The following is a 125,530-nucleotide window of genomic DNA, read 5'->3' on the forward strand; positions in this document are numbered from 1 at the left end:
CCATCTATGATGTTCGCAAAGGATACCACTAATAACGCTGACCATCTTCAGTACATTAGCGTGCTGACGAAAGAAAATACCGCAGTTGACCCACAGGCTGAAGCAGCTAATCCAGACCGCAGAGCAAAACCAGGCGTTGATTTCACTGTCATAAAAAGTATTAACGATAATTTTAATTTAGGATTCGCAACACGAGTAGGGATGTTGCAAGGACCACGCCGACAGTTTTCATGCGCGATTCCACTCCATCACATATTCGGATTTTGCAGAAATGTCAGAAAAGTTATCTATGGGGCTAAGCATACAATTGCGCTAACGCGAAGGGGCGATGATAACAATGCAATATGGCGTGCTGCTGGCGTCACTAACGGTAAAGTCGTTTTAACTAAAATAGCATTGTGGATGCCGGTGTTAACTCCATCAGTTACCATGGAAGCACGATTGTTATCATTTATGGAACGGGGGGGGGGGAAATCATTATTGAGTTGGCTAGCGGTAACAACTGATGCTAAAGAGGATAATGTCGCTGATACATTTACATGGCACTTGGCATCAAAACAAGGCGTTTCAGCCCCGCGTCATATATTTATAGCGCTACAGAATAGGGATCGATTGGGTAATCAAGAACGCAGCCATATGATATTTGATCAATTAGGAGTCAGGGATGTTTCGCTGAGAATAAACGGACAACAGGAACCATCCGAGGATAAACAGCTTAATTACGGCGACAACCATATCGCACGTGTGTATCATCGATTGCTGTCATATATGGGTCGTGATCAAAACGTCGACACTGGTTTGCAAATATCACAACTTGATTTTAAAAACCTGTATCCGATTTATTACTTTTCGTTGGAACATCTTGATTTAACGAGACAATCCGTCGTTGATATACACTTCCGAGCTCGTATAGCCCCGGGTGGTGCTGATTATAGAGCGGTTGCTGTCATTCTCAGCGATAAATCAATGCTGCTAGAAGGCGTTGGTGGACGAATGAGAATCGTTGATGCGCCAGTGGAAGACATGTAATTGAAAACACAAACGCGTTTACAATAAAATGTCGTATAGTGTTGTCAGTGTAGAGTTGACCGATGGTCAAGTCAAGAAATTACGATCAAAGTCCGCTAAACAATGTGGAACCACAATAACGTTAAAGCCGTCACAGATGACTGGTGGCAAGCATAAGATGTCGTTGACGGCGCGTCAAATAAAACATTTCAATGATGCAATGAAGAATAAAAAGGGTATTCAAATAGATTTTTCATCCGCAGCGATTAAAAACATGGAAAAGACCGGTGGGATATTTCCGTTGTTAGCTGCGATTCCGGCGTTGATTGCCGCGGCCGCACCAGCAGTGACTAAGGCGGCGGTGTTGGGGGCCGTTGGTACCGCGGCGGGAATGGCATTGAAGAAGGCGACCGGGAGAGGCTATAAAAAAAAGAAACGAGGACGATCCGTAGCCGGAAAGGGTCTAAGACTACCGGGAACCCCGTATTCATGGTATTCGGGAAAGGGTCTAAGACTACCGGGAACCGTTTATTAACGCAAGAGTCTATGGTTCCGTTATCCAATTTTGATTTAATAGATGCCGCCGACGCGTTAGCGATAAAAAACTTCAGAGGTGTTTTTATGAGGGATCAATTACCGACAAAACCAAGGAATATTGAAACCGGCATAATTAACCTCGATAAATCCTCCGGAGCGGGAACTCATTGGGTTGCATACGCGATTGATCCGCGTGCGATCGTCTATTTTGATTCATACGGGTTAGCCCCGCCGAACGAGTTCATGCGGTATATCCGGGCGTGTTCAGCCCCGGTTTTTTATTCCACGCTGCCAACACAGCAATTAAGTGACCCACCGATATGCGGCCGTGAGGTATTGAACGTACTCGCGGCGATTTCATCATCGCGAAAACCACCTCATGTGGTTGTAAACGAATACACTAGTGGGAAATTTAGAGACAATTACATTAGATAATAATGATTGATATTTGGGGACGACCTATTTCGGCGCTGAAAGAATCCACGGAAACGCCCGCCACCGATGACATAAAGAAACTAATCGAGGATGAAATCGCTGAGACGTTGAACCTAACAAGTGTTGACCCGGGCGAAATAGTTGTATTTCAAGACCGCCAGGGTAAATTGAAATCCAGTAATGTGTCGCTGGATGACGTTTTAACACGACAGCGTGATGCCGCCGAGAACGCTATCGCGCTGTATACCAGCGACGGACGACTCAAACCGGGTGAACATCTACTGACGATAACGAATAGGGTAACATTAATCCAAGACGGTTTTATAAGGTTGGATAGATTGGTGACCGAACTTGACACGCAGGTGAAAAAATCTGTCACCGAGGTGAAAAAATCTGTCACCGATATACAACTCACTACCGCTAGTTTTTTTGGGACCCCGACGGTAACCGAACCGAATATTACAACAATAAAAAATACTATTTCGGAGTTTACAACGCTGTCGGGCCAATTTTACACGTTACGAAAAAATGTTAACAGGATCGATGACAACTTTGATAAATTTTTTGGTAAAAAAAATACCAAGCTGGATGAAATTACAACAACTATAAATGATATCACTGCGTATAGACAGGAAATAAGTATACTCGGTACTAAGGTTGCGGCGAACAAGAATAATGTAGACGCGAATGGACAGGAAATAAAAACAATCAAAACTGATGTTGCAGCGAACAAAAAAGTATAGACGCGAATGGACGGGAAATAGGAACGATCAAAACTGATGTTGCAGCGAACAAAAAAAGTATAGACGCGTATGGAGGTGAAATAGGAACAATCAAAACTGATGTTGCAGCGAACAAAAAAAGTATAGACGCGTATGGAGGGGAAATAGGAACAATCAAAACTGATGTTGCAGCGAACAAAAAAAGTATAGACGCGTATGGAGGGGAAATAGGAACAATCAAAACTGATGTTGCAGCGAACAAAAAAAGTATAAACGCGTATGGAGGGGAAATAAAAACAATCAAAACTGATGTTGCAGCGAACAAAAAAAGTATAGACGCGTATGGAGGGGAAATAGGAACGATCAAAACTGATATTACAGCGATCAGAACTAGTATAGACGTGCATGAACGGAGAATAGGAACGATCAAAACTGATATTGTAGCGAACAAGAATAATATAGACGCGCATGGATGGAGAATAGAAACAATCAAAACTGATGTTGTAGCGAACAAAAGGAATATAGACACGCATGGAGGGGAAATAGAAACAATCAAAACTGATGTTGTAGCAAACAAAAGGAATATAGACGCGCATGGAGGGGAAATAGGAACAATCAAAACTGATGTTGCAGCGAACAAAAAAAGTATAGACGCGTATGGAGGGGAAATAGGAACAATCAAAACTGATGTTGCAGCGAACAAAAAAGGTATAGACGCGTATGGAGGGGAAATAAAAACAATCAAAACTGATGTTGCAGCGAACAAAAAAAGTATAAACGCGTATGGAGGGGAAATAAAAACAATCAAAACTGATGTTGCAGCGAACAAAAAAAGTATAGACGCGTATGGAGGGGAAATAAAAACAATCAAAACTGATGTTGCAGCGAACAAAAAAGTATAGACGCGTATGGAGGGGAATTAAAAGCAGTCGACAATAATATTACAGCGATCAGGACTAATATAGACGTGCATGAACGGGGAATAAAAGCGGTCAAAACTGATATTACAGAGATTAAAGACAGACTACCTAGAATGACAGAGCAACTCGAAAAAATGAAAACACCTCATGGGAGCATCGGCAATAGCGTATACACGGTTCAACACGGATCATTCGATTGGACTCCTACGCATAATATAGTAAATATCACCGCAACTGTTAAGGGCATTTATCGATTGACATTGATTTCAGCGATGCAGTTTAATATATCATCGTCGAGTTCATCCGGGTTTAACAATACAATATCAACAATCGTTGACAAGGATGCAACCGAACGGTTTATAATTAGAGCCGTTGATAGCGGTCTATTTAGGACAAACATTACATGGTATGTGGAATTCGTGGTGATAATTTAAGTAAGTAATTGAAAACACTAACTCTCTTAAAATAAAAATGACCACCAAGGTAATTGAATCAGAGGTATCACCGACGTCACATCAATATCGATTCGATACCGCAAAAGAATTCTCCGCGAACTTAAAAACGCTTTCCGAACAATACCGCGTAAAAATAAAAAATACCGCCGAAAAAAACCCACCATCGACGTGGCCGTGTACTCGGTGTCCGGTATAGTAGCTGGTACCGGTGTCATTTTATCCACGGTGACCATGATAGCCCCGATCGCTGTTCCAATCGCTATCTCCGCGGCGACAACAATTGCTGAGGTCGCCAACGCAATCACTAGAAAGATATCATCGTGTTCTCAGAAAAAACTCAACGAGTATACAGTAAAACATCAAATAGTATCCGACGCGTACTCGAAATTATCCGGGTTGATCTCGTTGTCGATTGATAATTCGTTCATATCCGATGTTGAATTCTCCACGATGGTCCAGTTGTATGGCTCCGCGATGTCAAAAATCGAAAATTTTCAACTGGAAGCCGGAAACCACGTCGCTGAAACCACTTCAATGGGCTTAAAACATTCTCCTGAAAACAAGCAGGTTGTTAATATTCGGTGTTGAATTAAACACTAAAGACAGCGAATAATAATAATGTCGCTGAACCCCGAAGGGTTTCAATTACTTCAACGGATCGCGGAGAACACCACTCCGGTACAAACAAGTATGATATCGATAACGTCAACGAAACCCGAATTCAGTGTGAACTTCCCATCATCGGTTCCAGTAAAGGAAATAGCACTGGCAAAATTGCGAGTATATCACAGTTGGCCTAATATCCGAGCGGACGCATTTAACGGACAACAACCTAATAACTCGCTGGTTTTTGCATGGACAAATAAACCCGATGGAACCCCAGACTGGAAGGAGGTTACAATACCAACTGGGTCATACCAAATAGAACAAATCAATAAAGAATTTCAACGCAGGATAAAATCGATCACAGGAAAAGAATCAAAAATCGCTATTACGGTTCATGAACCGACGTTATCGTCGACGATTGAAATAAGCACACCGGGGTATATGGTTGATATTTATAACAGTTCAATAAGAACCATACTAGGATGGCCTAAGAATCCACCTTATGAAATCCCCGCGGACTTGCACACGAATGCGCAATCGTATCATGAAATTAATCCCAGTTATCGAGATGATTTGTCTATTATAAAAAACACGTTATTACCCAGCAGGTTTATATTTCAAGACAGGAATACCATGCAATGGTATTTTCCGTATAAGGAAACTCCTGAATCGTCCGCCGTGGTCACAGTTAGTTTAAATGATATCACTGGTGCGTTTGCCGAGATTAATCGTAATTACCAATCACAACTAGAACAGCTACGGAAAACAAAAGCACGAAAACACGTTGAGGTGTTAAATCAACTTATATCAGACATGGAATATATTAATGAACAAATCGTTAAGACAACATCTGCTAACAGCGATGATAATAAACAAAAATTCCTAACCGAGTATAATATCACAGAAGGCGATTTACCCGATTTCAAGTTTCCAGGATACAACGCACCAGAACTAAGAAAATCTCTTAATGATTTTCTCGCCCCATCAACTATCCTCAGACACGATAACGGAGAGAATGGTAGGCATATTGCTCCATACAACGTAAATATTACGTCTGTGATAGCAATCAATCTAGTGTGTGATGTTATCGAAGGGAGTTACCAGGTGAATACCAAGCAATCAAATCAGGCTCAACAGGGGTATATCCTTTATTCATTTTCACCAACAGCCCCTCCGGGATTTTTAATCGTTGAGAGTCCAATTAATCCGGTCTATATGCGATGCCATAATCGGTTTTTAACAAGAATTAATTTCAGACTTACCGATCAGTCAAATAACCTAATTGATCTACAAGAGGAGGAGTTAGTGATCACTCTGTTTGTAAGATCATTGTAAATAGCCACTTAGCAGCAGAAGGGGCGATGACATCAACGCGGTCATCGCGCTTTTTTACCGGACGCTGACGACACTGGGATCGGCGCGCAGAAAGTATTAATTAAACTAAATGACGTTCGATTTACCCCCCCGACGACGACGTCGTTTTTTTTTACCAGGCGCTGACGATGCTGGATCCGCTGAGTGCAGAAGGTATTAATTAAACCAAATGACGTTTGGACAAAATGTCCGATTCGCCCCTTCTGCTATCACTGCGGCATGTGCTATCACTATAAACTGCAATACTGCAGACATCGTAGTGATATGACTACAATTGTTAAAGCTACGTTAAAATTCTAAATCTCACACTTTCGGTAACCTACATATCTGGAATCAGATCACATTTAATAGTTTCGGTTCACCACGAATGTAGTCCCAGTCTATTTTAGAGCATTTTGGTGGTAAGAATTCGATTTAGGCATTCTTGGTATGGATTTAAAGGTAATTGCCTAATCTTCAGATTATGAGCTTATGGTGTGGCTGTCTGTGTATGTTTTGGGGACAGTTTACAGTGAGTAATAAGGTTTTAGTGATGATCCGGAAGTGAAATCTGTGTTCCATTGCACATTGCTTTGTGTACAGTCCAGCCTCTCAAAGAAATGCCGGTGAACCTATGACAAGAACTTCACTGTGAAGTCATCTTTAATGGTATTTTAGATTAACATATGATTGGTATTGATTGTCACAGTGGAAAGTTCAATATTGAGACACACATGTAGAGAATATATTGTAAAATTAGTTGTGTTCTGGGTCTCTTGTATTAAGCATTTACTACATCCGGTAGGTAATTATGCCGCTAAACAATAAGATAATTGCTGTCGTCAAGTGCTTTGTATTTAGTAATGTTAATCATGACACATGCGTGATTTCTAGCCACTCTCACAGTATACAATTACTATGGGGGAAAGGTCTGGGAAAATACATTTGTATACAGTGACGCAATGAAGAAAATCTCTCTCTCTCTCTCTCTCTCTCTCTCTCTCTCTCTCACACACACACACACACACACACACTCTCTCTCTCTCTCTCATACTGTGTACAAAAACTCTAGTCTCGTCACTGTTTAGAAAATAATTACTAGACCGAAATCGGAGAACCATCCCAACACATAATTTTACACAACTATATTATCTTTTTTCTTTTTTGTACGTAAATAAACAAAGTGGATAAAAAAAATTAATGCAAATTAAAGTATATAAAATGGTCATTCCTAACACAAACACGATATAGCATGAATAAAACAATATAGCATAGGCACATAACACACATTGAACATTATTTTGGTCCTTGGTCAAAGTCACTAAAATTTAGAGACCATGATGTAGATACCAGCTTCCAAGACCTTGTCTCTGAGGAAAGAAGTAAATGTCATAAAGAAATTTACCGGAAGGAAAACAAAGGGACAAACGCCAGGGATCTTGTGAGTTCTACCCACTATAAAATAATAAAATGCAAAGAGCAAAGAGTAACCCCATAACAAGAATAATATTTACTTTGTTTCTTCCAAATTCTTTTTGATTTGTTACAGAAAAACAAATACTTACACCATGGGGGATACAGAAAATCATTAGAGTCTTTAAAATTTTCAGATGGCGGTGGGGGGGGGGGCACTTCAAAGGCCGATAGCTTAACATAGCTAACGGACGGAGAATTGCCCACAGATAAAACAGTATACAGCTCACCATTCGTAAAATGACTTTGATAATCGGTCCAGCTATTGTGCAACGTGAGCAGTGGATTATAGTTCGGTAAGACTAAAATACGCAATGAAAATTTTTTAAACACAGTGGAAATAAAATACGCAACGGAAAAATGGAACGCATTGGAAATAAAATAAGCAATGGAAATTATTTTGTTTGTTTTTAATTTTTAATTGAAAAAATCAAAAGAAGTTTTTATTCATCAGATGCATGGATATCCGTTTTTAATGAACAATAAAAATATAATTAATTTTCAAAACTGCCGATAATAATTGTATGAAATGTTCGCATTTGAGAAAGTACGCAATAGTCGTATGGAAATAGAAACGATCATATGAAATAATAATGTTCATTGCCACATGTTTTGACAGTATAAAGCTTTATCGAATTAGAATCAACATATGCAACGGAAATTATTTGTTTTATATTTAAGTTATTTGTGTAATTAAAGAAGTTTAACAGAAGGATTTCATCATCAGATGCATATTCTAAGCATTATGCATACTATAGAATATAGTCATGAATGAAGGTTCATATTTGACTTAAATAAATTACCGTGTTTACAGTGAGAGTGATTTCGAAATGAACACGTGTGTCTTATTTTGCTTTCTATGTTCTATCAAAGTTTTTTCCTATAAGGGATACTTAACTGAAAAATAATTATTTCTGGCGTAACTATCAATTCACTGAAGTGATAGAGTGGATTTTTTAAATTTTATTTATTTCAATTATTCATTGAAATTGTAAAGTGCTCTGTCTTTTCGGATTTAGTAGCTGCATTGAATTACTATGAATTCATTTAAAGACATTTTTAATTATCACTGGAACTCATTTCGATTACTCGACTTATGACAGGACTTTTAAGACTATTTTTGATTTCATTCACGATACTGTAATGTTGTTCTTAATTTTTCCCTTTTATTTTAGGGAAAATATAGTTTACTTTTAAGTTTTACAAAACTCGTTCGTTTTCACACTTTTTTGTTACTTTGTTTAGGACCATAGAGTCGTAGCAACATCTTTTCAGTATTAATAATCACCTTCTTAAGTATTTGAATTTTGCAGTGATAAATACAACGCTCCAATGAGTAAAAACAGATTTTAAAAAATAGTTCCTCGCATAAACCACGAAGAGTCTCAACAACATAATGCATTCCTGAAGCACACAATATTTTGGTGATCAACAACCAATGATTTCAGCACGAGTCCAAAACATCTAATTCGAGTCCGGAATATATAAATGTTTAGCGTAGATCTGAGAAACCATCAAATCATATAACACTTTTACTGTGTTACAAACATACAACTATGCCTATCGGTAACTAATTATTCTACAGCCTGAGAGCAAGTCTACTAGTGGTGGTGGTGGTGTTAATAAATATATAATGCAAAATGCTTTTAAGATGCAACTATTGGCTTGTAAATAGATTTTTTTTCCATTATGCATTTCATAAACTACAGTCTGTGTACTATAGTTAACGACACAATATTTAATTTTATTTTGATATCCTGTATTTAATTTTCCACTAACAAATTAACATACGGACTCTGACAGCGATGCGTGGTTATTAGGTGTATACCAGGGAGTCGCTTGTTTAAGAATGCTGACCGATCAGTATGGCTGATTCGGATCAATTTACGAGATGATTCGGCCCAAGTTAGGGTCTGATTCGGACCATGTAAAATATTATAAGAAAAGCCATTATAGGCTATTAAATTTCCATACGACAGATATTATAAACTGTATAGCCAAAATTAGAACAAAACATATACGGGCTATTGCATTTAGATTTAGCAGCGGAGAGGGCGAACAGACCTTTTGCTGGAACGTCATTTTTGAAAAAATAAGGCTTCCTACGAAAACGAACAAAATAAGGTTAATAACACCAAACCGAAGACTCTAACTTACTGAGAGTTTCTCTAACTGGGTTAGTTTTTTTGTTACTTTATCTTTGTCGTTCGTGGTATTTTTTTATTAAAATTTGTGCGTTCGTTTACCCGTCGGAAGTTCGCATCCTCTCTGCTAATATAAATATATGAGTAATTAAATCATTATTATATTAATAATGGAATCTCACACAGCTAGATTAGCTCGAGAGCGATTAGATGCAATTAAAAATAAATTCCAGTCTGTCATTCTGTCAAACAACAACTACAAGCGCGTCAGGAGTCTCAGGTGGAATTTGCAGAATGTGTAGAACAATTATTTAAACCGGTTACTAAGGTTACTGAAAGAGTTGCAGAAGCTACTGATGGTCTTCTTCCAACGTTAAAACAAACTCATGAGCAAACTGAAAAGATACAAAGAAGAACTAAACAAACAAAAACTATTTTAAAAGATATTTCAGATGAAGTAGCTGATACCTAGCTTATTGACATAGATAAAGAAGTACTTGAAGATATTGAACAAGCTCGTATTAAAGAGGGTGATGTATCAAAACAAGAAATAGTTTATACAATTGGTAAATTTAGCGATGATAGTATTCTCTACATAAGGAATATTAAAGAGGCAAAATTAACTATATTTGCCGTGGATAGTTATAATGATAGAAAAGAATCTTTAAAACCTACACACTCTAATAAATATGCAAAAATGTGAAACCTGGTGAGATTGGGGTTATAAAGTTCATAGTAAAACTGATAGGATCGATAGAAAAAAAAGATGCAAGATATAACGATTTTATTGATGGAAAGTTACAACAACAAGAATCACAACAACTATTAGCATTACAAGAGCAACCATCTCAAACAATAAGTGATGAAAAAGCTGAACAAAAAGAGAAAAGAAAAAAGAAGCTAAACGAGAGAGAGAGAGAGAATAAGAAAAGGAAAAAGAAAAAGACCCGGAATTTAAGAGAATTAGACAAGTGTGGGAATTACATTCTTCGCCAGGTACGAAAGATGTAGAAGAAACAACTGGAAGTGGTTTTGTTACTCAAGGAACTTGTCCAGAAAGTGTTCATGCCGATGTTGACCGACTAGAAATTCTGATCGGAGGAAAACGTGCAGGAAATAATTCTCCAGAAAGTATTAATGAAATATTTGATATTTGTCGAATATTATTTACAGGAGGTGTTATGGATCGTAACATTTATCATTCTCTCATTAATGAAACTGTCGATGATTATTACAGCGACTAAAAACAATTAATTAATCAACATCTAATTTTTAAAAAATGATTATACACAATGCACAACGTGGACCTGTAATAGTTAGGTTTGTAAACTCACGATTGCCAACTTACAAAACGATTTACCGAGTTGGAAGTGATGTCGTTATGGGTTTATTCAGAAGGATTGCTCCAAAAGCAATACCGATTGCAAAACAGTTAGGAATGAAAGTTATTGAAACTATTCGCGACAAAGGTATTGATGCTGTTGGTAATGTTGCTGGTAACGCATTTTCAGCAATCAAAGATTAGCTGGATTAGTACGAAGAAAACCACAGCCAGTAAAATTACCCAACACTGAAGGTATGCCTGCAAATGTTATTAAAATAATAAATCAACAAGCTGCAATATTTTTTTAGCAGAGTTGGCTAATATACCCCTGTCAGAAAAAAAATATAACTGCAGGTTTAATAGCAGGAAGTGGTCTTCATGTTAGAAGATAATAATTATAATAAAATATTCAAACATGTATCCGATACAGCGTTTGATATTGACCCACAGGTTCTTAAAGATGAATCTATACGCGATTATCAGTATTATTCTTATGACGCACGTGTACCAAATCAGCGTGGTCGAATCGAATTACAAGTTCAAAATACAAGAAGATATTTCTTACCTGCTGAAGTATTTATGGAAGTAGAAGGTAGACGTTTGAAAGCAGATGATATAGCGTACGGACTTTTATATCGATCTGGTTTTCTTAATAATGGTGTCATGGCATTATTTAACAGTGCTATATACATGATTGAAGGGAAAAATGTTGAATCGTGTCTCGAAAATATTGATATTGCTACGACGATATTAGCTCTGCAAGATACAGCGATGATTACTAAGGTCAGCTTGTCCGTCCATGATATTTGCAAAGGATACCACTGATCAACCCGAGAGTAGCAAGTGAGACGAAATGCAGCTTGCGACACAGTTGTATCGATGAATGAAAATTTCAACTTGGGATTCGCAGCACGCAGATCAATATTAAATGGAGATTTTTGTTTGTTTTCATGTGTTTATATTATCACATATCCTTGGATTTTGTAGAAATGTTAGGAAAGTTATATTTGGAGCTAAACACACTGTGGTACTTGTAGGAAAAGCCACGGACAATGATGCAATCTGACGAACCAACGCAGTTGATGCTGGTAAAGTAATACTAACAAAACTGTCACTGTGGATGCCGGTAATGGCTCCACCACTTGCTGAAGAAGAAAAAATACTTGATTTTATGAATTTAGGTGGTAAATCATTGTTATCATGGTTGACAATGACTACAGATACCGTTCAAAGTAATGCGGCTGGGTTGTTCACATGGCAGATAGCATCACAGCAAGGAGTTTCTGCACTAAGACATATTTATTGGTTTTCAGGAAAATGCTAGAATAGATTCACAGGAACAAACTCCTATGGTATTTGACACATTTGGAGATTCTGATGTTTCTTTGAGGATAAATGAACATCAAGAACCTTCTGAAGAAGCTTTGTTAAATTTTGAACAAAATCATGTTGCACGTGCTTATCATCCGTTGATGACATTTATGGGGCGTGATCAAAATATTGACACTGGTTTGCAGATATCTCAGCGGGATTTCACAATATTATATCCAATTTATTACTTTTCGTTGGAACATTTAGATTTATTCAGGCAATCTGTCGTTGATATACATTTTCCAGCCCGTGTAGCTCGACTGCCTGCTGGTGGGTACGGAGCAATCGCTGTCATACTCTCAGACAAAGCAATGTTACTTGAAGGTGTTGGTGGACGAATAAGAGTTATTGATGTTCCAGTAGAAAAAATGTAATTAAATCGCTCACGATATTTATAATGTCATATCATCATGTTAGTGTCAGTCTGACTCCTGGTAAGATTAAAACGCTTCAATCAAATTCAGCAAAACACCGGAATAAAAATACCACTAAAAACAAGATCAGATCACAAGTGGTGAAAATAAACATCATTGTCAAAAAGTAAACTCAGACATTTCAATAACGCCAAACAATCAAGAACAGGAGTTAAACTCAATCTTTCTGCTAGTGCGATTAAAGACTAAATTAAAACAGCTGGTATATTTACACTTGTTTCAGCAGCTATACCAGATTTATTAGCTGCTGCTCCAGATATTGCAAAAAAACAGCTGCACTCAGTGCTGTTGGAGCTGCCGGTAAAATGGCTTACGATAAAATAGTAGGACAATGATTTAAAAAAAGAGGGCAGGTCTAAAATTACAAGGAAGCCCTTATCGATAGGAAAAGGCCTGATACTTCCAGGAACACTTCGTTAATCCATCCAATGTCAAATTTTGATTTAAATGATGCTGCTAAAAATTAAATATAAATTTTCTTAGAGATGTTTTATGCGCGATCAACTACCGAAAGAACCAAACAAATTTGAAACAGGCATCATCGGTCTCGATAATAGTTCTGGTCCTGGCACTTATTGGGTGGCGTATGCAATTGATCCACGTGGAATTATATACTTTGATTCGTATGGCCTGGCTCCACCAAAAGAATTTATAAGTTACGTAAACACAATAAAAACTCCAGTCTGCTATTCAACATTATCAACACAAACAATAACCGATCCGCCAATATGCGGCGTGAAGCAATTGCTGTACTCGACGCTATATCTTCATCAACATTACCGCCTCATAAAGGCATGCACGAGTATACAAGTAGCCGTTAATCGTTTTAACCAGATCTTAAAGTATAATGGTAAATATTTACGGAAGTTCTTCTCGCCTGAGTAAACCTCAGCAAGGCGACTTATCTAAATATGCAACCCTTGAAGAGGTCAAGGATGAACTACCTAATATTTTGAATCTTGCAAATGTGAACCAAAATGAAGTCGTTGTTTTTCAGGATAAACAAGGACGGTGTTTACTTAAAACGGTAAAATTAAAAAATCAGATGAATCAGTTCTATCAATCATGGGAGAAATTGCTGGACGTATCAGAAGAACTGGATATTTTATGTAAGGCGATCTCACTATGAGTAAAAATACAATTATTAATGTGGGAGAACCAAAATCATAGGATGATGTGGTAATAAAAAGATATGTAGTCAGCAACAACAACATGATCTGAACTGAGATCAGTGATCGTTTATTAACCGCAGGTGATACAATGACTGGTTCTCTCACTATGGCTAATAATAAAATTACTGGTCTTGGATAACGAAATCAAACCATGACGCTGCAACGAAGAAATATGTCGATGATAGCAACATTCCGATGATGAACTCGTTAATGACAATCAATGATGCGATTGCGACATTTAGATCTGAATACTTATATCATGTACAAGCGTTTACAAATTTTCGTACAAACACAAATAGAGCCATTAACGAATTTTCAGAAGTACAGAGGTTATTGATATGAAACTCTCTGACATAAATTTTTTTAATACCGATAGTGTAGTATATACAGTAGCGTCTGGGCAAACATTATGGTCACCAGTCAATAAATCCATTAAACATCGCGCTGAGGTTATCGGTATATACAGGCTCTCAGTACCTGGTGTTACAACATATACAATATCTACTACAATTTCACGGCGCTATCCACTAACTGCATCCTCTGGATATATTTTAGTTATACTGAAGCAGAACGACGAGGAAACATTTGTGGTGGAACCCGAAGAAAAAACAAACTCGGCTTGATTTATTATTGGTGTCTTGAATTAGTTGCTAAACTACCACCTACTTAAAATATAATGAGCTCCCCAATCAATGTTCAATGTGATGTTGCAGCGCAACATTACAGATACAATCGAGCACATGAATGGCAAACAAAACTAAAAAATATCGTTCATGAATATACAGTAAAAGTAAACAAAATATCGCAGACGCTTAGTTGTCGTTGACATGATTGTTTATTCAGTGTCTGCAGTTATTGCTGGAACTGGCTTATTAATATCAACAATAACAATGACATCATCAGCAATTGTAACAATTTGTGTTTCAGCTGCAACAACAATTTTCGGTGCTCTTAATATCATTGCAAACAAACATGATTACATGATTATATAATAAAGTTACACACAGCGACGGTAGCATATTCCAAATTATTCTCGTTATTATCAACAAGCCTTAGTGATGGAAAAATATCAGATTTTGAGTTCATGGAGATGATTAAATTTTACATCGAAGTAATGACAACGATGGAAACCAAGCCTGATTTAAATAATCAGAATTTAAATCAAAACTCCGAACAAATTACTACAACAGATTGTCGTTAATACAACACCGTCATAACAACGATGATATCAGTGAGATCGAACAATCCTGAACTTAGTATTAACTTTCCAACCACAATTCCAGCGAAAAGAATATTACAGCTGGTCAAATAACAGATCAAAATCATTCGGTGGATTACTAGCGAATAATTCGCTTGTATTTGCAAATGAAAAAAAAGATGATGGAACTCCCGATTGACATGTTGTCTGAATTCTCACGTGCCGTTATCAAATCGAAGAAATCAATGATCAAATTCAGCGCAGAACAAAATCTATAACCGGAAAAAAAATCAAAAATAGCCAAAACAGTTCACGAACCAACTTTATCAGCTGCGATATAAATATATAGATTATGCTGTAGATAGTTATGATTCGTCAATCAGATCTGTTTCAGGATAGCCAGAGATAGCACCAGAGTACAAAGGACCGCCAGAACATCAACGACATGATTCTATCACAGATGAGAAAAAATTTATAAGTGAACCACAATATCGAAATATTGTATGGCCATGGAATCCTGATGTTCGTTATACCCCTCCCCTTATGCATAAATTTAATCAAGAAACCAGTATAACTACTTTCTATGAAGAAAGTTTTAAATCACTGGCTAATAAAATTAAAGATGAATTATATCTGCGGAATTAGAGCAGTTATGTAAAAATTATATCCTGGAAAATCATAATGATGATCTAAAAAAGAAAATAATTGAATGCTAATCAGGCTCTTATTAAGCATATATGTGTTGTAGTGTTCGGATAGGAAATATTGGAAAAAGAATATCTTATAAGCAACTATTTACTGATCATTATAAAATAGCTGAAGCAGAATTTCTAAATTTTATATTACCAGGATTTGAAACCGATGAAATAAAAGAAAATTTAACGATATTATCAATAAATATTTTCCACAAATTGTTGAGTCATGGGAAAACCATAAAATATTCACAAGCATAACAATGATCTGTGCGGTGGCGGTATACATAGTTCACCAGGATTTGTAAATATAACTTCAACACTCGCAGTCAGTCTTGTACCTGATATAATTGATGGCAGCTATCAAAAAGGTCTTCAAAAATCAATATATATATATATATATATATATATATATATATATATATATATATATATATATATATATATATATATATACGGTAGCCTTCTCTACGTTCAACAGATTTTTCCACACACACACACACCCAATAATCAACCCGGGATAGAGCAAAAGAGCTGCCACCACGTGGTGACATGGTGGGAGGGTGTATTTTTTCCTGTTGACGTTCGCGTTTGGGGTGGACCCCCACTTTTTTACTGAATAATTGCGAAACATTGCCACCGTCGAGAGTATGTCGGTCACGAGATTCGAACGCAGACCCCAAAGTATGAAAATCAGCCACGCTAGCAATGCGCTTTGTTCCAACCTTACAGAAATATGTTTCTGAAATTATTCTAAAGTTATCAATGCCTCATTTCCTACAAATGATTATTATCAGAAATAACTCTGAATGAGAAAAAGGTATTATATATAAAACTACAAACTGAATTTATTTTTCATTTTCCAGAACACACTGTATTAAAATAATCGGCACGCATATATCTGCCCTTGACTCTGTCAAGGTTAAGATACATATAGGTCTGTACACTGCTTACCTAGAGATTTAAAAATAACTCAACTGTATTGCGCAAGTCTTTGTGAAGGGAGATGCAATGAAGATATATACATCCTTTCACTAATTTTGGACTATTACAAAAATATATTACTTCACTGATATTAATTATCAAACAGATGGTTGAGTTACTGTATATTTGTATCATGAAACAAAAAGATAATAAATACTCGCGCTAAGTTAGTCACGCAGTAACAAGCAAGATAACTTGTGAATTACTCTGCCGGAGAGACCATTAGCTTGACAGATTTATCTACCTTCAACAATAATAAAATATATTATTTTCGAAAACGCCAATGTAGTAATATTATTTGCGACGCGCTGAATCGAAGGCACTCAAATATCGAAATAATTTCCAGTTGCGTTTATTGATTGGAATATCATTTCTTAGCCAGTCTCTGTATTTACGGATTTGATCGTTTTTTTCCCAAATGTTTTACATCTCCCAGTATTTCCGAATCCGCTATTTTCACTCTGTCGATGGCTCGTAAATTCTCTAAGGAATTATTGAGTATTTCCACATCAATATGATTGATCACAAGACCGTCTTCGAGTACATCCCGAAAAACACCGATAAACGAACCTGTGACCGAAATAATGTTTCTAACCCAACAGAAAATTGAAGATAACCAGTACTAGCGACAGAACCGATTGGTGTTTTTAGTCAACAGTGCCTGATTACACCATCACGGGACGCTTCATAATCCTTGATGATAGGATGTCTCATAATTTCTTTTTGCTCCATTTATATATAATATTATTTGTCAAAATAATTATTTTTAAAGCTAGATAATCTTTCACATTTCTTATAACTTTATCATTATTTTCAGTGTTACTTATTATCATAATATCTTTTCATTTCTCTGTATTTTATACCACCACATTGCACACACAACTGCGTGTTTCCTCTAAGCCCAACATCACATTTCAAAAACGTTTTAGATCCTAAACTCCCTCTCCGTACACTTTGTAAATGATATTCGCAGAATTCGTTTACACAAGATTTGTCACAATGAGTTTCAATTATAATATGGGGCAATTTTTTTTTATCAGTTATTAAAATGAAGCCATCTAAAGAAAATTTGTTATCTTGATATCACCTGACATACCGATGCGAGCTCTTATAGGTTCAACGAATAAAACTTTGATTAATGCTATTCATAACGCCAAGAAAGAATTTAGCAAATTTGGTGTATCTCATGTGTGTTCAGCGTTTAAAATCATACGCAACACCGATGGTGTCGACGATGTTATCAATGCTACAATGAACGACAAACGAGCGATAACTATTATTAATTATATCGACAATCGAAGATATTTTTTCAGAGTGACGTGTATTATATTAGCAATATTTGGATTATCAGTGACAAACCCGACCCGGAAAAATTGCCGTATTAAGTTAAGATTCTAAACCAGGAATATTGACTGGTATTGAAAAACCGAATTATGAAAGAGCGTATCCTGTAACCACGGTTATTTATGGAATTTATCCGATGCATGATATCCCAGCGTCAATAATCTAAAAGCGACGAATTGTTCAAAAATAAATCATGTAGCCGAGCGAGTAACGGAACATTTTACAAACGCGATACGCGGAAAAGTTACTCTTTAATTGTTTTACTATCCCATCTGTCGCGGCTCATTTTGGTAGAGAGAAAAATTCGTGGAAGCCTACGAGGTTTGCTTTTCTAAATGATTTTATATCGAATTCTGTTGAATAAGTACACGGTGGATTATATAATACTAAATAGGATTTTAGGGATGTTATTTCGGTTGATATGGTTGCATGTTATCTCGGAAGTTTTCTTGGTATGGGAGAGTGTTCTAAGTATTCTGAGAGATCTGGACATCCAACACACGAGATGCCAGATTATCGCTAAACAGACTATTACCAGATTCTGATTTGACTGGATTCGCTTCTATCGAGTCATTTAAATTGGCTGAAAATCTCCATCCAATTTGTTATATCTGTTTTGCAAACATATTTCAGAAAGAAATGTGGGCGCCAACAGTATTATTACGATATATGCTTGATGTGAAAATATTATTATTGTTAACAGTAAGTGAAGCAATTATATAATATCGTCCGCAGAAAGAAATTTTGTTACCACAACTAAAGAAATATTCTGATGACGAAAATCCTGATATGACTGATTCTGAGAATAAAATCGCAAATAATCTTGGCAGAAAAATAACCGGTAAATTCACCGAAGGAGGATCATATGATCATAGACAACATTGCACAAGACTGATTAAAGATGATGCTGAACTAGATTTTATAATTGCTAATAGAACGAATAGAAATACGTTTATAAGTCGAAGTAATGTTAATTTATCCGACGAAACTAAATTAGGTCCGATTGCGAGTTATACTGATGTTGAGTCATCGCAGATTACTTATTTACGATTTTCAATGCTTGTATGTTTCGATAAATCTATTATCGATGATAAATAGAGTTTCTGAGTTTGCTGTCAGAGTCGCTACGGATTCATTTTATATCAATCAAAAATACGGGATTGCTAGAACATCTACATAGCGGCACTTATGCTTCATGGGATGAATGGAGAATAAAACAAGAAAATATACTCAATTATTCTGAATCCGCCGACGTTGAAATTAAGGGTATTTATTGCCAAAATAATAAAATATCAAAATTGTCATCTGCACCATCGGTATTTGACCCTGTAGCTAGACATAAATCATTTTATCTCAATGGACCTCGGTGTTCTGGTAAAACAACTCGTGTGATTGAATTAATTAGGAATTTTTATATAGTTGTATTAACACCTACACACAGACTCGCAAGAGAAATATGAGAAAGAAATATTAAATCATGCACTTACCATAAATTCTTTCGATGGAAGGAAGATAAATGGACTCCTAAATGAATGGGATAAATTTATTTCAAGGATAATTGTTTGGGATGAAATATGCATCGTTTCATTAGACGTTAAAAATGTTTATTGATTGGTTATTGACAAAAAATACTGCTGTAATAATGTGTGGCGATCGTGATCAATCACCAACTTTTGTTGGATTGTCTCCACATTCATAACTGAGGAATTTTGTAGATTATTATGAAGAAATAGCTGATGATCATAGAGCGCTTGGTCCAGAATTAAAAGAGTTCAAGAAATTAATCAGACTACAACCGAAAAAAATTCAATGTGAAATAATGTTTGAAATAATTTCAAAAACTCCTATGAACAATTTTTGGAATTTATGGAGACCAAATGATTTGATAATTGCAAGTAAAAAGATAGTTCGTTATACACGTCAACAACAATTATTTATGTTACATACATAAAAAATTTCAAATCTACCCGTACCGTTGTGTTATCTACTAGCAGACACGCGACGACAGAATATCGACGTTGATATACCAGGATCAGAAAAACAAAACCTTGTATTAAATGATATTGTTTAAGTTCCTGTCAGTGTTGTTGAGGGCGCGTTAACTATGGAAGAAAAAAACTCCATGGACGCTAGGATACGCAATGACGATTCACTAATCACAAGGATTAACCATCTCTGATACAAATGTTTGGATCATCGATGATCGTATCGAATGGTCAAACTTAGTTTATCTCGCAGTGTCTCGAGTCAGAAGAATATCTCAGCTGCGGAGAATTGACATATTTCACAGAAAATAATAATCAAATTCAGGAAACCCATGCTGGGAATGGCGATGATACAGTAAGAAGAAAAAAAAACAGTGGGACAAAAAACAAAAACATTTTTTCTTTTTTGGGGGGGGGGACAAAATATAAAATACTCATCGATAGATACTCGTTTGGACTTTGCAGTGCATCTTTCCAATTAGATACTGCCAAAATTAAATCTCTCCAAAAACTATTTTTCATGAGCTTACTAAATTCTTCCAATTTCCTTTTCCTTAAATTCCAAATATCCTTTTTATTTCTGAGTATAGCTGTATTGATTGAGTTCTGTCACGTTCCATTTTCCTTTTCCAGCAATCTTTTTACCCATCTTAATATACCTAATGAATGAAAATATGCGCATCCTATTTAGCCTTCTCTCGTTTTCTGGGGATACTAGTATATCACGTTTTATTCTCTCTACTTTTCCACTCCATGTAAAATTTAAATAATGCGCGATTTTTGCTCTGGTTCAACTTTTGCTGATGGATTTGGAAGTGCTGAATAAGATGTATGACTATGGGCAGTTTTTACAAAAATTACCATACCAACTACTGACAGATGTGTTTGACTCCAGCTTACCAGTATTCGTTTTGCCTTTGTTAGTTTCATCATATGATTAATTTCCACCATTTGTTGTAAATCTGGAGAGAAAAAAATATATGCCCAGGAGTATAAAGTTAGAAGAGGACCAAATTAGGCCCAGTTCGGGACATATTCTTTCATTAGAAAATTTCGTTTCCAATCCAGATATTTTTTTTTTGTTTTGTTACATTTAAGTCCAGATAATTGGAGAAAAAAAATACATGCAAGACATTCATAGTTGCTTTAAGAGAAATCTGAGAGCCATCAAGAAGAATAAAAGCGTCATCGGCATACTGACCATATTTATATTCACTGACGTCAAATATCAGTCCTCGTACATTCACATTTAGCTTTAAAGTTATAGATAAAATCTCAACCCCAATGATAAATAAATAAGGTGCAAGGGTATCTCCTTGACGACATCCTCTTTCAAGTCTGAAAAGAGATGACATATGCCCATTATTTATAGCACAACTTTTAGAGTCATTACAAAACAGTTTAAACCACTTACAAACGGCATTACCAAAGTTAAAAGATTGCAAATCTTCTTCCACAAAGGTGCAGTTAATTGAGTCAAATGCTTATTCAAAGTCTATTAACAATAATAAACCAAATATATTTTCATTCTCAAGCTGGTCCATGATATCGTATAATAGCCTGGTATTTTCTCCAATGACTCTACCCTTCATATATCCTTTTTGAGAATCACTGATTTTTGATGGAAGAACCTTTTCAATCCTAACTGAAATGGCTCCCGAAGCAATCTTATAGTCAATATTTAAAAGTGATATAGCTCTCCATTTTTTAAAGTTTCTTCTGTCTTTTTCTTTCTCTGGTATACATGTGATGACTCCTCGAGTCTGAAAATCTGAAAATATTCGTAATTTATTGATGTTTTTATTTTATTTTATAGAACTCTACAGTGAATCCATCTGAGCCAGGACTTTTTCCATCCGTCTTAGATACATGCCGAATTCATTAATTGTAAACAGACTCTCGCATGATTCTCTTTCCTCTTGACTACGTTTAATAGTGTTTTTAAAAAAATCTATTTCGAGTTTCTTGAGTAGCCTCATCATCAAGCTGAGCAATTCTACTTTTGTATAATTCCCTCTAAAACTGGTTTTGAGCTTCTAAAATATCTATTTGGTCAGATATATTTGTCCCGTCATGTACAATAATTTCCTTTATTGTCTTATTCATTGATACAGATTCATCTTTCGAGATCTAAAAAGTACTTTGTGCTTTTTTCCCCAAATTTGTACCATCTAGCTTTAGATCTTAATATAACACCTTCAATGTATTTTTTCCTAGAATGCACTAAATCTGCTTTTTTCTCTGAATTTTCCAGAGTTTCCCCATCAATGTTATTCGACAGTCCCCCCTCCCGAATTTCTATTAATTCCTGCTCAATTTTCTTGAATTTCCCCCGTTTTTCTTGTGTTTTCCTAACAGAATAACACATAGTTTCAGATCTTATTTTCATTTTCAAAATTTCAATGAACATTTGATCATTACAGGAAAGAGAAACACGGAGAGGGTCATCTTCATTTTCCCCCTACATAATATTCATTTACAGTCTCAGTTATATACTTTTTGACCAAATCAGTATACTCAATGTTCCTCAAAAGTTGGGCATTAAATTTCCAATATCCTTTTCTCCTTGGACACGTTGAAAAAGCCATACTCAAAACAATAGCTGAATGATCAGTCTTATACCCTGATAAGATGCACGCATCAGCTGTATTCATATGAATGTCATCAGATACAGGAAAGTAATCTAATCTATTTTGTTTCAAGGAAGATTTCTGCATCCAGGTATACATCATTAAGTCTTGATTGGAATTTTGCCAGGGATCAATTAATTCCAGTTCATTTTTCAAGTCTTGAATCGCTGCCCTAGACTGTTGGTGTTTGTCATGTAAAATAGTATAAGTATTAAATGTAAGTCTTAACAGTATTCCAGTCTCCGCACATTATAATTGATGAGTTCTCAAAAAAAAAGATCTCCTCCTTTAACTTCCTAAAAAAGCTAGGATTATCATCATTATAACCATATGGATTCACGAGGGTTATTCTGTTGCCATTAATTGTAATATCTTAAATAATAAATCTTCCTTGACTGTCACATCTCTCTTTATGAATTACAAATTCAAAAGTATTTTTAAAAAATATTGCAACCTCATCACTATTAATAGAGCAGTGACTAAATATACATTTGAAATATACATTTGTATCCCCAAACAGCTGCCCAGTATATTCATCGTTCTTTGTACTATGAGTTTCTTGCAAGCATACTATAGATACGTTCTTTTGTTTTGCCCAGTGGAAAATGTCCCTTCGTTTAAAGACAACCTTGCGGGCATCTAACATTAATAGATATAATTTTGTATGTTATTATCCATGAAAACATCGGAAATTTTACATATACATGTTCTTGTAGAGGAATGTATGAATTAATTATCACCTTGAATTTATCATATGCATGACTTTCACACTCACTCACGCAGAATACAAACATCCATAATAAAATCATCCATGGTGTTACAATACATGATGTAGATTTGATACAGTATACGATAAACAGCAAGTGAAGCAACTCTCCATTTTCTATAACTCTTATGCACTTCTAACAGACCATTCCGGAGCTAAGACAGTTTTGTAAACCAATAGGCACAGATTAATGAGAGTATCAGTTACAAATTAATAAGGAAAGAAAGGGGTAAAATGAAAAGAAAAAAGTATGAATGAGAGCATACATGGAAGTGGTGGGTGATTGAATGAATGAACAAGAATGGGAGGCTGAAAAACTGAACGCAGAAGAGTAGTGTTGGAAAAGGTGAGTAAACAACTGAGTAATGAGTGTATATATGAGTGAAAGATGATTTATGAACTAGTGAATGAATTGATTAGGGAGAGATATGACACAATGGATAAGAAACTAAACAAATAAATTATGACAAAACTGGTGAGGAAAAGAAGTAACTTATAGAAAAATATTAAAACAAATTAGAGTGGAAAAAGGAGTATCCAAACGAAAGTTTCCATACCTATTAAGTCAATTTCATGAGTTCATAGAGTTACATATTACATTTATATTCGAATTTTCTCATCAATTTCATCATGTATGTCAAACTGTATGTTTTTCCTGATTTGGTTTTACCATACACAGATCCATTTAAGTACCAGGCACTGTGAATTTATTGATGCCTGGATGATGCATTGATCAGTTCAGTATTCATCCTGGTCACATCCTCTACCAGTCTAATTACTTTGTTCTGTTTAAAATCCTTCCGCTTCTTGATAATTGGAAGTTTACAATCCAGACTCCAGAATTTGACAATCACTGGCTTTGGTTTTCCCTGTCTGCCTGGGATCCTATGCACAGCCACGATGTCCCTGTTATCCAAATTAATCTTTGTGACTTCCTTCACTAATTTCGGAATTCTCCCTCAGACTTCCATTTTCCTCCTCCTCCAGCCCTAAAAATTTAACGTTCAGCTTCATTGAATACAGATCGATTTGGTTTGAAGCAACACTTGCTTGCTTCAATCTCATCTCAGGATCTTTCATGTCACTCCTCATTTTATCATTTTCCTTCTTTGCCTCTTGTAATTTTTCTCGCAATTGGTGGTTTTCTAATTCCAGTGTATCCACTCTATCCATCAACTCTGCGGTCCTCTCCTTTACTACCCTTTCTCTTTCTATAACTATCTCCTTTCTCGGATCTTCCTTCACTTTCTCTAACGATTTCCTCACAACAGTCGAGACAATTTCTCTTAGGTCATCTTTTTTCACCAAATCAGCAGATGTGAAATCTGCTTTTCAAATGCTGCCTCTGAGATTTTGCTTTATTTCATCTAAGTTGAATTGTACTCAAGTTTCATTTACTCAGATTTGTGTCAGATGTTTCCATTAGGGCGCCACTCTGCGATCTGGTTTTTATTTGTTGCTTGCCTTACTCTTTCTTTCCACTCATGCTTGTAGATTATCTTGTTTGGACTAATTGTTTCTCACTGCTCATTTGTGACACTTACTCACCATGTGCCAAACAATTCTTACAGTTGATGGCAACTGATGGACAGGTAATTACACTGAAATAAATAAATGAGTCAAACAAATCAGGTAGGGAACGTCTCAAAACTGAACTTCCACCTCTACTCTATCATAATCGAATTTTAAGTGGAAGAACATTTTTTTTCTTCTTCAAAATTGCGTATGATTCACCAGTAATGTTATATACCCTGCATTACTTGAATATTCACATATCATTCCAACAATTATGAACCATTTCACTGTAAAAAAAAATAACCTCTTATAACTGCCAAAATCTACATCTATAAAATCTTAAGTAGCTTCCGTCTATAGCCGCCATTACTGTAATCCCTCCTCTAATAACAACTTTTCCATTTATCCAAAGATGACACAATTATTTTAAATCAGAGTTTTATTTTGTGTTTTAGATAGGTATTAAATTCAATAAATGGATAATTGACAAAAAAAGTGATTTAGTTATAGCGGTGTTGATCAAACTCATTTTGCCAGTTCATAGTCAGATGATCCCATTATGCAATTAAACTAACTGGAGACGCACTGTTCAAACAAATTATTAAACAAACTGCGAAAATATGATATTTACTTATCGCAGCATTATTCACAAAGGTTTAGAATGAACTCATCTGAAAATATTTCACTATCAAATTGGACGGGCAAAAGGTATAACAATATTTCATTCTCTCGCATCAAATCTGGGTTTTGTTTCCTTAAATGCAGACTGAACTACTTAACGTACCTGGGGGAATATCATATTTTAAGAAAATGTAAATGTCACATTTAAAGCCATGATGAAATTTAATATTTGAAATGGTCCGAATCAGCATAGCATTTGGGCCGAATCTGCCCGTAATTTGTGTCAAAAAAGATCGGTCTGATTTCAGCCTATTACCCTTGTGAAGTATGTGGCATTAGAAAATACTTCGAAAAAACAAACTCGTTTTACATGGATGAAAAATTCTCAAACTCTAATGAATTTAAACATGTGTGGTTAGAATGACAATCAAATAAAGGTAAGAGGAGATATATTTATATATATATATATATATATATATATATATATATATATATATGACATAATTATTTTAAGTCAGTTTTATTTTGTGTTTTAGAAAGTTATTATATATAAACCTCATTCTAAACCTTTGTGAATATATATATATATATATATATATATATATATATATATATATATATATATATATATACAATTTTGCAAATTTCTTCCATGACAAAGTCCAAACCATTAGAGATAAGCTTGACACCTCAATTTTAATTGACTCGTCGTCACCATACAATTGGGATACATAATTTGAGCGGCAACCATTAGCAGCATTTGAACCTGTCTCTATGGTTTTCGTACGTACAATCCTGATGAAGAGTGCACTAAAGTCATGTGAACTTGATCCAATTCCAACATCACTGCTGCTTGAGTGCTTAGATCCAGTATTGCCTTCACTAACTGATGTTATTAATACCTCTCTCATCCGGGGAATTCCCATCATTTTTCAAAACTGCCATTGTAAAGCCTTTGCTGAAGAAACCAACACTAGACCATAACGATTTAAAGAACTACCGCCCAGTTTCTGATCTCCCATTCATATAAAATATCTTAGAAAAGGTTGTTCTATCCCAGCTTGTATCTCATCTAAATTCAAACAGTCTTTTTAGCAATGTACAATCTGCATATCGCCCTTGCCACAGTACTGAAACTACTCTTCTAAAAGTAGTTAATGACATTCTCTCTGCGTTGGATAGCGGAAAGATTACAGTCCTCACCCTCCTTCATTTGTCTGCAGCATTTGATACAATAGACCATGATATATTACTTTACCGTCTCCAGCATGTATTTGGCATTCATGATACAGCCTTACTATGGTTCAAGTCCTACTCGGTCAACAGGACACAGATTGTATCTGCAAATGGAATATGCTCTAGCCCAGTTGATCTATGTTGTGGTGTTCCACAGGGGTCTGTTCTTGGATCTGTCCTCTTCATTCTGTACACTCAGTCGCTCTCAAGTGTCATAGATCATCATCCAGTGCCTCACCAATTGTACGCTGATGACACCCAAATATACAAATCTAGCCACCCAACTGAAGTTGATGCTACCATCCAAGGTGTAGTGAAGTGCATTTCTGATGTGAAATCATGGATGACATGTAACAAGCTGCAGATGAATGATGATAAAACTGAGGCCATTCTGATCACAACAAAAAGACTTTCTCATTCACATCCTTTACCACAAACAATAAATATCAGCAACGCCAACATTAAATTCACACAATCAGTACGAAACCTAGGTGTTACTCTGGACAGTACTCTCACATTGCACCAACATGTCATGAACATATGCAAGGCTGCATATCTTGAGCTCAATTCGCAAATATCTTTCAGTTGATGCCACTAAAACACTTGTGTGTTCATTAGTACTTTGAAGACTGGACTATTGTAACTCAATTCTGTCTGGTTCATCTCAATGTATACTCCAGAAACTTCAATAAGTTCAAAACACAGCTGCTCGGATCATACTTAGAGTACCACGATCAGAGCACACCTCCCCACTGCTCTGTACCCTACACTGGCTATCCAGAATCAAACACAAAATTTGTTCTCTGTGCTACGTTTCACTGTCGGACTCTAGTCCAACATACCTATCCGACCTCACGCATGTGTACACACCAGCAAGATACTTACGCTCCTCTTCTGACAATCGTATACTCATTATTCCCACTATGAAAACAAAGTCATATGGACAGCGTTCTTTTGCATATCAGGGCCCAGCAACGTGGAATGAATTGCTCACTGAACTTAGACACAAAGACACAGTGATCTTATTCAAGAGGGCTCTCAAAACTCACTTATTTCGACTGCAAGAACAAACTTAAAGACCTAATAATGTTTCCTACCTGAAATATTCTCAGCATGTTTTTTTAATTTTTTAATGTTTTTCTAATTTCATGGTGTTTGTTTTTGTAATAATATTTTTATATGTTTTTTATCTTATAGGTGTTGTCTAATGTTGTAAAGTACTTGGAGCTTCTAAAGATTAAGCGCTATACAAAGTCCTCATTATTACGTATTTAGGTTCGAATCAACAGTAACAAAAGAAAGAGTGAAAGCAACAAGTTTTGAAAGAGTTAACAAATAATTTATTTCCTTCGAAAAGCTCTGTAAAAATTAAAAATCAGGAACTTACGGTTTTTAGAATCAAATCCAAAAATAATCCCAGAATAATCCACTAATCAAATTTTATAAGTCCCAGTAATGAAATGTTCTAAGGAACTAAAGTTCTAGTCCGGATGAAAAATCCAAGATGGAGGGAGATGACGTATACTATAGTCAGTATGGTGTTGTATCGTCTACATTTCTTTTTTATTCTAAAGTCAATAATATTCCGGTGTTTGAATTTCAGAATAAAATTTAAATACATGCCTTTGTCCAAGAATTCTGTCTGAGCACTTAAATAGTTCCAGGAAAAAGAATTAATATTTTAGAATCCAAATCATTTTAATAAAAATTAAAATTTTATTTCCAAACTGGTCACAAACACACACTTTCCAGTGTAAATAAAATGCCCCAACCGAGATATACCTCTATTTGTATCGTCTACAGTTCTTTTCTATTCCACAGTCAATAATATTCCAGCGTTTGAATTTCAGAATAAAATTTAAATAAATGTCTTTGTCCAAGTATTTTGCATGAGCATTCAAATATTTCCAGGAAAAAGAATTAATCTTTTCGAATCCAAATAATTCGAATGAAAATTAAAATATAATTCCCAAGCTGGTCACAAACACACACTTTCCAGTGCAAATAAAAAGCCCCAACTGAGAAATATCTCTATAAACAAAGATTATACAATAACTTGAAGCGCAAAACAGATTCCCGGACGAGGGTCAACTCTCCAGAATCTTCGAGAACTATTTACGTCTAATAGCACGAAGTCCCAGTATGACCTTGACAAAAACCAATTATTTCACTTTAAGAATAAGATTAAAATATAAAGCTGTTTACTTCTCTCAGTGATTTCTAAATCAAGGTTGGGAACTAGGTCAGCTTTAGGTGTTTAGAACTGAAGAGTCAAGGTCAAACCAATTTCTGAAAAAAATATTGAGTTCCTAGTAATCAAAACTACATTATTTTGACGTGGAATTAAATTAAAATTAAATATTTTAAAACTTACAAACAATTAAATTTTATATATATATATATATATATATATATATATATATATATATATATATATATATATATATATATATATATATATATATATATATATATATTTCCATTGGGATGGGTGTGTATTACTGCATTTCTTCCAGTGTTATTTGTTGATCTGAAAAATTAGAATACAATGAATGATTTCTACAGTACTTAAATCATCTAAATTACAATTCATTCCGCTAAAGTATTAGTTCTTTGAGGGTATAAGTTATCTCCCCCCCCCCCCCATCATAAGTCTGATGTTTAACAGACATGTAGTTTGCAACACCGTAATTACAAGTAGAAAGTGTGAAGAGCCCTGTAGCTCTAACAAACGGTATGTTGTGCAATGCCTTGTCAGCTGAAGTTCTTGATGAATATTTTTTGTAATATTTATAGATTGTTTTGGTTTTTGTTGTTTTTATTTTTGTTGTTTCTTGTTGTTTCAGTTGGGTTTATATTACAAGTACCGTTCCTCGTCAATCAGTACAGGCAGCTGAATGCTAATACTTTTTTGAAGGCTGGTGAGACTGAATAATGACGGATTTATATTTACCTCATTCGTTTGGAGTCATATGCATGCCAATGAACTTTAAAATCTTTGATTAGTCAGCAATAGGAACAGGAACTATTGCAGATAAACACCTTCTGTGCAGCAAGGTCTTAGCCCGTTTTTCTTTTGTTTTTTGTTTTCTCTCAATAAAATCTTATATTTTCTCTGAAAGTCTTTTTCATTTGTTTTTGTACATCCCTCTCTATATTTTTCTCACTTGCTGCACCCTTGTTATAAAAAAATTCCCTTCTTTGAAATGAATGCGTCTCCAGCCTTTAGTTTACCTTTTCACTTTTGTCCTCATGTGACACTGTAATATGACAGTAGATTATGACGGGAGTTTCAAAGCGTGACTGTAGTATCTTTTTTTTGTACTGATATAGTTTCCTCTGTTTATAATTTATTTGCATGATGTGCAGTTAGTATAACCATCATATCCATTTTTGATCTTTGGTTGGAGACCCTTACATTCATCAGTTTTATTCATTTCTCATGTGAAAAGTGATGCAAAGCACATTGATCATCCTAGCTGCCATTTCTTAATATATTATGATTCAAGAAAACAAAAACTATAAGAACATTTGAGGCATCCAAAAGATAATCTTTGTACCAGAAATTCATGAAATCAGTGGGTTGTGTAATTCGATATCTCTTATTACATAATGCTCTTTGGTGCAGATTTCATGCACGCACGTGAGTAAAGCAGACTCAACAGGAATTAAGAAATGAATGAGACAAACTATCAAACTATTATAATCTTATATATATATATATATATATATATATATATATATATATATATATATATATATATATATATATATATAGTGTTGTGGGGGTCCCGAGTGGCCGAGTGGTCTAAAGCGCTCACCGTTCCGGATCACTGCCATCTCACCTCTGTCTGCGTGGGTTCGAGTCCAAGGCTCGGGAAAGCCTGCCAGTAGCTTCTCGTGGGTCGGTGGTTCTTCCCTGGGTTTTCCAGGGTTCTTCCTCCACCAGTTATACTGGCCGCCATGTATAGCCTATCTTGTGCTGAAAAATGGCGTTAAACCCTAGAACAACAACAACAATATAGGGTTGTACATGTGAACATTTTCTTTAAAATCAACATTCATTCTTATTCTTTTAACCACTCCGGTGGCCTAGTGGTTAGAGCGTCCGCCTCGGATGCGGGAGGTAGTGGGTTCGATCCCCGGCCGAGTCATACCAGAGACTTACAAAAATGGTACTAACAGCTGCCTCGCTTGGCGTTCAGCATTAAGAGGCTAGTGTTAGGACTGGTCGGCCTGGTGTCAGGATAACGTGACTGGATGGGACATAATGCTACATGTCTGCGGCATGATGCCCCAGTGCTAAACATCACTATAAACTGCCACATTGCAGACATCGTAGCGATATGACTTAAAACTTGGTAAAGCTACGTTAAAAATCAAAATCACATCACATCTTATTCTTTTAAGGCATTACCAAAATGTTGATTATTATCAGTTAGAATACTGCCGTAATTACTGTAGTGCATAATTGATGTCTAACGTTGTCAGTTTTCAAAAATGTACAAAATTGAAATTCGGTATAGGTATCTGGCCACTAATTATTTTACAGTCGGGAAACCATTCTGATTGTAGGTGAATAAAACAGGGACCATCTCTGAAGCAAGACGAGAAGAGTGTAACCCGAAATTCCAATGCATATTGTTATGAATCTATGGTCTTAAATAAACTAAGTAACAGAAAAGAGCGAAAACCAACAAGATTTGTAAAATTCAACATGCAATAATTTCCCTATAATACACAGCGAAATTTTGAAAGACCTTACAGTGTTGTGAATTAAATCCCGAATAGTCCAAAAGTTATCATGGTCTTGATGCATAATAATAATATAATCCAAACTGGCTTTGAATGAACTCACAATAATCCCAAAATAGTGCTTGAGTCCGAAAAATGTCAATGAGCCATTTGTAATTCCTATGAATAATTTAGATAAATAAATCGCATCAGAATAAAACTGAACATAACTAAAATTGATTTCTTTAAAGACTGATGTTAATACAGGAATGAATAATGTCCGATTACTTCTCTTTTATATAAAAAGCTAAGACACAATAACATAACCAGGATGAAGGTAGTTTTCCCATCAAATTCATTTCAAGAGCATTCGAAGTTGTAAACAAGATTAGGTCCGTTATTAAAAATTTAGTACAGAACATGTAAAACAGCAAGTATACAAGATATTGCCAAAGCGAATACCAGTGTCCCGAATTCAAATACTTATTTACCTTCAAATAATAATAATAAACTTAATAAATAATCTACACTCATAAAAAAACATTAGCTATGATATACGTTGTTGATAAAATAATTACATTAGTCAGGTAGGCCCAACACCTAATTATGGACGATGTAAATTACACAATACAAATTAAATACACACAGAATATACTCATGGACAAAAGCCAACACACAATACAAATTAACTATACAAAACTATATATAATGTTATAGCACTGGTCGTCAAGACGATATAAACTAAATTTCAGATCTCGACCTACAAGTGTTGAATTTTTTTTAACCTATTCCCAGAAACTGGCCTAATCTCAAGAGTCATAATTAAAATTATAAACCACACACACACACACACACACACACACATATATATATATATATATATATATATATATATATATATATATATATATATATATATATATATAAAATCTCTACCTTTTTAAAAGATGCAAAGGAATAAAAGTCATATTAATTTCTTTATTTAAACATCATAACTCTCAATGATAATTATGAACAGATTTCAAATAATATCAGTACTTTATCCTTTTGACACTTATTTGAGTGCATGCTATCCACATGACCACAAACTGTTTCTAATGTCATTAATATTATTTAATTCAATAAACATTTACAGCTAAGCTCCAATTCAGTCTCCACGTTAACCTCCAGTATGGATATTATTATTCATTATATCGAATACATATCCATTCCCCGTCACTAACTTATGTAAAATTATCATTCTAATTTAAATTTGCTGCAAACATCGATTAGAAATCATGCTATCAACTCGATCATTAACAATCGAACGTTAATAGCTAAAACTGTCTTGAGACGCCCCTCTTTCTGAAGTATTAACTTACTTTAAGTAATTTTCCATAGGTTGGATATATCTATTTCCACTGTATATTTTGTACTTTCTGCTATATCTTCTTTCTCTGTTTCGTTGATGAAACTAATCCCATCCGTACAGACGGTTTTTCTATAAAACACATTTCTTCTGAAATGTGGATCTTTGTTACTATCAAGTTTACATAAAATCATCAGCTTTTACTTCAATAACCGCAGTTATTCGAATCTGTCCTCCTTATTCCTGTGCGCTATTTATAAAACTCATAACGACAACGAAGCTTGTCAAATCTGAAAGGTTTTTTGGTTATCTACCTAAGCCCAAATGCTGGAAGTACTTTATCGGTAAAAAAGATTTGATACAAGGACTACAAATCCCTAGAAATTTTCTTACATGAAGTAGTGCTCTTTTAAAAATGTTTTTCAACATAAGCTCTAATGGTCTTTTTACCTACATGACATAAGAAACAATAAAACATTAAATCAAACATAATTTACAACCACAGCATAGCAAAGAGATACAACTGGACAAAACACGTAACACATAACTTAAAATGTATGCATGCAAAGTATTTAAAATAGGCATTATTAAAAGTTAATTTAGTACTTACGTAACTAAAAAATACAGGTTCTAATGATTTAAGCATGAGTAAAACAGACTTGGTAACTTAGAATTACAGGTTACAATCAATATTTAAAACAAAACTTAATCAAATTAAGAATAAAATCATGTTGATATGAAGAATTACGCCTTAGTTAAAAAGACAGAAGCTAACAGTTGGACACTTGATGGTACTTAAGAACAGTAAAACTAAACGGTGACGCGTATATTAATTGTCATCAACATGGCAGTAGAGTTGGGACAGACAGGAGTATTATTTACAATCATTATATTTACAGCCTTATCATTCCATTGTAAAATTAACGTTTTAAATGAATTAAAATCTGATCGGTCTCAAATATAATTATGTAACTCATTTGGCAGCTGCACATCAAAAAGATTTGTTTGTCATCTACTGAAGTGTAAATTCTTCGGACATCTAAAATATTTGAATATCTTGAATTGTATTTATTGTATTTAAAAGATATCAAATCCTCCAAATATTGGGAACACACGTATTCAGAATTTTGCAGTCTCTAGAGCCATAGTCAGGTTGCCTAGTTCCGGGGTTGGCATGTTTGCCTTAAGAGTTTTTTTTTTATAACTGCTTGTGTCATCATCATACATGTCTCAGTCGAACCTCTTGTACTTTAATGGTAATCCAACCACGACTGACCCCAGACCTTACACAATGAGACATCACTAATACAAAGCGGTAATATGTCTATTCATGAAGCTCTATCATCTAAATCATGGTGTGTGTGTGTGTGTATGTGTGTGTGTGTGTGTGGTTTGGATTGTTAACGAAGCTATATATAAAAATTAAGCCATATCACAACGATGGCTGCAGTATGACAGTATATAATCATGTCTAGTACTAATGAGGTAGTTGTTAGTGCCATTTTTATAAGTCTTTTATAAGTCTTTCAAACAGGCGAACTCCAGCATCCGAGATGGACGCTCTAACCACCCGGCCACCAGAGCGGTCAAATCATTAAGTAATAAAGTAATAAGAAATTTATACAGTTTCACTTAAAAGTTTCGTTTTACAATGATACAGTTCAAATCCTTCGCTGGTACCTACCCTTAATTGGCAAGCCAAAATTGTATATCAACATGTCTCACGACCTACGAATGTGTGACAAAGTTGTTGCGAATTCCGTTTATTTATATCCCACCCCACCCCTATTTTAAAAACAAAATTTATCGAGGGTATAAACAATGAACAAAACTTAGTCATTTAATTAACTGATTTATTGATTCTAACCTGATGTCGACATGGGATCCCAAACAATGTCAACTTATTTGCGTTTCGCATCAAGCGAGAGTTTCATTACCAATTCGATCGGGGGCCCCGAGTGGCCAAGTGGTCTAAAGCGCTCTCTTTTACGGATCACTGACATCTCATCTCTGTCTGCGTGTGTTCGAGTCTCGGATTCGGTAATGTGAGTATGTGAGAAAGCTTGCCAGTAGCTTCTCGTGGGTCGGTGGTTCTTTCCTGGGTTTTCCCGGGTTCTTCCACCACCATTAATACTGGCCGCCATGTATAGCCTATCGTGTGCTGAAAAATGGCATTAACCCTACAACAACAACAACAACCAATTCCATCGAAATAGTTGTTTGGGCCAGTCTATTTTTTTACGCAACAGATGCGATTTATTTCACCGTTTTTTTTTCTTCCAAAAAATAATACTCATTTTGGAAGTCGAAAGCATTGTAACAATCCAGGGGTTTTACTTGACCGAGCGATGTCAAACCCTGGCGCGATTCCGTTAGAAGTCATAAGTTTCCAAATACTTCCACACAACTGTTGTAAATTAGAAAGCCCAACGTGTCCATTCGATAAACAATTTACTCTAATCAACAGAAGACCACATATCTCTACTTTTCAATTGTCTATCAATAGCACATCTGCATGGTTTCTCTTCATCAACTTTCTGTACGGTCAGCATTTCACGCCGTAAAACTATACAACTCCCCCTAACACAATGAAGTATTTTTACTACACCACCTTGGGCCAATTAAATCGTGGTGTTAAGCCACATTTCGCCAGTAAAATTGCATCACATTTGCCATCATGGCAACATAAACGGTACCAACGACGGAACAGTCCCTTCTCGTTTATTCCATTGAGCAACTGACCAGTCTCAATCTTAAATATTGCACTCGGAGTCACATGATCAATGTACACAACTAGATTTGAAAAGGAACTATGGAACTCAGTGACACTCATGTGGCTCTGAGCTGAATCCACCAAAAGTAAACTCACTAACACATTACTCCGTGACGTTTGCTTCTAGTAACTGGCTAATTATTTCTGCTAAGTAATATTTCCACAGGACCGAGTTCCCATACACAAAATTATATTAAATATTAAAACAACAATTTAATTTTAAGATGAGTAAATGAGCAAACATGACCTATATTAATGTTAGCTTCGACTCTTATTTTAACAACAGTTAGGCCTATTCAACGTTTCCCGTGTGAAGAAAACTATCTTATTTGCCGTCTTTTACCTCGTTTCATGTGTCAGTTACATCTTTATTTGCTTTAAAACACATATACAAGTACTACCGAGTGACGTCATGACATGAATTTCGCTTGAAATTGGTAAATTAAATAATCCGTATCAAAATCGCTTATCAATCAGAAATGATAATATACGATAAATAGATCAAAAACGTAAATATGTTTCTATTTTGAGTTTTATGCGTATTTCGATGTTTCTAGAACCCTTTATTAATATGTCGGATTGCAAAAGAGATTCGTATTCCAGTCATCAGTTATTGAAGAGCTTGTTCGTGGAGTATCCGCTGCTTATCAAGCGTTTCTAGGACTTTTAGTAATTTGAAATACTTCCAATTTCTTCCGCAAGATGACTCCATTGTGATTTACCAGATGTAGAGAAAATTTGCTCGTGAGCGAAAGCAAAGTTTAGGATAACCATCGATTTATCAAGGACTTAACTCTGTCTTTGTGGTAGTAGGAACTACTAAATCACCGTTTCATTGAAAGTGTTGAGCAGGTAGGTGAAAATATTTTTTGTGACGAAATTTCTGGAATCTATATCCACTTTCAGTTCAATCCGGAATTTTGGCTTACGCAGTTCATATTTAGAATTATGTAAGTTAACACAAATTTTTAAATTAGCATCTAAGTACTAGATAACGGAACTGATACGTGCAATGACATAGGCTTAATAGGTTATGTTTTGAAACAAGCAAAGCCTGAGAATAAATTCATTTATATCCTTGACGTTTTGGTTTTGTTGTTTTACGACATAGCAACACAAGATGGTTATCTAGTGCCGAGAGGTTACTAGAAATACACAAAAACCGAAATACACATATTTTGTACCAAAATACTCATGAAGATAAATGTATTATGATTTTTATGTGTTTGAATAATGATAAAAAAGCAAAATAATAATTGATTTTATCGATTTTTACAGGACATATTTACATTTTTCAGTTTATAGCTCCGTTTGTGTAATGAAGTCACACAGTTTGACTGGACAGCTTTTGTATAAGTATATGATATTTCTACCGAAAGGCATTCTGAATTCTCAGTCATAATCTCACTCTTATAATTCAAGTTCCTACCAATTTGTGATTTATCATACCTGTCCAGTCAAATAAACTAAATAAAATGAGCTAGTGATGTCATTACATGGATTCTGCCCGAAATTGGTACCGATTCATACCAACAACTTATAAAAATGGTACAAGCAGCTGTCTCACTTGGCGCTTAGCATTGACAGGTTAGTGCTAGGGCTGGTCAGTCTGGTGTCAGGATATTGTGCCTGGGTGGGAAAGGATGTGACATTTCCCTGGCACAATGCCCCAGTGCTATAAACTGCCACACTGCATTGTAGCAATATGACTGAATTTAAAAAAACATTTACATTAGAAATCCAAGTCACACACATTTTATATTGTCTAATTGGACTGAAATTGGCAGTGATCTGATGGCAGCCATCTTGAAAATCTTGTTATTGCCCCTAAGATAATAATAATAATATGGACTCGGTACAGCACCTAATCTGTAGAAGCTCTAAGTGCTTTACAGTATTAAATAACATATAAAAACGTATGACAACATATTCTTGGTTCCACTGGATCACACAAGTCCAGTTCTGGAGGTTCTAGAGACACACAAGTGAAAACATTGTTGTCAGCTCTCCTTTTTCCAAATCTTGAGCACTGCTGTGGATCTGATTTGCTTAGGACATCTTCATATGCACCCTCAACAGTTTCTACTTCTTGCAAGGTGGAAAACACAGAGATTCTCTATCCTGTCTTGGAGCAGACATTCATCATCATTTGCACCGGGAAGGGTCCACACCTGACTCCTACTCCTATCGATTGTTGAAATTGTTAGTAGTTGTTTTGGTTATTGCCTTGTACATGCATTTTCTTGCCTCAGCTAACTTTATAAATATAAATATAACCTCACATTGTGTTGATCTTGATAGTTTTGAAGTCATCGTGTGGCTATACCATGATGTATTTAAATCAGATTGAATCCTTTTTATTTTGTAGTGACATCGGCTTCAGATGACTCCAATATACACTTGCCATTGTAATCTAAAACTTAGATCCTTTTATGTTTTAGGGTTGGAAAGATATGCTGTTATAATCGAACATGGTGTCACATATTTCACTCTGCATTAGTGCAAAATCATAGTTTTAAGCATAACTTTCAATGAATATATGGCTTATTTTATTTATTTTTTCCTCCATGTTTAAGAGACTGGCTCAGCTGTTGTTTTGGAGATTACTCTTTACCCATGGAATTGAAATACTTAACTCCCAAACTTGGATGATGACACCTGTTAAATTGTTTATTTGAAGAGACCTCTTGTATTTCATTTAAAGTATTCTAAATACAAATATGTATATATGAGACTTGCATTTATGCATTTCATTATTGGTCAAAAATTTGTTTTGGATATGTCCAGCATATATTTTATTTACATACAGTGTTTCATAGTTTCATAAGCCAGGATATTTTATTGTTATCACAGGAAAATGTATTTTATTTGGTTAATATAATGGTGAGACACAGACAAAACATTTTGATGATGGCACTTCAACAGCCTGTAGGTTTAGTGTCGAGTCTGATTGTAGGATGGGGGTATTTCAGTGACCAGATGCAGGTGTAACACCAGTTCCACAAAACACTTGTAGGTCACCAATGTGAAGTTGAGAAGACCTTTTGTACTGTAATGATATTTGGTCATATAAATATCATTTTAGTTCAAGTTTTACAACCTGTCTTGTCCATTTTTAACTAATTATCTGAAAAGGATTGAAACTTTTTTATAGCCACTTAAAATACAGAGATTCTTCAGTCATTTTAAACCTGTGTTCCTGCATCACCCAATCAGAAATGTAGATTATTCAGTCATTAGACTATGAGCAGCTGGGTATACAAGATGGTGATTTGGTTGATGTTTTTATTCTAGTATTGGCAGTAGAGGAAGAAACTTAGAAAATAGGCTAGGTGTGTTTAGCGCAAAATACAAGAGTTGCCTGAAGACTGCTAACTCAGTTGACAGTGAATGTTTCATCTTTGCCTTCGGTCATTGCATCCATATGGCATGGATTTTGGTAGCTCTCGGATTTTCTGTGGCTGTTTTCACAGGTTCTTGTAGAGAGTCTTACATGGACTAGGTCAGAATTAATGTTAGCTCAGATATAAGCACTCCTTATGCTTAGTTGTATGAATGTTCTTGAAGAGAAACAGCAATCAGACTGAATCATCCTGCATATCGAAGCTGACCCATGAAAGGATCACAAGAAATGTTAGCATCGTGATTGCATGGCACATGTAGCTCCAGTGATTAAAGACAATTTGCCAGTTTGTTGCTTGGAAAAGAAGAACTGCTTGATTATGGTGCTTTATGTGTGTGTGTGTGTGATGCTTCAGATAGAAGAGCTTCTGTCAGCTTTTAAATTTATTGCGTTTGGGCATACTTGTTTTTCTAGTTTGGTAGACCGTTATATCATGTAGAAACCTGGTACAAACATGAAGACAGAGGTCTCATCTCAGTATCCACATGTATATAAGCATATACATGTGAATAACCACAGTGCATCTCAACCGTTTTTTCTTTATAGCTCCTGTTAGATTTGGTGCTAGGTAATAATTGCATCCCTATGTGAAAAATACATTTTACCCCTCCCCCCATGTTATTTGCTGATAAGAAAGTAAGGAAGGATGTGAAGGGGGCTAACTTTGTATATAATATATTATTTGTACATTCTTTGTTAAGTTTTTGCATTTAACTTGTTTTGTTTGCTTTGGTACTCAGTATACATACTGTTATACTTGGAATCATCAATCTTGGTGAAGGGGTGCCAGTTGCCAAAGAAATTTTTCCATGACCTAATTATAACATCATTGTGAAGGATGTTAATAGTGCATGATGTAGTAGTGATCATACCTAATGACTAGCTTTATTTCTTAATGTATACAAGTCGAGAACCTCATTCTGTTTATATGTGAGAGAATGAAGGACATATTTAAAACATTGTTTCTCTAAATAGCAAACATAATTCTCTCTCACATAAACAGAACAAGTTACTTGACCCTCATGGCATAAACAAATAAGGCAATGTAGTGGGTATGTTAAGGAGATCATGCAATATTAATGTATTTGACAGTGCCATTATAAAATGGTTATGTGAAATTTTCATTAGCTACTGGCTCACCCTGTATGATTGCTATTGACTTGCTAGGAGGGAAGAACTCTGTCATAACAATAACTGGGTCAACTGGACAAAATCCATTGTAGATGATTATCTGCATCTCAATTAATATCACAAAAGAAGGTCATGAGGACCTAGATGTTCTTAGTATTATCAGTATAAAGGTTTATGGTGGTATTTATTTCCTTTGGTACGTGTATTTACCATGGTACTTTTTCTCTGTACCAGTACTTCAGTAGTTCCATCAGTATGGAATGTGTTGATATTCCCACATAATCTTATTATGAATTGAATGATATTATCAGCATGTTTTTGTTTTATCTATTTGTTTTATGATTATTTAGTTTTACAAAACAAATTAATTTTGAATGTTTCAGATATATTTATGATTCTTTAATCATACGTTTAATATGTGTCTTTTATGCCAGCGTGGTGGCCAAATGAGACATTATGAAAGATACATGGGCCAAATCCAACTTTAAGAAAAATTATGGATTTAAAAAAATGAATTTTTTTACTTATTTACTACCATATGTTAATGTATATTTGTAAGACTGAGAATCATCTATGATTTTCAGGACAGCAGTGTTTAGTCTGAACATTACAAAATGTTTCTACGGTAATCCACTAAATATGTTCTCATTTATTGAGTGTGCTTTATGTTTACTGGTCATCTCTGATAAATATCTTGCCCAGGTTTTGGTATTCAGGCCAAATTTTCCCTGCATATTATATCAATTAAGTAGTGACAATTGTGAAATGTATACTTCAGTGTCTACTTCTCCAGTTGATACCAGCAAGCTCTCTGATATCAGCACAATGTTTCTCAAAGCATGTCATCTATAGAGGGTTTCATGGTTGAAACGGAGTTACTGATTGTAGTGCTTAAAATTACCTCCCTTAGCTCCAATGCGCATGCCCACAAAAAAATTTCCAGTTCCAGATAATTCAGAATTTTGCACTGTTTTACACTTGGTTAACAAAACAAAGTCAGCAAAGGAAGGAATCTTAGCTGTACTTAAAGATCGTTATGGTTAAACCATTGAATACATTTTTTATGTCTAACATCTTTTGTTCATACTAGAAGAATAATAATAGACATTATTAGATTCAGTGTCCATACTTACATTATATCGGATAATTAAATAATATTTACTGTCCATACTTGAATGATATCAAATAATTAAATTAAATACACTGTCCATATTTATATTATACCAGATAATATAGATTCATTATCCATAATTTAAGATATATCTGTAGGAACATTTCACTTTGCTCTCTGATTTTAAACATTTATTGCACATTTATGGCTGCATAACTTTAATGAAAACTATCTACAATTTACATTTTTCGTAAGTTGATATATCCTTCCTTATCAAATATTTTCTCAAGGCTAATAGTTTGTTTATAACACAAGTTAAAAAAATTATAACATGAGTTTGATACGTTAGCTGATCTGTAATGCTGAATATTTTAAGCCAGAAGTTTTTTTTAAAGGGAACACAGTATATTAATGTATTCAGAGGAACATAACAAAGCAATAATTACATTAGCTATCATAAAGGAGTGTAATTAATGCAGATGGAATATTTATTCATATTTGGGTGTAAATATCGTACAATATTCAAATTAATTAACATGCCCAATGACATTTTTTTTATATACTTTTGAAACATCAAGTATAGGATGGTACATGCAGTAACATGCAGCATGATTTTTGTTTCCTTATGTTGACATGTAATAACTCTCAAATTTGCTTTGGTCTTTAGACAATATTTCTGATTGCCACCAGCAAATTCATCTGGAAAAACCTTCTTAAAATAAGTTTAATTCTCTTTAACTTTCCTTACATCAAATATGTAAGTTTAAAAGATCCAATTATTTCATAGATTCTGTCCTATTACTTTGGTTCGCCTTTTAAATCAATATTAATCCACATGACCAGATGTAAAATTGCAGACAGTATGATTTAAAAAAGAGACTGTAAGAAAATGCTCTTCAAGTCAGTAATAAATGGATACTCACAAACATTATTTGTTGTCTTTATTACTCATTCTATCTTAGCACCATTGTATACTTGTTTTTAACCAGAAGTATGTTTATGTAATATACGTATGCAAACACACATTCATTCAAGCATATACATATCCATGCACCAGATGAAATAAGACAGACAGATAGGTGAGAGCCAGAAATGTCCTATACATTCATAGTGTGTCTAACATCGATATAACTCCAAATTGTATACTCTAAAAATTCCAACTATTCAAGGAAATAAAATTAAAATAATGATCAAGAAGACGTGTGCCTGTCTGTTCAAGTATGGATGACATTTATGCATTTTGAACAAAATATATCCTTCATAGATATAACTCTAGTTATTTCATGAAAATTTATAATAAACATTAATAGAAATGCAACAGTCTAAATCAATTATAAAAGAACCTTAAGAAGTTAGAATTTTTTTCTCATTGTCGTTCAACCTTCATTAACTGCAATGATTAAAGCTGTAAAAAAATAAACATATTTTCATTATTCTTCAGGCGAGATAAATTGTAATAACAATCTTTTTATGCAGTGATATACTTTTGCATAATTAAATAATACAAACTTAACTAGTGCATGAGGTAGTAATGGAAAGATAATGAGGTTCTGAAATAGACATAGAACATTTATTTGAAAGCTGGGAGCAGTGCAAGTTAGAAAAAAAGATGTAAAAACAATTGATCAAATGTTGATTGAATTTCTTTTGAAGATAGTGAGATATCGATCTTGCTTGCGAAATGTGGGCGGTCTCTCATCTTAATTGATTGAACTGTCCAGAAGTGAGTTACACCGAGATGCTGTCTGGTGTTTTCAAGGGGATATAATAACCGTGAAATGGACTATAGTGTAACCTTAATCCTTAATCATCCCACTTTATTTAGTTGTAGATTGCAACCTACACAAAATATAAAATTAACATTACATATTCATCTACTATAAGATACTATTTAATTTTCATGGGTGGGGGATGCAGTTTTCTTTTAAACTATTTGAGATATTTAATTTTGTTTTACGTTAAGGTAATTGAATTAGTTTTTCTTCAAATAATATAATGTATAGAATATGGTGTTATTTGCTATAAATTAGAGCTAAATAGTTAAGATAGTGACAGATGGACATTTTATTTTTTTAAAAAAAACATGTCAAGCCCTTGGCCTAGAACATCAAATTGTTAGTCCCCAAGATAATTGCAGTATTCCATGGTACATATTTGTGATATGTTTAGAAATACTGTGGTACAGTATTTTTGTGGTACCCAGTTGTACTATGAACTATATTTCATATTTGACTGGCTTCTATTGTTTTTGCATTTAGTTCATGACTTTATTGGGTTTTTGCACACTGTGTACATTGTTAGGACTCTATGGTCAGTCTTGAATCAAGTAACAGAAAAGAGCAAAAATGATCAAGTTTTGTAAAATTTAACATAATTTATTTCACTAGAATTCAAAGTGAAAATTTTAAAAAGCACTTACACTATTGTGAATTTCATCCTATATAGTCTTAAAAGTTGTGTCACAGTCCAAATGTAGTAAGTCCCGGTTGAATTCCAGAAGTATTCCAAATAAATTTTAATATTTGAATGTGTTAATTTGCCAATGGCATGGAGTGTGGTGATATGCTAACAGTCTTTTGATGTATCACAATAATATAATCCAAAATGTCCTTGTCAGAATTCACTTTAATTCCAAATTAAAGTTTTAATCAAAGAATATTATTCGGCACTTTGTAATTCCAGTGAATAATAATTTGAATAAATTAATGCACCTAAATTAAAAAAACTCGACACTAAGTCTGATTCTGCTTCAGATGTTAAGGCAAGAATGAATAATTCTAAGGTAAACAAGATTATATACTAACTCCTCTAATTGCCATTTTCTGAAAATACTTTGTCAACAATGGAAATTTCCATTCTAGAAGGGGTCATGAACAAGAATATATCTTTAATTCAAATTGAAGTAAATATGTTTACTATTAATAATGATCTGAATATTGAATCCAGAATGATAGAGAAATATTAGCTATGTATTGTGTTGTCACAAAATAATAAATTGTCACTGGTTGGGTTCACCATTAACTTGATTTTGGACATGGTCAAATACAAAATACAGATAAACAATGTACAGTGTATATATTCATTAGGAAAGGCCAACAAATAATACAAATTAAATATACATAACAACATACTGTTACACCTGGGATAATGAAACATCATGAATGTGCACATCCTGATGTACTTCTCCCTCATTGCAAAAGTGGGTTACTGTGCTCTGTATCTTGTGCTTCACTGACCTCATTTAAATTGTGTGTTGGAACCGTTCATGCTACAATAACTGACTTGTATCTTATGCTTTTATAGCACAGGTCAAGTATTTGTATTTAGCTTATTACCACATGGATCTTTTCAAGCATCTTATTAACACAAAAGGTCATCTCTTGACCAGTAGAATAAATATGTTTAATAGGAAACTTTCCATGTTAATGACCTGTAATGCATATTGTAATATGTTATCCATCTAATTCCTATACTGGTCTGCATATTCAGTTCATTAAATTAACCTGTTGAAGACAACTGTGTATTGATGTATGTGAATGAGTAATAGAAACTAGACAGCATATACTTCATGTGAGGCTTCATCTCTAATGACTAAACAAAGAGTGATACATGAACCAGATAGTGGTCATGATGGATATTAGTCATACTGGAAGTAAGGTTACTCAAAGCCAGTAAAATCTGGCTACTACTGCAGGCAAAGGTAATAGCTTCTGAATCAAAGATTTGTTTAACATAATATCAAATGCAAAATTAATCTCATGGTTTTATTGCCTCATTATAGTATGACTGGGTGGCACCATCTTGTTGAGATTGAGACTCGATAGAGACTTCTCAAAAAAGATAGAAAAATAGATGTAAATATTGATCTGAGCAAGGCTAGGATATGCATGTACATCCAAGATGGGTAAAAGTGATGATTGTGCATCCAAGAAAGGTAAAAACATAGATTCATGTGTTAAGGATAGGAATATCAGGTATTTGTGTTACTTTAAAGCTTTGCAAGCAATGGGTTTTGTTGTTAGTGGTGAGCAGTTTCGTTGAACAAACTCCTAGCCCGGAGTGCAGTAGATGGATAATGAAAAGACAAACACGGTTTTGAAACAGCCTGGGTCAAGAACCCTACAACTGCACATCAGTCAGATTTGTCAATCGATATTGATATTTCTTTCTATGATCTAATGCAGGAGAATAAGTAACTTGGAGGAAATTTTTAACGTTGAGAAATAGGTAAACCAAATGGAAAAACAGATGGACAAAGCCGAGGCACATCTAAAAGAAATAATCTTATTTTTCATGGTCTTTCTGGCACCACAAATGAATGTTGGTATGTATGTGAGAGAAAATCAAAACTTTCCTGCAGTACACCCTTCATATAGACAACATGCAACTATCCCAATGGAGAGGGCACATAGGCTGACACAGATACCAAAGCATGCAGAGCATGGGCTGTCCACCGATCATAGCCCAATTTACCTTGTACAAGGGGGGGCCCGAGTGGCCAAGTGGTCTAAAGTGCTCTCCATTACGGATCACTGTCATCTCACCTCTGTCTGCATGGGTTCGAGTCCAGGATTCGGCCAATGTGGGTATGTGAGAAAGCTTGCCAGTAGCTTCTCGTGGGTTGGTAGTTCTTCTCTGGGTTTTCCCGGGTTCTTCCTCCACCATTAAAACTGACTGCCATGCATAGCCTATCGTGTGCTGAAAAATGGCGTTAAACCCCACAACAACAACAACCTTACAAGGACAGAGACTGTTTCAATCAACAGTGCAGATAGCATGTGTCCGAAGATTACTGTCGATGTATAAGAGATGACAAGAAATTTCTCTGAGTATGATGACATAAAAGTAGAAGGTTGAATTTTTGACAATTAGATATAATAAACTGATTCTTGTTGGGCAAGTTTGCATGTGTGACTGGGAGAAAGAGATTTGTACTCTTGGCACAGCACAAGCATCATATCAGAGAAACTTGCCATGGAACACTAATATGTGTTTATGGTGAATCAACATGCCATATGATATATGGCTGGAACTAATGTAACCAGTGAAGAAGAGGATTATGGAGCAGGTCAAGGCCACTATAAATATAATGTAAATAATGATACTGTTTTTTGTAGTATATGAATTTTATTCCCGTTCTGGAATATAAAAAGACTTAAAAATATAAATATAGCCTTTAATTCGCCTCTTATTGTATGTGTTTGGCATAGTAGGTTTTTGCGAAACATGGAGTAAGTTAGATGAAGAGTTTAATCTTTTTGGGATATAAAGCTTTTAACTTAAAGAACTGTCATAGTCGGAACGGGGTGGGGTAACCATATTTTTTGGGACACTGGGACACCTCTAGTAGAAGAAGGTGTTGTGTAAAGAATGATAGGCAAGATTGTTTTGTTGCATATTTCTTCTAATTTACCAAATAATATCGAATAGATCTTATATTTGTATATATTTCACATCGATTTATGACAGTCTTAAAGAAAATGGAACTGGTTTATTTATTTATTTATTGAGAAATTAGAAAGAATAAAACCTGAATATCAAGAAGCTGTTTTGGTCGTTTCTGTAGATTTTAATGCTTGTATAAAAGATTTTCTTCACTTTATACCTGATGGTACTTTGGAAAATATTTGGTCGTTTCTGTAGATTTTAATGCTTGTATAAAAGATTTTCTTCACTTTATACCTGATAATACTTTGGAAAATATTTTAAATGTAGATGACATGTACTGAATGATGGCAATAATTTCTCTGTGACATGTAATACAAAAGGCTTTTCAACACTAAGAATGGGAATATTACATGCATTGCAAATAATGACTTCAGCATAGTGGATTATTCTGTAGTCTCTACAAAGCTGGACTGCACTGGTGGCCATGTAGTTAGAGATTCCTCCTTGGATATGGGAGGTTGCAGGTTCAAACCCCGGCCGAGTCATACCGAAGACTTATAAAAATGGTACTGACAGTTGCCGCGCTAGTTGCTCAGCATTAATAGGTAACCGTTAGTATTAGGACTGGTCGGCCTGGTGTCAGGATAATGTGACTGGGTCTGATGTCATGATACATGTGTGTGGCATGATACCCCCTGAGTGCTAGACATCACCATAAACTGCCACACTGCAGACATCATAGTGATATGACTGAAAAATTGTTAAAGCTATGTTAAAAATCCAAATCACACACACACACACACACACTATATTTTCTTCCCTTTATATCAAACTTTGGTATTTATGATAGATGAATCCTCCCATTTTGCAATCTATGGCAGATTGAAAATTGTAGTAAACTAGATCAAATTACAAAAGATTATTTAATAAATATGTCAGTGAAGACATGACTGATTTTCTGCATTTAAATATCAACCATTGTGAAAAAATTGGAGGCTATATATACATGGATATTTGTGTTGAAATGTAGCCACTGAAGTTCACAATTTCACTGCAGAGTTTACAACCCCCATGGTTTGATTAAGACTGCAATAATGCTAAACAGGAGAAAATTCGTCTTGTAAGAAAATAGAGATTTACAAACCAAATTATTCATCTAGACACATCTTCACAGTAGAATCTCATTTTAAAGATTTTGTCGGTTGAAAAGTTCATTATATGAAAAGTCGGTGAAGGATAAAGGCAATAAATGGCCCCAAAAATTCTGGCAAGTGTTAAAGGGAAAATACTCTAAAGGGTAAATGTAAGTGAATTCAAAGTAAAATAACAGAATGACTGTTTTGATAATTTTCTTTTCCTTATTAATGTCTGACAGAGATAAAATCTGGATGACAATGTAGTGTTCACTCTGCAAAAAATAAAATGCCAGGTCCCGACAAGATTCTTGTCACTTGTTTCAAGTTGACTTTACCTTGTATTGTTTTATTTCTTAATGTGATCTTTAATATGATCTTTGGAACAGGGAAATTTACAAAAGAATGGAATGGTCAAAAAGTATATGTCCGATATTTTAGAATCAATGAATGACCAGATCTGTTACAGAAAATTTTTTCAAATTAATGTACTTGGTAAATTGTTCACTTCTGTTTTGAACATACAGTTGTATAGATGGGCAGATGGCAATAATCTAATTGAGGAAGCTGGATTCAGAAAATACTACAGTACATGTGATAATATATTGTTTTGCATTGATTTGTTCAGAAGTATATTAGTAAATCTGGTGGTAGGTTTTCTTGCTTATTTATTGATTTTTCAAAAGTCATTGATTGTGCATGTACAACACAATAATCTATGGTTTTCTCTTGTACAGAAAGGTATTGATGGAAAGATTTTAAAAGTTTAAAAAAATAAATATTCTTGTTTAAATGCAGTACAGTAACAATACAAAGATATGTGTTTTAAGCCCAGTTCTTTTTTTATCTTTTATTGATGATTTTGTTCAAATGTTACAAACTAAAGGTGATAGTGGTATTTTCTTCAGTCTAGCACCAAAAAAAATAATTGTTTGTAGAATTGGTGTCTGAGAAATTATGAGCATTGGTTTTACTAGTGCAAACCTATTGAAACTATGTCATTTTAAAAATATATGGGGTTGCCTTTCACGTCAAGGTTGGTTTTACTAGTGCAAACCTATTGAAACTATGTCATTTTATAATTATATGGGATTGCCTTTCACGTAGAGGTTGAACTGGTATAAGGTTTAAAATGTGTTTGCATCACAAGTGTTGAAAGCAGGATCTATAATTTTTAGGTAGCAGCAGATATTTTTGAAGAATATATGGGCAAGATATATTTAAAATATTCGATGTGATGGTTCATAAGTATTGGGGTATGAATATTGACCTGTGAATAATTATGTAATTATGTTAGTCTTTGCAAATGTTGATGATACCCTTTGAGTTCATCTTACTGGTACATGGTCAGGCTAAAATTACACATATGATGACCAGGAGATATCGTTTCCAGTGTTTTATTATTTTAAAGAAACTGAATATGTTGGCAAAAGCACAAGGGCCAGTGAAGTTATACATGTTTTTGCTCTCATGTTTTGGTTATGCCGTGCTAGCACAGAAATGGGTGACAGAAACTTTCTTTTTAGCTATGTTCAAACATCTGTTTGATTACTTTTCACAGATCTGGCCAATAGGTGGGTCAACAAAATATGCTTATTATATATAGCACAAGTCATTATTGGAAATGTAGAATTATTATGCATTAGAGCTATTTATGGGACCCATTCTGTTAATATAAATGATAAAAAAGAAATTAGTCTTTATTTTCGTTAAAAACATTTGCATCTTTTCAATGTTCTAAACATGATTAATGATTGAACAAGGAAGACGGACTAAAATTGAAAGAGATCAAAAGTTTGCAAACTGTGTCATAAATTTATCAGTGTGTAAAAGATGAGTACCATTTTTTGTTAACATGCATCTTGTGTCAATTTAAGACAGAAATATGTTGATGAGATGTACAGTATTTTGTCAACCCTCAGCTGTCCAACATTTTGTTTTCAAGATAACATTAGTATGAGTTTATTTTCAGCATGATACTTAATGCTGACAGTGGCTGTTGTAGACTACTAAAAATATGGCTGTAGAGACTACAGAAAATACGCATGTAGACTACTAAAAATATGGATGTAGAGACTACAGAAAATATGTAGACTACTAAAAATATGTATGTAGACTACTAAAAATATGGATGTAGAGACTACAGAAAATATGCATGTAGACTACTAAAAATATGGATGTAGAGACTACATGTACAGAAAATATGCATGTAGACTACTAAAAATATGGATGTAGAGACTACAGAAAATATGCATGTAGACTACTAAAAATATGGATGTAGAGACTACAGAAAATATGCATGTAGACTACTAAAAATATGGATGTAGAGACTACAGAAAATATGCATGTAGACTACTAAAAAGATGGATGTAGAGACTACAGAAAATATGCATGTAGACTACTAAAAATATGTGTGTAGACTACTAAAAAGATGGATGTAGAGACTACAGAAAATATGCATGTAGACTACTAAAAAGATGCATGTAGACTACTAAAAATATGCATGTAGACTACTAAAAAGATGGATGTAGAGACTACAGAAAATATGGATGGAGACTACAAAAAATATGGATGTATAGACTACAGAAAATATGCATGTAGACTACTAAAATATGCATGTAGAGACTACAAAAATATGCATGTGTTGACTACTAAAAATATGTATGTAGACTACTTAAAATATGCATGTAGAGACGACAAAAATATGTACATACATATTTTTTGTAGTCTCTACATGCATAGTAGTCTACATAGACTACTAAAATATGCATGTAGAGACTACAAAAAATATATATGTAGACTACTAATAATTTGCATGTAGAGACTTTATGTGCAACAATTGAGTACATTCTGTTTGTTTCTTTATTTTATTATTTCACCAACAGTCACTGTTTCTGCTTCCTGGAGTGAGCGGAGGTCTTTTTGATCGTAACAGTTATAAAGACTCTAAATAGACTTGAAGTAGAAAACAGTGCAGATTGTATGAGATGATAGTATTGTGAAAATATACTTGACATGTAAGTTAATGTCTCTGATCAGTTAATTTAAATATGTTCCTTATTCTGGGAACTGTTATCTGACCTCCTTTAATTTACTTCCTTAATTTTAATCACACACCAATGGGGAGTGATACTTACTGTTGAGAAAAGTGAGTCATTATGTAAGTATTTTATGTAAATATTATAATTATTTAAAGATTTTAAGTCTAAATATTTGAAAACTTTTAGGAAAGTTTCAAGTATTTTTGTTTCAGACAACTATAAAAATGTGCCTGTTTACAAAGACCCTTTGTATTGCCAACCTGCCACAAATAATTAGACTGCAAATTATATACAAAATAACCAGTTGTAATTTTTAGCTTGCCACTACGAAGAAGAAAGGAACTGTGTCCATGTCAGTGTCCACACATAAATGCTTATACATGTATATAGCCTCACTTTATCTCAACCATTCTTTTTCCCAGGTCCAAGGCATTAACACCTTGGAGTGGGTTGAGGGTAAATTTGGAGTACCTTCAGCCTCTTTTTGGTGAGATATGTTAGGTGGACAGGAATGACTTTTCTGGACACTTTATACATGAATTTGGCCTTCATTAAGAATATTCTTTCATATATTGGTAAAATTTGTATATAATTCATTGCATCCTGAAAATCATGTTCTGTTTTGGAATCTTAAAAGTTTGGTTATGTTTGAGGAAGAAAAAATTATGTTGCCAAATGTTTTTTAATTCAAAATTACATTACAGTATTCCAAATATGGCTGAATTAACTTTTATAAAAGAAGACCCTTTACTGAATATGCTTCATCTTTATTCGGAAACACAGGGTTATGTAGTGGCATGTCATTGACCTGATGTAAGTTCTGTTTGTGAAAGTTTTCCCATTGATAATTTGGCAAGTTGCAGTTAAAGTGGCACACTGTGTTTGTGCTCCAGGTACATGCCATAATCAAGTCCTGTAATACATAATGATATCTGTTACACACTTATCTAGTTCTTTGGTTTTAAAATGTAAAGAATGAACAGTGAAAGGTTTTTATATTTAATGCTTTGTCCTGTAGCCATATATAAACAGCTGTAAAGATCCCTCTGGGTACAGTGGCATGGGTGAACATACACAACAGGTATACTCCAGTCTAATCTAACATGCTGCATACAGACTGGGTGAGTCAGTCTTAGCAGCTAAATTTGGCAGCTGCCCTGCAACTCTGGGCTCAATCCATCCTTATTTTATAGGAGCCCAAGAATGTTGCCACTTTGATCTATCCCAGTCATTCACCATCAGTTAGGGAGATAAGGGCCAAAAATGGATTAAGGAGACAAATTAGGGAGCTCAGCTTGCTTTTCAGGTAATATACATGTTTGTTGTAGATACTGTACTTTGGATAATGTGGTGTATTTAGGTGGTTTTTATCTTGGTATATATCTGTAATATGCACATTAGATGAGGAAAATTCCACTGCTTAAATGGACACCATTATCTAGATATGTCACTCTTTGACATGAAAATAAGGTGTAAGGGTATTGTATATGTAGCATTCTTGTACTTTGTTCATAGTAGCTGAAGTGGACTGGATCGTGCAGTTCATTTAAAGGAGAATACATTTAGTCTTTATATTCTTTCACTCCTTATGAATTTTGAAACTTGATACAGACCCCACAGTAGTGATTTAATGTACATGCCAATATTTGGAAGAGCCGGTAATATTACTGATATAATACTTCTAAAGCTTTGTAACATTGAGCTAGTACGTATACATTTACATGTACATGTATCATGCAAGTTGATTAAGGTTTCAAGTTTAATATTATTATTGACAGATGAAAATAAAATCACAATACCGTTGCTTATGTACAGATTTGCTGGTATAATGATTTTAATGGACTTTATAGGTGTTGGAAAATATTTGTTAGCAATTTCATGCAGTGTTTTTGCTAAGGTTGATACACTGTTTATTGATTGGTTCATTATAAAAACACTTTTTATCACAATTTATGCTACTGGTATATCATACTGAGGGAATGGGGGCTAAGAGCCTTTCCCAATGATGCTACAAATGGTAAATACATTTTATGTTTTATTATATGCTCATTTTTTCTCCGTTAACTTTGCATTGTCAGAATTGTTCAATATTTTACGATACTGAACTCACGTGCAACTTCATATTGCACTCATAAAGGAACTACTTTTTTTTGCAACAAAACAATGGACACATATGCTAGCACTTTTGATTGTCAACAAATTATGTACACTCGCGTAGTAGGCACTTTACAGTTTGGTTTATTAAATTTGTTTCTGAATAAAGTAAAGCAGATGTTTCATGGACTGCCACATACCAGCTGCTTTGGCACATTCCGCGTTAACTTTTTTGATACAATGTTTTGGATTTAGGCTAGATATACAGTAGACTCCAGAAAGGGTCCTTTCAAATAGCATGCAAGTGACAAGGCATAAACTGTCTTCTTTAGCAGGTAATTAGACTGGCCAAAAAATATACTTAGTTTTACATCCTGAATTTCCTCAAAATCTACTTTCTTGGTTCTGCAAATACGAATTACATGAGCCATGTCATAGGTTCTCAATCTTGATTACACATTTTGAAATTGTACTGTAATTTTGAATATAAGCGCAATTACATCCAACCCAAGACATTCAGATAACAACTACCAACCATAGACATTCAGATAACAACTACCAACCCATGACATTCAGATAACCACTACCAACCTGTTATGTATATTTGATTTAATTACATCTGATTTAATATATATTTATTTCAATTGTCAGTTTTAATTTTTTTTATTGTTTTCATTACATGATACTGTAGAAAATAGTTTGACCTTGACTGTTAGTTTATAAACACCGATGTTGATCTAAATCCTGACCTTGTTTCCGAATTTGTAGCAACCTTCATAAACAAGTTCTATTTTATTTTAAAATGATTGGTTGTTTCCAAGGTCATGATGGGACCTTGGCTTTAAGTTATAAACATTTTTTATTATTTTTTATTTCTTAGAGTAAAAATGATTGGTTTTTGTCAGGGTCACACTGGGTAAACGTGATCTGTAAGAAGTATTTGCTTCTATAAACTTCCAAAAGATGATCACTTGACCCTTGTTTACTTTTTGGAAAGCCCATATAACCCATGTTTTGGAGAATTAATCACAGTAGAAGTTGGGCTGTTAAACTGTTGTATGTTGTGCTGTTTGGAGTTATTTCAAACTACTTGGTTTGGAGTTATTTCAAATTAGAAGGATTAGTTCTGGTATTTTTCCGGAAAATACGTGTGCTCATTTAATATTGTGGAACAAGAACAGTTTTTTATAAAAATTTATTCCGCTATCAGAAACCGGAGAGATAATTCTTGTTTCTACAAGGAACTGTAGACTTCAACACTACAGATTGTAGCATACGTCATCGTCTTCCATCTTGGATTCTTCGTCAAGATTCGAACATGAAATCAGTAGAACACTTTGTTATTAGGACTACTAAAATTTTATTCTCTGATTAATTTTGGATAACTTTTGGATTTGATAATATAAACTACCGTAATTTTGTATTTTTTTCATTTCTACAGAATGTTTCCAGGGAAATACATTATTGTATTTTTAAAAGCTTGTTGTTTTCACTCTTTCTTGTGTTACTGTTTATTTGAGCCTAGACAACTGACATAAGAAACCCAAAACATGCAGACAACCACTATTAACCCAAGACAGTCAGATGACCATTACCAACCCAAGATGGGGCCTCGAGTGGTCTAAAGCGCTCACCATTCCGGATCACTGCCATCTCACCTCTGTCTGCGTGGGTTTGATTCCAAGGCTCGACTAGTGTGGGTACGTGGGAAAGCCTGCCAGTAGCTTCTCGTGGGTCGGTGGTTCTTCCCTGGGGCTTTCAGGGTTCTTCCTCCACCAGTTATACTGGCCACCCTGTATAGCTTATCTTGTGCTGAAAAATGGCGTTAAACCCTAGAACAACAACAACAACAACCAACCCAAGACATTCAGACAACCACTGCCATTTCAAGATACAGTGTATTCATATAACCACTATCAACCTGAGACATTAATTCAGATAACCACTGTAACCATCTGAAGACTTCAGACTACTATAACCAACCCAGAACATTCAGACATCCACTATAACCAACCCAGAATGTTCAGACATCCATTATAACCAACCCAGAACATTCAGACCAGGGCTTGAATTTAACACAAATTTCTTTGTAGCCAGAAGGATTTGTATATTGAGAAATTTACTAGTCCTGCCAAATCTTTACTAGTCCTGTTCACAAAACAATGTCACACAGATTTCATGTACGTTTACCAATTCAATTTTAAAGTTCAAACAACCCGCAACAAAACTGAATGTTTTCTGTGTTTGTTTTTGCGAATTGCGTACACCAGTTACACCACATAACGTTCAGCCATTCCCTGTCTTTTGTCCATTTCTTCTGAAATTTTCCATTATGCTTTTCCCTATCATAAGAGTTATTCCTCATCATTCTCATTCAACTTTTGCTTTTTTCCCGGTGGCTGAACACCATCTATCAAATGCCACATTTTGCCTGTCTTATAAGGAGGGAATTGTGCCTTGTTTTGAAATACGAGATGTTATAGTATAGCTGACGCGAATTATTTAAAGCAAGAAAGGGAATGGCACAGTGTCCTTTATATAAGAAAGTCAGAGCAAGAAACACGTTTCAAAACACGTGTCTTTGCCCCCTCCCACAATTAAATGGCCTCTCCCTAACAAAGACTTAACTTCATCGGATGTTCTGCATGATCAAAGCAGTGGCTGTTGTAATAAATATTAGCATCAGAAGATAATGTCAGTTTCAACTTGGAAAATGTGTGTTCCCATCAAACGAAGCCCTCTGACACTCGGCGCGTTGTATTTAACAGCTCCAATTACAGTATCATATGTCGTAAGTTTGGTAATTCTTCTTAATTAATCGAACCTCAGTGTATTGTTGAACTTAATAATAAGGCAGAAAATTTTCCAATCTTAGATGCCCGTTCGCAGAGATTTTAATTCCCAACAAATGTATGGCATTCTGCTTGGATATCTCCACGTGTATTCAATTATTTGTTCATTCTTGTAAGGGAAAAATATAAAAACTATTCTTATCATCATAGAAAAAGTACCGTATTTTCGCGCATTTAAGACGCACCTAATTATAAGACGCACCCATATATAAGACGCAGGTTTTGACGATTTGTGTAAAAAATATTTTACATAAGACGCCCACAAATATAAGACGCACGCGGCCTAGCCATCTGCCACACTGAGCAATTTATCTCCAGTGGTTTCCTTTCCTTTCCTTTATCATAAATGAAAATTTGTCCAATGTTTCATCACCCGTCGGATGTAAACAAGGCTTCATTACCATTTTTAGTTGAGATCAAAGAATTGTCTGAGGCAGGACCGCAACGGTTATCGTTTATTCTTATCTCCTGCTGGGCCAATAGCGGATGGGTTGAGTACCTGGTATCTAGATTCTAGAACAATAAACGCCAGATGTAAAGGCGGCTTCATTGATCTGCTAGGCCAAGTCTTCAGCGGGTGGGATTAGTACCGTACATAGACCAATAAATGCCCGATGTATGCGGTTAGTATATATACCGGTAAACATGGGGACAGTCTCTTATTACCGGTATATATATAAATGAGTGATCAATTTGCTTAGCATTTTTAAAATTTATAAAATTGTCACGATGCCGAAGCGAAAATCATATACGGCCGACTTTAAATTAGACGTCATCAAGTTTGCCAAGGAGCGTGGCAACAGAGCTGCTGGAAGAGAATTTAGCAGCAGCAAGAAGAATGTACGTGATTGGAGGTTGGAGGAAGAGTAGAGTAAGATGAATCCAAGGAAACAAGCTCATAGAGGTAGAAAGGCAAGATGGCCGAACTTGGAAGAAAATCTAGCCAACTGGGTGCATTCGCAACGTGACAGTGACCATGCTGTTTCAACGATAGCGATCAAACTGAAGGCTCAGATTATTGCTACAGAAATGAAGATCACAGACTTTCGTGGTGGCAGTGTCAACTGGGTGTGCAAGTTCATGAAACGGAACAATCTTGCAGTCCGGTCACGTACAACTGTTGGACAGAAGCTTCCGGACGATTGGGAGAATAAATTGGATGTTTTCCATACCTTTGTTCAGAAGGAAATAAGTGAACTGAAGTTGGCAGATGATGATGACATCAATATGGATGAGATTCCAATGTCATTCGATGTTCCAGCTACTAGATCAGTGGCAGAGAAAGGAGTGAAGACAGTCGTGATTGATACCACCGGACATGAACGAACCAACTTCACTGTTGTATTGGCCTGCACTGCTGCAGGAGGAAAACTGAAACCCATGGTTATCTTTAAAAGGATAACTGTGCCAAGAGAAACGTTGCCAGCTGGAGTTGTTGTTGTCTGCAACAAAAAGGGCTGGATGAACACAGAGGTGATGCAGACCTGGACGGACGAATGCTTCAGAACAAGAAGAGGTGGATTTTTCAAGAAGAAATCTCTTCTGATTTTTGATGCAATGGCTGCCCATAAGGAGACAACTGTGCAGAAGCACATCAACAATGCTGGAGCCCACATTGCCGTTATCCCAGGTGGCCTGACTTGCAAGCTACAGCCCTTGGATGTTTCCATCAGTCACCCGTTTAAGACTTTTGTTCGTGAGGAATGGGATCGTTGGATGACTAGCGGTAAACACACCTTCACGCCAGCTGGTCGACTATGTCGTGCAGCGTACGTAGAGGCATGTAATTGGGTTCTTCTGGCATGGGAGAAAGTGAAAACTATGACAATAATCAATGGCTTCAGAAAGTGTGGGATAATTCCCGAATCGGCTAGCTATATCAGTTCTTCGGACGACGACTCAGCTGCATCCGATACCACTGACGCCAATGAGGATCAATTAGCATCAGTTATGGAGTTATTCCGCGACGACGACAGTGAATTTGATTCAAGTTTCGATGGATTTGAAGCCGAAACTGATGAAAATGAAGATGAATAGAACAATACGGTACATTGATTTTTGATCAAGTCAAACACTATTTAGTAACAGTTTATTATATTGTGTTTAATAAAATTTTTAAATATATGGTAGAACTGATTTTCATATTTAAGTGCTATATTGAACAAATTCTTGTCTTGTTTTCGAACTATTTAGTCTTGTCTTGTTTTCGAACGCACCCACCAAAGATACTGAAAATTTTAAGTATCTTTGAACCCAACCGGATGTATAGGTAATATAGCCGCTGTAGTTTTTGCTGTGATAATTAATAACAATAAACAAAACTATTTAAACATACTATATTATATAAATTTAAAACATTTACTCCTACTAAACTTAGATCTGCAATAATTATACAAAACATTGAAACGAAAGGATTTGAAATTTGAAGTGGCCTGCATTGGATTGGTACACGTGGTAATTACTGAACACTTACCCAACTGTTTTTACAACTAGGAATGAAAATCATGAAACGTGAATATCGACCGCAATAATCGTCCTTCAATATCACACACTGTACCGTTCGTTCGTGTTAAAAAATACTTAGATAAGACGCCCATTAATATAAGATGCACCCTGGGTGCGGGGTAAGTAAAATTTTGTATAAGACGCGTCTTATATACGCGAAAATACGGTAGTTGTATGGAAAGGATGTGTCAATAACGTAATTGGAATAAATTGATCTAATTCTTGAAATTATTACGATGGAAATGTAAAATATATAGTTACCTGTTGCAGCGTTAGGGTAGCGAGCTAATAAAACAACCTTAAACAAAAAAACCTGTGAACTAATTTCTTTGAATAGTTTTTGTCATGTTCTTTTGTGTGGTATACTGCTTTTTAGTTTGTTACTGTGGTTGAGAGAATAAAGTGTGAAATCATGTCATTTTTTCATTTAATTCATTATCAGATTAATTAGGATCAATTACCAAACTTCTGTTGTTAATTACAGGACCATAATCTGCGCTGTTAAGTGAAATGCACAAACTCGGATGGATTCTTGTTATAGAAACGCACCTTTCCGAGGCAGAAATTGACTTCATCTTCTCATGCTAATATTTTATGACTGTTTACAATGGCCACTGCTTTGATTCTACAGAACATCTGCTAAGTCAAGTCTTTATTAGGGAATGGCATAAACAAACGCTGACTATTGATAACTGACACTTGCTAGCCCATCGGACTATTAACATTATGAAAGTTACTTGTCCGACAGGAAATCAGCTAGTCTCAGGCTAGTGGACTACCGCTAATTTTGAGCCCTGCAGGCATCCATTAAAACCAGCCCAGAACATTAAGGCATCCATTATAACCCAGAAATTTCAGACTACTATAACCAGCCCACGAACATTCAAACCAATGACCGCTCTGGTGGCCTGGTGGTTAGAGCGTCTGCCTCGGATGCGGGAGGTCATGGGTTCGATCCCCAGCTGAGTCATACCAAAGACTTACAAAAATGGTATTAACAGCTGCCTCGCTGGGCACTCAGCATTAAGAGGTTAGTGTTAGGACTCGTCCGCCTGGTGTCAGGATAATGTGACATCATGCTGCATGTCTGTGGCATGATGCCCCAGTGATAGACATCACTATAAACTGCTACACTGCAGACATTGTAGCAATATGACTGAATTTTTTTTAAAGCTACGTTAAAAATCCAAATCACACACACACACACTGTAACCAATCCAGAAAATTTAGACTACTATAACCAACCCAGAACATTCAGATATCCACTATAACCAACCCAGAAAATTCAGATTTCCACTATAACCAACCCAGACCATTCAGATATCCACTATCACCAAACCAGAACAATCAGACATCCACTATAACCATCCCAGAACATTCAGATATCCACTATAACCAACCCAGACCATTCAGACATCCACTATAACCATCCCAGAACATTCAGATATCCACTATCACCAACCCAGACCATTCAGATATCCACTATCACCAACCCAGACCATTTAGATATCCACTATCACCAACCCAGACCATTCAGATATCCACTATCACCAACCCAGACCATTTAGATATCCACTATCACCAACCCAGACCATTTAGATATCCACTATCACCAACCCAGACCATTCAGATATCCACTATCACCAACCCAGAACATTCAGATATCCACTTTCACCAACCCAGAACATTCGGACATCCACTATAACCAACCAAAATATTCAGAATACCTATACCAGCCCTAGGCAGTCAGAAAACCATTACCATCCCAAGATATTTGAGACCATGAGATCAAAAGAAAGATAATCTGCTATATGTTTTTAATCTGTTTCTTTAATCTTTCCTTTTTACAGAATTTTAAAATCTTTACCCATTACATATTGTTGAAGTTCATGTTTGCATAGTTTGTAAGGGCTGATCTTAAAAGTTATTGTGTAGTTCTTCATCTTTATATTTTTAAAACTTTTTTACTTTAATTATCGCCACTATTCCGTTAAACACAACACATTCTGTTGCATCTATATATTGTGCTTAACTGTTATTCATGATTGTAGATTGTAAGGGTTATTTGCAAACAACTTAAATGTATAGGTAACTTTTGTCCATGAATGTAGATTAAGATAATGATCATTTGTAAGCATGTTTACTTAGATTTGAATTCAGGACCTTGGTTTTTCCTTTGGAAGAACCTTGGTCAACCTGATCTTTATCAGGTAGTTTGTTAACATTTAAGCAAACAGGTCTGACCTTGTTTATGAACTTGATAGGAAATTTACCCATTCCTGGTCCTCTTACATATTGTGTTTTGTGTATTTATATAAAGGTTGTGATCAACAGAATTTATTCCTAATTTAACATATGTTTAGTGGAATCATTCATTTTGTTAATTTCAGTTTTAATTTGAGAGAATTTATTGATGTAAATTGTTCATTGGGATTACAAAGTGCTCATTAACTTTTGGACTAAATCATGATTTCTTTATTATTGTTATTTCATTTAATGACATTCTGGATTATATCATTGTGATACATCAAGATTGTTAGCACATCTAACTATTCGAGGCCGCTGGCACAACAGCACATTCAGTTATTCAGAACACTATTTTTGGACTTATGATAGAACTTTCAGGGTTGTATGGGATTGCATTCACAATACTGTAAGTTCCTTAAAAAATTTCACTTTGTATTCTTGGGAAATACATTTTTATTTGTTGAATTTTACTAAACCTTTTAGTTTTTCCTCTTTTCATTTAAATAGTTTAAGACCTTAGACTCATAAAAATTCATTCCTGTATCATCACAGTAGTAAGAAAATAATGTATGCTATTAGTACATGTATCAGTTATTTCCCATCAGTCTGCTTCCTTCCTAAAATATGCATCATTTTCCTGCGAGTCTGAAACAGTTTTCCTGAAAATGTACTATATGCATAATTATGTGTTTTAAAACTGACTATTCACTTCTTTGTGCTGTGCAGGAACAAAAATTGATTTCCTTAAAAATATTAAAACAGATTGCATTATATCATCACCAAACCCAGGAGATTAACTTGACATGATTAAATAATAACAGTTGTGAATTCCATTGGATTTTTATAATCAGTAAAAAAAATCTTGTTGAAAATGTAATGGTTCTACTGCCCTAAAATCAACTAGAAATCAAAGCTGTAAATAGGATTTTCACCTCACAACAAGAATAAATTTACTGTAGTATCATTATAGAAATCAAAGCTGTAAATAGGATTTTCACCTCACAACAAGAATAAATTTACTGTAGTATCATTATAGAAACCAAAGCTGTAAATAGGATTTTCACCTCACAACAAGAATAAATTTACTGTAGTATCATTATAGAAATTAAAGCTGTAAATAGGATTTTCACCTCACAACAAGAAATTTACTGTAGTATCATTATAGAAACCAAAGCTGTAAATAGGATTTTCACCTCACAACAAGAATAAATTTACTGTAGAATCATTATAGAAACCAAAGCTGTAAATAGGATTTTCACCTCACAACAAGAATAAATTTACTGTAGAATCATTATAGAAATCAAAGTTGTAAATAGGATTTTCACCTCACAACAACAAGAAATTTACTGTAGAAATCATTATAGAAATCAAAGCTGTAAATAGGATTTTCACCTCACAACAACAAGAAATTTACTGTAGAATCATTATAGAAATCAAAGCTGTAAAATAGGATTTTCACCTCACAACAACAAGAAATCTACTGTAGAATCATTATAGAAAATAAATTGTCCTATAATGTCTTGCAGTAACTAAAGCACACAAACTGAAGCAAGTAAAAAGGTTATGTTGATGTCAATAAATAATTCTGCACTTTGCATGATGGGTTTTGTAGTACATTCCTTAGACCCTCAAAACAACAATATCCACCTCCTCATTAGTTTTGCTCTCAGTGGTTTTTGTAATGCCAATGCACACCTACTTCAGTAGTAGATAATGTATCAGTAGAAGACAGCAGTTTCTTGTATAACTCCATTCCAACTTGGCTACACATTGAGGCTTCTTGTAGTATACACAGTCCAGTTATGAATTAGAGTTCTTTTCTTGTTGCAGTGGTTTTTATTATTTCTTTTTTTGGTTGCCACTTAGAGCTAAGTTTATTTGTATCAAGTTGCTATCATCCCTGATTATTATTAGCAACAGTGCTAATTGTTTGATGAAATATTTTGCAAAACAAATCTTTGAATCATTTCTTGCTCACTCTGTAATCAACAGATTGTGTGTTCTAGAAAGTTTGAGGATATAAATCTGTTTGAATGAAAATCACTTATGTAATCATTTAGAAGGCTAATTGCACAGATCCAGATCTGCCATCACATAATGTGCTAGCAGATCTGGATTGATGTTTGTTTAAACCCAGATCTTCTGTTGCATTATGCAATGACAGATCAGGGTCTGTGTTTGCAGTTGGACTGGACATGTAAGCAGATATGTACAGAACATTATTCTTGATGTTAACAAAATTAAAGTTATTTTTAAAAACTTGTTTTGTCTTGTAATCTCAAGTTAGCTGTGGTAGGAAAACAATAACCCACCATGCCAGATATTTACTATGTACAGCCAAGAACATATTTCTAATAGTAAAATGATTTAATTTAGTGAGACACAGTTGAATTATCTTGCCAAAGTATACATTTAGAATGCTACTAAAAATTACTGGAAGGTGTTGACTATTTAAGCAGAGAGAGGATAGTTGCTAAATTCCATTCACATAAAAGATAACATTCTTAATCAAATATTGGAGATTTTTATATTGAAGTTGACCTATCAGATGGACCATTTAAGGGGGCAGGCATGTTGACCATTGCAAGTGGGCATGTTGGTCATTTAAAGGGGAAGGTGGCCTGGATTTTTAAAAAAATAAAAAACTTATATTTGCTCTGATTTTTTTCATCATATTACTTTTTTATTATTGAGATAAAAGTGGGAACAAATCAGGGTTTTAATACTTGGCATATTGCTTTTTTGTGGCAGAAAATCTTGTCCATTCAGTGTGAATGCATCCTCCCACAGAGTGTAGAATTGTTAATACACCATAGGTGTACTCATGCATCCACCACATCTGTGCAGAAACAGTAATCGTTTTCAAGGATGCCATGTTAATGGTTCTGTCATTTAATCAGACAAAAATTGCCTGTTGCAAGTTTAAACCACATTATTGTTCTCCCTTCCCTAATGCCCAACTAATCCTTGATTCATAGTATGCTGGTTGATCCTAACAAGAGATCAAGATAGAAGCAGAGCCACTGACACCTACCAGGCTTTTGCCTTCCTCTCAGGTGGATGACATTGAGGTCTGGTCCTTTGACAAGGCAGTAAATAAACTTAACCATCTGGCACACCATCCTACCACTGGACTTAACCATTTGGCACACCAACCTACCACCAGACTTAACCATCTGGCACACCATCCTACCACCAGACTTAAGGACTTAACCATCTGGCACACCGTCCTACCACCAGACTTAAGGACTTAACCATCTGGCACACCAACCTACCACCGGACTTAAGGACTTAACCATCTGGCACACCAACCTACCACCAGACTTAACAATCTGGCATACCAGCCTACCACCAGACTTAACCATTTGGAACACCATCTGGCACACCAACCTACCACCGGACTTAACCATCTGGCACACCATTCTACCACCGGACTTAACCATCAGGCACACCGACCTACCACCGGACTTAAACATTTGACACACCATCCTACCACCAGACTTAACCATCTGGCACACCATCCTACCACCAGACTTAACCATCTTGCACACCAACCTACCACTGGACTTAACCATCTGGCACACCAACCTACCACCAGACTTAACCATCTGGCACACCAACCATTCAGATCCTTCTCACTTTTGACAATATTTCTTGATTGAGGAAATTTATCAGGAGTTTGCCACAGTTCAAAAATGTTGCTTCACATTGTCATGGCTGGTATGTTTCCTTCATTGACATTGAGACCCATGGTCAATGCAGCCAGTTACCATGAAGTGGCCTGCTAAACCTTCCTAGTTGGACTCCATTTCATCCAAAGAAAGAGAAATGGGTATTTTTAAATGGGAGCTTGGGTATGCCTTCCCATCAAAATAATTTAAGCAATGCAACAGAAATTCAAGTTAATTATCACCTGAACATTATGACATCTTCTCAAGTACATCATTTAATTATTTAGTATGCTTTGAATGATTCCTTGGGGGACATCAGCAGCATTTGGCATACTACCTTTTCCCCCTTAAACCACACATAAAGTGCGGGAACTTTTCTCTGTGACACATAGTTGAGGCACAACATGTAGCCCCCGAGAGATACCAACAACTTGCAAAGTGGAGCTCTCCCTCTAAGGGACTTTCCATTTATCTCTTTTTTTCTCAGTTTTAAAAACATCAACCTACCCACCTAACTGACAAATTCAGCTTCATGATAGCAATGCGTAACAATGCTGCTGTTGGGAGGGGTCACATTAATTTTAATTATTCAATACTTACATACCGCAACTACCAAATACCCTCCTCCCACCATGCTCTGATGGGTGTTGTATTGTTGTCTGTGAAAAAGATGACTGTTTCTGTGCAGGCAAGGTAGATGCTCAGGTACATCCATGTAGTATTGAGAATTCTCCACTCTGTGGGAGGATGTATTCACATCGAAAGGACAAGATTTTTATATAGGAATGAGAAGTAAGCTACGTATTAATGATGGATAAGTATTGCATAATTAGAATTTTAGGATGCACAACATTTTAAAGAAACTCCCACCAGCTCCAACCCCATCCCAGAGAGTAAATGGTTGGTGTCTCACCTTTTGAAGTTTGAACATGCTCCATTAGGAGTTCATTTTGTGCATTTTATCAGCTTTCTTATTGACTTGTCACCCAGGAAGTGTGTGTGTGAGTAATTTTCTTAATGTGTACGGGCATATTGTGCCATAATAATTGTCATGTTTACCCCGACCCAGAGTAGCCCAGTTTGAAACATGTATAATCAAGGTAATTCTGACAGGCCATTGTTTGATGTCAAACATTGCCGAAGGCTAGCACTAATCCGTTACATAAGATTGTTGTGGCTAGAATTGAAGAGCCGGACATAGGAGTTGCGAGGCTGCCCGATAGCCAATTATCACCTAGGTGTCGAAATGTTTCCAAGATCAAAAGAAGTTGCCTGAAGAAGTGGGAGTGTCTTAACTTCTTTCCCTGCAAACAGACAGACAGGTTGAACTGGCCACTAAGATGATTGGACAGGTGCACAGCGCCACCCAATCAGAATCAAGATAGGGGAGAGACCTTGATTTGGGTAGAATGATATCCCCACGTCTTCCGGCAAGAGTTAGTTCGCTGAGAGAAATTACCCAGAGTGGAGGTTAGCGTAACTCTGAATAGCCATTCGTTATTGGCGGGAAAATCTTAGAGCAGGAAATTCTAAGTAGAGAGCTTCAAATAAGGAAGCTTTGAGGGACAGATCAGTTTCAGTTTGGTCCCGTAGTCTCAGATAGAGAGATGGAGGAAAGGAGAAGAAGGTGAAGTTGAAGTCTAGGAGCGAAATTGGAGGAGGAGATAATAGAGAGGGAAAGGAGAAAAAAAGGAGAAGTTGAAGTCTGGGAGCGAAATTGGAGGAGGAGATAGTAGAGAGGGAATGGAGACAAAGGAGGAGTTACAGGAACGGAAAGAAGGAAGGAATCATCGGGAAGAAATAGATGAGTAGATGCAAGGACGGGGGAAAATTGAACTCACACTGTAAATCACGGGATGAATTAGGCTGTCACTTGGTCGAGGGAAAGACGAGTGATTGGAAGTTATCGTTTTAAATTATCACATTTATTAAATTGTTATTGATTGAATTTCATCTTCGTGTTCTCGAAAATTTAACCGTCGGCATTGCTGACTGGGGGCTCAGAGCTGTAAAACTACCTCGTCACTAATTTAACTTTCTAACCTCACGAGCCAGGGTGGAACTTTCATCATAATTTAATTAAATTATATTGGAAGAACCCCACCCCAATACATGCAAACGTCACAATAATTAAAACTTTAATCTACAAATTGCTTAATCTAAGGATGTAAGTGGCATCCACATATATCAGGTATATAAAATTCAGTGGCATATCATCAGCATTAACTTTTTTTGCAAGTGATATACTTGGGGATGTACAATAAAATTCACTACTAAGATAATGGTCAGAAATCATGTTAAGAGCCAATATGCCATTTCCCTCAGTTAACCAATTACTCAAGTGCATGAAGTGGTGTGTGTGTGTGTCAGAACATATTTTAACCAAATTATAAAATGCCCAAATTGGATATTGGTGGTTTTTGCTAAGAAAGCTTAATTAATAAGTGTTTTAAGTCAAGTTCATTCACAGGTATTGATCATATTTAAGATGTGCATTGTAACGTGTGTAAAAGTGCCTTGGAGCTCAGTAAACAGAACAATGTAATCTGACTTGTTTCTGCCTCAAACTAGTTTGGGGGGATACTATTTGATTTCATGCAACAGAGATTCAGTCCTCAACAAAGTTTTCAAAAATAATGGGGGGTGGGGGTGGAAGTGAAATCTGACTTGTTCAGAATTATTATATATGCTGGTAACTCATGTTGTATTTTAATGTACAGTGTAACCAAAAGAGGGGGTAGAAAGCATGATTGTAACAAAACTATTTCACCCATACTACAGAAATGGTTCTGAATTAGTCATATCCATCTACATGTAGCTTGTCACAGCTGGAAGTGTCACCTGGCCCATGTACATCAAAGTCATATGCATCAGACCTATGCATCTCTTGCCATATTCAATGAAATAAAACAGGATTGAGTTAGTTTATAAGAGTATTGAAAAATCAGTTGATATATAATGACTTTAAAATCTTCAAATAAAAAACAATATGGAAATGCTGTGCATATTGACACTGCCCCCCCCCCCCTTCCAGGGTATACTGCAGATAAATTTGCTGTTCCAAAGATAAAGGTCTTTTTAAAAAAATCTGATCATTTATGGTATATTCTCATTGTTCCCACAAAGTTATATAGACATTATTATTTTGTGTACCAGGTCCCAGCTACATGGAATGAATTACCATTGATTGTAGACACAAGGACACTGATCTCATTCAAGACTGCTCTTAAACTCACTTATTTTGACTTCAAGAATGCACTTAGAGACTTAATAATGTTTACTTCCTTAATTATTCTCATCATGTGTTTATTTTGTAATTTTATGGTGTTTTGTTTATGTAATCTTGTCATTGTACATGTTTTTGTACAGCACTTAGAACAACATTCAATTTCGACCACACATCGTTTGAACTAGTCCAAACCACACTCACACTGGAGAAAAGGTCAGTCCATTTTTTCTGCCTATACCGCCCTCTTCCTAGTAGAAAAAACAGCTGGCTGACTCTCTTTTTGGAGCAGTTTCCAAATCTCCTGGACTATGAAATTCGATAGGTGGCAACCTGATTATTCTTGGAGATTTCAACTTTCACTTTGACTGTCTCGGAAACTCAAACACATCAAAACTCATAGATTCCATTAATGTTTTCAACCTCAAACAGTCAGTTAACCAACCCACCCATAAACATGGTCACATTTTAGACTGGATTCTTCATAGACCCGATAACATTCTACGGTCCTCCCTGGTATCCCATGACCTTGCGTCAGATCACCTCTGCATTATATGCCATCTTGACGTATCAGTCCCAAACCCTCCACCTTTATCTGCTACTAAGAGAAACCTCCGTATGATAAATAGAATCAAACTAATGCACGACATCCACGCTAACCTAACAACTTGCTTATCTTGTACCGCAGAACAACTCGATAAATGCCTGCGTTCATTGCTTGACAAACATGCCCCAGCTACCAAGTGCAGAGTATCAATTCAAAAGTGTTCTCCATGGTATAACAGTGTTAGTGACCAGCTTCGCACTGCTAAAGGAGACCGTTGTAAAGTTGAGAGGCTCTGGCTTTCCACCAGACTCACTATTCATAAACAAATCTATGAAGCCGCTAAGAAGAATGTCACAAATATAGTCCATGCAGGGAAATCAGCCCACTACACTACTAAGATCATGGAAAGTTCCAGCTGCAAAGAGCTCTTTGAGGTTACTAACAAGCTAATGGCAAGGAACAAATCTACACCACTTCCAACTTCCTGTCTCTCCATTCGACCTTCCGGACATGTTTGCAAATTTCTTCCATGACAAAGTACAAACCATTAGAGATAAGCTTGACACCTCAATTTCAACTGACTTGCCATACAGTTGGGATACAGAACTTGAGCAGCAACCATTAGCAGCATTTGAACCTGTCTCTATGGATTTCGTACGTTCAATCCTGATGAAGAGTGCACCAAAGTTATGTGAACTTGACCCAATTCCAACATCACTGCTGCTTGAGTGCTTAGATCCAGTATTGCCTTCACTAACTGATGTTATTAATACCTCTCTCTCATCTGGGGAATTCCCATCATTTTTCAAAACTGCCATTGTAAAGCCTTTGCTGAAGAAACTAACACTAGACCATAATGATTTAAAGAACTAATGCCCAGTTTCTAATCTCCCATTCATATAAAAAATCTTAGAAAAGGTTGTTCTATCCCAGCTTGTATCTCATCTGAATTCAAACAGTCTTTTTAGCAATGTACAATCTGCATATCGCCCTTGCCACAGTACTGAAACTACTCTTCTAAAAGTAGATGATGACATTCTTTCTGCGTTGGATAGCGGAAAGATTACAGTCCTCACCCTCCTTGATTTGTCTGCAGCATTTGATACAATAGACCATGATATATTACTTCACCATCTCCAGCATGTATTTGGCATTCATGATACAGCCTTATTGAGGTTCAAGTCCTACTTGGTGAACAGGACACAAATTGTATCTGCAAATGGAATACACTCCAGCCCAGTTGATCAATGTTGTGGTGTTCCACAGGAGTCTGTTCTTGGACCTGGCTGGTTGTTCATCCGTCCATTCATTAGCACGTTTGTTATCAGTTATTGCTATTCTTCCGAAACTACCTGAGGGATTACTATGAAACTTTACACACATAGCATACACATTCATCCCATAGTCTAGTTGGTGCTGCTCGGACATCTAATATGGCTACCACAATGGCCATCTTGATTTTCTTTTTATTGCTACTCTTCTGAATTGATGGCCATGTCTACATGGGTTTTCACTAAAAGACTTATTATGCTGTCAGTATGCTTCTAATTGAAAATGGTACCAGTCAGTTATTCAGTATGGCCACCACAGTGACCATCTTCAAAATTTTTGTTTGTTGCTACCTCTGAATGGAAAGTTATATTGACATGGGGTTTTCACCAGAAGAATGGTATATTATGGTTATGAATGAAAATGGTGCTGATCAGGTGTCTGGTGTGGCATCACTGTTGCCAACTTGAAAGTCTTGTTATGGTTAGTTCACAAAAAGAAATGTAATATTGTCATGGGGTTTTCACCAGAAGAATTCTTAGGTTGGTTCTAAATGTATATGAAACATGCCAGTCTCATGTACAGTATGGCTGCCACAGTTGCTATCTTGAAAATCTTGTTATTGCTATTCATCCAGAATGGAAAGTAATCTTGCCATGAAGGATATTTTTGTATTTTACAACAAGATAATTTGTTAAAATTGTAATATAATTGATATGACAGGATCTTTTATTTTATACATCAGAGCAAAACTTTCGTTTCTCCGCTATGTTAGGGCCCAGAATTTAAAGGAAGAGTCTCTTGAAGGGACTGATGCTCTTCTGCTGAAAAGAATTTCCAGGAATTAAGGATAAGACCATTTCAAAGAACCTTTAATTCCCTTTTATTTTGGTGTTTGATTGATGGGAGTAATATGGGTTATAGAGTAAACAGCTTGGCCTTACTCCAGATGTGCACCTTTCAAAAAACTGTTAGCTCCACTTTCTGGACTAAAGAGGTAAATTGTACTAAGAAAAGGAGCCCATAACATTATTTCACATTTCATATATTTAATTATTTATTCATTGAACTTTCAGAAGCTGGTATTGTCTAATCAGGCAAAATTCATTTTCCCTTTTTTAACAGGTGCTAAATATAGTGTACTTTATACTTTTCAGGCTGATTTATTTATCACAAGGGAGCAATTCATTTTAGTTAGCAGTATGCTTAGATCATGTACAGTTTCCACAAGTACTATCGGTACATCCAAATAAATTTCAGCCACATTTCATCAAACGTAGAATAGAGGTATGCCAACATTCTCTCCATTGTGCCTGTTTCAAATGCAAACAACTTCACCATACATATGTCACTAGTGAGTGCCCCTAAGAAGTTGTTTACTAATAATCCCATGCTAGTTGTTTACTAATAATCCCATGCTAGTTGTTTACTAATAATCCCATGCTGTTATGACAATCCATTCAGGAGGATTAGTGATAATATTTTAAAGATGGGATGTCGTCAGATTGACACCTTTTTTATTAGATCTATTAGTAGTAATAAGATTTGTAAGATGGTCACTGGCAGCCACGTCAGATCGGCACTATTTTCATTTTGGACAAACTAGACATCATAACAAGTCTTCTGGTGGAAATCCACTGGCTATATTATTTCTTTTCAATCTTTCCAACTCACTTCACTTTCTGCTTCATAACTTGAAAAGACATTTAAGATTAAGTGATCAAACTTTTTCTAAATGTACATTATCACTAAAAGCTATGTCACATATCACATTTGGGGCCCTTATCTTCAAAGTTAAGGTTATGTTGCTATATGTTGAATTATTCTATTTCACTTACACAGTATAATTTTAGAGACATTCGAGAAAGAATGATGAAATGTGATATAACCCATACATCATCACTAACAGGTTTATCATGTATCAAGTTCATGGTCACTGTTAAATAGTTGAAGTTCAGTCTCATTCGCCCCTCTGTAGGGGGATGAAACTTGGCATACTTATAAATTTGGACTAGGAGATGTGTTGTGCTGCATTTTTGAGGTTTTATCCTCGAAGACACCTAAACAGTTCCATATTTTGTGGTTTTTTCTTGTTTTTCCTTTGTCTTATAAAAGCTGTTAAGACACAAAGATGAACCATTGTGTTCCTCAATTTGGTGTCTCATGTATCATAGTCAAGGTTTTATCTCCAAGGTCAAATTCACTGACAGTTTTTAATGCCTTTTCTGCACTTTTCCTCTAATACAGTTTAAGATAGGGCATTTCAGTATCTACCCACAGAAATTACAGGTCTTTCTGATTTCATGAATGTAGGAATTCATTGTGGTTGCTCTTGGGGAGGGGGGAGAATTCACTGAAACCTCTTGTTTCATCTTGACAACAATAAATCAGTTACATATTTTCAAGATTTTCTTTTTTAATTTTTTGTTTTTAAAATACCATATTGATTTGGATTCAATAGAATATTTAACATACATGTGCAATATTGACAAATTACGTCTTGTCAAGTAATTAGTCGTGATCCAGAAGAGGGGATAAATATAACTGCATGTGGCTAGCATGCATGTGAGGGGAGTCACCATAATTTATTATCATCCTGTCTACATTTACCAGAGGGCTTTGCACATGATAAAACCAGAGGTAAATGGATGTGAGAACTAATGAAGCTTGTCAGTTTAGCCTCCCACAACTTTCCCTAATGGTGAGTCATTTGCTTCTAAACCAAGACCAGTTTACCACAGGGTTACATGATATCCTATTACTATTTATTTCCTGGTAGGATGTCTTAAAAATAGTCATGATGTATAGTTTAATTTACCCAGCAGGGATTGAAGTGTATTGATTTCTGTGTATTGACCTTCCACAATGTGTGGAGATGCATTTATGATAGACATACATACATACATGCATGCATACATACATACATACATACATACATACATACACACATGCATACATACATACATACATACATACATACATACATACACACACACATACATACACAGACACATACATACATACACACACACATACATACATACACACACATACATACACACATGCATACATGCATACATACATACACACACATACATACATACATACATACATACACATACATACATACACACACATACATACATACACACACACACATACATACATACACACACACATACATACATACATACATACATACACACATGCATACATACATACATACATACACAGACACATACATACACACACATACATACACACATGCATACATACATACACACACATACATACATACACATACATACATACACACACACATACATACATACACACACACATACATACATACATACACACACACGCATACATACATACATACATACATACATACATACATACATACATACATACATATTTAATTAGTTTACGGGATTGTATACACATTTTCCCCATCATCCTCTTAACTTTAAATGACCAAGAGACTTGAGGCATCATACTACAGGTCAGAATATTACTGGAACTGGCAGAAAATATTTTTCTTAATAATTGAGATGTTGATGCTACAGTTGTACACGAAAAAATGAAAGTCAGGGTGTATGGCATACCGATGTTGATATGGGCCACTACTGGTTTTGTTTGGTGTTTTTTTCTTCTCCGCTTTCCTGGATAGCCATTTAACTAGTGCAGATTTCACATGCTTCTCCATTCGATCTGTCTCATCTGTGACCAGGAAGTTAGCTCATTGCATTAGAGATATCACTACAGATGTCTTGTGTTCCAGATGGTGATTGAAAAACAAGTTGATGTACTGGTCATTGTGGGATCATTTTCTATACACAGTGACTTTGGCTGATCCATCATCATTTACATGTATACACATATCCAAGAATGGTAGCTTGCCATTTTCTTGTTCTGAAGTTAACTGAATATGTGGTGCAATAGAGTTGAGATGATCAGAAAATTCCTGAACATGGTACAAGTGTAGTTCAGTCATGGTATTATCCACATATCTGAGCCAGATATATGGTGGGTTCTTGGCCAATTCCAAGCCTTTGTCTTAAAAATCTCTATGTATAATAAATTTGTAGCTATTGTTGAGACTGGGGACATACAGTAACAGGTATAAACAGCTGACTTCTAAGTAAAAATCTCACTCCTCAACCAGTGCCTGGTGAGGCATGTAGATTCATGAAAAAGTGAAGACAGAAAATAACTTTCGTTTATGACATAAATGGCCACTGACAGAGTGTAACAGTCAATATATTGTACACAATTCCTTGCATTTAAAAAATTGTACTCTCTCATAAACAGTGTTCAAAGTTTAGTAGTGCACAAAAACCTTTTCATGGCATAGCTCATGTATCTTTTTTATTTTAATGCTTCATTATTCTTGTCGAATAAACTTTGGAAATATTTATGACATGTCATAATCTTCCAGCATTCTTTATCACACATGTTTCATATAAATAGTATGGCATTTATTTTTAATCAATTTCCAAGCTTTGTATTAGTGCTTTCAGTAATTTCTTCAATGTGGGCATTTGAAATGAAAGGGAAACCATGATGAATTAATGGCCAGTTAACAAAGCACTTTTATGAAATATCATTTATTGAGAAAGAACATCGAAGTTACCACTTGATGAAGAATGTTATATAAATTTCTGCTTCTTTATATGCTAACCAGTACAGTATGCATGTAATCAATGTTGTAGCTAAGCAGCTTTTCTAATGTACACTCCATTATGAATGGGGTTATAAAAAATTTAAACCTCATAAAAAATGAATGTACTCTACATCATCTTTGCTGACTTTAATGTCTTAACACTCCAGTGGAAGATTCCAACAACCAGACAAATACAGTCCAACGTGTGGAAATAATTCCCATGGGCAACATAAACCACCAGTGTTATATTGTGGCAAAACTCGGTTGCAGTATTTCTTAAATCGCTTGAGGTTACAGTGAAATGCATCAGACTTGGCCTTGTTTTGGAATTTGATGAAAAATTCCTTTGGAAATGACCCAGGTCCAGGACATTTTGTTGTCATAAATCAGGTGACAGCCTGTATATGAAGAAGACCAAGTAAACAGTTATTCATAATATCGGTCTTTGGTAATCTATGATCGGAGATTTTGTTATAATTGGAGAGGAATTATTTAAATTATTCATTGGAATAGCAATGTGCTCATTTACATTTTTTTTATACTAAAACACTATTTGGGGATTATTGTGAATTCGTTCAAGGACATCCTGGATCATATGATTGTTATCCATCAAGACTATTGATGTATCAACAAATTAAAGACTATTGGTACATTGATACATTTGAGATTAAACTTTGTTTCAAATACTCAATACTTTTGGACTTGTGATAGAACTTCTAGGATTATATGAGAGTTAATTCACACTGCTGTAATTTCCTAGTACAGTTTTACTTTGTAACTTAGGGAAATAAATATTTGTTGAGTTTATGAAACTTGCTTTTTCTTTTACTTAGTTTAAGACCATAGAGTTCTAACACTTGTCTCAAAACTTCTGAATAAATCTGCAGTTGTATTTGGGATTAGGAATGCATGCATGTAAAGTCCATCTGGTACTTTCGCTAGTAAGTATGGATCACTGTTTATATCCAGATGAATACAAATGTGCAAATGGGTGATAAAAATGAGTTTGAGACATACTTTTGAATCTCACAAATAATTCTGTATTCAGAAAATCTATGAGAATTTGCAAAGGGAATTTTAGACAACCTTGTTCAGGACAGTGAACACGAAGAGCTGTGAATGCTTAATTGACTTTGTGCCTAAGTTGGTGCATCAGTGTTGGACTTATCTAAACCACTCATGTATTAGTTTTATTACATGAACAAACCACAGTATGGCAAGATTGTAAAAATATTGCCATTACACTCTGGTGGCCTAGTGGTTAGAGCATCTGCCTTGGATGCAGGAGGTCTCTGGTTCTAACCCCAGCTGAGTCATACCTGAAACTTATAAAAATGTTTCTGACAGCTGCCTTGCTAGGCACTCAGCATTAAGAGGTTAGTGTTAGGACTGGTTGGCCTGGTGTTGTGATAATGTGACTGGGTGGGACATCATGCTACATGTCTGCTGCATGGTACCCCAGTGTAGCCTGCTACACTACAGACATCATAGCGATATGACTCAAAAATTCACCCTCACGATGAGAATTCATCCTCACCATGACTATTCATCCTTATCATGAGTATTCACCCTCATAATGTGTATTATTCTCACCATGAGTAGTCATCCAGTGGAAATTTTGAACTTATCTCATCTGATCTGTCCATCACAAATTTATCTTTGTTCACATCATCATCATCCAGTACCTGCAGTGTTTCTAAAGGTTGTGTAAAAACTAAATAGACATAACTACCGTTAACTTGATAACCCTTAATGTCATACAGAGGATCCATGTATATGTACTCCAACTGTGAACATTTATATTTTTCTAGTAGCAAGATATGTGGAAAAGTTTGCCAGTAGCTTCCCAGGGGTTGTTGGTTCTTCCCATGACCCTCCCTGACTTTTCCTCCACCAAATATTGTATCTGCCATGTATGACCTATCATGTGCTAAAAATGGTGTGTGCGTGATTTGGATTTTTAACGTAGCTTTAACAATTTTTCAGTCATGTCGCTATGATGTCTGCAGTATGACAGTTCATAGTGATGTCTAGCACTGGGGCATCATGCCACAGACATTTAGCATGATGTCCCACCCAGTCACATTATCCTGACACCAGGCCGACCAGTCCTAACACTAACCTCTTCATGCTGAGCGCAAAGCGAGGCAGCTGTTAGTACCATTTTAGTAAGTCTTTGGTATGACTCAGCCGGAGATCGAACCCACAACCTCCTTCATCTGAGGTGGATGCTCCAACCACTAGGCCACCGAAGCGTTTACTAAAAATGGTGCTAAACCCAAAAATTAAAAAAATTATTAATGTTGAGTATAGAAAAGCAGGTATTGAGTTGAAAAGAGTATCACATTCAGAAAGACAATCATCTATAGTCCGCAGAAGCACATATTAGCAAACAAAAATGAATATCAAGCTGTAACAAGCAAGTATAGAGTTCACAGAAGCAAGTATTGAGTTGAAAGAAATGAGCATTGAGTTAAGAAAAGTGAGTTTTGTGTGGAGAAAAAAAAAAGGCAAGTATCAGGTAGAGAAAACTGACCTGTGAAGCAGAAGATACATTGATGTTTATTAAGGTAAGGTAGGCCACTGGCTCAGATTAACATTTGTACAAGTAGAATGCTAGTATACAATGATAATTGAAGGATAAAGAGAAACTTGGTTATCTTGTGAACAAAATATTCTCCATGGTTTTTGTATTCTCATTGTTTAGGGACCAACCATTTTATTCAGGATGGGAGGTGGGGTGGAGAAAGAGAATGCTTTTCTTTCCAGACAGGATATTTCTTTGATCTCCATTTGATTTTTTCCCAAATTCACTAATTGTTATCCCTGTTTTCACTAATTGTGAGCCTGGAAGGTTGGCAGCTATGGATATATGAAACTAGCATAGAAAAGCATATTGAGGCCAAGGGCTGTCATGTATTTATCAGAGACATACCATTTTACAAGTCAGTCAAAACACTAAATTCAAGAAAAAAATGCAAATGAAGGTTTTAGTAGGAAACTAAGAGCCTTAGAGCTAATAAGCAAAGACAACAATATAGTATTACTTCCACTGGCTAAATAGACTGTCACACAACAGCTGCTTTGTAGTTTTCCCCATGTTAGGCTTATGATAGAAGATATACACTGTATTATACAGGTCATAGCTGGGGTCCTTCCAGCAGTGAGTATGCAAATGAGAAGGCATAAACATATGGCTTCTTTAGCTGGTAATAAGAATGGTAATAAATATACTTACATTTATGCATCTTGAATTTTCTCAAATTGTACTTTCTTAGAGTTTTGCAAACCGAATGACATCACCAGTGTCATGGAAAATCTGATACATGCTGAAATTGTGCAATAATTTTGACTACATTTCAAACTGAAATCACATTCTACCTTTTTCACTGAATTGACCCAATAAATCCAGTCCATGATAAGCAGAAAAGCAGAATTGAGCTGGATCAATAAAAGAACAACATCCATTACAGACCAACTGCACAAGTTTGTTTCATTGCACCTTCATTCAAAATATGACTATAAATTTCAAGTTTAAGTAGACGAAAATGAAAATATTTTTAAAACTAATGTTGAGAATGCGATAATCTTCAAACGTTGCTGGGCAGTTCTATGTGCATATTAATATTGTTTCTGTTTATTGATGAATCTGTGATTGTGTATTTATTTTGAAATGCAACATAAATTCATTTAGTTTCTTGTAGTGTATTCCTTTATTATTAGGCTTTAGGTATGAACACAAAATGAGTATATAATAAAAAGGTTACTGCGTTTGTATATGAAAATATGAACTCCTTTTTTTCAGACTAATACTGTACTCCCAAAAGTTGTGAAGTATTATTTTAAAAAACTCATTCATATTCCCATATGAATAGAGTAACCTATATTTCATCCTCGCTACCCACATCGTTTGGTCGATACTCACTTTTCCTGGCTTGACATTTGCTACTTGATTTTTTTCAACTCGATACCTGCTTTCCTTCACTTAATACTTGCTTTTCTTGGCTCAACATTTGTTCTAATTTTACTCAGTACTCAATAGAATAAAAGTAAACCTCTCGAGCTGTGGGTACTTAGATGTGTGCACAGTATTATATTGTACAGTGAATTAAATTTTAATTGAGACTTTTGTGGATAGATCTCATATTTTTAACAGGTATGAAAAATAAACAGTAATTAAACATTGTGAAGTTCTAGGTTTCTGGCATATGTCAGATTTGCAGATTCACCTTGTCATTTGTGTGAAAAAATACTTGAGGAATTATAGCAATATTTTTCACATCTCTGTCACTTTAAAAAACAAATACATTAAAGGCCTTCCCAACTAAATATAGCAACATACTTTATTCTAATTGCCTTAGTGTAATCTCTTGCTTATGATGTTTTGATGCTGATTGACATCAAACTAAATCCAGCCAGTTCTTGACATCTAATAGGTGAAATTGGACCACAACACTTTCAATGTTACTGGCATGGACTTGATCAGTAGTAGTACCCTTTCTATGGCCGTAACTAATGTTATTTCACTCATTCATGATTTTATCTCTTCTTTTTCAGAACACGGGATTGTTTTTGAAATCTGTATAGATCTCTCAAGATGTTAGACTATTACACTGTATTAGGAGTCTCAAAGAATGCTACAGAAGCAGAAATCAAGAAAGCGTAAGTATTTTGATGAATTTAAAATTTTGATGACAGAAGATCATGCTGAAATGAAAGCTGAATCTCTCAAACATTCTACTAGCACAAGAGGCAGTGTGTTATTTTAAGTTGGAGTGGGTGTATCTGTATGGCTGACAAACTTTTTCTATTTGAGGTGTAGCACTTGCTAAAATTACAAGTAATTTACCCTGGGGATATTTGGCTCTGCTTCCCAATTATTAGACAACATTCAACTAATTTTGTAATGTGGGACTATCACTATCTTCCATCAACTCAGGTATGTTTCCCCTGAGCCAGCTGTCTTGTTGTATGTCATCATGTTGCCCTTTGATCATCACTTAATGGTAGTCCATTAGTTTATCTTGCATACAGAATGCACTTCATAGGCAACATGTAAGTGCAATACAAGCTATCTGTAATGTTTCAAAGGATGACAATTTGAAAACTGTATCACTCAAGACTATCAGAACTGGTTTCAGCTTCCTAACTTGAATTTCCAGGGGAGGGGATATAGGTGGGAGAATTTGGACAATATAGTATCAGTCTCTTTGAGTGCCACTTGCAGTGGATATTCCATAAGTACTCTTTTACTGATAGATTTATTTGATCTATTTTCTTAGAAACACTGAAAATATCAGTCTGTGAGATTATTGAAGGTATCACTATATATGAATTAAATATTGTCCATTGCCATTACACTCCAGTGGCCTAGTGGTTAGATTGTCAGCCTTGGATGTGGGAGGTTGCTGGGTCGAACCCCAGCTGAGTCATACCAGAAACTTATAAAAATGGTACTGACAGCTGCCTTGCTAGGCACTCAACATTAAGAGGTTAGTGCTAGAACTGGTCAGCCTTGTGTCAGGATAATGTGACTGGGTGGGACTCATGCTACATGTCTGCAGGATGATGCCCCAGTGCTAGACATCACTATAAACTGCCACACTGCAAACACTGTAGCAATATGGCTGAAAAAGTATTAATTCTCCATTTTACTTCTTAGCATGTTTTTAAACTTAGTTTTAGACTAATGTTTTTTTTTTGTATCTTTATTGTGCACTTATCTATATCATGGCTGGTTGGAAAGTTTTTGAAACTGAATGTTGTCCAGTTCTCTAGCTTTTTGTGCAAAGTGGTTTACATGGTATCTGGTGTCCATCCATTGTTCTCACTTTTTTTCCTCTTTATAACATGAAAGCTGGTTGAGATTAAGGGATGAAACTCGTTACCCTCGTATATCATATTTTGAATGTATAATGCATATCTCAGTATTTGCATTTTCCCTCACACTTTCAAGCCATTTAAGATTAAGGAGTGAAACTTATCTTTATGCATTATTGTTAGAAGGTGTTTTGCAATCCACATTGGAAATCATTTTTTAAAGGACAATGAAACAACTGTAATTTAAGTTTTCATTCACACTTGCCATTCAAGTCCATAACTTCAGAGCTGTGTTGGTGGTCCAATCTTCAAGTGTAAAGTCACTGGTCAGTATTCTAGGTTTCCATCACACTTTCCTTTGTTCCTTGTAATTTTAGAGCCCCATCATCTTTACTTAAGGATGAAATTTGGTATTTTTGTACATGTCTCATGTACCACAATAGGAGTAGTGTATTAAGGTCATGGTCAGGGTTCAGTGTTTCAAGTTCTTTTCTATAATTTAAGAGCCATTGGAGATTAAGAGATGAGATGAAACATGATATGCTTTTACATTATCATTGGCAGGTGTGTCAAAGCACTTTAGGGGTCCTATCATGAAAGTCATGGGATCACTATTTTGATTTGTCCTTTATATTTTCCATTCCATTCTATAACAGTAGAGTCATTTGAGATAAGTGATGAAAGTTGCATGTATCAGCCTTAGTAGTATTTTCTCTTAACTTGTATTATTTATGAGCTGTTCAAAGCAAAGGAAATAAACATGTTGCACATATATATAAATTCACTAAAAAATGTGTTGCATTCCACATTTGGGGTCCTGTATTCAAGGTCAAGGTCATTGGCATATATTTCTTGGTTTCTTTGCTTTTGCTTTCAGATGCATTCATGAGCCCTGGTACAGTTATCTTTCTGTTTGATGGCATATCATGCGTCACAGTCAAGGTTTTTATCTTCAACCTCAAGCTCACTGATCAGTTTTCCATAATTTTTTTTGCATCTAATTTCATTAGAGATAAATATATTAAACTTTGTTACTTTCTTTGTCTTCCAAAAAACATAGTTCAGTCACAACAATCACAGCCAGACTTTATTGTATGGTGACTGTACCACAGTATGTGGTTGACAAAAACGTATATATTTGCTTGATGGAATTAAAGGTGGATGACATGTAGTTTTGTCAGTACTGATATGTAGGAATGGCATTTAAAAGTAATTCTGGTCTTGCCTGTGTTAGTAGACACCAAAACATGTATCACTTTTCTTATTGTGTTGGTTATGGTAGCAGTGGTGTTAACAGGACTAGCTTCAATAATGTTAAGGTTGTGTCTGTTGTCAAAACCACATTAGTGTGAAAATGAGACATAGCAGTCACTTTTCCACTGGCAGTGATGGTGGCATCAGCAGTTTGTTGTCCGTCCCTCTCTAGTGGGAAAGTGAACCATAACAGTCACTTTTCTTCTGGCAGTGGTGGTGGTATCAACAGATAAGATTTTGCTTTGGGTTTTTCATTTGCATATATTTCCTAAACCCTTCAATAGGTTTTTATCATTCTTCATATAAATCAATATGAAGGTATGACCATTAATTCTAGGTCATGCTCACAGGCCTATTTGACTTTCAAAGGGAACAAAGGCAATGCTTTGAGAATGGACTTTACATGCAAGTTACAGCCTCATTTAAATTGGTAAAGGTATTTGCAAGTCATATAGGTGTACAGGTATGCAGCAGCTTGGAGGGTACATCATTGGTGCAGGTGAGGCACCTTTTTGTGACTTTTTTCTTATACAGCTGTCAGCAGTTTCAACACTTTTTCTTTTCAGATACAGAAAATTGGCCTTAAAATGGCATCCAGACAAAAATCCAGACAGAAAAGATGAGGCCGAGAGAAAGTTCAAAGAGATAGCTGAGGCCTATGAAGTGTTGTCAGATAGTAATTGCAAATCTTTTATTATTATGCTGTTTTCCTGCATAATTGACATGTGATGTATTTAAGGGGTGTGTGTGTGTGTGTGTGTATGTGTACTCTTGTCAGCATAGTAAAATTTCAGCAATAAAAATGGGTACAAACATGATTCAGCCATAAGTCTGTAATATTCATTTATCACCTTGGCAGCTTGTATCCCTTTGTAATTTCAAAACAGAAAGCATAAAGGATATAAAATTGCCGTAACACTCATCTTGTTTGCATTTCCAATTGAGTGGAATTTTTCAAGGTAAACAACAATCCTGCTCACTATCCTTTTTCCAGATCCTGGAAAAATCGATTTGAGTGAAATATAGAAAGTAGAAACAGTGCATCTGCATCTAGTATTTGCAATGTCTAGTTTTAATATTTCTCTTTTTGTTTTGAAAAAAATGAAAATAAAATGGGCAAGCAGCATAACTCTTATATACACGAGTTCAAAAGGATGAAATAGCCAAAGTTATGAAATTTTTAAGAATTATTCAAAGATTATGGAAGATGAATTTCATCACTCCTGTTGTTTGAAAAAATAGACTCACCCCTGCAAATATGACAGCCATGGTAGTAAAGAAAGTCCTTTTGGGTTTCAAAAATGAACAAGATGACAGTGTTAGAGGCTCCCTGGCAAAATTATTGATCAATGAAATTACCAAATTATGTGCATTCTTTATATCCTCAATGTTCTTCGTTTTTAAAATCACATGAGTGTACAAAATGACAGGGTGATGGTACCAATATGACACCCAGTATGACCACTCATCAGCCATCTTGAAAATCTTATTGATTTTCCTTCTAAATATAAAGTCATATCAACATGGGTATTCACCAGTAGACTTCTTTGTAAATCTAGGTGGTTCTAAATGAAATGGTACTGCTTGGACATTCAAGATGGTTGCCAGTGGCCAGCTTGAAAATCTTATAAAAATGTTAGTAAATGTACCCATTGATCTTAATTGGTTATCCCTGTACCTGATCAAAATGAAATTGTATTAAGTGTTTACAAACGTGAACTGCTTTGTTGTAGGTTGATGATGGCAGGGTGTATTTTGCAAGTCAGATCTGTCTGAAGGGGTGACTTATCGTCAGAGTCAGAGTTGCATTTTTGGAAAAATAAATTAGCCCAGCTGGATCATTAGATAGGAAGATAGGAAAATGAACAAAACTTGTTTCACTGTGTGAATATGTCACAAATAAATTAACAACTTGCAATTTGTTTTAATTAAATCCACATATGTTAATGATGCTTAAATTTTAAATCCATTTTATATAATAAATCATGAACTCAGTTATAGGTCAAAGCTTGATATAAAAATAGTTCACAATGATCCAATTCACAATATTCCATAATATTTTAATTCCACACATCTTACAAAATAAACAATGAAAGTAAAATGTACATTGTTTTTTAATTCAGTTTCCTGTAAATGTCTGTACCTAATGTCTGGTACATAGTCCAAGATTTCATCCTCATTGTTTCATAAAGATCTGAAATCTCCATTGTCATCTAGTAAACTGCCATGGTTTTGTCATTGCAAATATCGTCTTGACTCCCTTTCCTAGTTATATGCAGGTGCTTGGGCTCTGTAAGTAACACTTTGGTCATACACTTTATGAAAAAGTGGCGACTGAACATGGGTCATTTGTGCTGCAAGATCAAATAGCATCCCGCTGTTACTTGCCACTGAGCAAGTATCACTGACAGCTCAATTAAAGGGTTGTTACGTGGGAAAACAAGCTAAGAGATTAATATCAAACATTTACTGGAGCAGGACAGAACTCTGCATGGCAGTGAACAAGTAAATGTATTATATTTGCGGCTCCATCAAAAGGATTGTCAGCTTGAAAACAAAGTGAATGCTGCCTTTACAAGCCAGGGGCTTATGGGGCTACATGCACTATTAAAAAACTTGCATACAGGAAACAAATACCTGGTGGCTCATCTCAGTACCTGGGTTGTTATCAACGGGCGAGTACTCTGGTAACCATTCACAACTCTATTCTTGAAATGAATTTGATGTAAAAATGACCCTCATCCTGGTTCTGTTATTGTGTCTTTGTTATATATATGGGAGAAGTAAACATAAAGTTTTCATTGCTATCATAACATCAGTCTTTAGAGGAATTGATTTTAGTAGTGTTCGGTTTTACTTTGGGAAGATTTATTTATTTAAATTATTTATTGGAATTTACAACTTGCTCATTAATACTTTTAAGTCTAAATCGAAAGTTTGGGATTATTATGAGTTCATTCAAGGACATTTTGGATTACATCATTGTGATACATAGAGACTGTTAGCACATCAACACTATTCCAGTCTATTGGTACATCAGCACTTCAGAGAATGGAATTCATTCAGAACACCATTGTAATTCATTCAGAATACTCTATGCTTTTGGAATTGTGATAGAACGTTTAGGAATATTTGGGATTTAATTCACAATACTGAATTATGTTTTAAAGTTTCACTTTATATTCTAGGGAAATAAACTTCTTTTGTTTAATTTTACAAAACTTGGTAGTTTTTTACTCTATTCTGTTGCTTAGTTTAAGACCATAGAGTAGTAATGATGAGTGTTCATTGAAAGACTTATTCTGATGTCAATATTATTATATTAAAATAATAATATTATTATTATTATAATTTTCACTTAACCCTGTTTACTTCATCTTTTGCAGAAGGGAAACGAGAGATTTATGATAAATATGGCAAAGAAGGTCTCTCTGCTGGTGGAGGTGGTGGCGGAGCACAAGATTATAATTTTGACTGGGGTGGATTTGGCTTCCATTTCCGAGATCCAGAAGAAGTTTTCCGTGATTTCTTTGGGGGCAGAGATCCTTTCACTGAGTTTTTCTCAGGTATAATTGCTATCAGTGGTATAAAATCCTTTACTTTTGTTACTTAATTGGTTGGAAATAAAATGGATAATTTCATTGACATGTCATTTAAAGAAAATGATGGATCACTGAATTTAAGAACAGTAAGCAAAACATGATGTTATTTTATATATGCTTTGGCAAAAAGTAGGACACAGCTTACCTGGTATGTTGAGCACAAATTTTAAGAGAAAATCTGCCATTGACATAAAAGCTAGGCATAAGATTAATATTTAAGTTTTTTATATATAAATAATCCTACTTTATCAATGTTTATTTTATTTTTGATTAGATATTCTTAGGATTTTCAATAATTCAGTCACATACTTCTTCATCTTTTACAAATCCTGCAGTCTGTAGTTTGATGTTCCATATATTGACCTTTCTTATGATGTGCATTATTACAAATACTCACTTATAAATCCAATTGCAAACTGCACAGATCCTGATCTGCCATCACATAATGTGCCTGCAGATCTGGGTCTTTGCAGATTGTTTGGAGCAATCAGTAGAACAAGCAACATAGATCCTCATCTGCCACGTGACAACAGATCAGGATCTGTGTTGTTTGCAGTTGGATTCAGCTTATAAGCAAGTATATATGGTACTTGGCTCAGCGACAGCAATACTGAATGAAGGCTTTGACATAGTTAGCTATAGTTAATTGTTACGGTAGACTGCTTTTGTCAGATGAACTCTTACTGCATAGCTTGAAATAACATGATAATTATATTTAAACATTGCAGATATGACTTCACTTTCTACCTAGGTTATCATAGCTCAGTGAACTCCTGGAAAAATTTTGGACATGAATTACATGATTGATGCCTCTATTTCTCATTAAATAATGATATAAAATCTTGGAAAACTCAAGCAGTTTAGAACCTGCCATAAATTGGCTTCATAGACTGTATGTTGAGTAAAACCAATGCAGTCTGAATAATCATGTCATGCTGAATACGTTTTTCATGGTGCATTTGACAAGAGGAGTCTATGATCTTTAAAATCTGATGAAGTTTCAGACAATTATTTTATGGAAATTTATGACAGGGTACCTTTTCACTTACATTTCGTGAAACAACATTTAATTGGGGATAGATATTCAACCCAGAATAGTACAAGAAAATGCAAATGAGCATGAAAATTCTATAGAGATTTGGATTGCTGGGACCTATAGCTATACAAAATTCTATAGTAATTTTGGATTACTTGGATCCTTAGCTATGTAAAATTCTGTAGTGGTTTGGATTGCTTGGACCCATAACTATGCAAAAATTCTTTAATAATTTTGGATTGCTTGGACCCATAGCTATGCAAAATTCTATAGTGATTTGGATTGCTTGGACCCATAACTATGCAAAAATTCTTTAGTAATTTTGGATTGCTTGGACTCATAGCTATGCAAAATTCTATAGTGATTTTGATGGCTTTGACCCGTAGCTATGTAGAATTCTTGAGTAGTTTTGGATTGCTTGGACTCAGAGATATGCAAAATTCTATAGTAATTTTGGATTACTTGGCTCCTTAGCTATTCAAAATTCTATAGTAATTTTGAATTGCTTGGACCCATAGCTATGCAAAATTCTATAGTAATTTTGGATTGCTTGGACCCATAGCTATGCAAATTTCAGGTGATTTTGAATTGATTGGACCCATAGCAATGCAAAATTCTGTAGTGAGTTTGGATTGCTTGGACCCATACGTATGCAAAAATTCTATAGTAATTTTGGATTGCTTGTACCCATAGCTATGCAAATTTCAGGTGATTTTGAATTGATTGGACCCGTAGCTATGCAAAATTCTATAGTGATTTTGATGGCTTTGACCCGTAGCTATGTAAAATTCTTGAGTAGTTTTGGATTGCTTGGATCCTAAGCTATTCAAAATTCTATAGCAATTTTGGATTGCTTGGACCCATAGCTATGTAAAATTCTATTGTGACTTGGATTGCTTGGACCCATAACTATGTAAAATTCTGTAGTGATTTGGATTGCTTGGACCCATAGCTATGTAAAATTCTATAGGGATTTGGATTGCTTGGACCCATAGCTATGTAAAATTATGTAGTGATTTGGATCGCTTGGACCCATAGCTATGTAAACTTCAGGTGATTTTGAACTGATTGGACCCGTAACTATGCAAAATTCTATAGTGATTTTATTTGCTTTGACCCATAGATATGTAAAATTCTATAGTGATTTGACTGGCTTGGACCCATAGCTATGTAAAATTCAATACTCTTTTTGGATTGCTTGGACCCATAGCTATGCAAAATTCTATAGTGATTTGACTTGCTTGGACTCATAGCTATGTAAAATTCAATAGTCATTTTGGATTGCTTGGACCCATAGCTATGCAAAATTCTATAGTGATTTTGATTGCTTTGACCTACATCTTCGCTAGCCAAGGATCCGATGTGATTACACTATCTTCACCTTAGTGGAGCAAACAGATATATTGGTGCTTTGTCCTAGCGACATCTATTGGATTTCATGAGTTGCCTTCCTTAGTATGTAATGCCAACCAATCAGTATGATGGTGCATTGTGCATCAGCAAATAATGGTGGGGGCAATTGACCTCAAAAGGATACTTTGGAAGTTGAACATCGTAAGTATGACTGTGTACCAGAGGGAAGCTGTTACAGATGTATTTGAGTGAAAGGTATTTGTGCAAACACTGACTGGCACTGGAAAATTGTTTATTTATCAGTCCATTCAAGTTGTGTGCTCCCTTTGTCTCAATCATGTAGGAACAGTGTTCAAATTTTAACAACTTTTGATTGGATGGCAGTGGTTTGCCACCACATCCAATGAAAATATTTCACAGGCCCAAAGTACAGAAATATCTGCTTCATACACCAAGGTGTAGATAGATTTATCACATCAAAACTTTGGCTAGCAAAGATGTTTTACCCATAGCTTTGCAAAATTCTTTAGTTTTCAGGATAGCTTGGGTCCATAGCTTTCAGACTTTTTTGAAAAATTGAAATATTCACAAAAAAACATTTTGTAGGTGATGATCCTCAGACAAATTATAGATACTGAATTGCTTACAATTTCCTCTCACTTTATTGATGTCAGCTTTACACATAATACCAAAGATTATAATCTGTTTGGAGTATTTTATCTTCATCAGTTAAAATAATTTAGCAAACAGTTTTTCTTAACTATATTCATAAAGTTACTGCATCAAGGTTTGAAATTTTCCAACACATGTACACATTTTTGCTCTGATTTTATTTGAAACCTTTTTCTTGTAGATATAAATAATGGATTTGGCAATAGCCGAAATAGCATGTTCAGAGATTCTTTTATAGGATTCCCTTTGCCAAGTTTTGGATTTTTCTCCAATTTTGACATGGGAGGCCAGGGGTAAGTACTAAAGGACGCTGTGCTAGCCTTGTATTTGATATGAATCTCAGGTACAATGAATGTTGAAAAAGATATAGAGCTATAAGTATTATGAATTTTACCCTTGAAATACATCTGAAATTTATTTACAGATATCCAAGCAAAATGTATTATAAATAAAATACATCAGATTTATGTGTGTTTACAGTATTAACCAGAATGTATGAAACAGAAAAGTTAGTTATTGCACATCTTGTGCTTTTAACTTTTTACATATGTGGGTAGTATCCTTCTGATTTCTGTAAATATAAGGATGTTTCATCATTTGTAGTTCGGAGAATGGTACTGTTGGTCAGAAGAATAATTGTTTGTGTGGTTTCTTGGGGTTTGTTTTAATCTAGTTTTTATGTCAGATCATAATTAAAAGGAAGAAGGCAGTTACAGGATTTACATAACAGCATATTTCGTTGAAGAAATACAGGACCAAAAAGGTGTCATATATAGAGTTTCCATGCTACCGGGAAATTGTGAAAAAGTTGGTCAAATGATGGATATTTTCCAGACCTTGAAAAGTCCATTAATTTTGCAAATATTGATGAAAGTCTGGAAAAACCTAGGAATTCTCCAGCACTATTTCAGAACAGAAACAATCACGTAATTGAGTCTTTACAACTGATTCTGAGTTAAATTTATCGAGGTCTGACCAGAATATTTGGAGGTTGCAGTTTGGATCATTTGGGTGCATGCTGTAAACATATTTTTATAGTCAATCTGAACACTCACTTGACTAAATTCTTCTGTTTGACCGGTTAGTCCACAGTCAGCTTCATATTGGTTATCTTTCTTAAACAGAAAGTATGAAGACCAGTCTATCATCACAACAGGCCAACACGTGATCTCTGAGGGTTTAAGTGATAAATTATACAGCTTATCATCAACAATTTCTGTTTTTATATCTAAAGTTATAGAAAATATATTTTTATAAAGCTTATAATATGGTAGTTAGTAAAGGGAACATGGTGTTAAACATTATTTTCTGAAGTAATCTTGATCACAGCTTTCCTTTTGCGGTGATTTTTACTACCAAATATTGCTGAATATGTTAAAATTACTGGACTAAAATGACATACTGCACCAGCTGATAATCTCATATTTATGGACCAGTGGGAGGCAGTATGCCATTCAGCACATTTCAGTTGCATATTAAGTTAGAGAGATCATGGCTAAATCTGATAGTATCATCGAAATATGGACTGTCATTAAGTAAAGATCAAAGAGCAAGTCAGTTTGATGTGGTCTAAAATGTCAAATCTCTGAGCTGAACATTGATGATTATGAGGGTTAAAACTTGTTAAGATTTAATTCTTTGCGTTTGTTGTTTCTGTTTTTTATATTGTGATAGGAAATGTTTACTATGTATATCATGCATATAGATTCCAAGTTGTACATGTACCAAAACCTTGTATATGGTTTTTTGGATATACTGACTCTAAGAACATTTGTTTTCTGAAATTAAATGTTATTCTGCCTGAGACATTACTATCTTGATTTACAACTAATTATTCTGATTTCTTTCAAATTTAACATTTGAACAAAAACTCAAACTAAAACTAATTTCATTTGTTCATTTTGTTATTGTTTCCATATGCCACCATAATGGATTTCAGCAAAGATAACATTTTTATTCTCTAAATTTTAGTAGTCTAACTTGTTTCTTGTGATATGTTGTGGTTAGTCATATGTCTGATTAGTTCTTACAGGAGAGTCTTTGATTTGATATATGCATGTTTTCAAACCTAAAATGTTTTTTAATTCCATTCATGAATATTGATGCGTGAACCTAAAAAAATGAATTTCATCCTGGAAAAATCCAGGAAAAAGACCTGGTAATTGATCTTTAAAAAGGTACAGGAACCATGGATATAGAGAACATAGAATGCATATGACTGGAATTTGCCAAATTGAATCATAAAGTGAAATTGTCTGAATCAGGAATGATGTTGGCAACTTGTCAGAGTTTACTAGCATTCATATTGCAGATGAAAAGAATCTGAATGCTTGTCAGAATGTTTGGTGCTGGCAGGATTTTCTCACTCTCATTGGCTGCAATATTTTTGAATCATCCTACATAGACTGGTCATCTAACTTTTGCAACAGTAGGTCTTTGAAGATTTGGAGCAGAACCCAGTCTGGTATTGTTCAGGATGCAGACTGTTATGAATGATACAGCAAATTGAAATGTAATTTTAATGATCTGCTATAATTCTAATATCTGTCAATAATGCCACGATTCCTTTTGTGATAATTTTCTCACAGTTTTGATGATCATTTCAGCATTCATTTCCTGGCATTTAAATTTCAAGATGTGCATGGCTTTGCACATTGCATCCTGGGTAACATTGCATCATGGGTAGAACAGAAGCCAGTTTCCATGATGAATAAGCCCAACCCCATCTTGCACGAAAATTAATTGCATTTTTTAACTAATTTTCAGTTTCATAGACCTTTTAAGCTGCCATCTGCTTATGATTTCCTCTGGCCGAGTTGGTTTTCAAGAACGTAATGAAAATAAATTTGTTTTAGCTTAAGTGCATGAAAATAAACTAAATTAAATTGGTTACGCAGATTTTGTAGTTAAAGGTGACATGGAGCAATGTTTTTTATGCTTTTCGTAAAGAATAACTGGAAAGAATTAAATATGCTGTAGAGAGTTGTCTTTCTTTGTACAAACCAAAGTTTCTTCCTTTCCTACCTTGTTATTGGAAAAGATAATAAAAAATTTTTATATAAAAATTTGATAAGAAATTATATAAGACTTGTCTATGCCACAATAATATATCTAATCCATTTTACTTCTCGCCAAGATTAAATCATGTTGTGCAGTTTTGGCATATAAGGTAGAAACAATGAAAAAAAACTATTTTGGGACTAAAGGCAACAATTTATTACGAACACTTTATGTAGAATTGTATGTTGCAGACATTTAGCTTTGGTAGAAAGTGGTTTAGTATTTTGGCAGATTATTTCTACATGTAGCTCATAGCTAAATATAAAAAATTTCATTTACTTCAAATTTCTCAAATGACCAGATCCTGCCAGCTTAGCAGCAAAAAATGGCAAAAACAAGGACAGCTACAGTCTACAACAAAAATTTTTTAAAAATCAGCCAATGCATCTTTTAGCTGAAACAAATTGAAAGGAATGTTCTACTTTGATTCAAACTCATGAAAAGCATTTTTTGGAGTGTATACTGAAACCAAATTCCTGAGTATATTTTTGTCCATTGTCTGACCATTTAGAGCACATTTGACTGCTAGCACAATTTTGTTTTCACAGCTCCTTTTAGCAGCTTGGATGAATTGCCTTCAGATTGTAAAGTCACCTTTATTCCAAGGTTTAGTTGGTCCTAAATGAAAATGGTGTCAATATCAGCACTCATGAAAATCTTGCTATTTCTACTCCTTCTGAATGGAGGGTTCATAGGATTTTCATTGAAAAGACTTAAAATGATGCATTGTTGCTCCTAAATGGTGTGTACCAATCTGAAATCCAATATGCTGTCATAATGGCCAGCTTAAAAATCTTGGTTTTGCTCTAGAATATCAGAGATGGTGGGTGTCCACACTCAGCAGTTAAAAAGAATGGTCTTATCTTGGATTCCTGGAAAAATAATTCAGCCAGTAGAGTATCAGTCCCTTTCAGGGACTCTGTTTTTCATATATTTGGAAAAAAGCTTAGAAATACCCAGAATGCAATTGCAGCATAAAGTTACATGTTCAGTTTTTGAAAGGTTTTAATAAAGCTTAAATTTTGATATTCAAATGTATGGTTGTTTTATATTTTCATTTGCAGACAGTTGCCATGTATATAATTACTTGCAGTTCTTTAAAAAATTTCTTAGTTGAGAATTTATATTCATGTGGGTGTGTGATTTGGATTTTTAATGTAGCTTTAACAATTTGTTTTGTCATATCATGACACTGTCTGCATTGTGGCAGTTTATACTGATGTCTAGCACTGGGCATAATGCAGCAGACATTTAGCATCATGTCCCAACCAGTAACAGTATCCTGGCACTTGGCTGACCAGTCCTAACACTAACCTCAAAATGCTGAGTGCTAAGCAAGGCAGCTGCTTGTAATTTTTTATACATCTCTGATATGATTTGGTGGGGGTTCAAACCCATGACCTCCCACATCCAAGGTGGACATTCTAACCACTTAGACCACCTGAGTGTTTGAATTTATACTCAGAGTTAATAGTGTATTTCAGTATTTGAGTACTTTTCTTAGAGTATTCATTTGTATCCATGTCAGTAATTCATAATTTTTTAATATCTTTGTTTTCAGTTTTGTATGCCCCACTTTGATAGTGGTAGGGTCATATAGTGTTACTCTGTGTCTGTCTGTCTGTCTGTCTGTCCATACCTCTGTCCATCACACCTTGGTTGAGTTGATTGTTTGTTTTTGTCTGGTAATGAGGTGGGACATCTTTATTCCAAGAGCACATTTCTAGCTTCATAAAAGTTTTCATTCAAGTTCTATTTTAAGAGAACTATTGCTTGTATCGGAAAGATGTTATGATAGGGGATAATATGTAGTCCTCACTGTTAACCTATTTTTGGTGCATTTGTTTTTATCACTGGAAGTATTTTCTGCACTAGGACTTCTAATTATGTTGCAATGGACTTGGCTGACATATCCATCACTTTTGGTTCCATGTGCGTGTCTGCCTGGCTGACTGCATCAGTCCATCTCTTTGTCCAGCTCTACACCAAGGATGAATTTCATTGTTAAAGGTTTTCTCCTGTGCAGAAAATACAAATGACATTAATAAAAACCAGTAGTTTATTGTAGCCTGCACTTATTATAAACAGCAAGAAATATAGTGCACGACATTGGTGGTGGTGGTGTGTTGAGAAACTGAAAATGTAAGTTTACCTTCACTGGCCATGATGTTTAAAAGAAAATTTGACACTTACAGAATAAATGTTTTTACATGCAATAATATTATTTCACTCCGCCTACTTAAAGACTGTTTTGATGGGAGGGGGCCACAGGTACTTGATTCATTTAGTTAAAGATGAAGATATTTTGAAAGGCACATAATTTACTAACCTGCTTAAGCTAACGTGGAATTGCTGAAACATAGGTTCTGTTAAATAGCCTGTCTAGAAATGTCTTAATGAGTCTGAACCTTTAGGAGTGCAATTTTATGGGCAGGATGTCATTATTATTTATCCTTCTCAAAAATGTAAAATGGTCTAACACAGGATTTTGTCATTACACTAAAGAACACCACTAGACATGTTCAAGACTGCATTGAAATTAACAGTTGTTGTTTGCTTTAACAATCCATGCTCATCATAAAACTCTGCATTATTTGTACTTAAAGTGAAATGCTAGTTCTGAACATTTTGACCTTAAATCAGATCTAAGATGTTATAGCAGTTAAGATCCAATGTTGCTTCAACCAAGTTATCTCATGGGTCAGTGGTTCTTTCTGGGGTTTTCCCGGGTTCTTCCTCCACCATTTATACTGGATGCCATGTATGGCCTATCTTGCGCTGAAAATTGGCATTTAACCCTATAACAACAACAGCAACCAAGTTATCTAAATTTGCTTTGTCATAGCTTTACATGCATCAGCCAGAGTATTTTATTTTGTTGTTTTTGCATGGTTTAATTGGGATGTATATCTATGTAAACAAGGTGTATTTGGTATGACCCCAAAGTTTTAACTAAATGCAATTCAAACTGGCAATGGAAATTTCATTATTCAGAAACTGGCAGTATGCTGCTTGTCTTTCTATGTTCTCAGTGAAAGACTGTATGAATCTATTTTGTAGGCAATTGCCCAGAATAGTATTCACTTGGGCATAAATGTCCATCCACATCCTACATTAGCCTCAGTGTTGGCCATTTCTTGCTAATGACCGAATTATGAAAACTTGGGGACATGCTGGAAATGCAGACCATGGACATCTTCTTGATCGACACGGTTTCAAATATCATGTTTTTCTATAAAAACAGATGATAGATACTACTTCCTATTTTTTTTGGTACTTGATGGTTATTTTCTGTTTTTCATTTCATTTTGTGAAGGCAGGGGCCATTTCTGGTTGTTATTCTGCATCTGGATTTCTTTTCAGAATTATATTTGCTTTGCATCAGCATTCCATTAGTTTACTTAACTGGTATAGAGTTGTTGCCTGTGTTGTCAGTGGTGTTGACATTAACATGGACAGCTTGATAAGTTTAAAACAGTTTCCCTTGTGTCTCACTTGACATTGTTTTGAGCCAGGTTTATTTGCATATGTAGATCGGAATGCACTGTTGTAACACTGCTTCACTTGGATGACCAGAAGTTGCTCGGTGTTCAGAGTGATTAACATTAATGTATATTTTTTGTGCAGTGATATTTATTTTGTCAAATGTCACATGGTCAGGTTGTTTTCTTGGCAACTCCTGCAATACTTGAGAGAATCAAATTTGCCTTGAGTTGTTGCTATATACACTGTTTGACTGATGTTATTACATGTGCTTTGATACAAGACCCATTTTTTATAAGTTCTTTTGACTAATTTATTGGTCAAACAATGACATTTAATTGGATATGGGGTTTGGAATGGCAAGGTGTCCAGGCAATCTTTAGTGGAGGATATGGACTGGATTAGCAGGGTTCAGGAATGAATTACTTGTGGGGAAATGGGAGTGGAATGGCAGCATGCCTGGTTTGACTTAAGTGTGGGACACGGGAATGGAATGGGAGGTTGTCTGGACCAGTGCAAGTACCTCACTTTATCCAGAGACATACCGTATCTCATTTTAAAGCTTGTAATGTTCCCCATCAAGATCACATAAGATGTGGTCATTGAAGGTGGGGACATTACAGTGGAAATGGTTTACTTGTTGGTACCCTAATGCTGTTAGCAAGCCCCTTGAAATGGTCATATATACTGGGGAGTTTCTGCCAAGAACTAGTAGTCTGACTTGATAGATAGTTGTTCTAAGTGAAACTCTTAGCTGACCTTAACTTGAACTGAATATGTACATTGCAACAGGTGTGAAACTGCCTTAGGGCTTTTGTAAATGGTATAATGTAACCTGTACCAGTGAATTATATAGTTCCCTGCCACAACCCGCTTTGGGAGCAATCCAGTTGATTTCATGTGTAAAGAGAGATCTCAACAGTCAAAACATTTTCAGCAAGATGGATTATACCACCAGAGTTAAAAAGTGTATGAATTTTGAGGTCAAAAGTCTAGGTTATATGGCTAAAAAGAGTTTCCACACAATAGTTTGAGTTCTTCATCAGTTTCTGAACCTTATGGATGACTTGTACTTTTTGTAAGGAAGAATCCTATTGATTTTGGGGCCAAAAGATCATGGTCAAGGTAATCATCACCACAAGAATGAAAATGGTTTCCACACAATAACATTACGTCAGTCATATACCAGGAATAATCATTGTGGCTGGCATGCACTTGCAGTAAGGAAACAGACTGTAAGCTTTTTTTTCAAAAGGTCAGAGGTCAAGGCCAAAGTGGCAGAAATAAGAAAAATGATTTCTGAACAATCACTTTTGTTCTACATCACAGAACAGGACCAGACATTGTGGCTGGCTTACACTTGGGGTAGGGAAGAAGCCTATTGATTCTGAAGTTAAAATATCAAAGTCACTGACTGAATTAAGTCTTTTCTGCACACCAATGTTAGTTTTTATCAACACAGTATATGGAGTGGGTTTATTATCTACATAAAGCAACCAATCAAATGAATTGTTGCAATCATTTGTGTAAGGTAGGAGATTTAAACTAAAAATGTCTCTTTTGAGCCATGAAGTTTGCTTTGGACAAAGTTAGATTTTATATTAAATTTCTCTCATAATCTCACACCCTGCATCTAAAGAAGCTGCCTGCTTTGAAAGACATGCCTACACTTATGTGTTAAGGAACAATAAAGAAACCCTTATCTTGTACAGGAGATGATTCTGTCATGCAGCAAAATACCTTTTACCTTTTCAGTGTTGCACAGAAGATCCCATGGGCAGCAGACACTGTGTCCTTTCCACACCATGTTAGAGGAACAAATGAAAATAAAAGCACAAAAATGAGATAATCTTGGTTGCTTCAACAGTTTTGCTACCATAACTTTTTCATCTGCACAGTACTATCATATTTTCCTTGAACACTTGCATTATTTTGTGGTCGCCATGAGTGGTCTGAGGCAATCACCTTTACAGCTCGCTGACAGTTCGCTGTCAGTGTGGGTTTGAGTCTTGGGCTCAGCCAACATGGGTATGTGGGGAAGCTTGCAAGTAGCTTCCTATGAGTTGCTGGTTCTTCCTCCACCAAATATATCAGCCAGCATGTTTAGCCTTTCATGTGTTGAAAATGAGGCTAAAAAGTCTTGTTTAATTTTAGTGTATAATCATTATCCACCAGCATTTATTATAATAAACACCTGTATTTTCTGATTTACTTTTCTTTCCAAACTTAAAATCCCTAATCGCATGACAAATTGTGTATTTGCATAAATTTGTCACTTTTGTCAACCTCAAAACAAATTAAATCTTCCCCTAACCTCAAAAATACATTACACTAATGGCTGTGAAACACTTTACATTGCAACTAGGCTGACTATCACAAACTTTGAATGTTTTCATTGCCAGAAACATTCTTTTAAAATATATGTTCACTGTCATCATAGTTTTATCACCTTTTGTGACTTTGGAAATCCTAACAGTAACAGACATGGGTGGACACCCACTAATGAAAACTTGTAGATGTATTTTTCAATACTGGTGGGTTGGTGCATGGCATAAAGATTTGGTAGACATGGGCTTAACATTTGCAGGAAACATGAACCGGCACTCATGTGCGATGCTTCCTAATATGAAAGTAGTCAGTTAGTATGAATTCTCACCTTGTATCATGAGTTACCAATTTTTTTTTTTAATTTAGAATTTTGCATTTAGTTAAATAATGTGAAATTGATCTTATTCAAGCTTCTTGTATTTCCTTTATTTTGTTTAAATTCGCTTCTTTTATTTACATATCTGCATGAGCATGTCAGTGGTATTGGTAACTTTGGATTGGCACTTTTAACCTCTCGGTTTTGCATGGCTGCTTGTAATGGCTTCCATTTAGTGGTGTGTCATGTGTCATCTTGGTTGTTATGCTAGCATGGGGTTCTTATCCCCCGTGATGTTTTCATGTATTAGGAGGAGGCGTATGCGACGGCAACGGGAAAGGGGTGATCCAGCTGTTTCATCTGGTCGTAGACATCGAGAGAGGCCGCACGGCATGTTTCATCCGCTAGAATCATCCTTCGGACGTATACCTTTTGGGTTTACCTCCTCCTACAACTTTGGGTTTCCATCCATTTTTGATGACCCATTTGGCTTTCCATTCTCTTCGGGATTCCAGGGTCCAGTAGGGTAAATGTTGACCATACTCTTCAGCCTGAATATGATTGTACCCTACAATGAATTGCTGACCATCTTATGTCTTTTCTACATTTCTGTAAACACCACCATTCCTGCTATTGCCCATTGTGAACAATTTTATTTCCATTTTTCTTGCATTATTAAAATTTTGGTCCAGTATGACCATAGTGAATTTCACAAGTCAACTAAATTGAAACACTATTCCCGTCTTGTATTTTACTATCTAATTTGCACAATTTTTTTTTCCAGTTTTGTGTTTTTGCAAAATTTGGCTTAGCAATCCCAGAAAATTTTGAACCACCAGAATATATTATATAAAACAGTGACTTCAGTGATGGACCGTTAACTATTTTTTTAAAAAGTGTAACCTAATGATTAAATGCCTGTTAATATTAAAAAGTGTAACCTAATGATTAAATGCCTGTTAATATTTTTTGTCATAAACTCTGTAAATCTTTTTTGATGGATATATTTAGTATTCACCACTGTCCCCTCCCCCAAAAAGTAACCATGATATATTTCAAGTATATAATAATAATAATAATGATAATAATGAGGACTTTGTACAGCGCCCAATCTTTAGAAGCTCTAAGTGCTTTACAACATTAGACAACACCTATAAGATAAAAAACATAATGATATGATTACAAAAACAAACCCCATGAAATTAGAAAACATTAAAAAGCAATAATTAAGAGATTAGCCAGTTTAAAGTGACACTTGCAGATTGACTGGAGTGCATTGTATGGACCATTTGCAGATCAATTAACATGACATGTCTTTATGTAAACATTGGCTTGCTTGGGAAAACAAACCTTTTATTTGTATTGTTAATATACTTGAGTGACTGCTATAATCAGTGAGAAACTACTGTTTGATGCCTGGTCAATGACCCTAAAATGCAGGTAACCATTTAATACATTACTTTCATAAAAGAAATTTCACAACAAGGAATGGGAATGGTCGTTGAGTTTACATGACTTAATTTAGTTTAACTGAGAAAACTTGATGGTTGAAATCAAACTAATTGATCATGTTTTAATTGTTTTCATCCATTTAGATTCTAAAATGTGCATATTGTGGATATAATGGATTACCCTGTCAAAAGCAGCATGTGGCATAGTAGTAAATTTAATTACATGTAATTGAAAAAAAAAAAAAGACGGAAGATCATCTCAAAACCTGCCAGGATTGTTATCTGAATGCTTTTGTTGATTCCTAGTCCATCAGCATTCAGCAGTCTAGAAAGTTTATATATCAGTATCAGATGATGTTAATCAGACCTTGTCAAAAATAGTTTCGACAAGAATAATGGAGAACTAATTTTCCATCCCCCTTGTTATTTATGGAGGGAGGCAAGCAGTTATTGCAGTGTACATTTATGTTTTTCCTGTTATTCTTGAATAACATAATCAGGGGAATTATCGAATTGGAATATAATTAAAAGGTTCATCATTATTCAAAATCTACCCCAACTATTCATTTTGTCCAACGCTGGTGTTAATATAGAAAAACTATTTTTCCAGTAATTGAACATCAAAAAATGTACTAAAGTGTTGTGTGTTCTGATTAAGGAATCTGGTTCAGCATTGGTCACGTCGGGTGATTTGACCAATTTTCTATTTCAGTTTCTGTGACTGATTTTGTAAACAAATTCAGTTCTGCACCTTACCAGATTGATGATGACTTCTTGTTGTTGTTATAGGGTTTAACGCCATTTTTCAGCACACGATAGGCTATACATGGCAGCCTATATCAATGGTGGAGGAAGAACTCGGGGAAATCCCTGAAAAAGAACCACCAACCCTCAAGAAGCTACTGGCAAGCTTTCTTACAAACCCACATTGGCCGAATCCGAGACTCGAACCCATGCAGACAGAGGTGAGATGGCAGTGATCCGTAGCAGAGAGTGCTTTAGACCACTCGACCACTCGGGGCCCTGAAGATGACTTGAAAAATATCCCCATTTTGACCTGGCACTATTGAGACAACTTAATAGATTATTGAATGACTTAATGGGAAGCAGAACCTGATGGTCAAAACATTGATCTTATTCACAACATCACCAAATTTTTGTTTGATAATAAATGAAACCACATATCTGTTAGGAGTATAACTGGTAAATACATGTAAATTACAAGTTAGGAGTATTACTGTAAATTACATATTAGGAGTATTACTGGTAAATACATGTAAAATTAAATGTTAGGAATATTACTGTAAATTACATGTTGGGAGAATATACATGTCAATTACAAGTTAGGAGTATTACTGTAAATTACATATTAGGAGTATTACTGGTAAATACATGTAAATTGCATGTTAGGAAAATTACTGTAAATTACATGTTGGGAGTATTACTATTAAATACATGTAAATTAATGTTAGGAGTATTACTCTAAATTACTGTTAGGAGTGTTCCTAGTAAACACATGTAAATTGCATGTTAGGAATATTACTGTAAATTACATGCTAGGAGTATTACTGGTAAATATATGTAAATTACATGTTAGAAGTATTACTGTAAATTACATGTTAGGAGTATTACTGGTAAATACATGTAAATTACATGTTAGGAGAGTTACTGTAAATTACTGTTAGGAGTGTTCCTAGTAAACACATGTAAATTACATGTTAGGAGTATTACTGGTAAATATGTGTAAATTACATGTTGGAAGTATTACTGTAAATTACGTTAGTTGTATTACTATTAAATACATGTAAATTATATGTTAGAAGTATTACTGTAAATTACATGTTTGGAGTATTAATGGTAAATACATGTTAATTTACTGTTAGGAGTATTACTGGTAATTACTGTTAGGAGTATTACTATAAATTACTGTTAAGAGTGTTACTGGTAATTACATGTAAATTACTGTTAGGAGTACTACTGGTAAATACATGTAAATTACAAAAGTCTCTGCTAGGCACATTAAGAGTATTCTTAAAGAATTAACTGTAGTACAACTTAAGGAGGCACCATACTGTCAGTCCCATTTTTCTAACCATATATAGATACAGTAACCAGTCAAGAACATCTCAGTTAGACAGGTATAAACTCAGACTGTCTGCTGCACCTGCAGTCATGTGAATAGTATATAAATTTTACCCAGTGAGGTTTGAAATGTGATGTAAACAGTTTTTCTTACCCAGTGAGATGCGAGTTGTGTGAACAGTACTAAATTTTCATCCACTGAGGTAGGGGTCATGTGAACAGTACATAATTTTCATATGCTGAGGTAGGGATCATGTGAACAGCATATACTTTTTACCCAGTGAGATGTGAATGCTGATGGCCAGGTTTGTTAAAGCATTAACATAAAAGAATGCCTCCAAACCACAAAATCTTGTGTTCAGATCCACATGGCAGTGTTGTCTTTCATTTCTGTGTCTATTTGATAGTGTTCCAAACATAGCATAAAGAACAAAAGCAAGAAAAACACCCCTGAGGATCTTTATGGTTACAGATAAAGAACTGATACATATGTCAGTAGTTTTCATAAGGCAAAAGTACTTCCATTTCATGTGCACATTGCAGTTATCTCTGATTTTACCTTTAATAATAGTCAGTTGTGGTTATTATTGAGGAGTTGTCATATTTTAGGATTTGTCAGAAGGAAAGATTCACTGAACAGAAAATAGTATACATTGAAAACTGTCTTGAAAGACCACTGCTATGTGAGACCACCTGTCTTGAGAGACCATATTCTCAATGCACAAATGTATTGATTATAGAAGCATTGTGACCTGTTATGACCACCTGCCTTGAGAGACCATACTTTTTTGTCAAAAAGGGTGGTCTTTCAAAACAGGTTCCACTGTATAAAGGATAAATATGAAAAGAGAAATATATTGCTTTGGTTTGGGCAGCATAAGAAAGTTCCAATGGGATGTGTCAAGTTCACATTATTTTTCAGAGACGTAGGCACAAAAAGGGGATCAAATTTTAATTTAAATATTCTGTATTGTATCTCATCAGGTTGATTTTACTATGGTAGCCACACTCTTGAAAAAAACTTCCATCACACCCCACCACCATGTCCATGCTTACAGCTGTTTGTGAGAATATTGTATTTGGAAAAAACGGTTTTCCATATGATTATTGTATACCATTATACTCCATTATTAATAAAGTCCAACTGCAAACTGCACAGATTCATATCTGCCATCACATAATGCACTTTTAGATCTGGGTCTATGCAGTTAGGAGTAATCAGCAGAACAAAGAACATAGACCCTGCAATATGTAATGGCAGATAAAGGGCTATGTCTTTTGCAGTTGGAATCAACTTGCAGCAAGTATATACAGTAATTACAGTACTCCCTTATTATAATTGTGTTCATGGCAGTCATACATGTAGCCTGCCATATAGGTGAGGTCAAATTATATTGAGGTATTTTGATACAGTTACTATTAAATAATGAAATGGTATCTATACCTTGACCAGCATTATAAAATGGACAGTGTCATAATGAGATACCTTGTAGTCCGGGAGTACTGTGTTTATCAGACTGTATTTGCATATATAACACATCAAGCTATCAACAGTGTAGATCAAGTTGTTTTATCCCATAGTGTACTGGAGGTCAGTGTCAGCCATAAGCTTGTGATAAAAGAGAACACATTTAAGTTTCATCATTCATTGCTAACTTTTTTTTAAAATCAAAGCTATATTAAGAAGCTGGGGACATTTATATTATGTGCTTATTTACTATTTCACTTGTACTAGGAAATACTTGAACTGTCTGATAAAAGATAACTCTAGATGTGTTTGTGTATTTAACAGTATTAAGGCAAAACTGTATAATATTCTGTTTCAGAGTGACCACATTTTCAAGTACCTCATTTGGTGGGCCTTCCAGTGGTGGATCTTTTCGGTCAACATCAACATCCACAAAAATGGTGAATGGGAAAAAAGTTGTAACAAAGAAGTAAGTTATCTTGTACACTTAGAGAGTATAAATATAAAGCCATACCTGAAATAGCAGTCAACCTGGGGATAGGTCAGAATTGGTCTTTGTTGATACGTGACCTTTATCTTGAAGGACAACTTACCACAGAACCTGAGAGATAAAAGAAGGAAGATACAAAAGGATTACTGGTACCAAGAAAAACTGAAGAAGTACACAGATTAAAAAGAAAAGGAATTTTCATAAATAAATTTAATTTTTTTTTACCAATATTTAAAACATAAATGCTACATGAATTTCTACTTACCAGATATTATATAGAAAGTATTTGGTATCACATACATGGCGACCAGTGACCACGTTGATCAGTTGACTGTTATGTACAAGACATAAATTATGTAAAGTTAACACACTGAGGCAATCTGTCCAGTATGGGCTTCAGAATACAAAATAAGAAAACTCCTTTCTGCTGTATTTTCGTTATAATTTCATTTTTGACTGAGTAGAGGAGATTAGTTCTTGCTACTTTGACAACTTATATTTTAAATCCAGGACATAGTGAAGAAGATTAATCTTGAAATATTCATGTAAAAGATCTTCCTTGTTTAATAACTTCATTGGTCAATGGACAGTATATCCAAAAACTAGTTCAAAAGGACTAAACGCATAATGATTCTTGAACTGATTCCCTAACAGCAAACAACAGCGAATGAACACCTTTGCCCCAGTCTTTTCCTGCATAACATTTTGGAAAAGTTGACCCCTGATTAGACCGGACAGATCTGAAAAGGCCAACAGTATGAAATAAAACTTGATCAAAGCTATTACAATGGTTTTAATTTTAATATTTCTGAAAGAAATTGCCTCTGGGAATCTTGTAGATGCGCACATTATGATCAACAAGTATTGGTTGCCTGTCTAAGTCTTAAGTAAGAAACCATTATTCTGCTAAATGGTTCGTCAAATGCAGGAATAGGTTGCAGATGAGCATTAGGTATCTTCTGATTGGGTTTTCCTACTATTTGATAAGTGACTTGATCTACAATATTTAGAAACATTACTTTTAATCTTTGGTCAATAAAAATGACTCAGACCTTGCGACAAGTCTTACTGATTTCTAAGTGGGAGTTTCATCAGGTAAACTAAGAATTTCCTCTCTGTACAACCTTGGAATGACAGTCTGATAGCACACTGAGCGCTTTTCACCAACTGATACCTCAGGTGATCTACATTTTCTCATAAAGACCCCATTTTCACAAAGTAACAAACTAGGACTTGTATGGCTTTAATGTCACTAGTAGCCCTCTGAAACAAACAGATCTTAGGATTTTGTTCCTATTCAGCACTGAATTATTGTCTTTTGTCACCCTAATTAGAATAGAGATAATGAGTAATAAAAAGAGGATCACTGTGATCAATATCATCTATTGATTGATCAGTGCTAGGAAGAAAAGTGACCTTATCAAAAGACTGATCAATAAATGTGTCAGCTCAAGGAATAATTTCCTGATAACATCATTCTTAAGAGCTTTCTTTGCCATAGCTGTAGTAACTGCACAAGCAGGATACACATCAGGGATTCAATCTCAATAGGATCAACTTTTTAATCCAGACAAGAACTGTCAGTAATAACTCTATTAACCACAACCTTATCTCCAGCTAGGTTGTTGTTGTTGTTGTTCTGGGGTTTAACGCCATTTTTTCAGCACAAGATAGGCTATACATGGCGGCCAGTATAACTGATGGAGGAAGAACCCTGGAAAACCCACAGAAGAACCACCGACCCACGAGAAGCTACTGGCAGGCTTTCCCACATACCCATGCTAGCCGAACCTTGGACTCAAACCACACAGACAGAGGTGAGATGGCAGTGATCCGGAACGGCGAGCACTCTAGACCACTCAGCCACTCGGGGCCCCTCTCCAGCTAGGTCAATGCATACTTATAAAGAGTATCTCAATCAGTAAAGAAGTCACTTCTCCAACAGTCATAGGTCCAGAGACAAAAGTCTGATGCAGAATTGACAAAATGGAAAGAAACGTTCACAAATTCACACACTTTCACCAGAAGAAGACCTCTCAGACAAAGGCAAAGTACATGATAACAAAAGACTCTGAAAAGCTTCCATGTCACTTAATGTTTTAATGGGGATAAGCTTTTCAGAATCATGAATAGTGATATAGAACCTTTTGACATAATTGGTTAAGATTTCTCCAGAATTTAATCAGACTTGGGGTTTGTTGGACACAACGAATTTGTTTTCAATACAAGACCATGACCGTGACTTCTTTTAAATAAGAGCATTTGGAATAACTTTGTCTTTATTCTGTTGCTTATTTTTCAACCTGTAGCAATCTGAAATGATTTGCCCTTTTCTTTTTAGAATAAACTCACATAGGAATAGGTAAAGATTTCTGATTATCAGATGTTTGATTTTTAAATCACGTACCAGATTGAGATTTGGAAGTACTTGTATCAGACTTAAATGATTTTTACCAAAATAATGCTTAAATGAAGACTTGTTGACAAATGAAACTTTGGGAGTCAAGCAATAATCATGACATGTGCAATTAGCATTTAAACACTTTTTACTCATCAAGATAGGTCTTAACATCACTAGATGCAGTTCTTGAACTCTTAAATTATAATGAGGTGCCTGAAGTTTCATAATCTTGATCAGTCGTCTTGGCTGAGAAACACTGATCAGATAGTTGTTCTTTTTCCCCATCCAAAATCACCATAGGTTTGTTCAGTTTCTTTTCTACAATTCCTAAATGTCTGTCAATATGTCTCAGGTAGTAACTTTTAACCCTTGAAGATACATTCGTAAACTTCATCATAAACAGCACAATGCAATACCAATAGTGAAATGTAGATAACTTGAGTTCTGTCAATAAGTGCACTTTGCAGACATGATTTTTCTCTTTTAAAGTTGAATTCCATTTTTTTAATACTTGAATTAATCTGATTTATCTCGATATAGTCACTTTTATATATTGTCTCTGATCCGGTTTTTAGAAACAGGCTGTCCAGTCCCATTCCAAAATGATCCCTGTAAAATATTTATTCTGTATATTATTTAACACACAGTTGTTATAAAGACAATTCTGATTGGTCAAAAGTTTCTACTCATCCAATGATTCTTTGTGTAACGGAAACTGAAAGAAATAGAAAGAAAGAAGCATGCTTGCAAAACTTGGCATCCTAAATTTTTAGAGAGACCAGGAAACATAAAGGTTTGAAAAATGTGTAGAAATGGGAATGGTTCAAGCAGAAAGTTGATGGAAATGTAGTTGGTCATTTCATAAAAACACTGAATGCCAGAGGACTGGCATTTTATGATCTTTGCAAGAAGGATTTGAATTAGGCTAATCGTGGTTGGAAAAGTTGGAGCAGCACTCCAAAAGATGCAGCATACAGAGAAATTGAATATCAGAAGCTCAAATTATGGCCAATACAAAGAAAAGCTTGAAGAGAAAAAAAAATCAAAGATTGAACACCGAGCCAAAAAGTCTGGTGAAAAAAAGAATGCTTAAGAAATCTTCGCCAAGGCTGTGAAAAGAGCATGACTACCATGTCAGTATCAACAGGATGACAGGATGTGTACAGTCAAGGAAAAGACAAATGAATTTATGGGATTCTTTGTATATAACTGATGTATTTGGTTGTTTTATTTTACAGATTTATTATGAAAAGAGAAAACTGTAATATGATATTTGTTGCAAAAATTGATAAATTATTTTGACTGAATTACAGTGTGAACACTAACATGCACATGAGATATCATCAGCAAGTTGATGTGACAATGAACATTTTGAAATTCTTCAAGTACTGTTTAAAGTTTTGATAAGTTTTTATTTTTTATATGATGCTATATGTTATGATAATAGGGTCTACAAGAAACTGATTTGTATGAGTACAAAATGCATTTTTGGCTGGAGGCTCCAGCCCTTGGATCCCCAGGTCATGGGTGCCACCCCTTGAAACCCCATTCAGGGAGGACCCCCAAACCCCATTCAGGGAGGACCCCCAAACCCCATTCAGGAAGGACCCCCAAACCCCATTCAGGGAGGACCCCCAAAACCAGCTGCACATTTTTTTCATTTTTTTGTAGGAGGACCAGTATCATGTCTAACTTTGTAATAATTAAGTCCAATACTCTCTTGACCTTTTAAAGTCTTCAGGAATTTTCTCAGAGTGAGGAAAGTATTTATCTGCTTCTTTTGCTAAAAAAAGTGGTACTAAAGTAATATTTCTGGCAACATCAAAACCTGAAATTGTGTGTAAGTGGGTGAGTGGGTTTCCATCTGCCAGTTTTAATTCATTTATTCTGTATTATATCTCTCTCTCTCTCTCTTTTTCTCTATCTCTCTCTCTCTCTCATCTGTTTCTTTTCTTTTTCTCTCTGAATTTCCATTTCTTTTCCTGCTCTCTGCATCTGCATTTGCTTCTCTTATTGCATCTGCATTTGTAATTCTCCCTTCCATCCACTGTCTCTCTCTCTCTCTCTCTCTCTCTCTGCATTTGCCTCACCATTCCTCTTTCTGAATTTGTATTTCAATTATTTCTTTCTGAATCTGATTTTTTTAATCTGTAATTTATTTAATTCTCCATCAAAACCAGAGACAGACTTCCCAATCAAACCCAAAGCACTTTCATCAAGAAAACTTCCTTTCACACCAAAATACTGAATCAGAATATTCTATATCACTTGTTTTGTTAAAGATGCTTTTGCTTCAGAAAGATTGTAATGTGTGGCAAGCACAAGCAGACTCCTGAGACCATTCCTGGGTCGGATTTAAAACAAAAGTTCTCCACTTTAGATGATATTTTGAGGGCTTGTTGGTTTCATGAAAGATTTCTCAAATGGATGAAATTAAAATCTTTACAAGGGATAATGAAAACTCCAAAAGAAAGTTAATATAAGTTTAAAAGACAATTTGTAATAACTCTGAAATGTTTTAAACAAATTAAGATTGCAAACAAGCTTCCAAATTCTTGTTATAACTCTGGATCTTACAGTATTTATCAGAAAGGAAGTGAAACCAACAATTTAAGTAAAATGAACAAATAATTTATTTTCTCCTAGTTACAAAGTAAAAATTTAAGAGATACTTAGTCTTGTGAATTAAATCCAAAATAATCATAAATGTCCTCACTATAGAATGTTCTGAATGAATTCCAGTAATCTTCATTGTCATTGTATATATAATGTTTCCTACCTGAAATATTCTCAGCATGTTTTTAATTTTCTAATGTTTTTTTTTCTAATTTCATGGTGTTTGTTTTTGTAATAATATTATTATATGTTTTTTATCTTGTAGGTGTTGTCTGATGTTGTAAAGCTCTTAGAGCTTTTAAAGATTAGGCGCTATACAAAGTCCTCATAATTATTATTATTATTATTATTATATATATATATATATATATATATATATATATATATATATATATATATATATATATATATATATATATATATATATACTGATTATATACAGTGTATATATATATATAAATAAATGCAATAAACTAGCAATCAACAGTGCAAAACTAGTATCTAACTAGCCTGAACGCTTTCAACTCTGAAGTTTTGTAACCATAATGGTTTTTCACTTTTTTGTTGGTTTGTCTTGTCTATGTTTTGTATTTGCCTTTAAAAAAGACTAATTTACAGTTGAAAGCGCTCAGGCTAGTTTTGCATTGTTCATTGTCAGTTTATTGCATTTATCTTAATCAATCCCTGACACACATGATCCCTTGCTGGATCCAGTGCACTTGAAAGGACTGTTTTTCACCATATAATTTATATGATATATATATATCAATTTCGCAAGAGAATGTTATGGAAAACTGAAATTTTTGATTGAAATTCTAATTAACAGCTCGTTTACTACTAACCATGACAAAGGTCAAGTAGGCAAAATCACAGTGCTCAATTACATCATGACAAAATTTAGGTACAAATATACATAACACCTTCCCTCATAAAGAAAAGAAGGATTTATACCATAACACCAACTATTCTCTTATGATGAGGATAAATGCCAAAATTACATATGCTTGCTTAAGGTATTTCCTTGAATTTTTTGTTATGATTTGCTACATTGATAATTTGCATTGCCTTATATACTCCAACATATCAAGTCTAATTGGAAACTGCTAACAGATCAATTTATTGTGTTTTATTATTAATCAGTAGAACAAAAACAACATAGACCCTAATCTGCTGATACATTGTGCAATGGCATATCAGAATCTGTGTTGTTTGCAGATGGACTCACAAGCAAGCACATGTATATGCAGTACTTATAAGAATTTGTTGAAGTTACATGGTAAGCCTTTTACCTTCAGTGTGATTAAAAAATTCAGTCGTAAAAGGTTATTATCTGCTACATCATGTGTATTTCTAGCCCTGTGTTATGAACTGATATCCTAGTTAGGAAGGTGACTGTTAATTATAGTTTGGAATGAACATGTAAGTATTTGCCTGGTACACTTCACCAGTGATTTAGAATCTAGTCTTTCTGGTAAGGCTGATGGGGATAATTGAGTTTTGGATAAGTTAATGATCAGAGATATTAAGCTGCAGAAATGCAGATTTTTATTTTAACATCAGCACTTGTAAATATAGTGCCTAAATCATTCAAAATTTTGCATAACTTAAGTATGACCTCCCTGATATTTCTGGTATATATTCTGTAAAGCACAGAACTTGAGCATCATTAAATTTTAGCTGATTTTTAATTGCAACATATTAAAAACAGATTTCTGTGAAATATCATTGGACAAAATGTACATTATTTTGTAATACTGCTTCTGTGGTCTAGTGGTTAGAGCATCTGTCTCAGATGCGGGAGGTCTTGGGTTTGATCCCCAACCAAATCATACCAAAGACTTACAAAAAATGGTACTAACAGCTGCCTCACTTGGCGCTCAGCATTAAGAGGTTAGTGTTAGGACTGGTTGGCCTGGTGTCAGGATAATGTGACTGGGTTGGGCATCATGCTACATGTCTGCAGGATGATGGCCCAGTGCTAGACATCACTATAAACTGCCACACTGCAGACATCGTAGCGATATGACTGAAAAATTATTAAAGCTACGTTAAAAATTCAAATCAAACACACACACACATTATTTTGTGGTAATACCAGTACAGTTCATTTTTTTCTTCCTTCTGTAATCATAGTATGTCAGTTGGCTGTCCATTTTTCCTTATGTTAATTTGACAACCTGCTGTCTTCTTTTGGTTGCAGATTTCCAAAACTATCATTTATTTTTTTGTTGCTATTTTATCTCGTACACATTTATGTTTTTTATCACATAACTTTAGGATCAATAACATTTTCACAAGTATTAATTTAGTTAATGAATTCACATGCTTACCAATATCGTATGATTTATATTACATACACAAACTTGATTATCTAAGTCCTGAATATCCAAAACATTCCCAGCATTCCCAGTTCATTAGGTTTTTACTGTGGATGTTGTACGATTGGCTTTGCTTAAATTTCCGTTGGACCTACAAACATGGTGGAGATACTAATTTAAAGATAAATGTTTTGTAAACAATGCCATAAATGATGTTTGGTTCTGTGCAAGAACTGATTCACATATAAAATGGCTTGATTTCAATTCAAGTTTTATTACATGTGTTCCTACTTCTTCTAGGTAAGGCTCCATTGATTTTTGGCTTATCAGTACTTACAAGTTCATGTCCCCAATACTGCTATTTACAAAGTTTTTCACCTATTGAAAAAGTTGAATTTTTATCTGTCTACATTGAGTTGCTTACGGAGGAAGTTTGCATTGTATGGATCACATGACATCACTAATATAGAATTTCATAAATCCATGCCATTATTTGTTATATTATACATCACAAGGATACATTGAAAGTCATTGCATCCTATAAAGTGTTTAATGTTTGAGACATCTTGTTTTACTCTAGTCTAATTTATTTATGTTTATTGAACAGTCACATTTTGCAACACTGTTAATGTTAATAATTTGTTAAAATTCATTCCAAATTTAAATCATTTTGTCCAACAGCCGCCTTTGTTGGATGGTTTTAGTGTTTGTATCAAATGAATAATACTGGACTGTGTACTTGAAAGTCATTTGACTTCACTTATAAAATCATTCATTTTATGACTGAACGTTTTGTACATAATGAAATTTATTTTAATTTTATTGATAATTTTAATCATTTTGTTCACTAAGGCTTGAAAAAGAGAAGTCATTTATAGTTTCACTGAGTTTAACACTCAGGTAAGAAGCACTTTAAAATGTAACACCTTATAAAGCAAAACATACTTTTTCTTCCAGGGTGGTGGAAAATGGTGTAGAAACAGTCACAGTAGAGGAAGATGGAATTATGAAGTCCCGACTTGTAAATGGTGAACATCAAATGCTTACCAATCACTGATCCACCTTAACGGGACCATTTTGTAATGTCGATACAACCCAGACATTATCTCACGGAAATGGGGAATATTGGATTCGGAATAATATGATGCCTACATTTACACATTACTAATGATTTGTGCTAAATCATTTACACATAATAATATTCTGAAGTGTTATTAGCTGAGCATTTCTGAAGATATGGCAAAAATTTATATGTCTTCACTTAATGACAGAAAGTCTGATTTTTATCTCTTTTATTGTCTCAAATGGTTACTTCATCATTATTTTCTGATTGTGCATTGGTCATTTCCTGATTGCTTTGATGTGAAGGAGAGTGATCACATTTTAATCGCATATGGAAATACACATGTAGATAAACAGAAAAAGACGTATTAAAAACATGACAGATAGAACATGAAGCAAAAAATGGTGATTGTTCCGACTCAGATAATTCAACCTTAGATGGATATGCACATTGGTTTGAATAATGAAGTGAGAGACTATCATTCTGGTTCTGTTTTTGCCTTTACCATATTGTGGATCAAGTAAAAGAAAGGGTTGGTTTCTGATTTTTTTAATTGAAATGATGAAGCTCAGTTCTCATGTTATTTAAAAATACGTCGTTGTGAAATTTTGTTTTATAAGTTAGATTGGATTGGTTTCTTTTGTTTCAGCTTGAATTTTATTAGAAAAGCCATTTATCACACCTATTTCGGAGATGGAACAGAAATTTGCCTTCATAGATCTATATTGACTTTGTTCAAATTAATAGTCATGGCATAGCAAGAATTTAGGTATTATTGTTGTGATGTTGTAGCAGTTTCTTTATTTATAACTTTTTTATAAAACAGTTCAAAAATTAGCTCTCCATTTCATAAAATTTGTATATATATTGCAGTTGTTATTTAAAAAATTAAACAGAAATGAATCCTTTCCTCTTGTAAAATATTTGAATTGTATTACTCCCCCAGCTATAACTTTAAAAAAAAAACATGAAGTTATCAATGGAAACCTTTAGAAACATTTCCTGTTGAGGTCAATTTTTTATATTATTATTTTAAATTGTTGATTGTAGTTGTCTAATATGAAGAAGAGTAGGAAAATTAACATTTCTTCTCAGTTCTTCAGTATTTACTCCTATAATTTACAAGATCAGACTTGCACATCTAGGATGTTGATCGTAACGTACATTTGCATTGATTAGATCTCAATTGTAGGTGGTTTGCTTCAGTTTACAGGTCATATTGCTTTTGTACATTGTGTATAATTTCACATATCAGGACAGTCAGTAACTAAATATTGTTGACTATAGACATCTTAATAACAGAAATGAATAATTTGTTCATCAGGAAGGTTTTGATCTGTTTCACAAAAATGAAATCTAGATTTCAGGGTACAGTAAGGCAGTCAGTCATTGATTGAGTTCTTCAGAAAGATTGTAAAATTGACATTCCCTTTTCTGCATTCAGAATGTACTTAATTCAATTCTTTGTTTGAAAATATAAATCACTATAGAAGAACTGGTCATATTAATTAAAATCTCAATTTTACGGAGAATATAGATGCAGTTAATGTTTAAAAGCCACACCATTTAAATGTACTGCTCAGTTGCAAACTATGGTACCAATGAACTCCTTCAAAGTATTAACATGTTTCGCAAATTACTATCTGTGCTTTGGTCGAAAACAAATTACTGAAACAATTGAAAACCTACAATAGGATGCAAGCTATTGTAATTTAAGAAATGTATTTTATTACTATGTGTTTATTTGCAGTTTATTTCAAGCTAACAATAGTCACCTTCCTTGAACTGTTTTAATATAACCAGATAGCATATGTAGAAAGCCAAAGGTTTTTAATTGGAGTAAATATCATAATACGCTGATTACTGTATATTGCTTTGAGTGAAGTTGATTATGTAAGTGACAGTGTGAGTACGTGTTATGACTGGCTTTGCAGATTGTCTGTATTGTACAAATAGAAACAATTATTAGATCGTTTTTGCAGACTGTAATGACATACCTTAAGCAAGGGAGAATATTAGTAAATTGTAAATGTTACTGTCTTATCATCATTAAAGTTTAATTTGAAGACGAATCTGAAATTTGTTTATTTTCCCTTTATACTGAGTACTTATCCATTTCCATCTATTGTATATACTTGATTAGAAGTCTCAACAAATTGGAAACAACATTGACCCAGATCTGCAATGACATAGTACACCAGTAGAACTGGGCCAAGTTCTGCCGATTACACTCAACAAACTGCACAGACCAAGATCTGCTGGCACGTTATATAATAGCAGAGCTGAACCTTTACAGTTTTCAATTGGACTTGTAAATAAGAATATTTGGTATGTCTATTGTACGCTCATAGTGGGTTATTTTTGCAATGGATAAATATTAGCAGTTTTGTGGTCTTAGATTTAGATAGAAAAATAATGGCAGTCAGTATATATTAACCACTAGATAATGTGGCCCACATTTTTGTATCATTTTGTGAAGCTTTTAAATAAATTGCTACATAACAATTTTCCTTTTCATCTAATCAGAATGCTTCCATAGTCTCCACTTTTAGCATATATATGGTAAAATAATAGTGATAGATTATCTGAAATGAACTTTTCTTCCTTCTTTGGAACTGACAAATAAAATTAAAGAATAAATTAATTACTACCTTGAAACCATGAAAAAATACCTAGGGACTGTGGTAACCTATCCACATTTATGGACAGTATTATGGACTGTTCATGACACATTCTTCAGTTTGGTTGTTGTTGTGGGGTTTAACGCCATTTTTCAGCACACAATAGGCTATACATGGCAGCCAGTATTAATGGTGGAGGAAGAACCCGGGAAACCACCGGAAAGAACCACCGACCCACGAGAAGCTACTGGCAAGCTTTCTCACATACCCACATTGGCTGAATCTTAGACTCGAACCGCCGCAGACAGAGGTGAGATGGCAGCGATCTGTAATGAAGAGCACTTTAGACCACTTGGCCATTCGGGGCCCCTCTTCGGTTTAGTTAAACTTGCATACCAAATGGTATAAAAAGTCTTTAGAGTTCCGTTTAATAAATGTTGCCTTGTAAATCCTTTTTGTTAGCACTACTCAGCTGATAAACTTTTCTCCTGCCATTTGCTTGCATAATGATTTCCAGCTATGCGGTAATTAAAATGGTAAATGTTAAGCTTTTCCTCTGTCAGGCACATGCATAATGATTTTCAGCTGTGTGGTAATTAAACTTGTAAATAGCTCACTAGAATCTCTTGTGATGCAATAATTGATTGAAAGATGGCACCTTGGGGACAGTCACAATATTCCATATATCCTAGTAAACTAATATGTATTTTATTTATTACCACATACAATGTTAATATTTAGTCTGCATTATGAATCTATTGGCTGCCATTGTTAGCTATGTATACCACATATAATGATAGAAGTTACCTCCCTTAGTACCTACTTTCATGCTGAACAACTGATAGATCTACATTGCTTAATTATTAAAATCTAGCAGTCTCTCAGAGAAAAGTTGTGACTGATGATAAACACACAATAACTCTTGATTAGTCTTGTCTTCCCATCTAGACATCTGTACTGGATACCATCCTAGAAAGCTTGTCACAAAGATTGCACTAAAGCCACTTGGCAGAGACAAATAAAATTTCATCACCATGTTTGTTTGCTGTGTAAGATTAAGATTACCTGATAAGATTCTCTGGCTGTACAACCGATGTTCAAATTGTTCCAAATTTTTTTATCTGTGTTGACTGGAACAGTTTTGACAGACACTGTAAGCACAGGTGAATGCAGACCACTTTAGGTACACAAATGAAATTTAAATAGCCATATTTTATATTCATATGTAGAGGTCCTGTTTGGATTTTCAGACCATTACAATACCGTTTCATTTTTTCTACATATTGTTTGGACATGTATCTTTTGACAAACACTTTCTTTGTATGAAGAAGTGAAAACTTCATAAGATGAACAAATGAAATTTAACAATAACACTTGCATTCACATGTAGACGTAGAGCCATATTTCATATTTTTTAAAGTTTTCAGACAACCAGTGCATGATCAGCTAGGTACCATTCAGTGAAGATCTTCAGGAATCCTGCAATTATTAAAAATAATCACTGTGATCAGCCAGTTGCTTGTCATCATAACCTGAACTGTTCAGTGGTGGAAAATGATATTGTTTTTACTCAGTTCAGATTATTGGTAATCATTTCTTTTGTCATTTAATTCTTTCCTATCCAGATGGGTCATAGTTCAGTATAATATCGGAACAGGTTTTCATATGTTTCAAATGATAATAACGTAACAGTTCACTGTTGTTTGAATAATTTCCTGAAAATGGATTTTCTGTTGGGATCATGATATCTTACAGAAACCAGACTGCACCAGTTGAAATTTAAATAATGCTTTAGTAAATAAGTGTTTATATTATTTGCTGTCACGATCATTGCAGCAAGGTTGATTCTGATCAGCTTGTAATACAGCTATGCATTCGTGGCATGCACCAAGTTCTTTGTTTTCAGAATCATCCTCGGTCTATATAATCCAGTATAATTATGTTTCCATATAGAGACAGAATAAGGCATAATGACTTTCAGCTTTATTAGACCTGACAACTTTTATGAGAGAGAGAAAATGTGCAGTGCCATTTTACATTTTAAACACTTTGATGGAATTTTTTTATTTTTTCACACAAGGAACAAGTTATCACTAGGCACCATCCCTCAGTCACCCTATGGTCTTGGGTCATGGTCTTGCAAAATTTTTATATCTTATTGGTAATTTTAATTTATTTTGTAAAATTTGTTTTACATTCCTGAAATGCTCTGAATAATAATAATAATAATAATAGTAATAATAATAATACTTTGACACTTTGTTTTTTTTTATCAAAATGCTTTTCTTTTTGTATCACCGCTTCAGTGGCCTGTTGGTTAGAGCATCTGCCTCAGATGCAGGAGGTCGTGGGTTCGATCCCCGGCCGAGTCATACCAAAGACTTACAAAAATGGTACTAACAGCTGCCTCACTATGCACTCAGCATTAAGAGGTTAGTGTTAGGACTGGTCGGCCTGGTGTCAGGATAATGTGACTGGGTTGGACGTCATGCTACATGTCTGCGGCATGATGCCTCAGTGCTAGACATCACTATAAACGGCCACACTGCAGACATCTTAGCAATATTACTAAAAAATTGTTAAAGCTACATTAAAAATCCAAATCACACACTTCTTTTTATATCAAAATGATTTAATTTTCTTCAGGATTACATTTTAAGTGATAGAATGTGAGTTAATGGAGAAAGTATGATGTAGTTCATCTTTAGCATCCTAATTGATGAGAGTACAGTCATTTCAAACACTGGTTATTTATGTCAGAATCGTTGAACTGACCATTTATTTGAACAACTAATTTTCACGGTGATATGTCAGTGGAAGGCCAATCATGCACTGCAGAAGTTCCTTTTCAGTAAGTTGTCCGTTTCTCTGTTAGGAAGGAGGTTTCATTACAGGTTTGGCAGTGTTTGCGCAGCAGGGTTGATGGATTGTAAAGTGATGTAACAAAGTTATAAAAGTGGCGTAGCAAAATGGTTCAAGGAAAAAAAAAAGTCCTCTTTTGATCAGCACTCAAAGTATGGACAACAGATTAAATTTGTGTACTTCTCAAGCATAGAAAAACATTCCTTTCCTAAAGGAAACTTTTGAAGGCACACTCAAAGACTTGCAGTTTAAAATAAATCTGCCAACAGAGTAGCTGAATTGAAGAAAATCCAGAAAGTTAGGGACAGTCCTTAGCTGAAAGTCCGAAAGGTGCATGACATTAGATGGCTGGCATTGATGATGCACTTTATGCAATTTTTGCTCCTGTGAATTATTTCAAGGAATAATAAGATGACAAAAGACTTCTTTAATAAATGGATAGACTACAGATTTGTGGAATGCATGAATATTATGGTGGATATCAACACCGCTTAGCACAGCTATAGATGCTTTTACAGTAATCAGTCTTGGATACAGCTCCTTGCAGCACTTGATATTTTGAATTCGAATTTTAGTGTTATACTGTAATAAAAAAACACATGCATTTAGTGTTATACTGTAATATATAGAATACAAGATATACATTTTAGCTTTCTACTATAATAAACAGAACACGTGCATTTAGTCTTGTACTCTTGTACATAGAACACATGATATACATTTTAGTGTTATACTGTAACATACAGAACATGTACATTTTAGTGTTATACTGTAATATACAGAACACATGTTATGCATAGAGTGTTATACTGTAATTTATGATACACTCAGTTTTTTCTCCATTAACTTTCCATTTCAGAATTATTCAGTTTTTTACGATATTACACTCACACGCAACTTCATATTGAACTCGCCTGTGTCCAATAGTTTATTAGGAACTACTATGTAAACAAATCATGAAAACTCTTGTAGTAGGCACTTTACATTTTGGTTGATTACATTTGTTTCTGAAGGAACTAAATGAGATGTTTCGTGTACTGCCACATACCAGCTGCTTTGGCACATTTCACTTTAACTTTTTTGATAGAATGTTTTGGATTTAGGCTAGCTATAGACCCCAGACATGGTCCTTACAAATAACATGCAAGTAACAAGGCATAAACTGTCTTCTTTAGCTGGTAATAAGAATGGCAAAAAATACACTTAGTTTTGCATCCTGAATTTCCTCAAAATGTACTTTCTTAGTTCTGCAAATCCAAATTATATGAATCGTATTATGGGTTCTCAGTCTTGATTACACATTTCAACATTGTACTGTAATTTCGACTATATTCCAAGTGCAATTAAATCCTTCTTACTAGACTCAAAATGAAATAAACTTTAAATTCTATAATGTCTTTTTAATTATTCACTTGAAAGACTTCATATTTATCCCACATTTGTGTTTTCAAACAGTCAGTGACAGAACAGAAACACTTGCAGATGTCAACATGCTTCTCCCATGCTGCTTCAGTCCAATGTATTTCATGTAGAATTGGCACAGATAAATCCAGTCCATAATCATGAAATTTCGTATAATCTACAAAAATACCAAAATCTATTCATTCTAATGGAAAAGTTGTTGCAATGTGCATTCATTCACAATATGACTCCAAATTTCAATTTTAAGTAGACCAAAGCACTATTTTCTTTCTGAAGTTATGTCTAGCATGTGACTAAGTTCAGATTTATCTGGGCAGAATTATGTGCACATTAATAATGTTGTTGTGTAAGGATGAATCTGCACTTGTGCATTTAGTTTGTAATGCAGCATACATTAAGTTACTTTGTTTCGTGTGTGTAATTTTATTTACATAATTAAGCCTTAGGTAGAATGAGAAAATGAGCATATAATAAAAAGGTTTCTGCATTTGTATGGGAAAATATGAACTTGTTGGATGCATATACTGTACTCCCAAGGGCATGCAGTATTTCCATCCAAAAAAGTCATTCACATTTTCCCATACAAATGCAGTAACCCATAAATACAGAACAATATGCATGGAGTGTTATACTGTAATATGCAGAACATGGTATTCATTGAGTGTTATACTGTAATATTCAGAAGGTGATATGCATTGAGTGTTATACTGTAATATACTGAACATATGTATTTAATATACCTATTATACTTGATATTGTTCTGGTTGAATCTTTTGAAGTATTTTACACTATACTAGGAGGCCACACTAATGGCAAGGCTGGTCAAACCATTTCTCTTATTCCTTTGGGGCAAGTGCCCACATTAACTGAATCCTATTTGCAATTCTGTGTCTGCGCATTTACTTCAGGCTGTTTGGCAGACATTGGTCAGGTGAGTGAGCTCCTGTGCCTTTTGTTAATAGGTATCTGCATGCTTTATGCCAGAATTGGTCTCTTTCCAGATCCCAATAGTGTGAAATAATCCATGCTAATTGTCTTATTACGCAGTTTTACACTACAAGTGTCATGGTTCTAACAAAAGTCAGCATGTTAACAGAGTGCATGCATATTCATCAATCACAACAACTAGAGACTAGCTGCACCAAATAGAAAAATCACATTTGCCCATGTATGTTCCTCTTGATCTATTCTTTATGAATGGTTGAACCTAATTTCCAAACATTACTTGCCAAAATCAACAATGGATAAGTTTATTTATTGCAAAAGAAGATAATAATTACCAGTATTTGGTCACTAGATTTATTTATATGATGCAGAGATCAAAAACTCTGAATTACTTCCATTAGGCCTGCAGGATCATGGGCATAGGTATACAAAAACTTTAAATTGCTGCCATTAGGCCTGCAGGATCATGGGCATAGGTATACAAACACTTTAAATTACTGCCATTAGGCCTGCAGGATCATGGGCATAGGTATACAAAAACTTTAAATTACTGCCATTAGGCCTGCAGGATCATGGGCATAGGTATACAAACACTTTAAATTACTGCCATTAGGCCTGCAGGATCATGGGCATAGGTATACAAACACTTTAAATTACTGTCATTAGGCCTGCAGGATCATGGGCATAGGTATACAAAAACTTTAAATTACTGTCATTAGGCCTGCAGGATCATGGGCATAGGTATACAACAACTTTAAATTACTGCCTTGAGATTTGCAGGATCATAGGCATAGGTATACATACACACACACACACACACACACACACACAAAAATTTAAATTACTGAATTTAATCCTACTGGCCTTTGAGTATATATAGGCCTTCTGGCCCATGGGAATACAGATACAAGAATGTGAACTTCATATATATATATATATATATATATATATATATATATATATATATATATATATATATATATATGCAATAACTTTACATTATTGCCATTAGGCCTTTTGGCTCCTTGTTCATTGCATTTAATAACTTTAAATTACTGCCATTAGGCCCACTGAACTTCACTGTGTAGGGCAGAAACATGACCTTGCTTTGTATAATATAACACAAGGTGAATCAGTCAATCATCCTTGATTCCATTTCTGTCCAAAATTTTCAGAAAGTCTTTTCATAAAATAACAACACTATGGTCTCCTAATTTTGAATTTAACCCAAACATGATAAAATTCCGTTGATGATAACAAGTGAAGTGGAGGTTTGGTTGGAAAACATCCAATATCTTTGATGTAACCCACTGCGGCTCATTTTATATTTGTAGCATTGAAATTCAAGCTCTTTAACAAGGATTAATAATGTTTTGATACCTTTCGGTCCTATGTTGATGCTTTTCCTAGTTGCAAAGTCCTTATGCTCACATGTTTGCACCTTGTAAACCTTTGCAAAGTTGCATATGTGTGCCTTCAAGACAACTAGCTTTTCCCAGAACCAATCTCTGATCCATAATTCATCATTAGCAAAGTTAATTGGTTGAAAAGGTACAGTGTATATGCCATACAGGTAAATTTGTAAATTAATAAATATGAGCTTGACTTGCTAATGTTTATGTTTTCTTAGTAGCTTTACCATCAGTAGAAGCTGTACCTTGCTCCACCATCCACTTTAGATCAGTTTAACCGTTTAAACCTTTTTTAAAAACTGACTCACCAACCTGTGTCTATCTGCCATATTTATATTTGACCATCCACCGGTTTTATTATTTTGAAAAAAATATTGGCTCACTGCCCTTTTCCAAAATTAAAAATATCTATGGATATGGTTACTACATTGAAAATTTTTGAAAAAAAAGATGGCTTATTACCATTTTTAAATACACTCATTTCAGATTACTGCTGTTTAAATTTTAGAGAAAAACCTGACTCTTCATCATTTTCAAACTCTACAATTACAACTTGTCTAGTAATCCACATTTTATATTTTTGAGAAAATGTGGCTATCATTCTAACCTTAAAAATGGTTACAGAGTAAATAATAAAGCTTACTTAAATATCAAGCTTATTTAAATGTTACAAACACGTGCAATTAGTAACTACTTTCATGTGATAAAGGTGATATTAATAGTTCATAGTTTTATTCTTTGCTATTTAACATTGTTTTAATGGAATATGCTACAAGGAGGAGTTATCTCAATGCAACCAAGGAAAGTTTATATAGTTAAGACATTTTGAAAATTAAAGGAATATGTAGCATAACATTAGTAAAATGGAAAGGATATGATGATTCCTTTCAGGTTAGTAAAATGGAAAGGAAATGATGATTCCTTTCAGATTAGTAAAATGGAAAGGATATGATGATTCCTTTCAGATTAGTAAAATGGAAAGGAAATGATGATTCCTTTCAGATTAAAATGGAAAGGATATGATGATTCCTTTCAGATTAGTAAAATGGAAAGGAAATGATGATTCCTTTCAGATTAGTAAAATGGAAAGGAAATGATGATTCCTTTCAGATTAGTAAAATGGAAAGGAAATGATGATTCCTTTCAGATTAAAATGGAAAGGAAATGATGATTCATTTCAGGTTAGTAAAATGAAAAGGAAATGATGATTCCTTTCAGATTAGTAAAATGGAAAGGATATGATGATTCCTTTCAGATTAGTAAAATGGAAAGGAAATGATGATTCCTTTCAGATTAGTAAAATGGAAAGAAAATGAATATTCCTTTCAGATTAGTAAAATGGAAAGGATATGATGATTCCTTTCAGGTTAGTAAAATGGAAAGGAAGTGATGATTCCTTTCAGATTAGTAAAATGGAAAGAAAATGATTATTCCTTTCAGATTAGTAAAATGGAAAGGATATGATGATTCCTTTCAGATTAGTAAAATGGAAAGGAAATGATGATTCCTTTTGAGATAGTAAAATGGAAAGGAAATGATGATTCCTTTCAGATTAGTAAAATGGAAAGGAAATGATGATTCCTTTCAGATTAGTAAAATGGAAAGGAAATTATGATTCCTTTCAGATTAGTAAAATAGAAAGGATATGATGATTCCTTTAAGATTAGTAAAATGGAAAGAAAATGATGATTCCTTTTGAGATAGTAAAATGGAAAGGAAATGATTCCTTTCAGATTAGTAAAATGGAAAGGATATGATGATTCCTTTCAGATTAGCAAAATGGAAAGGAAATGATTCCTTTCAGATTAGTAAAATGGAAAGGAAATGATGATTCCTTTCAGATTAGTAAAATGGAAAGAATATGATGATTCCTTTCAGATTAGTAAAATGGAAAGGAAATGATGATTCCTTTCAGATTAGTAAAATGGAAAGGATATGGTGATTCCTTTCAGATTATTAAAATGGAAAGGATATGATGATTCCTTTCAGATTAGTAAAATGGAAAGGATATGATGAATCCTTTCAGATTAGTAAAATGGAAAGGAAATGATGATTCCTTTTGAGATAGTAAAATGGAGAGGAAATGATTCCTTTCAGATTAGTAAAATGGAAAGGATATGATGATTCCTTTCAGATTAGTAAAATGGAAAGGAAATGATTATTCCTTTTGAGATAGTAAAATGGAAAGGAAATGATGATTCCTTTCAGATTAGTAAAATGGAAAGGATATGATGATTCCTTTCAGATTAGTAAAATGGAAAGGAAATGATGATTCCTTTTAGATTAGTAAAATGGAAAGGAAATGATTCCTTTCAGATTAGTAAAATGGAAAGGAAATGATTCCTTTCAGATTAGTAAAATGGAAAGAAAATGATGATTCCTTTTGAGATAGTAAAATGGAAAGGAAATGATGACTCCTTTCAGATTAGTAAAATGGAAAGGAAATGATTATTCCTTTCAGATTAGTAAAATGGAAAGGAAATGATGACTCCTTTCAGATTAGTAAATTGGAAAGGAAATGATGATTCCTTTTGAGATAGTAAAATGGAAAGGAAATGATGACTCTTTTCAGATTAGTAAAATGGAAAGGAAATGATGATTCCTTTCAGATTAGTAAAATGGAAAGGATATGATGATTTTTTTCAGATTAGTAAAATGGAAAGGAAATTATGATTCCTTTCAGATTAGTAAAATAGAAAGGATATGATGATTCCTTTCAGATTAGTAAAATGGAAAGAAAATGATGATTCCTTTTGAGATAGTAAAATGGAAAGGAAATGATTCCTTTCAGATTAGTAAAATGGAAAGGATATGATGATTCCTTTCAGATTAGCAAAATGGAAAGGAAATGATTCCTTTCAGATTAGTAAAATGGAAAGGAAATGATGATTCCTTTCAGATTAGTAAAATGGAAAGAATATGATGATTCCTTTCAGATTAGTAAAATGGAAAGGAAATGATGATTCCTTTCAGATTAGTAAAATAGAAAGGATATGGTGATTCCTTTCAGATTATTAAAATGGAAAGGATATGATGATTCCTTTCAGATTAGTAAAATGGAAAGGATATGATGAATCCTTTCAGATTAGTAAAATGGAAAGGAAATGATGATTCCTTTTGAGGTAGTAAAATGGAGAGGAAATGATTCCTTTCAGATTAGTAAAATGGAAAGGATATGATGATTCCTTTCAGATTAGTAAAATGGAAAGGAAATGATTATTCCTTTTGAGATAGTAAAATGGAAAGGAAATGATGATTCCTTTCAGATTAGTAAAATGGAAAGGATATGATGATTCCTTTCAGATTAGTAAAATGGAAAGGAAATGATGATTCCTTTTAGATTAGTAAAATGGAAAGGAAATGATTCCTTTCAGATTAGTAAAATGGAAAGGAAATGATTCCTTTCAGATTAGTAAAATGGAAAGAAAATGATGATTCCTTTTGAGATAGTAAAATGGAAAGGAAATGATGACTCCTTTCAGATTAGTAAAATGGAAAGGAAATGATTATTCCTTTCAGATTAGTAAAATGGAAAGGAAATGATGACTCCTTTCAGATTAGTAAATTGGAAAGGAAATGATGATTCCTTTTGAGATAGTAAAATGGAAAGGAAATGATGACTCTTTTCAGATTAGTAAAATGGAAAGGAAATGATGATTCCTTTCAGATTAGTGAAATGGAAAGGATATGATGATTCCTTTCAGATTATTAAAATGGAAAGGATATGATGATTCCTTTCAGATTAGTAAAATGGAAAGGATATGATGAATCCTTTCAGATTAGTAAAATGGAAAGGAAATGATGATTCCTTTTGAGATAGTAAAATGGAAAGGAAATGATTCCTTTCAGATTAGTAAAATGCAAAGGATATGATGATTCCTTTCAGATTAGTAAAATGGAAAGGAAATGATTATTCCTTTTGAGATAGTAAAATGGAAAGGAAATGATGATTCCTTTCAGATTAGTAAAATGGAAAGGATATGATGATTCCTTTCAGATTAGTAAAATGGAAAGGAAATGATGATTCCTTTTAGATTAGTAAAATGGAAAGGAAATGATTCCTTTCAGATTAGTAAAATGGAAAGGAAATGATTCCTTTCAGATTAGTAAAATGGAAAGAAAATGATGATTCCTTTTGAGATAGTAAAATGGAAAGGAAATGATGATTTCTTTCAGATTAGTAAAATGGAAAGGAAATGATTATTCCTTTCTGATTAGTAAAATGGAAAGGAAATGATGATTCCTTTTGAGATAGTAAAATGGAAAGGAAATGATGACTCCTTTCAGATTAGTAAAATGGAAAGGAAATGATTATTCCTTTCAGATTGGTAAAATGGAAAGGAAATGATGACTCCTTTCAGATTAGTAAAATGGAAAGGAAATGATGATTCCTTTTGAGATAGTAAAATGGAAAGGAAATGATGACTCTTTTCAGATTAGTAAAATGGAAAGGAAATGATGATTCCTTTCAGATTAGTAAAATGGAAAGGAAATGATTCCTTTTAGATTAGTAAAATGGAAAGGAAATGATTCCTTTCAGATTAGTAAAATGGAAAGGAAATGATTCCTTTCAGATTAGTAAAATGGAAAGGAAATGATGATTCTTTTTCAGATAGTAAAATGGAAAGGAAATGATGATTCCTTTCAGATTAGTAAAATAGAAAGAAAATGATGATTCCTTTCAGATTAGTAAAATGGAAAGGAAATGATGATTCCTTTCCAGATTAGAGCCTGCAATAAAGATAACTTTGAAAAAGTAGTACAGAAACATAGTTTTTAAATATGAGCAAAAAAGAGCTATAAATGCTTAAAGAAAGATTGCCAAAACATTCTTAGAAAGAAAGAAAAAAATGATTAAATCTTATTTAATAAACCACTGACGACAAAAGTAGTTATGAAATAAAACAGCCTGGCTATTATTCTCAAGAAGAAAAAAATAGGTTTGAAATAAATACCTAGTGCCCATTGCACAAATTCTAAAACATTCTTTAATAAAATGATAGAAGAATTCATGGCAATGCTCTTACATAGTAACATTTCAGATTAGGATAAATGTAAATTATTGCCGTCTTTAGTCTAGTTTCCTACAAGACCAGAATTAATGCAGATAAACGAGCAGTTTTTTTTTTTTTTTTTTTTTTTTTTGCAGTGTCAGCATCATGAAAATTGAATAAAACGCCACTTGGGATATTTTTAGCAGTTAAAATTCAAATGAAAATACTCTTTCATTATTCTAATAGAGAGAGAGAGAGAGAGTAGATTGGTCTTGGAATAATGCAAATTTTCCCACAGTATTCAGCTCAGCAATGAATTTAATTCACCTTTTGCTGACAAGTATGAATAAAATATCGAATTTTCATTGGTTATTGCTGGACTTTGATTATGGAGCTG

The 125,530-nt window shown here is 34.6% G+C and overlaps 1 protein-coding gene across 5 annotated transcripts; it reads left to right on the forward strand.

The window, feature by feature from the left end:
- Window positions 1–36,459: 36,459 nt before the first annotated feature.
- On the forward strand, window positions 36,460–112,943 carry LOC149779434 (dnaJ homolog subfamily B member 6-like). 5 transcript variants are annotated; one of them, XM_089940094.1, is made up of 8 exons: window positions 36,460–36,632; window positions 78,622–78,726; window positions 81,705–81,814; window positions 84,525–84,704; window positions 87,983–88,094; window positions 97,299–97,514; window positions 102,348–102,458; window positions 110,772–112,943. In XM_089940094.1, the coding sequence occupies exons 2-8, from the start codon at window positions 78,662–78,664 to the stop codon at window positions 110,869–110,871; spliced, it is 894 nt and encodes a 297-aa protein (XP_089796220.1). In that variant the 5' UTR covers window positions 36,460–36,632; window positions 78,622–78,661; the 3' UTR covers window positions 110,872–112,943. The 5 variants fall into 5 exon arrangements, with proteins under 5 accessions (XP_089796220.1, XP_089796222.1, XP_089796224.1 ...); XM_089940096.1 differs by having other exon boundaries at window positions 88,040–88,094; XM_089940095.1 differs by lacking the exon at window positions 36,460–36,632 and adding an exon at window positions 52,102–52,293.
- The last annotated feature ends 12,587 nt before the right edge of the window (window positions 112,944–125,530 follow it).

The sequence above is a fragment of the Sinohyriopsis cumingii genome, chromosome 17, assembly GCF_028554795.1.
Source record: "Sinohyriopsis cumingii isolate HCF-2022 chromosome 17, ASM2855479v2, whole genome shotgun sequence".
NCBI classification, from domain to species: Eukaryota; Metazoa; Mollusca; class Bivalvia; order Unionida; family Unionidae; genus Sinohyriopsis; species Sinohyriopsis cumingii.

Coding starts and splice junctions, on each gene's coding strand:
- LOC149779434 (XM_089940094.1), top strand. CDS start 78,662: ATGTTAGACTATTACACTGTATTAGGAGTCTCAAAGAATGCTACAGAA. Junction 84,705..87,982: donor TTTCACTGAGTTTTTCTCAG/GTATAATTGCTA, acceptor TTTTTCTTGTAG/ATATAAATAATGGATTTGGC. Junction 97,515..102,347: donor GGATTCCAGGGTCCAGTAGG/GTAAATGTTGAC, acceptor ATTCTGTTTCAG/AGTGACCACATTTTCAAGTA.